This window comes from Erinaceus europaeus, chromosome 9 (assembly GCF_950295315.1).
Source record: "Erinaceus europaeus chromosome 9, mEriEur2.1, whole genome shotgun sequence".
NCBI lineage: Eukaryota > Metazoa > Chordata > Mammalia > Eulipotyphla > Erinaceidae > Erinaceus > Erinaceus europaeus.
Genome location: NC_080170.1, coordinates 59,485,600 through 59,629,778, shown reverse-complemented (window position 1 = coordinate 59,629,778; position 144,179 = coordinate 59,485,600). Strand labels below are relative to the sequence as shown.

General features: G+C 40.2%; 2 protein-coding genes across 7 annotated transcripts; one reads left to right on the top strand and one right to left on the bottom strand.

The window, feature by feature from the left end:
* Positions 1-33,873: 33,873 nt before the first annotated feature.
* On the bottom strand, positions 33,874-51,083 carry MFAP3 (microfibril associated protein 3). 2 transcript variants are annotated; one of them, XM_007534378.3, is made up of 3 exons: positions 50,823-51,083; positions 41,221-41,747; positions 33,874-36,439 (listed from the first exon to the last, which is right to left on the bottom strand). In XM_007534378.3, the coding sequence occupies exons 2-3, from the start codon at positions 41,498-41,500 to the stop codon at positions 35,646-35,648; spliced, it is 1,074 nt and encodes a 357-aa protein (XP_007534440.1). In that variant the 5' UTR covers positions 41,501-41,747; positions 50,823-51,083; the 3' UTR covers positions 33,874-35,645. The 2 variants fall into 2 exon arrangements, with proteins under 2 accessions (XP_007534440.1, XP_060054026.1); XM_060198043.1 differs by lacking the exon at positions 50,823-51,083 and adding an exon at positions 49,591-49,953.
* FAM114A2 (family with sequence similarity 114 member A2) lies at positions 50,834-101,107 on the top strand. Of its 5 annotated transcripts, none has more exons than XM_016193095.2 (14): positions 50,834-50,963; positions 55,248-55,495; positions 56,013-56,112; positions 56,736-56,828; positions 61,375-61,463; positions 64,471-64,605; positions 65,069-65,230; positions 71,954-72,077; positions 75,210-75,289; positions 87,999-88,121; positions 89,358-89,497; positions 94,496-94,568; positions 96,664-96,717; positions 98,664-101,107. In XM_016193095.2, exons 2-14 carry the CDS (start codon positions 55,262-55,264, stop codon positions 98,763-98,765), a joined length of 1,509 nt encoding a protein of 502 aa, XP_016048581.1. In that variant the 5' UTR covers positions 50,834-50,963; positions 55,248-55,261; the 3' UTR covers positions 98,766-101,107. The 5 variants fall into 5 exon arrangements, with proteins under 5 accessions (XP_016048581.1, XP_060054022.1, XP_060054025.1 ...); XM_060198039.1 differs by having other exon boundaries at positions 50,930-51,046; XM_060198040.1 differs by lacking the exon at positions 50,834-50,963 and adding an exon at positions 51,343-51,441.
* Positions 101,108-144,179: the final 43,072 nt, after the last annotated feature.

The following is a 144,179-nucleotide window of genomic DNA, read 5'->3' as shown; positions in this document are numbered from 1 at the left end:
ATGTTCTGGAATTCTGAACTCAGAGATAATTCATGCTGCACTTTTACCATGTACTTGGCATTGTATAAAGTCAGCCCTTTCAAATGCCCATATGAACTGAGGGAGAATTGCATCTGCATTCTGAAGATTTGGAAACTGAGGCTTGCTGACCTTAAGTAACTCAACTATTAAGAAGCAAGAATCCAGGTCATATTCACTCCAAAGCCCATGCTCTTAAGAGGATGGCTATAGAGTTTATCAATTAAACCAGGACAGTTTGGAGCATGAGAGGCACAGATAATAATTATGCAAGGCAGCTGAAGGGATAAGAAGCTACCCAGCTTGTAACTACTGGGTTTTGCACGCTCCTCGGGATTGCATGAGTCAAGTGACATGGCGAGGAAATCTACAGCATCTCAAATGTCATTATTACAATGATCACTTCTGTTGATCTAAGGAAATATTTTTAGAAAGAGGTAAAGTCCTGTGGAAATGAGGCATTTTTTGAGATATTAGGAAGGGGTGGGTGGCTGGAACTGCTCTTGAAATTGCTACAAGAAGTCAGCAAAAAGCAGCTGGCACTCTTCCCTACCAGCCTTCCTCACTCCCCCTGCCGCATCTTTCTTGCACCTCTGATTACAAGCACTGGATCAAGAGGAGATGGAACAAGTGAGCATTACAAGGAAATAGAGACAAATTACTTAAGACTCAGTATGATAAGAAGACCAAATAATTCCTTAGTTCTAGAAAAGAGAACAGATCATAGTTAGGAAATGCTAGAAGTACTTTAACTACAGGCTAGCAGCCCACTGGGGCAATATGGGTGTGCAGCTAAACAAGGAATGTTGGCAAGAAGTTTTCTGTATCAGAATTTCCAGAATCTTTCCTCCAAGAGAACAGATTTAAAAACAACCAGAAGATGGTTTGAATTCATCATTGATCATAAGTATGGAGGAATTGACCACATGCCAAATCACCATTAGAACTGGACTGTAAACTGAGACATAGGAGAGGTAAGTTGTAATGAAGAAATGGATAGAGGGGACTTCCGGATGTGGTGCTATGGAGCAGCAGCAGCTGTGTTTCTCTCCTCTCCTCTCCCAGGTCAACTAGGAATACCAAAGTTGACCACCTGGGACCACAACAAGACAGGACTAGAATGACTTCAGGAAACCACAAAATCACGGTGAGTGCAAACACGTGTGGGTCATAGACAGAGAGGAGCCTAGGGAGAGATTAAGTGGCTGGTAACAGTCTGGCTGTTTACCAGTTGAGACACCACGTCCAGGCTGTTCCACCAACAAGGGGACAGCTGAAGGGAGGAGAGGACTCCCCTGAGACTCACCAAATGCAACTGTGAGTCTCCATTGCTACTGCCCTCAGAATCTGGAGCAACAGCAGGGAGGCCCTGTGCTGACATCAGGGGACAGAGAACTAACCAGGAAACTCAGGAGAAGATCTATACCTCGGTGGCCTAGCAGTGGGGCCATGAAAGTCTCTTTGCATAACCACTGGATTATCTCCGCACCACCCTGCTTTATCTCTTGGTCAGGAGTTAGTGATTAAGCTAAGAAGCCTACTTATACTTTAAAAGCCCTCAGGCTCCCATAGCATACAGGGAAGAAAAAGAACAAAAGAGGCTTTTAAGCCACTGAGCTCCAAATCAGGGATTAATACTATTGAGACAACTGTCAGTTTCCACAATTGTGAACCATTTATTTATCTTATTTAGACACAAGTCAATCCAGGCAAGAGTGATCAGTAATTTGAAAAGTACTGAGAGAGGAACCTCATAACATACTATATAAAATGTTTAAACAAAAAAGAAGAAATATTGGAGAAATGAAACAGGATAAGAGTCCAGCTAAAAGCCCCCAAAAGATTGAGGCACAAAATAATGAGGTCAGCATTCAAACACTAGTTAAGGAAATAATCATAGGACTGAGTAAAGAGTTTGAAAAATTGTCATCAGAAATGCAGAAACAACAAATGAGACCCTGGAAGAAAACACTAATCATCTCAAGGTTATTAGAGAGCTGAAAGCTGAAATAGCTGAGTTAAGAATACAACTAGCTGAACAAGCTAAATCAGTATGAGAACAAGGTAAAAAATTAGATGAACTCCAGAAAACAGTAGAGGGGAGAGAGAATAGAATAAATGAGGCTGAAGACAGAATTAGCAAGTTCGAGGACAAATTAGAGACAAGTGAAAAAGAAGTAAGAGATCTCAAAAAGATCTAAAATAGATAAAAAATAGATACTAAAAACAACAACATAGACCTATGGGATGACTTCAAAAGAAATAATATACACATTATTGGCTTACCAGAGGAAGAAAGAGAGGGGAAGAAAGCATTCTCCAGGACATAATAGCTGAAAACTTCTCTGTCTAGACAACATAAAAAACATAAAGGTTCAAGAAACCCAGAGGGTCCCAAACAGAATTAACCCAGACTTAAAGATGCCAAGACACATCTTATTTAGAATGGAAAGGAATAAGGATAAAGAAAGGATCCTGAAGGCTACAAGAGAAAAACAAAGAGTCACTTACAGAGGAAAACCCATAAAATTAGCAACAGACTTCTCCACACAAATACTACAGGCCAGAAGAGAATGGCAAGATATCTATTGAGTGCTCAATGAGAAAGGCTTTCAACCAAGACTATTGTATCCTAATAGACTGTCATTCAGACTAGATGGAGGCATCAAAGCCATCTCAGACAAGCAACAGTTGAAAGAAATCAACTATCACCAAACCTGCCCTTAAAGAAGTTCTGAAAGGTCTCCTATAAACAGTCAGACCACCATAAATAGGCCATATATCAGAACACTCTAAAACTCTATAAGAATGGCATTAAAATATCTTCAATCTCTGTGTCCAGAGACTTCACGAGTGGAATGACAACCCTTCAGCTTCATTACTCGGGTGAGACCTTTCCTTTTATAGTACACTCTAACTTCATCTCAGGTGGTTCACTTTCTAACAAAGTCCCATAACCTAGATATACACCAGTTTCTGTGAGAGAAAGCTTATGTTCACACGTATCCATAAACTACTGCAAAATATATACCTAAAAGCAGAAGTACACTAGAGTTTGCAGTGAGTACCCCCCTAACACTTCCTCTCCACTATTCCAAGCTTTGGGTCCATGATTGCTCAACAATTTGTTTGGCTTCGTATGTTAACTCTCTTTTCAATCACCAGGTTCCAGATGCCACCAGGATGCTGGCCAGGCTTCCCTGGATTGAAGACCCCACCAATGTGTCCTGGAGCTCAGCTTCCCCAGAGACACACCCTACTAGGGAAAGAGAGAGGCAGACTGGGAGTATGGACCGACCAGTCAACGCCCATGTTCAGCGGGGAAGCAATTACAGAAGCCAGATCTTCTACCTTCTGCAACCCTCAATGACCCTGGGTCCATGCTCCCAGAGGGATAGAGAATGGGAAAGCTATTAGGGGAGGGGGTGGGTTATGGAGATTGGGTGGTGGGAATTGTATGGAGTTGTACCCCTCCTACCTTATGGTTTTGTTAATTACTCCTTTCTTAAATAAAAAAATATATCTTCAATCTTTGATATCAATGAATATCAATGGCCTAAATTCACCTATTAAAAGGCACAGAGTAGGAAGATGGATCAGAAAACACAACCAATAATATGCTATCTACAGGAAACCCACCTAATTCAACAAGACAAATGCAGACTCAAAGTGAAAGGATGGAAAACTATCATACAAGCAATGGCCCACAAAAAGGGCAGGAACAGCTATTCTCATATCTGGCATTATAGACTTTAAAATAAATAAAATTTAAAAAGATAGGGATGGACATTACTTAATGCTCAGAGGATGATTCAATCAAGAGGACTTAACAATTATTAACATCTGTGCATCCAATGAGAAGCCATCTAAATACACCAAACACCTACTGAAAGAGCTACAGCAATATATGAACTGCAACACAGTCATAGTAGGGGACTTCAACACCCCACTCTCTCAACTTGACAGATCATCTAGGCAGAAAATCAATAAAGACATGAGGGAGCTAAATGAGGAGATAGATAAACTAGAAGTATTGGACATTTTCAGAGTCATTCATCCCAAGAAACTGGAATACACATTTTACTCAAGTCCACATGGGTCATTCTCAAGGATAGACCATATGTTAGGCCACAAAGACAGCATGAGAAAATTCAAGAGCAGTGACATCCCAAGCATCTTCTCAGACCACAGTGGAATTAAATTAACACTTAACAATTAACAAAGGATTAGTAGGAGTCCCAAAATGTGGAAGCTCAACAGTACAGTACTTAACAACTACTGGGTCAAAGAGGAAATAAAGGAAGAAATCAAAATGTTTTGAGAGTTCAATGAAAATGAAGACACAACCTATCAAAATATTTGGGACACAGCTAGTATTGAGAGGTTAGTTCATAGTCATACAAGCACACATTAGGAAACAAGAAAAAGCACAAAAAAACAGCCTGATTGCACATCTTAAAGACCTAGAAGAAGAACAACAAAGGAACCCTAAAGCAACCAGAAGGACAGAAATCACTAAAGTTAGGGCAGAAATAAATAACATTGAGAATAAGAAAACCATACAAAAGATCAACGAAAGTAAATGTTGGTTCTTCAAAAGAGTGAACAAAATCGACAAACGTTTAGCCAGACTCAGAAAACAAAAAAGGGAGAAGACCCAAATAAATCAGATAGTAAATGAAAGAGGAGATATCACAATAGACATCGTAGAAATTCAACATATCATGTGAGGATTCTAAGAACAACTATATTCCACCAAGCTAGAGAACCTGGAAGAAATTTCCTAGATACTTATGAACTTCCAAAATTAAGTAAGGAGGAACTACATAACATGAACAGGCCCATCACAGCTAATGAAACTGAAACACTTATCAAAAACCTTCCCAAAAATAAATGTCCTGAACCAGATGGTTTTACAATGAATTCTACAAAACCTTCAAAGAAGAACTAATACCTCTACTTTTAAAAGTCTTCCAGAAGATTGAAGACACTGGAATACTCCCTTCCAGCTTCTATGAAGCCAACATCACTTTGATACCAAAAGCAGACAGGGACACAACCAAAAAACAAAACTACAGACCAATATCTCTGATGAACATAGATGCGAAAATATTGAACAAAATTCTAGCCAACTGGATACAGCAGTATACTAAAACGATTGTTCATCATGACCAAGTGGGGTTTATCCCAGGCATGCAAGGTTGGTTTAATATATGTAAATCAATCGACGTGATCAACTACATCAACAAAAGCAAGACCAAAAACCATATGGTCATATCAATAGATGCAGAGAAAGCCTTTGACAAAATACCACATCCCTTTATGATCAAAACACTACAAAAATGGGAATAGATGGAAAATTCCTGAAGATTGTGGAGTCTATACATAGCAGACCTACAGTCAACATCAGACTCAATGGTGAAAAACTGGAAGCATTTCCCCTCAGATCAGGTACTAGACAGGGCTGCCCACTATCACCATTACTATTCAGCATAGTGTTGGAAGTTCATGCCATAGCAATCAGGCAGGAGCAAGGAATTAAAGGGATACAGATTGGAAGAGAAGAAGTCAAAGTCTTCCTATTTACAGATGATATGATAGTATACATAGAACAACCCAAGGAGTCCAGCAAGAAGCTTTTGGATATTATCAGGCAATACAGTAAGGTGTTTGGCTATAAAATTAACATTCAAAAGTCAATGGTATTCCTCTATGCAAACACTAAGAAGAAATTGAAATCCAGAAATCAATTCCTTTTACTATAGCAACAAAAAAAAATAAAATATCTAGGAGTAAACCTAACCAAAGAAGTTGCCAGGAGCCATTTCTCTGCTTAATAGATGCTAAGCTTTGAGACAACGGAACCCCTCAAGACAAGTGTTAATTCCCCCCTGGGCAGGCCATTTCCCCTTAGGTAAACTATTTATCAGTAATCAAGTGAGTCAACACAAGTGAGTCAACACACAGTTTCGTTCCTGCCATTTGTTGCAAGGAACATTCCGCTTTGAAGTTTGCTCCCCCTCCCCCCTCCTCCAGCATTCCCTCTCCTTCCCCAAAGCCTTATAATGCCTGTGTTCACAATAAAAATTTACAGCTTGATCAGAAACTTGTCTTGCTGTCATTCTTCGTGTCTCATGTTCCTTCATTTCAGGTCTCATTGGGTTCCTAGCCCCTGTTCACCACCCTGCTGGTCGGGGCAAGAAGTGAAAGACTTGTATACTGAAAATTATGAGTCACTACTCAAGGAAATTGAAAAAGACACAAAGAAGTGGAAAGATATTCCATGTTCATGGGTTGGAAGAATTAACATCATCAAAATGAATATACTACCCAGAGCCATCTACAAATTTAATGCTATCCCCATAAAGATCCCAAAAACATTTTGAGGAGAATAGAACAAATGCTACAAATGTTTATATGGAACCAGAAAAGACCTAGAATTGCCAAAACAATCTTGAGAAAAAAAAAAAAAAAAACAGAACCGAAGGCATCACAGTCCCAGATCGCAAATTGTATTATAGAGACATTGTCATCAAAACTGCTTGGTACAGGAACATGAATAGACACACTGATCAGTGGAATAGAATTGAGAGCCCAGAAGTGAGGCCCCACACCTATGGACATCTAATCTTTGACAAAGGTGCCCAGACTATTAAATGGGGAAAGCAGAGACTCTTAAGCAAATGGTGTTGGAAAAAAGTGGGTTGAAACATGCAGAAGAATGAAACCGAACCACTATACTTCACCAAATACAAAAGTAAATTCCAAGTGGATCAAGGACATGGATGTTAGACCAGAAACTATCAGATACTTAGAGGAAAATATTGGCAGAACTCTTTTCTGCATAAATTTTAAAGACCTCTTCAATGAAACAAATCCAATTACAAGGAAGACTAAGGCAAGCATAAACCTATGGGACTACATCAAATTAAAAAGCTTCTGCACAGCTAAAGAAACCACTACCCAAACCAAGAGACCTCTCACAGAATGGGAGATCTTTACATGCCATACATCACACAAGAGGCTAATAACCAGAATATATAGCTTGCCAAACTCAACAACAAGACAACAAATAACCCCATCCAAAAATGGGGGGAGGACATGGACAGAATATTCACCACAGAAGAGATCCAAAAGGCCAAGAAACACATGAAAAAATGCTCCAAGTCTTTGATTGTCAGAGAAATGCAAATAAAGACAACAATGAGATACCACTTCACTTCTGTGAGAATGTCATACATCAGAAAAGGTAACAGCAGCAAATGCTGGAGAGGGTGTGGGGTCAAAGGAACCCTCCTGCACCGCTGATGGGAATATAAATTGGTCCATCCTCTGTGGAGAACAGTCTGGAGAACTCTCAGAAGGCTAGAAATGGACCTACCCTAAGATCCTGCAATTCCTCTCCTGGGGATATATCTTAAGGAATACAACACACCATCCAAAAAGATCTGTGTACACATATGTTCTTGGCAGAACAATTTGTAATAGCCAAAACCTGGAAGCAACCCAGGTGTCCAACAATAGATGAATGGCAAAGCAATTTGTGGCATATATACATAATGGAATACTACTTAGCTATAAAAAATGGTGACTTCAACATTTTCAGCTGATCTTGGATAGACTTTGAAAAATTCGTGTTAAGTGAAATAAGTCAGAAACAGAAAGATGAATATGGGATGATCTCACTCTCAGGCAGAAGTTGAAAAACAAGATCAGAAGAGAAAACACAAGTAGAACCTGAACTGGAGTTGGTGTATTGCACCAAAGTAAAAGACTCTGGGGGGGGGGTGGGTGGGTGGGGGGGGAGAATACAGATCCAAGAAGGTTGACAGAGGTCCTAGTGGGGGTTGTATTGTTATATGAAAAACTGAGAATGTTATGCATGGATAAACTACTGTATTTACTGTTGAATGTAAAACATTAATTCCCCAATAAAAAATTTAAAAAAAAAAAGAAAGGATTTGAATGCAGACCGTTAGAAGTGAACAAAAGTTGGCATCAGCTTCCACATATGGTCAGCCTGTGCATGTCTTTTCATTTTCCTGGTTAAAAGTTTAAAATGTTGAGGGCGGGGAAGCCCTATGAGGAATATTTTAATAGAGTTGGGGGGGGAAAGGCTTTGGCAACGGAATAAAAATTACTAATTTGAGTCTCGTTGTATCTACAAAAAAAAAGTCATGGGACATATACTCAATGGAGTTAAAAAAAACTATAATATGTAAATAAATAAAATAAAATATTAAAAAAAACCTTATAAACAACAAGGGCAACAAAAGGGAATAAATAAATAAAATAAAATATTTAAAAAAACATTAAAAAACTATAATATGTTCTTTGGGACTAAATGGATGGGACTGGTAGTGATTATGCTTAGTGAAGTACTTAAGGAAGTAAAGGAGAACTATGGGTAGATTTCATTCATATGTGGACTATAGAGAATTGAAATACATGAACTTGAAAAAAGAATATATATATATAATACTATATATATATATATATATATATATATATATATATATAGTTAGTTAACTCATATCTATGACCTTTGTAGACCTATGCTGGTTACTATTGGAGAGGGTTAGGGGCACAGAACCTCGGTTATGGGATGGTGTGGAACTATACTCCTAGTATCCTATTCTTCTTCTAGCGTTTGCCCTAGTATCCTATAATCTTGTATCACTATTAAATCACTAATAAAATGCATATATGTAGGTGGCGCACCTGAAAAAAAAGAAAAGAAATGGATAGAGGGGGAGCTTCAAGACATAGTTTTTTTTTTTTTTTGCCCAAGCAGGTTACCTTGGAATAGGTTCCAGGCCAGTGAGAATGCATCTCGAAAACAATCTTTGGGGTCTTTGTGAGATCCAGCATAGCATGAGTGCTGGGATTAAATGAATGAAGTTGGGAAGAAACTCATCACTGTAATCTGGACCTGGATAAGGCAGAAAGGCCAAGGAGCCAGAACGCTGGGGTGCTGGAAGAGACTTGGGGATTCAACGCCCCTGTGCCACTTCATCTTTCAAGCATGAAGCTTAGCTAAAAATGAAATAATAATCTCAGAGTCTTTTTCAGCTCTTATACCAAATGTGATTCTAGACTGCATCACTAACTGAATCTGGCTGTGCCTAAGTGGTGGCTGAGAGCTAGAGGCTCTTGACTGGAGAATGATGGTGACCCAAAGCTGCTGATCTCTGTATTATCTCTTTTCCTTACCTTTTTTCTCTAGGTGGCCAAGGGAGCTTTTAACCTCTCTTTTATCCCATTTCTTCTTTCTCATTTATGGCAAAGAAGGCAGGTGGAGGAGTAGGGGCTGTCACCGGAGAGTCTCCCACCCAAAGTTCCACCAAATGGGAGGGGCAGAAACAGGCTAAGAGAGCTGAGGGAAGAAAAAGAGGATCCTTAACTACATACCAACTGCAGCAAAGATCCCATCTGATCTGCAGATGGCTGGGACAGATCACGATGTCTAAGGAAGCACACCAGAAATGTCAGCTGAGATTTTCATCTCCTCGGTGGGCTTTTTCATCTTCATTAAGGAGTCAGAGTGGACTGGTTTTTACTGGCTATCAACTCTGCCAGAAACTGGTGGGGTGCTTTATGTGTCACCTCATTTAATCTTCTAAATAGTGCTTGGAAGAAAATATCTTTATTTTATAGAGGAAGAAACTGTTGCTTACAGAAGATAAACCACTTACTTGCCAAGCTGATGGAGCTCAGGAGAGTTGGATACACACCCTGAGGCACAAGGCTGGTCCACTTCATGGCACTGTCATCCATGAAGGAGCCAGTTTCACTACCTCTCTCATTACTCAAGGAGCTCTACTGCAGGAGAAACGGGGAGGGAGTGGCTTCCTGGGCCCAAATCCCAGGTTTCCCCTGCTCTGGGAGTGTAACAGCTATTTGCTATAGGCTATATTTCAGGTCTGGGGATGATTACCAACTGTGTCTCCAACATGTGGAGACCTCTCTTGGTCTCCACATCTATATAATTGGAGGATTAAAACAGTTCAAATCTCACAGATGTTCATGAAGATTAAATGAAATATGCACAGGGTTCCATACCTGTTAAGCTGTCGATAATTATTTTTAAATAGTACGCAGACCACAGGCTAATAAACTATTTATATACTTTTCCCATAGTTGGTAGCTGCTCTCTTCCTTGTTCCAGCTTTCTAATCCTATTTCCAACTCTGACACCATCTCCCCAGATAATACCTTTAGCCCACCTGCATGTTAGCTGTCAGGCTCAGGCAAAAATTAGTAAAGTCCTGGGCCCTTGGAATATACCTAAAATAGACCTACCAGCTTTTTCCAAGTTGGAGACCCCAAATTTCATCTGTTATATTCTTGCCTTTAGGTTCCTGATTATCAATTTATTCTTCTTTATATCTTAATGCTTTCCCAGTCACCAAGTTGCAGATGCTACTACCATGATGCCATCCTGACTTTCCCAGGCAGACAACCAATATATCCTGGAACCCCACCTCTTCAGAGTCCTGCCCCACTAGGGAAAGACAGAAACAGGCTGGGAGTATGGATCAACCTGCCAATGCCCAGGTTCAGTGGAGAAGCAATTACAGAAGCCAGACTTACCTTCTGCACCCCATAATAATCCTCAGTCCATGCTCCCAGAGAGATAGAAAAGGAATAGGAAAGCTTTCAAGGGAGGGGATGGGATATGAAACTCTGGTAGTGGGAATTGTGTGGACTTGTACCCCTCTTATTCTATGGTCTTGTCAATATTTTTTATTTTATAAATACACACACACACACACACACACACACACTGTTGGAGTCTCCAATCCCTGTGTCTGTGGATAGGCTCCTATAACAAAGTTTGCTCCTATAACAAGTTCCTATTGATGCTGATGCCATTGGCTGGGACTGTGCTTTGAGACCCTATGACCTCTCAGTAAGCCCTGCTGCCCATCCCTTCTTTAGCATGTCCCAGCCAAACTGGGCTGATCATTCCTAAAATAAGCCAGGTACCTCTCTCACTGCACAGCCTTGAGTCCTTGAGGTTTTTTCCTCCTGGATGTCACCCCTCATCTTTCTCAAGTTCCTCTGTAATATCTAATATTCCCCCAGTAACACTCTTCCTTCCTAGCCCCTTCACTGATTTTTTTATAGTCCTTCTGGCTATCCTACACATATCTAGACGTATGTGTCTATGTATGTAACATATAAATCCCTGCTGACTTCCAGTGTCAGTTATATGTCACTATCATTAGAAAGCCATTCAGACATCTGGGTGCTTGGCAAGGGATTTTCACAGTACCTCACTTTTCAATCTGCATGATAAAACTGTGATGTAAGGAACATATATTTCTGGTCACCTCCTTTGGTAAGGTGAGTCACACAGCCAGAAGTGAGATAAAGGACTATAAAACAAAACAAAACAAAACAATAGTTCCAGAACATTTATTTTCTGTGTCCTAGGTAATAAAAATGGTTCTCTTGGTGCCTCTAGTGCATGCATGAAGTTAGGTGGCTATAATCATGTAGTAAGAGTGGGACTAGAACAACTAGATTATATATTCAAACTAGGCTCCTCATCTATCATGTCTGGAAATTTCAGGAATTTGACCCCTGAATTTGAAGTAAGAGTGACTGCCCCACCCCCCTCAACCTAGTTCTGATCTTGGGCTGTAAGCATCTGGACTACCCAAGTTCATTTCTGCCCCTCATTCTATCTCCAGGAATTGGACGTTCAGCAAATTTGGTGGGTTGAATGACATCCACCTGGATATATATCCTTCTGTTGGGTTGTTGGAGTCATGGAGTGTTTTTTCTATAATTTTCTATACAAAAATGTGCCATGGATTTTCTGACAGCCCAACAGAAGCTTAAGGGGTGCAGGCTGTAACTGATCCCCAGGAATAGCTTAGGTGGGTAGTAGGCATGAGGCTTTGACTCTCAGCTGATACTTTTTGACCATTCAGAACTTTAGGTTAGGGAGTCCAGTCTAGTAGGGAGAGGATCCCCTAACCTTTCTGTCTGTTCTGTGATGCAACAGTGGCCCCTTGTGGCCACTCATACAACTGCAGGCACATTTCTCAGTTCAGGGATTTCATTTTTTTTCATTGATATTTGTTGAGATCTACTATGTACTAGCCATGACTCTAGACACTGTGACTCTAGACACATATTTGTGAGTAAATAAAAGCCATTTCCTGATAAATTTTCCACTTTAATGTGTGTAGAAAATATACATTAATACAGTATGTGTAAATGTAAATAGGATGCCTGGAAGGACAGAAAGTATTTCAGGGAGGAGGGAGGAGAAATGGGGGTCAGAAAAGCCTCACTTATAAGGTGACTTGAGACCTGGTAGTAAGAATTGCACTGCCTGATTATAAATGAGGAGGCCCATTTTGTTGGGATAAGCCAGAGGAGAGAAGAGTAGCAGATGTTTAACTGAACTGAGAATGACTGAGCCCCCCTCAATATAATTCTGACCTTGGGCTGTGAGCACCTGGATAAGCCAAGTGGGGCCTCAAATCTAGATTCCAGCCAGTGGCCTTGACAATACGTGGAACTTTTTAGATGACTAAACTGCAGACCTGTTTCCAGATAAAAGGGTGAGACTAGTCTGTGTTTTAACCAGTCTTCCAGGGTGATGTGACCTGCTGGAATCTGACAACTCTGATGCTAGGCCTCAGAGGCCTTTGCAGGCACTGTGACTTTTTAATACATCTTTAAATTTAATTTATTATTTATTAAGTGGAGACAGAAATTGAGGGGAAAGGGGTAGAGAGGGAGAGAAAGAAAGAGACCTACATCCCCACTTTCCTGCTTGTGGAGCTTTACCCTCCTGCAGGTGAGGACTGGAGGCAAGGGGGTGGGGGGCTGGGCCCAGATCCTTGCACTTTATAACACATGCATTCAACCAGATGTGCCACTGCTTGGCCCTTGGGTCTGTGACTTTTATTCATTAATGAAAAGTCATTGGAAGTTTTGGGTTAGAGGGCTGACATAAGCCAAGTTAAAGAAACATACTTGTGCTATAACCAGAACCCTGACCTTCGAGTTTAATTATTCTGACATAAGGTCTAGGCATTGGATTTGCTCAAACTTTCCAGACAATTCTAATGTGCAGTACACCCACAGTGACTTGGCTTCTGGCAAAGAATAGACTGAGAGATCAAGGGGGAAAAGCTAGTGCTTTTTAGGAGACTGTTCAGTACTTAAGGAAAGGAATGGGAGGGACCTGGATATAGCAAGGGAGGAATTGGTCAGATTCTGATTTATTAGGAAAATGAGACATTAAGATTTTCTGATGTGTTTCACACAGAATGTAAGAAAGTGAAGAACTGGAATGAACCTAGACATTCAATCCAAAAAGTTGTAAGGATGCAGTTCCCATGTTAAGGGGGTAAGATCAAGGAGGGAGGAGGTCCCAGGGAGAGAATTAGGATTCGACTCTGAACATAATACTTAACTTAGTGGGATGTCTGAGAGTCCAGTGCAGATGCTGGATAGATTCCAGAGTGGTCTGCTTTCTGGGCATGGAGGTTTGGGACCCATCAGTGGAAAATTTTAAGGCCATTGGGACAGAGTGAGGATGAAAAGAAGAAGGTCCAGGGTCTATGTGGAAAGGAAGTTAGAGAAGAACCAAGAGCCAGAGATATCCGAAGAACTCAAGTAAATAAAGTATTTCTAGAAGGAGGAAGTGGGTCAGTGTCATAAGTGGCTATTGGTGAAGATAGGGATTGAGAACCATGGTACCTGGGCTCCAATGATGAGAACAATGTCAGTACTGGAAGACAGGAAGGTGGCTGTAGAAGGGAAGGAAAAACAAAATGAAACAAACAAAAAACATTTGAGTCACAGAACAATGAATGATTCTTTTGCAAAATCATGCTGTAAATAGAGGTTGCTGGGGAACAAGGTTGAGAAGTGTTTTTTTTTTTCATGAGAGAATATATTTCATGTTTCTATCTTTTTTGGGAAAGATATTGCAGCACAGGGGAAAACTGGTAGATGTTTTAATAACCGTAAACATTTATTTTTAATTAGTGGCTTAATATTGATTTACAAGATTGGAAGGGGTATAATTGTAGTAGGGGTGTAATTCCATATAGTTCCTACCACCACAGTTCTGTGTCCCATCCCCTCCACTAGAAACTTCCCTATTAGTTATCCCTCTGAGAGTATGGACCAAAATTCTTTTTGGGGTATAGAAGGTGGGAGTTCTGACTTCATAATAGCTTCTCAACTGGATATGGGTACAACAAATATTTCTTAAACACATCTCCATGCTCCTAGCACTGTATTTTCTGCTGTACATGAATTATTTTCCTTATAGAATTTCCTCCTCCTTCCTATCCTGTGAGGAGGTTCTAGTCCTATCCCTAACTTATAAGCAAAAGAACTCTGAGAAGTGAGCTAATGTTCCCAAAGACACACAGCCAGTAAGAAGGGGAAATGTTCCTCCCAGTTCACCTCCAGAGCTGGAGCCCTCAGCCCTGATCTCTGAAGCCAGCACCCAGTCTACTGGAATGCAGGTGAGGTGCCATTTTATATGCTGAGATATCTGGTGTTTAGTCAGAAGAGGTGAAATGACCCCAAAATAACCCCCAAAGAATTCAAAAAGCAATAGAAAAAATAATAACAGCACAAGAACTGTCTAAAGTGTTTCAGAGTCTGGAAAAGCTTTCATAGTTATTCTATTCTACTGTGACCAGCATACTATTCTGTTGCATAGAACTATTGACTACAAGGATGTGCCCTCAGGCCTGACTGTTGAGTATGCCTCATGAGTTCTATCAAACACACTCTCTTCCCAGCCAACTTGATCCTCAGATGAATCCACCAATGCCCATCTCAGTCCTAGTTGCATGACCCCCCAAGACCAATGTCTGCATATAGACACATGTTCCTATAACCAGCCTTAGAGAAAGTAAGGGAAACCATATTTGTCCCCCAAACTTTATGTTCACCCAGAACCTCAGAAAGTGGCCTTATTTGAGAATGGGGACTTTGTATATATAATTAGTTATGGTGGGGTTGTACTAGACTAAGGTGGGGTCAGTACACACCTGTGGACTATGTGGTGCCCCATGTGCCCTGTACTCAGTGTGACACTGCATTAAGATTCTTTAAGAATGCATTAGGGAGGGGGTCAGGCGGAAGCACAGTGGGTTAAGCACACGTGGCTGCAAAGTGCAAGGACTGGCATAAGGATCCTGGGTCCAGCCCCCGAGCCCCCAGCTCCCCATCTGCAGGGGAGTCACAGGCCGTGAAGCAGGTCTGCAGGTGTACATCTTTCTCTCTCCCTCTCTGTCCTCCATCTCTCTCTGTCCTATCCAATAACGAATGACATAAACAACAATAATAACCACAACAATGGCAACAAAAGGGGAAAAAATGGCCTCCAGGAGCAGTGGATTCATGGTGCAGGCACTGAGCCTCAGCAATAACCCTGGAGGCAAAGAAAAAAAAAAAAAGAATGCATTAGGGAGAGGGTTGGTATGATTCATGTGGGAATATCCTTATAGATAATACAGTTCAGTTTATTTTATAAGCACAAAGAGTAAATCTAGGAAGAGCCTGAAGCTTATCCAAGATCACATGACTATTTAACTGTAGGTCCTGTATCTATTTGGTTCACATTGCAGCTTCTGTAACCTGGAATCCTACCTGTTTCTAGCAGATGCTAAAGAAACATTTGTTGAATGGATGTATGAATTAATGAACATAACCCAGCTAAGGTTTCCTTTAAATTATATTTTCATGGATGGCTAAGGGTTAAAGCCAAAACTACTTCATTTAAATTGGCAATTCCGGCCAGGTGGTGTTGCACCCGGTTGAGCACACATGTTATAGTGCACAAGGACCCAGGTTCAAGCCCCTGGTCCCCAACTGCAGGGGGAAAGTTTCACAAGTGGTGAAGCAGTGCTGCAGGTGTCTCTGTCTCTCTCCCTCTCTATCACCCCCTTCCCTCTCAATTTCTGACTGTCTCTATCCAACAAATAAAGATTTAAAAAAATTCTAAAAAACTGGCAATTCTATTTTTCTCCAAATAGGTTAACTCCTATCAGTTACAGATTGATTTTTGTTTTTGAAAATGTCAAATCCTTTTGGAGACTGAGACAGAGAAAAACTCCAATGGTGCTCTATAGGCTTTCCTATTCACCTACAAAGAACTGTCTCATGAACAGTCCTCTAAGATAGGTGGCAGAGTATCCTAAATATAGTGCCACTTAAAATATACTAATATTATACTGACCCTTTAACTGTAGTTACAGTGAACCTTAGGTTGTGGAGATATATTCTTGTGCATTGTAACATGTGTGCTCAACTGGGTGTGCCACCGCTCAGCCCCAGAGATGTATCCTTAACTGTTGGTTCACAAGGATAAAGGCAATATGATGAATTGCCACCATTTACCAGGGCAACTATGGTGTGTTAGATAGTCCTGAAACACTGTTACATTATTACCTATCTTCACAATTAAGACTAATGATACCCTTCATGTTACTGATTCTTTCTGTGTTGGCCAATAAGATAGTCAGTAGCCTTAGAAAGAGCTCTTTTCAGTGGCTCAACATTAAGAGTGACATATAGAGGGAGCTGGGCGGTAGCGCAGCGGGTTAAGTGCAGGTGGCACGAAGCACAAGGACCGGCATGAGGATCCCGGTTCGAGCCCCTGGCTCCCCACCTGCAGGGGAGTCACTTCACAGGCGGTGAAGCAGGTCTGCAGGTGTCTGTCTTTCTCTCCTCCTCTCTGTCTTCCCCTCCTCTCTCCATTTCTCTCTGTCCTATCCAACAATGATGACATCAACTACAACAACAATAAAAAGACAAGGGCAACAAAAGGGAAGATAAGTAAATAAAAATTACCAAAAAAAAAAAAGAGTGACATATAGATAGATGGTCCGGTGAACACATGGGAGTAGCCTGTTCTGGGATTTAAACTTTTAAGAATTTATCTTATAGGAGAAGTTCTTCAAGTGTGCAAAGATAAATGTCCAAGAATATGTGTTACAAAATGTTTATACAAGATTGGAAACATCTACAATGCTCATCAAAAGAATTTGATTAGGGGGCACCTTCCATTAAGAGAAAGCCAGAAAGCTAATTAAAATAAGGCAGATGTATAGCTAGTTTTGAGGCAAAGGTCCAGGAGACAGGATCTCAATAGCATAGTTCCATTTGTTTTAAATAAATACAACTACATAAAAAATATACAGGAAAGTATGTGGGAAAGAGGGATGGCATAATATTATTTGTGTAAAAATAGTGGTGGTTAAATAGGATATTTAAAAGAGAAAGAAGAGGGAGAATATTCTGAAAGAATCTTTAAAGACTACTACTGGGAAGAATTAGGTAGAGGCAAAGAAAAAAATTAACCTAGAAACCTTCTATATTGTTGGATAGTATGCCAGCTCCCCCTGGCTTCTGCTTAACCATATGCCTATATAGGGATAGATTTAATCCCATTCAAAGCTTTGGTCTATTTACATAAATCACTTTTACATTTACATAAAGCACCACACTCCCTCCAGGGCATTGGTGGTTTAGTGGTAGAATTCTCACCTGCTCCACCCCCTCTCCTTGTCACACCCTGATCCTCTCCTTGTCACACTCTGATTTTCACCAGTCACTTTTTGCTCCACCCTCTCTATATCACATACTGTTTTCACCCTACTTGGAGAGTATAAAAACAGCTGCTCTTCTCATTAAAGACACTTGGAAATTGCTTTCCGGCTCCAAGAGTTCCAGAGTGTATCTCCTGCGAAGTTAGTGTGGCACGAGTTCCTGATCCCTCTCCCACAAAGCAGCCTAGATCGGCTCCAGTTGAGTTCTCTCCAACCCAGAGAGCACTAGCTCAGGAAGAAGTACCCTCAGGCTATCCCGGCATCTGGTGCCCGGAACAGGGACATGTAAGCAGCAGATTTACAAGAAGACATCCTAGATAAGCACACACCTTTTGGGTATCTGCAATATTGTGTTAAGGCACTGTGATTTTTTTTCTTTCTTATTGTTTTCCTGAGATCTCTCCACCATGGAAAATCTTTTCCAAACTCTGCATTCTTTTTCCAGTATACAATTTTTATATATCTGGGACATTTTTATCGGGGCTGCACCTTATATCCTGTTGATCATCATAGCAGCTTTTAAGGGATATATAGGGCAACCTCTCAAAAGGCTTAAGGACCTAGAGGCTGAGGTCCAAGAGATAAAGGAAGTGATCATAGAACTTAACCAGCACCTTAAAAACGAGAAGAAGCAAAGGCCTGTCATGATCCTGACCCACCCTAATTCCTCTGCATCTTGCCCTGAGGCCCATATTTTGGCAGACACGTGTCCGAATTCCCCTTTGGACTCCACAGCCACTTCTTCAGCCACCCCCATTTTGGCAGACACATGTCCGGAACCTCCTGCTGCCTCCATGGCTGCTTCTTCGCCCACCCCCGTTTTGACAGACACATGTCCGAATTCTTCTGTAGCCTCCAAAACCACATCTTCAGCTGCTTGTCCAGAAGCTTCCACTTCAGTGACTCCTCCTACTGCTACACACTTATCAGAGCAAGTCCACACATTTCCGGTCAATGTTGTCCCCAATAGACAAAAACCTCAGGCCTGGTATCCATATTCCACCACAGACCTGAAGGAACTACGCCAGGCTATCAAGGATGACGGTATTCATGCCCCATGGACCAGGTCCATTTTACAAGGCCTGCTTCAGAACCTTAATACCCCCCAAGATTGGAGGGATGTAACTCGCGCTACGCTCCCAGGCCCCCTCTTCCTGCAATGGGAGGCATTCTTTCGTGACGAATGTTTACAACAATCGCAGAAAAATATTAAAAATCAGCCAGAGGGGAATTTTGATGCATTCTTTGGAACAGGCCAATTAGAAACAGGGATTCAACAGGCAGAAGCCAAGTTTCCACCGGGGTATTTTGATCAGGTATGCCTGTGTGCATTAAAGCATGGGAGCAATTAACACCACCCATGGGAGCAGCCTCAGCCCCCATTCTCTCCCTTCAACAAGAACCTGATGAATCCCTCGCTAAATTCATTGCCAGGGTCCAGTCGAGTTTGGAAAGGAAGATTTATAATCCTGATGCTCGTTTTCTCCTCCTGCGATCCATAGTCTGGGATGGAATGCTTCCGCATTTTCGACAGGCCTGTATCACTCTTAAAAATGAACACTCAGATACTTGGATTATAACTACACAGGATCTCAGATCAAGCTCTTTTCAAGGACCTATGTTACAGGCCTATGCAGCTACCTTACATAAGCAAAAAGGGGCTTGCTTTCAGTTGCCAAGGGCATTGGCGTAACCAATGTCCAGAAAATAGACTGCGACCCTGCCTCCAGTCAGGGCAACCCTGTCTCCAGACAGGGAATCAGAGACCACGAATGCCTTGTCCCAGATTCCAGAAAGGATTTCACTGGAGGAGAGCTTGTTGGTCAAGGTTCCATAAGAATGGCACCCCTCTGCCAAATGTACACAGGGATTTAAACTAGGTGTGGGGCTTCCCTTAGCCCCGCCCCCAAGAGGGAAGGAAGCAGGTCGCTCGCTTGGTGCTGTGCCCTTCTTCCACAAACAGAAGCCCAGCTTGGGACCCAATCCGTCGCTACACCCACCATGCCAGTAACAATAACAGAGGGTGAGCAGAAGGAGGAACCCGCGGTATATGGGAACTTCCAGCATAGAAATAACCGGCTGGAGCAAGAGAACAGCTCGAATTCAGAGCCTGAGATTTTATGGACCACCCCTGTTTTAGAAAGGGGTCACCCAACTATGACAGTAAAGATTGGTAATATTCCTTTTAAGTGTTTGATTGACATGGGAGCAGATAAGACAATATTAAGACAAGCAGAGGTTCCCCAGAATTGGGAACTCCTCCCAGGACCACGCTTACATGGTGTTGGAGGATTGACTCAGGCATTCCGCACATGAGATTCCCTTGTGTGGGAAGATCCAGAAGGGACTACCAGACGCTTTCAGCCTTTAATAGCTGATATAAGAACCAATTTATTGGGTAGAGACTTGCTGGAATCTTTAGATGTAGTGATATCCTCAGACACCTCTGCAGAACACCACACTCACTCCTGTGAGACTGCTAGACCCAACCAGCACCCCCAATACTAACTGCCACTGTTCGTAACAGAACTCCCCGTTTAGATTGGCTTTCTAATGAGCCTGTCTGGGTGGAACAGTGGCCTTTGCCTAGGGAGAAGCTAGAAATTTTAAAATAACTCGTCCAAGAGCTTTGGGACACATTCGTCATTCTCGGAGCCCATGGAATACTCCAGTCTTTGTGATTAAAAAGCACTCAGGAAAATGGTGCCTCCTCCAAGATCTTCGTGCAGTTAATAAAACCATGCAGGTTTGGGGCTCCCCCCTAAGGGGTTTGCCTCTTTCTTCTGCAATTCCCACAGGAATTCCAATCATTGCTATTGAACAGGATTGTTTTTTCTCTATTCCCTTACACCCACAAGATTGTAAACATTTTGCTTTCTCTGTTCCTTCTATTAATAATGCCAGCCCTGTCGATAGATTTGAATGGGTGGTACTGCCCCGGGGCATGGCTAATAGTCCTACTATTTGTCAAGAGGCTATTAAATCTGCCCTTTTTCCATATATTCATAAGGGCCTGAAGGTTTTTCATTATATGGATGACGTGTTAATATGGGAAGAATTAGATACAGATCTCTCCGCCCTACGTGATTTTCTAATCCCTGCCTTAAAGAGAAGTGGACTTAATGTAGCTCCTGAAAAAATACAGCTAATTCCTCCAATATCTTTCTTAGGTTCAGAGATTTCCCTAACGCAGATTCGTCCTTTAAAACCTTGTGTTACTTTTCCTTCTAATCTCACTCTTGCTTCTTTACAAAGTTTTCTTGGAAATTTGAATTGGCTTAGGCAGTATCTTTATCTGCCTATGAGCTGCCTGCAACCACTGTTCTATCTGTTAAAAGGAAACAAACAGCCCTCCTCAAAGTGTATGTTAACCCCCGAAGCATCCTTGGCTCTGGAAAAAGTTAACCAGGCTCTCCAGGACATGCACCTCGTTCGGTTCTCCCCTCCTCTCCAGTACATCTTCTAATCTTTAACTCCACCCCCACGGTAGTGGGGGCATTGTGGCAGAAACATGGCGTTCTCAAATGGCTTCATATGTCAGTAGGCGGAGCTCCAAGACTCCTTACCGAGATTGATGCCTTAGCATTTATGGTTCGCCACGGAAGAAACAGATCGGTTCAGGTCTTAGGAAGGGAACCAGATCCAATCATTCTTCCCTTTTCTCTCACAGATACAGAATGGCTCATACGCCACCATTCTCATTTTGCCATAAGTTTAATGGGTTTTCAAAGATAATTAGATAATCATTTTCCCTCTAATAATTTGATAGCTTCTTTGCCTCTGTTGCCTCTACTAGTACCTAAACTTTTCTCTCGAGATCCCATCCCCTCTGCTCCTACAGTGTTCACTGATGGTGGAAAAAAGGGAGCTGCTGCCCTTATATATTATCCAGACCAGCAATACCCCAAACCTCTCTTTACTGAACTTCCTGATAATTCCCCTCAGTACAAAAAACTTTATGCTGTTTTCCTTGAACTAAAAGCTGTACCAGAATCCTTCAACCTTTTTTCTGACAGTGTGTATACTGTTAACTTACTTCCATGGCTTGCTCGATCTTATGTAAGAATTGATGACAACCCACTTTCTCCTCTTTTAATTCAAATTGCCTCTATGCTCTGTTCTTGAACCCAACCACTATATGTTCAGCACCTACGTTCCCACAGCCCTCTTCCTGGTCCCGTCCGAAGGGAATGCTGCAGCCTACCACCTTGCCTCCACAGGAATTCTCCTAGCCTCTGTCTCTAATCCTGCTGACTTTCATTCCCTAACCCATGATAATCTTAAAGGTCTTCGAGCTTGATTTCCTGATATTCCTCTGCCACAGTTAAAATGTATTCTTGCTACATGTTCCTCTTGTGCAGGTCTAATCAAAACACCTGCTATTCAAACTCTGGGGGTTAATCCTCGAGGTTTAAAAGCCAATGCTCTTTGGCAAATTGATGTTACCCACATACCTAACTTTGGCAAACAAAAATATGTGTTCGTCTCAATTGATACCTTCTCTAAGTTTATGTGGGCTACAGCTCAGACTGGAGAAAACTCAAAAAAGCTTATAAGCAATATGCTCTCCTGTTTTGTTGTAATGGGCTTACCTCTTCAACTTAAAACGGATAATGGACCTACTTTTACCAGCAAACAATTTAAAGATTTTTGTTCCCCCTGGAACATTACTCATACTACAGGCATTCCGTATAATCCACAGGGACAAGGCATTGTTGAGAGGGCCCATCAAACTCTTAAGGCTCAATTAAATAAATAAAAAGGGGAAATGTACCCTCCCAATATCCAGCTGGCAAAAGCCTTAACTACATTAAATCTCTTTAATATTTACAAAAACTCAGACCAACCTCCTATTATTCATTGGCAAACACCACCCACCCTCCCAGCTATTAAAATCAAATGGAAAGACCCACTTGATAAAATCTGGAACGGACCTGACCCCCTGTTGACTATGGGGAGGGGTTTCGCATGCATTTTTCCACAAAATTACTCCAAGCCTGTTTGGGTTCCTGCCCGCCATGTCCGGCAATACCCACATGATGGCGCTGATATCCCTGAAGAACAAGAAACACTGCAAGAAGACTGGCTGCAAGAGGACTGGCTGCAGGATGCACCCCAGGATCCATAATACAGCATGGCAGAATCAAAAAAATATATATGATTCACAGAACTCTTCCCCCCCCGAATGTCTTATGCTATGACTGGCCAGTTGTGTTTTGTGAGTGAGTGAGTGAGTGAGTGAGTGAGTGAGTAAAAAAAAAAAATTGAGTGAGTTGAGTGACCAAAATTTTTGTACGACCCATTGTGCTCAGAGTACTCTGAAAGTTAACTGACTTTATATAAAATGGCTGGACGCAGCCATGGTTTCTGGAGACATCCAGAAACAGTCCAAAAATTGTTCATTCCCCTTTTTGATTTCTTTTTTAAGTCTTGATATAAATATGAAATGTTTAGTCTTAAACTGTGTGAGTAAAGATGGTTCAACTATGACAGTAGATCTAAATTCACATTTGAAATGATATGTCTTATTTACAAGTTTTTCTCCTCCTGTGTGTTATAAACTATATGTTTAATATGCGTGTTTCAAGTTTGGTAAACATTAACTTAACAGTTAAATTGTAACTTCGAAGCTACATTCTTACAAGAAGAGGTAAAATCAATTCATTAAAGTAACTGAGTGTTTAAGGTAAAACTCTAAATATTCAATGTGACAATTCATCATCTCCTAAGTTAAAATACAAATCCTCTATACAGGACATTTTTGGAGGGCCCCCAAAAATGTCCTGTAAGCTATCTTGTGGAAAATAATCCACAACAAATTTGGCATCAATCTGATATTGTAAATGTACCAAAAAAAAATTGTCACTAAAATGTGTTAACTCTAGTAACCTGAGTTTGCTTAAAAACCCAATGTAAAAATAGTTAAGAATCAATATATGTGACTTAAATTCGGTATGAAATTTTTGCTATATAGAGACTGCTACATGAGGTCACATAAGATGGCCTTTACACTAAATTATAAAGATAACTAAACCAATTATAATCATTGAGTTATCAATTGTAGTAAACTTCTAATTTGTTACAAAGTTTTTTCATAAGTAATTGACTACAGCTATGACAAGCCTTCGCATAAAGAAGCATCTGCTCATATAGAATCCCCAGAAATACATCTTGGACCCCTGACCTCTGACATCACCCACAATTACAGCCATCCACCAAAACCCATGATGTGACCTGACACGATCTGGAGAACCTGATTCATAGCCTCCAAAGGACAAGACTTTCCTACTGACTTTCTCTCAACCATCGGTGTCTGCTCTTCCTGCTTCTGTTTTGCCCATCATGTTTTGGCAGTTCCAGGTCACTCTCTACAGAGAAGAAAAGTTCCAGTGGCTGTCCTCCTCCATCAAGATAGACATGTGGCATTTATTTCCTGGCCGTTGACATTGGACTGATGCTTCTATAGAACTTGCTGGACACTCCCTTTATACTGCTGGACTTCTTGAAGAATGACTGTAGCAGTTCATAGAACTTTCCGCCAGCTGACTTGGGATTTTGCAATGCCAGATCACCCCTCTAGCCCCTCAGCTTATCAGGCCCCCACTCCTCCACCCATCAGGCTCACTCTGTCTCTTGCTATTCTTACTTATCCTTCCCTGTCTTGTGCTAGTTCTTTTTGAAGACACTTACATGCTATCATTCTGCTTTCTTCCCAACAGGTTTCTGTTCACCCCTACACTGCTATTACCCTGACAGAGATGAAGCCTTTTACAGACATTGACCCAGTTATATATGGCCATTAAGTAAGAGGGAAATGTTGGGGAATTGTGAGGATATGGTTGAGCTTGGAAGGGCTTGAGCCTGAGGGGTGTGTCAATCCTGTTAGTCTCTCTCTCCACGGAGAGGTTAAGCAAGGAGGGACAGTAGAACCCCAAAAAGGTGTGCCTCTTATCAGTCTCCCTGCCTCACAAAGTGCCCCACATTCCTGACACTATGGCAAATAGTTAAAAAAGAAAGGGGGAGATGTTGGATAGTATGCCAGCTCCCCCTGGCTTCTGCTTAACCATATGCCTATATAGGGATAGATTTAATCCCATTTAAGCTTTGGTCTATTTACATAAATCACTTTTACATTTATGTAAAGCACCACACTCCCTCCAGGGCATTGGTGGTTTAGTGGTAGAATTCTCACCTGCTCCACCCCCTCTCCTTGTCACACCCTGATCCTCTCTTTGTCACACTCTGATTTTCACCAGTCACTTTTCGCTCCACCTCCTCTATATCACATCCTGTTTCCACCCTACTTGGAGAGTATAAAAACAGCTGCTCTTCTCATTAAAGACACTTGGAAATTGTTTTCTGGCTCCGAGAGTTCCAGAGTGTATCTCCTGTGAAGTTAGTGTGGCACAAGTTCCTGATCCCTCTCCCACAAAGCAGCCTAGATCGGCTCCAGTTGAGTTCTCTCCAACCCAGAGAGCACTAGCTCGGGAAGAAGTACCCTCAGGCTATCCCGGCACTATATTATTTATATTTTTAAACAATGTGCAGGTATTAAACTTTTGAAATCCCAGTTATTTTATATGTTATGTATCCTATATAAGAAAAATATAGGGTACATAACTGTTACTAGAACCTCTGGGATCTGAAAAGAAGCCATAAAGAAGCCAAGCAGACTCATTTTCACATGGATGCTCAGAATTCAGAAACTGTTAGTTCTCAGCAGAGTGTATACTAATACATTCAAGTCCAAGTAAATAACATGCCCAGAATAGACAAACCAGGGAGAAAAACGCCAAGTGTTCAAAACAAGTATTTAGCCAAGCTGTTACATGAAGATACTCATGAGCTCCAAAGTTGGACAGATATATGGAGCAAAATGCTTCTCTAAAATATTACTAAGTCTCAAAAGATAAAGGAAAACATAGCATGTAATACCAGTTTTTAAATCATTAGGGGCTTCTTATTTTCCCCCAAGTGAAATATTCATTGCCAAATTCTTTTACTTATATTAGTGAGCTAATATGTGAACCATCAGATGACAAATTACAGTTTGACAGAGAAATCCTTATACTTGCTGATACTTTTTTATGTCAGACTTTTTTTTGCATTCATAATTGCCTGAAGAATTTGTGTTTTCATAACCAGAAAAACTTGTGTTTGAAGAGATTAAGTAATCCACCTGTGGTGACTTGGTGAATAGGTGGCAAGCCTCCTGTTGAGTCTCTGCCTGCTAGGCTGTGTGACTTTCTGCATTCTAGAGATGAGCACCCCTTAAAACATCTCATTCTTCTTCAAGAGAGGAAGCTGAGATTCAAAGCCAGATATAAGTGAGCTTGAAGCACAGACATTCATTCACAGGACTCCTACATGTACAATATTGTATGTACTTGTGCTAATTAGATTCATTTGTGAAATCCAACTTTCTAAACCACAACATTCACTTCTCCATTTTTGTGCTCTCCCTATGCCATCTGTATACCTGTTAGTTCCAGAAGACGAGGAGCTATTGTGACCTCTGTTTCTGGCAAAGCCACAAATACATCTAAACTCATACATTTAGAGATTATTTTTCTCTAATATATATTTTTGAAATATTAATCAGGTTATTACCTTCTTTAAAAATCATTTAATTTGTTTTTAGAATGAAGACTAAAATTTCAGGTCTAAGGTTGTGGGGGGAAGGCTTAAGCCAGGCCCAGTTGACTTCATAGCATCACTGGGACCATTTTTAGTCTTCTGTTGTTTGTATGCACATTGGCTCTCACTGTGTACAGCCTTTGTACGAACTTTTACATAGCAGAAACATTCATTCCTTGAGCAATACCTTCTTAGGAGTTAGGAGAAAGGCTGCTTCTTTGGGAGGCGTGTCGTGAGCCTCAGGGCAGGCCTCAGATTCTTGTCACATCTGTACTTACTTGATCACAGTGGTTCTTCCCCAAAGATTGTGGGCTCCAAGAGGCATGGACCATGTCTTTCATGTTTATCATTCTGGTGTAGTCCTCAGTATCCAGTCTGTGTGGGCTAGGTGCCCTACAAACACCTGAAGATTAAATACATGAGAAAGGAAATAAAAACCTATACACTACACTTAAGAGGTCTCAGAAAGTTCCACACTCCTGTGACTTTAGTTTACTACTATCTTATACCCACATATAGTAATGTAAGCAGATAACAATGTCCTAAAATCATTGACAAAAGACTCTGTTCAGGTGCTGTCAGAGAAAGTGATACTGAAATTTACTTGAAAACTATTTCAATTAAAATAGTCAAGTTGGAAAATTAAAAAGTCAAGTTGAAAGTATTTTTAACAAAATACCTGTAGATGCCAGATAAACAAAGTCTTACTCTGCTTTGGGTTAATGTAAGTTGTATTTATGGATTCTTATATTACAAATAGATACATTTAATTTTATCCCATCTTACTCAGTTCATAGGTAATGAAACAAATGAATTCCTTTTTTCCATTAGCCTGTCATTGCCACTTTCTGATGGTTCTTTGGCCATACATGCCAATATTTTTCTCATAGTAAGTGGTAAGGCCTTCAACTTTACCATTTATCTTAACTATCTCTTTTGTGTTTCCAAAGAGTCAAATAATATTCTGTTTCATCTACATGAGGGAAGGAGACACATCGAGTCAAAGATGCTAAAGGATTTCTGTAAGTTCACATTCAAATCAGCATTTACCCATATAGCTGCATCAAGATTGCAATAAACATTTACTGGTTGCCAATTTAGTGCCAAGCCTTGTTTGAGTTGCTGGCAATATAATAGGAAATAAGAGAGTTACAGTCCCTGTTTTCATGGCTGCATTCCATAGGAGAGAAAATAGATAGCAAACATGTCAACAAATTAAAATGTAATATTAAATAGTTCTATAGACTTAGCATGTAGTGAAACCCAATGTTTAACATGATGGTGTGAAAGTGTTTTTCAGAAAACGGAGAAATTTTTATACATGTACCAACAACTTTATTTAGTATAAAACATTAATTACCCCAATAAAATTTATTTTTTAATATATTAAAAATATATTAACTGGGGTTGGCATGTTTGAGGGTTAGGGTGGTCGGGACTCAGAGAGAAGTGGAAAGAAGTGAATGATGAGCTCAAGACACAGAAAGAAGACAGATTGTCAAGGCATGGAGTATGAATTTTTCTTTAAAAATGTTTTCTATATGGAAAACATTGTGAAATATAAGCAGAGGATGACATAATACAATTAATGCTTTTGAAAGTTCATTCTGGTTGCAGTACAGAGAATAGATGACCCAGAAAGAGTGGGAGCAGAAATTAGAGAGCCCATCATATACTATAGGCAAAAGATAATGGTATCTTGGACAAGGATGGTGCCAGTGGAAATTCAGAGTGTGGATCAACTAGAAGTGTGTGTTTTGAAACAAACAAACAAAAAACCCCAGAACTTGTTGACCTTCTAGATATGAAATTAATTGAAGATGAAAAAAGTTTTGTGGTTGAGCAAGAGTCATGATGGTGGAGTCTTCATTAAAGAAGAAAAGATGAAGGAGCAAGAAACTCATTTATCCATTTGCTATCAGGGCAAACAATTTTTAAAACGTCCTGTTTTGGACATATTTAGAGATGCCTTTTAGAGATGTCTAGCCAAGTACAGATGCCAAGTTGGAGTTATCAGATCCATAAATCTGGAAGAGAGCATTAGCACTAGAAATATCCATTTTGAACTCATTGTTGTGAAGATAGTCTTTAAACTGTGAAAGTGGGTGGTATTAGGAGAGTGGTATTTAGAAGAGGCAGATACAATTCCTAATCTGTCATCCCCAAGATCCATACAGATAAATGACTGTGGTCATACACCATGGTATAATTTCACCCTTCCCATTCTATTAAAAACATTTACTGTCTCTTATTTGAAAGGTCCTGACCAAAGGAACTAGGGGATACAAAGAAAGATGACTCTTCAGAAACCTGTAAAGAAAGAATCTACAATAAAAACAGCAGAATATGTGAAATATATCCAAGAAGGTGGAAGTGATACCTAAACGATAAAGTTGAACTTCTGAGTTCCAATTCAGTTTTTCTTCTCCAACTAAAGTTTTTCATCCTCCCTCATTTCGCTTAAATCTTATTTTGACCAGTATGTACTGTTGACCCTCTATGATCACTCACTTTTCATCTTTAAGTTCTACATTTTTTTCTTTTGCCTCCAGAGTTATTGCTGGGGCTCAGTGGAATCCACTGCTCCTAGAGGCCATTTTTCCCATTTTTTGTTCCCTTTGTTGTAGTTGTTATTATTGTTGTAGCTGTTGTTGTTGGATAAGACAGAGAAATCGAGAGAGGAAGGGAAGACAGAGAGGGGAGAAAGATAGACACCTGCAGACCTGCTTCACCACCTGTGAAGCGATCCCTCTTGCAGGTAGGGAGCTGGGGGCTCCAACTGGGATCCTTACGCTGGTCCTTGCACTTTGGGCCATGTGTGCTTAACCTGCTGTGCTACCACCCAGCCCCCAAGTTCTACATTTATTATCTAACATTAATCCATTTATCACTTGATGCTAACTTGTCTTTCAGATGGTTGACTGTAACAAGGACATCTTTCTAAACTGGTCTATATAGTTTCCCAGTAGGACCCAGGCCTTAAATCCAAGTCTCTCATTTATAACAGGCACACAATCACTAGGCAATGTAATACCAGTTTTCATTTCATCGGGACTTTTTTTTTTTTTTTTTTTGCCACCAGGGTTATAGCTGGGGCTCAGTGCTACACTAAGAATCTACCACTCCCAGTGGCCGTTTTTCCTTTCTATTATTATTATTATTATTATTTCTATTGAATAGTACAGAAACTGAGGTGGGAGGGGGAGATAAGCATGAGAAAGAGACACCTGCAGCACTGTTTTGCCACTGGTGAAGCATCTCCCTTGTATGTGAGGGATGGGGGCTTAAACCTGGGTCCTTGCATATAGTAATATATCCAAATATACCACTGCCTGGCTCACTCTTCAGGCAATTTTTGACCTTCATTAGATCAGGTCCCTTTGTTTTAGAGTCTTACAGAATCACTTTTAGCACACTATTTTTTTTCCTTTTTTTCTTATTGGGGGAGGATTAATTGGGGGAGGTTTACAGTAAATATAGTCGTTGGTACATGTATAAAATTTGTTTCCTAAAAAACACTCTCACCCCCAACATAGGTCCTCCTCCACCATGGTGCACTAGGACTTGAAAGTCCTTCCTCCCCTCAAGAGTCCTTTACTTTAGTGCAATACACCAAATCCAGTCCAAGTTCTTTGTTTCCCTTTTTTATTTCTCAACTTTTGTGAGATCAACCCATACTCACCCTTTTCTTTCTGGCTAATCCCACAAGTTCTCTCCCAGAGAGCAGACACCACCTTTAATTTTGCTCCTGGCAGATTCTCTAGTTTGAGTGCAACAGGGATCTGTTGAAAAACAGATCGATTGGCATGGTCTTATCTGCCTGCCATTTCTGATAGCAATGGAGCTCACACAGCAACACAAACTCAGAGGCTTTCTCCTGGTGAAATTCTCTTCTGCTTAGAAAGTTTCCCATGTGGCAGCTCTGCCACAGGTTGGTGGCCCCTCAAAAACTGATTTATCATTATTTATAACCCTCAAGCGTCTGGCCTCAGGAAAGCTATTGCCTTAGTCAAAAGGTAGGCTCAGTGGATGTGAGGGCAATCTGACTGTGACATCTGTCACCCCATTGATCACCAGGGTTGATTCGACTGATCTGACTGGCTAGGCAGGTGTTCCTTTCCTCCCTCACCGCTCCAGGTGCGTCCCTCCGGAAGCTGCGTGCTCGGTCGAAGAGTGTGGGCTTTCCCAAATAGAGATGGACTGGTCTTTGACTGGTAAATAGAGATGGACTGGTCTTGGACTGGTATATGAGTAACTGTGCTCCCCTCCTAGAAGCTGCAAACAAGCTCTCAAAAAGTAGGCTCAGCTGTTAGGTCTTTTGTCCTTTGATCTTCTATCCTTCTTGCTGTCTGAAGTATTCATGATGCTGGAGGTGAGGGGGCTGCCCTGCACAGTATATGCTGTCAGCACTCTGCACATAACCCTCAGCATTCACTGTTCCTATATGATTTTCCAACCCTAAGCTCTTGTGAGTCTACCTGAGGTCTTTCACTACAGGGACCAAGCTTAAACTGCACAGCAGGCTGCAAGTCCCAGCCTTAGTGACTAGGAGTCGTCTCCCATTAGAGAAGGAAATTGTTGCCTAAATGTCCCAACTGCTTAGTCTTCAGGTAAAACAACTTTGAGACTGTGAATTACATGTGATGTGCTGAGGCAGAAGGTTCTGAGGTTCCAGCAAGTACAGCAGTAGCTCAACTGTCAACATATCCTGCAGTGGCTTTGTTCTTTTCCCTGTCTCACTTCCCACACTCCCCCAAATCTTCTTAGGATGACCTTCTTCCAAATGAAATACTTGCATGGGAGAGTTCATGCCTCAAGGCTGCCTGTGGGGACCAATCTAAGACATGCTGTTGACATGAAGATGAAAGCTAAATGCTAAGGGTAGAGAGGAGTCAAGAATGAGCCAAAGTCCTTGAGTGAGACTTGAGTCCTTCCAGTCCTGGACTTACTGTATTTGCAAAAAAAACATACCTCTTACCTGGTTAAGTTACGATTGGATTTATGTGGTGAATACAACCAAATGCAATCATAATGGAGAAATCCTGAGATGTTTAAGTTCAAATACAACCTGTCCAAGCTGACTCCCTGGATAACCCTTATACTGCAGAGCATGTTTCAGCTAGCAAAGCTTTTCCCTGTACACTACAATATTTATCCTTCATGCTAACTTTGTGAGGTGGGCATTATCAACTGCTTTGCTCAAGGCCAGAGAGATCAGGACCCTTGTACACCTGTCTGGTGGAAGAATAGGACTCTAAGTCCTGAGACCATCTGCTGTATGAGACATGGGCTAGGATGGAGTCTGGCATTCAGTACTGTCTTTTCCCTGTGCCTGTCCCTTGAAATCCTGTTGTCCTATCTTGCTTCCCTGCTTACTGCCCTAGGTCTGTATGTACTTGTGCTTCCACCAGAACTACTTACCACCTGTCAAATCTCTTAATTTTTTTTTTTTTTTTTAAACCAGAGTGCTGCTCAGCTCTGGTTAGTGCTGGGGGCTGAACTTGCAAACCTCCCTCCCAAACTTTACATACTAATTGCCTTCTCTTCAATATGTTCTATATTCTGCTTTTACTCAGTCTCCTGATTTTGCCAGAAGAACATTACTCTAGAAGTGGTAAACTGTAGCATTTAGGGTCAGTGGGGATAATCTGTAGGCAGGACACCCATCTCAGTGTGATTCATGGCATGAAAACACATGGATGCTTAGTAAATATTTATACAACTAATATGGGTAGTCATAGTGAAATCCAATTGAATTCAAATTGACTCCTGCTTATTCCCAGCAATTCCATCACATGAGAATGAATATGCACTATTTTTATTCAGATTTGAACCCAGATAAGTGAGAAAAGTCAACTCAAGGACACAAGTACAGTTAGGATTCATTTTAATGGTGATGTTTATTTAAATATCACCTGAACCACACTACTAATTTATATTGAAAACCTAGGATCTTTGTATACAAAGTTGAGGAGAGGAAAGCTTGTGTGCTTTTACTGGTGACTCATGAAAGATGATAATTACTTGTGCTGTAACTGCTGGTGTGTGGACACAAGGCTAGAACTGGTCGGGTTCTGGGAAATAAAGATATTGTGGTTCTCTGCCATACTGGGGATGTAGTGGACAAAGTCTGACCTGGATAAAAAGACCACAGGCTCTACTGACACTGAACTGAAATGGAAGTAATATGCTTTGCTTTAATTATATGCTAAGTGAAGTGAAGACATCAGGAGCCTCTCTTGGTAATTTCAGGCCAAGATGGTTCAACAATTAACCTATCATAACAGATGCAATTTTGAGGATAGGCTTGAAATCACCTGCAGACTTTTGCTTCTACTAGAACTACTCTTTCCACCTGTTAACTAGCATAATTTTTTTTTTAAACAGATATTAGTTTAAAAATATCTGTTTTCAGCTAGTAAGAATCTGTAAGTGTTTAGCTACTTTTGGTAAACTTATTTCACAAACCCATCATTCTGTAAGAAGAATGAGGTTCATTAAACTACAATACAGAATTTACAAATAAGGTGGTAGAACTGATTCAAATACATTTGACTGGATAAAGTCATTTTCACTAACTATAAAGCCCAGAGAAACAAAAACAAATCAGTTACTCCCAAAAGACTTTTAGACTATAGTTTAAGTGCAAAAGGTTAAGAATTGGGGGGCAGGTGGCAGCATACCTGGTTAAGCGGACATAGTACAAAGCACAAGGACCTGCACAAAAATCCTGGTTTGAGCCCACAGCTCTCCACCTGCAGGGGGAGGTTGCTTCACAAGTGGTGAAGCAAATCTGCAGCTGTCTATCTTTCTCTCCCCCACCCAGCTTCCTCTCCTCTCTCAATTTCTCTCTGTCCTATCCAATAAAAACAAATAAACAAACAAACAAAGACCTCCAGGATCACTGGATTCATAGTGCAGGCACTGAGCCCCAGCCTGGAGGCAAAGAAAAAAAAGTTAAGAATTATATTTGCAAAGTATTAGATACAGACAATATTAAAAATGCAAGTTTCTTCCTTTTAAAAACTAGCCTTATGGGGCCAGGTGGTGGCACACCTGGTTAAGTGCACACAGTACACAAGGACCTGGGTTTAAGCTCCTGGTCCCCACCTGCATGGGAAAAGCTTCACAAGTGATGAAGCAGGGCTGCAGGTGTCTGTTTCTTTCCCTCTCTATCTCTCCATTCCCTCTCAATTTCCCTCTGTCTCTATCCAATAATAAATAAACAGATTAAAAAAAAAAACCCAAAAAACTAGTCTTAGAAAGTTCTGATTAAAACTTGATCTACTTTAATTCTTAATAATGGCATCATGATGCAGAATATTCAAAGTAAACCTATTTGACTATCAAACTAAGTCATTATTGCTTTGAAAACAATTATCCCAGATAGTTTACATTCAATTATTACATAGTATTTCATAAACACACAAAGTCTCCTAGACTTGGACCAATATTATCTTAGGGTTCCAGACACTAATGTACATTATGAGTACATGTAAATTCTCTTTAATGTGGAAGCTATATTCTAATAATGACTTGAAACCTGTCACAATAGAACTGGGATGGAGGCACTATATGAAGATCTGAGGGGGATTTAGGGAGCAGATTTCAGACAGCAGATTCAATTATTTTTAATTTTTCAAGAAAAACTTTTTGGGAAAGAAAAATAAACTGTTTCACAATCTAGGGTTTATTCAAGAGCCCTTGCTCTCATAGCCAAGTATACAAAAACAGTTTTTCCTTAAAGAAATATAGGTCTTTGAACCATGGAAAGCTTTACCTAAGTGATTGGTAGCTTTTGTTTGGCTCTGAAGGTTTCCATGGAAACTGCCTGAGAGAGAAAAGGCAGCATTATCATCTTTATCTGCAATGCCATCTGATAAAACTGTATGTTGATTCATAACAGATAAGCTGGACAAAGGGAGGCATAACTGATCATATTTTATATTTTTTGCCTTTCTCTATTTGAAACCTTGAATTAAAATCCTGATAAAACCTTCTCTGAACATTTCCCTCAGGATCCTATAGTTCAAGTAATGCTTGAATAAACAGAAGCCAAATGAAGAAAGCACCAAATGGAGTTCTAATGCCAAGTTCTTAAAATTATGACACCAAGCTTCCTGTAGCTAAGGAAATTATTCTGAAGAGTATTTACAGTTCCATTGTATCAGATCTCAGTCAGGCAAGAAGTGCTATATTAAGTGTTTATTATACACAGCTGAATCAGGTGGCACCATCCACAATTCTTTTTCTTCTTTACAGTAAGATAATCTGAATGTGTGTGTGTATCTATATATATTACAGTAACACATCACACACCATTACCTTGTTTCAGGTTAGTGTGTCTTAGGCCACAAAAGCAGCCCATATTCAGCCTATATTGAAGTACATAAAAATAAAACAAAATAAATGAAATAAGGAGATATGAAACCTTTAGCACCATATTTAAGACCATGGAAAGCAAGAATGTGACAGAGGTCTACAGAGGAATCTTGCTCTGGCTTCACCTGGTATGGGATCCCAAACATGAATCCTTTTGTAGTTCCAAGCTTGTAAAGCTCAGAGAAATGAAAGTCTGAGAAATCCTATTAGCAGAAATATCAAAACCCATGATTTACCAGCAACAGATGATTTGACATTGTTTCTTATTCCAAAAATACTGAAGACATAATTCCTTAAGAACAAATTGCTCATTTTTGGAGATCAGTTGGGAAATTATTGTCAGTGAATTCAATGATGTCTCAGTAAGTTAAAAAGACATGATAAATATACCCCCAAAGGATCAATTTACTCATGGAAAGCTGTTTACTAATGAACAGTTAGCTTTCTCATATCTGTAATAACAATGTAGATCTGGTTACACTGTAAATGTGCAACCTAGCAAATAATCTATGAGCCAATATATATGCATGTCTCTAATTCACAGGGAGTCTCAGGTTGGTCTTTCCATAAGTAATGGACTGAGAGTTAGAGGAAGGTTTATTTAGAGATGTACTGAAGGTTTGGGTAGTTTAAAGTTAATGAGGAAGACTAGAAACAACTGAAGATATCACATAAAACAAATTCCTCATCGTACTGGTGGGAAAACTGACACTTCAAGATCAGTATGAGTACTAACCATATACTCATGGGGTATTTTTCCCACTGTGTTACTCTCTCAGATTCCTTTAAATCTCAATGTATGTCACTTAATATTAAGTCTGGGGAAAATGACTGAGAATTATCAGATAGGAAAAATGCTGCATTTCCACAAAGACTTTGGCAATGATTTACGCGTTGATGTGCTTAATGGTAACAAGAAAACCCAGTCATCTTTCAGTGAAAATATTATCTCCTGCACAAAACAGGTTTCTTTTCTGAGAGCTGTCTTATAGGTCCTGGGAGAGCTCATAAGGGGCAGTTTTCATATGCCCCATCTCTGTAGATAGAGTTTGATTCAGCAGATCCTGCATCTTCAGGAGGACAGAAATGACTGCTGTCCTGAGAGTCTGTCTCAATGCTTTTGGTCTCTGATTGGAGGTGGACAGAAACTTGAACAGCAATTTCCTGGCCTTGCTCATTCAAAGAACCATCATCTGAATCACCTCCAGGGGACTCACTCCGCCCCATCTCAGAATTGATGACATAGATGCTACTTTGAGCATTCAAGGCAGGTATCTCTTTAACTCTTTCTCCCCTTTCATCAGGGTCATCCATGCGCACAGCCTCAAACATTTCCTCCACAAAGGCACGGCAATTCAGAATAAGTGGTGGAAGAGGGACACTTCTCGCCAGTTCTTCAATATAGCGAGCAAACTCCATGGTCTTAAATTGTGTGACTTTGGCGAGCTCCAGAGTCTTTGCTGAGGTGATGATGGGGATGCGCTTAGCAATCTCAAAGGCCTTCTGAAGCTTCTCAGCCCCTTCGGTTCTGAAGAATTCATTGATTGCCTTCTCAGTTTTGCGAAGATGGCTGCTCATCATGCACAATCGTGTGACATTTAAGATGAGGGTGATTGTAAAGGCAATCAGGCAAACAATCATGTAGTAGATACTCATATCTCCTGAGGTGAAGATAACACGCAGGGTGACAGAGTAGGAGGCATGAATTGGAGAGATGACGATACATGTATAGAGCCCACGGTCATCAAAGGCAACATTGGTGATATTCAGGAAGTTACCAGAAACCAACCATTTTCCACCTGATAATCCAACAGAAACAAAATTACAGCATAAAGAACCTTATTACTAAACGTTATGTGCTCTATAAATAGCCTGTCATGTCCACTTACCTATTAGGCTCTGTTGTTTAATATAACTATGTAAGATGGGTTATTGCTGTTATGTCTAGTTATTTACTAAATAATAACCTAGAACTAAAATAGGGGATTAAGGACTTAATGATTATCACAGCTCCATTTTCACTGCTATATCCATCCATTTCAATGAGACAAGTATGCCTATATAATGCAAAATGACTAGCCTTAAAAGAAAAATACTGGGGGAAGCCCACTGTGCTAATGTTAATTTGTTTTGTTAGAAAGGGTTTGGTGATGATAGTATCTTAACTTTCTGGCAAGAATAACGGAATCAATAAAGTTGCCCTTATGATGCCACATGTTCTATTGTTTCATGCAAGAGATTTCCTTCAAGGAGCACATATACAAAAACAGAAGACTATGAAAAGGAAGGAACACTGCTGTCCAGCCATCTTGATTCAACATGCTTTTCTTTCTTTTTTAATATTTTATTTATTTCAATGAAAGAAATACAGAGAATAGGGGAAAGAGAGAGGGAGAGAGAGAGACACCTACCACAGCACTGTTTAGCTCTGGTTTATGGTAGTGCTTGGGATTGAATCTGGGGCTCAAAGCCTCAGGCATGAAAGCTTTTTGCATAACGATTATGCTATTTCCCTAGCCCTTGAATCCAACATTCTTCAGCAACTTTGCTTTGAGCACAATTGTCACACTTGTAGTAAATCCTCAGTGTACCTTGTGCTTTTAATATGAAGGCCATTCATGTATTGATATACTGAATGGACTATCCTGGGGGTGCAGGTGTGAATCTCAATAACCATAAATGGTAGGAGAGGGAGAGGAGTGGGTAATTGCGAACTGGAACCACCAAGTGTTCATCTTCAATTTTAACATTTGCAATTCTATGGCTCTCAATTATTTTAAGGACACAATAATTACTAAGCACTCTAGATGATTACATCCATTCCCTACCTCCATATTTCCATAGCTTCACCACTTCAACCTTACCTTGTTTTTTTGATAGACAGGCAGATAAAGAGAAGGGGGTAGGCAAAGAGAGACTGTAGCAGTGAAGCTTCCCTCAGTGAAATGGTACTCCCATGTGGTGTCTGGGGCTTGAACATGGGTAATATTCTTGGCAAGGTTGGTGTCCTACATAGTGAGTTATGTTGCTGGCTCTACACCAATTTTCATCATCACTCAAATATACCTAAAATCTACAGTTAACTCAAAAGACATCACTAAATGTAAATACAGGTAAATACCTACAGCTTTGAATATAATCATTATTCTATAAGCTTCTTCTGTTTTGTGAACATGGAGCTATGAAAAGGATGCCCAATGCAACCTGGATATGATAAACTACGCAGACTCCATCCATCAACTACTGAACTATGACCACAATCTAAACTCTCTGGCTCACTTGCTGATAATAGCTCAAGATTTATGAACCTTATACTAAACTGGCATGTTCTTTAACCTCCTCTCACTTGAGATTCATAAAATTTAATATGATTTTCCAGAGCTGCTGCTGAAAGCATCAATGACAAATGTTAGTGGCTTTCAAAGTAAAGGCAAAATAGAAGAATGAAACTGCCTTTCTCTAAGCTGGTTTTGTCCTGACGCAAGCTTTGCTTATGAAAGATCACATGCATTGATGAATGTAAATCTCAGTTGTATTTGCTCATTATTATAGAGACCAAAGGAGGTAAGGGTCTGGTTAGTGGGTCCAAATGTAGCATCCAGGGAGTCGGGTGTTATCGCAGTGGGTTAAGCGCACATGGTGTGAAGTGCAAGGACCAGTGTAAGGATCCTGGTTAGAGCCCCTGGCTCCCTACCTGCAGGGGAGTCGCTTCAAAGACGGTGAAGCAGGTCTGCAGGTGTTTATCTTTCTCTCCATCTCTTTATTCCCCTCCTCGTTCCATTTCTCTCTGTCCTATCTAACAACGACAACATAAATAACAACAATAACTACAACAACAATAAAAAAAGGCAACAAAAGGAAAAAAATAAATATAAAAAAATCAAATGTAGCATCCAAATCATGTTCAAAATAAACAGAAGCTTTTGGGGTACTATTCTACAGATTTTGATTCAGCAGATCTGTATTTTAAAAAAATTTATTCCCTTTTGTTGCCCTTATTGTTTTATTGTTGTAGTTATTATTGTTGTTATTGATGTTGTGTTGGCTAGGACAGAGAGAAATGGAGAAAAGAGGGGAAGACAGAGAGGGGGAGAGAAAGACAGACACCTATAGACCTGTTTCACCACTTGTGAAGTGACTCCCTTGCAGGTGGGGAGCCAGGGGCTTGAGCTGGGATCCTTATACCAGTCCTTGTGCTTTGCGCCACGTGTGCTTAACCCACTGTGCTACCACCCGACTCCCAGTAGATCTGTATTTTATGAACCACATCACAAATACTCTTCCTGTTAACAATTCAAATTCTTCAATCTCTTGGGGACAGTTACTCAGTTTGCGGAATGTTAGAAAGAGGTCCCATTTATTTCCTTTTCTATTTCCCACTCTGATATGAATAACTAAATATTCTTGATATTCTAGGAGGTTAGACCATTTCCCTAGCAAAAAGATAAAAGAGACCTTTTGAATGTGTAGCTTGTGGGGGTCAGGCAGTGGCACACTAGTTGAGCACACACATTATATGCTCAAGGATCCAGGTTCAAGTACCTGGCTCCACCTATAGGAGGGAAGCTTCACAAGTGGTAAAGCAGTGCTACAGGTATCTCTTTCTCTATCCTCCTCTATCTCTCACTTTTCAATGCCTCTCTGTTGCACCAAGTAATAGATATATTGTATAGCTTGTGAGGATCCCACATTTTAATCTTTTTAAAAAAATTTTATATTTATTTATCCCCTTTTGTTGCCCTTGTTGTTTAATTGTTGTTATTGATGTTGTTGTTGTTGGATAAGATAGAGAGAAATGGAGAGAGGAGGGGAAGACAGACGGGGAGAGAAAGAGAGAGACACCTGCAGACCTGCTTCACAACTTGTGAATCGGCTCTTGTGAAGCCCTGCAGGTGGGAGCGGGGGGCTCAAACCAGGATCCTTAGCCAGCTGGTCCTTGTGCTTTGCACCACATGCATTTAACCCGCTGCACTATTGCACGATTTCCCCACATTGTAATCTTTATCTTACTGGTTTTTCTTTTTTTACCTCTAGGGTTATTGCTGGGGCTCAGTATCAGCACTTTGTTTCCACTGCTTCTGGTGGCCACTTTTTCCATTTTATTGGACAGGACAGAGAGAAAGTGACAGAGGAGGAGGAGATAGAGAGGGAGAGAAAGACAGACACCTGCAGACCTGCTTCACCACTTGTGAAGTGTCTCCCCTGCAAGTGGTGAGCCTAAGGCTTGAACCTAGATCCTTCTGCAGGTCCTTGCACTTAGTATTATGTGTGCTTAACTAAGTGCACCACCACCCGGCCCTCTCTTTTTAATTTTTATTTTAAAGAACAAATTTTTTCTTTTTTATTTGATAAGACAGAGAGAAATTGAGAGGAAAGGGGTTATAGAGGGAGAGACAGACACCTGAAACACTGCTTCACAACTTGGGAAGCTTCCTCCCTGCAGGTAGGGGCTGGAGGGTTGAACCCAGGTCCTTGTGTAAAATGTGTGTGCTGAAGCAGGCACACCATCGCATTGCACCCAACTTAATGATTTTTAAGGTGATTTCTTTTTGAGATGTTAGCAGTTTTTAAAAAAGATCTAGCAAAACACTCCTTAAGGAGACAGTACCCTAATATGCAACATCAAATTAATGTCTGTTAAACTGTATACTCTCATCACATTATTATGTTTGTGTAATTCTTAAGACTGAAAGTTAAAATACACAAACTCATGTGTTTCCATATAAATTAAATAGAACAAAAAATATCAAGTTGCTTAGTGAGTTCCTTTCTGTGCCCTCCTCAGAGCTAATGGGTTAAAGAATAGAAAAGCTATCAGGGGAGGGGATGGGATACAGAGCTCTGGTGGTGGGAATTGTAAATCTCTTATCCTATGGTCTTGTCAATGTTTCCATTTTATAAATAAATAAATTATTAAAAATTTATGTACAGATCTGTAATCAACATTTTCTCTAACATTTTTGAACAAAACTCAAAAGTACATGACAAACTTAACTTAAAGTCCAACCAAAATCTCTTGAGTAATACTACAGTATAGAAGAATACTAGGAAGTTGGGCAGTAGCGCAGGTGGCGCAAAGTGCAAGGACCCAAAGTGTAAGGATCCTGGTTCAAGCCCCAGGCTCCCACCTGCAGGGGGGTAGCTTCTCAGGCGGTGAAGCAGGTCTGCAGGTGTCTTTCTCTCCCCGTCTTCCCCTCCTCTCTTCATTTCTCCCTATCCTATCCAACAATGACGACATCAATAACAACAACAACTACAACAACAATAAAAAACAAGGGCAACAAAAGGAAAAATAAATAAATAAATCTTTAAAAATATTTTTTTTTAAAAAAAAAAAGAATACTGACCCTGGAGTTCTGAAGTACACAGCTTAGACACCGTATGTGGCTCCTTAGATTATTTTAGCTTTTAAGGAAGAAATTAACTTACCAATAGAAATTATTTTGCCTTTTCCTAATAAGTATAAATAAGCTAGCAACTTATCTTTGAAGAGATTTCTAATAGGTCAAGCCATACAATCAAGATGGTAGAGATGAAAAGAAATTAATCATCTCAATTAATTATACCCTAGTATAGTTACCTCTGCCTCCGTCATCCAGTTGCTGGCCTTTTGAGTTGTACCAATGGACATCTTCAAAGTGGTTAACTTCTAGAAGACACTTAATTGAAACACTTGTTCCCTCTTTGGCTATAATGAGGTCACCTGCTGGTAGTTCAAATCTTGGGGAAAATGAACTATTGAATGAACTCTGATTTGCTCTTATTGGATCCACTTCATTGATGCCTACATCTTCCAGAAGAAAAGCAGCTGGCACAATGGCACTCACCACTAAAGTAAGTAAGTAACAATGTGGCTTCATGGAAAAATCAGGAAAATATCTTGTTTGGATATGCAGATGTCAAAAGCTTCTGTACTATATAACAAAAGCACAGTGGATAATTTATTGCTTTTCCAAAAAAAAAAAAAAAAAGGTGTTGAACTTTCAAAAAAAAGTAAATTCAGGTGTATTTGGCAGGCAAGAGTTCTACCACTGAACCACCAATGCAACCATGAGATTCAGGTGTATTTGAAGCCTTCAAGATGAAAAGATGTAAGTGGAGATCAATCTGAAAAAAGTACAGAAATAAGGTATGATCAATGAAGATTCATATATGGTGGAATTTTATGATCTAGAGATGAATAGGTATGAAATTGGTGAGACTACTACCAACATAAGACAGTGAAAATAGAGAAAGGCGACCTAAAAACATCACAGAGACAGTCGAAGGAGCAGTGAATTGGGAAATGGCAAACCTAGATTCTTTTCCCAGCTCTGCTACTAACTAGTTGTACAATCTTGGCAAGTAGCATTCTCTGAGCCTGTTCTCATCTGTCATAGGAAGAACGAGACGAGACAATCTCTAAGGACTCTTTCAATTATAAAATGCTATGACTATTTCACTCTGACAAATTGTATGCAACAGGGAGCCAATGAACGCTAAAATATTTAGCTTAATGATCTTTTATTTCAACCTGCACCATTACCATCTGTTGTTCTATCAATAATGTAAACAACTGGTACAGAATAATCATAATCAAATTTGAGTAATTCAAGTACACAGATATAAGAAATAAATAATGCAGGGGCACATCAGGTAGTTTTTCTGTTTTAACATTAGAAAGAAAAAGGCGGGGGGGCAGGTGGTAGCACACCTGGTTAACAGCACACATTACTGGATTCAAAGCTCCCCATCTGCAAGAGGAAAGCTTCATGAATGGTGAAGTAAGTACTATATATCTCCCATTCTCCATTTCAATTTCTCTCTGTCCTATCAAATAAAGAAAAAAAAAAAGCATTATTATGTATATGTAAAGTTGCTGGCCATGGGAGCGACAGAACCTCCTTTATGAGCACTGTGAGACAAAAGAATTTTTCTTTGACAGTTTCTTCAATATCGAGGCAAAACTTTGTAAAAAATACCAAAATTATAGTATAAAGTCTAAAACTTTAGCTAAGAGAAGAACTGACATCTTAAGTGTCTAGTTGGAGGAAAGCAAATATAAACTAAAGGGAAATAATGCAGTCAAATTTAAAAACAAAAGTAAAATACTTTGCATCATATATGCCAGAACTGAGCAGTACTCTGGCCTTTCTTTCATAAAAACAATCTTTCTTCTTTTCCTTCTCCTTCAAGATTTTATTCATTTATTTATCAATGAGAGAGAGAGAGAGACAGAATGAGAATGAACACACAAGCCAGACATCATTCTGGTATATGTTCTGCCAGGGATTGAATTTGGGACCTCATGCTTTAAAGTCCAACAATTTATCCACTACGCCATCTCCCAGACCACTTTTTATTTTTTGCCTCTAGGGTTATTGCTGGGGTTGCAATTCATGGGCCTGCACCACAAATCCACTGCTCCTGGGGGCTATTTTTCCCCCATTTAGTTGCCCTTGTTGTTTCATGGTTGTTGTGGTTATAATAATAATTATTATTATTGTTACTGATGTCTTTGTTGTTGGATAGGACAGAGAGAAACCGAGAGAGGAGAGGAAGACAGGGGGAGAGAAAGACAGACACCTGCAGACCTGCTTTACCGCTTGCAAAGGGACCCCCCTGCAGGTAGGGAGCTGGGGGCTCCAACTGGGATCCTTATGCCAGTCCTTGTGCTTCGCACCATGTGTGCTTAACATGCTGCACTACACCCTGACTCTCCCTTTTTTTCTTTTTAAAGCAGTAAACACCTCAGTGTCAGAGTCTATGTTATTATAACAACCTTTGGATAATTTGATTCCATTTTTAAATCACTGACTTTCTTTTTTTTATTATTGTTGTTGTTATTGATGTCATTGTTGGATAGGATAGAAAGAAATGAGAGGAGGGGAAGATGGGGAGAGAAAGATAAGACACCTGACTTTCAAAGAAAAATTAAACTTCTCTTTCTATAAAATGTAAGATGAAGTACCTTTCTTTACTTCTAATAAAGACTCAAGATAATTAGTTTTGGAAGTGACATTTACTCTCCTTTTTGAAGGCTACTTGATTATAACATAAATAACAATCATTGTATTTTGTCATTAAATACCTCTAAATCTGAATTATAACAAATGTTGCTTAATTTTCATTAGCCCTTGAAAAGATGGTAAAACGATGACAATAATGTTCTGTATCTTTAAAATTCAAGGATGGCTTTTTTAGCTCAAAATGAACTTTGGATTTTGTTATACACAGCAGACTGAACATATATTTATTTCCACTTTTTCCCCTGACTCCCACCAAAACAACATGAAAGAAAACAAAGAAATTGGGTGCTGGGAGGGATTTTAGAAATGATCTGATCTAACTTATTCCTATCACGGTAACTTGCACTTAAGACTGTTAGGGACTGGTATGGAATCAGTGAAAGGAATAGTTGTTCAATTAACAGAGGAGAGAAAGACACCCGCAGACCTGTTTCACTGTTGTGAAGTGATCCCCCTGCAAGTGGGGAGCTGGGGGCTCTAACCAGGATCCTTACACCATGCTTCATGCCATGTGCACTTAACCCACTTCACTACCTACTGCCCAGCCCCCCAATATCTCATTTCTTATCTGTTATCTTCTTTCCTCCCCCACCACTGATTTTAGAACCACCATTTCAGATCAGAAGTATATAATTCAACAGTATTTATTGCATACCTACTCTATTCTAAATTATTATATTACACAAACTGTCTAACTTCACTGAGTTGATTCTGCCAAGGACAAACTGAATATATGTGTAAAATATGCTAACGCCACACAAGTCTTGAAGCTCCTGAAGAACAACCAACATGTGGAGTGAACCTCATATCAGAAGACCCCTGAGAAAGTGAGCTGAACATTGGGGTTAGAGGCTAAACACAAGTGGAGAATGGAAGAGAAGTGTTCTAGGTGAAGAGACAGGAAATAGGGGAAAGCAGAGGAGGCCAGGAGGGTCAAAGAAAAAACACACATCCGGGAGTCGGGCAGTAGTGCAGTGGGTTAAGCGCAGGTGGCGTAAAGTGCAAGGACCGGCATAAGGATCCTGGTTCGAGCCTCTGGCTCCCCACCTGCAGGGGAGTCGCTTCACAGGCGGTGAAGGAGGTCTGCAGGTGTCTATCTTTCTCTCCCCTTCTCTGTCTTCCCCTCCCGTCTCCATTTCTCTCTGTCCTATCCAACAACAACAACATCAATCATAACTACAACAATAAAACAACAAGGGCAACAAAAAGGGAATAAATAATAAATAAATATTAAAAAAAAAAGAAAAAACACACATCCACACTACAGTACACAAGGACCCAGGTTTAAACCCTTGCTCCCTGTTTGCAAGGGGAAAAAGTTTCACAAGCAGTGAAAAAGTGCTGCAGGTTTCTTTCTCTCTCTATCCCAATTTCTGTCTATATAAATAAAAGACACAAGTTATGGTGATGAATAGTCATGGTCAAAGTGCTGGGTCTGAGTCTTGATTCTTCAGGGGACTGGTCAGAGCCAATGGCAAAGCTGAGTGACACTGGGAATCTGACTGGTGAGAGTAATGGTTCATCTGTAATGTGTGTGGAGGTGGAGGTGGTGGTGGTGGTGGTGGTGGTGGTGGTATTCCTCTAGATCAAGACAACTAGCCTAGTAAACATGAAAAATAGACAAAAAGTACTTAGCCTCCTGCTTTGAGATTACAGGGGCTGTGGAGGGTGAAAAGACTCAACAGAAAAAGGCTGCAGGGCAAGCAGTATCTTGGTAGTGTTACTGTTGCGTGGTAACTCTTTCCCATACTTCTCTCAAGGTCTGGTTCTTTCTCCCACATGACACTGAGCATAAGAGGATGTAGGTTGGTTTTCCTGATGCTTGGGCACCACCTCCATTACTGGAGTCACTGAGTTCTGGTGCATGCTTTCTCATCTAGAGCCTTGTAGTTCACTCATTCGGTCTGGCCCTAAAGCAACCTCAGGTGAGACTTGAAATTTAATAAATATAGGAGACTTTTTCACAGCAACATCAAGTTAATTTTTAAGTTGATTATTTTAGATGATCCACAAATGATGCTATAAATACCCAAACAACCCTTGGAAGAAGATTCCCTACCCAATTCTAGACAACCAACTCCATTCCATCTATAGGCCACTTATACTTAGGGACTATATTTTATACCCTTGAGTCTGTGGTAGAGAGTCTCAGCCTTCTTCCCCTTTGTGAGCCCTGCCTGTATCTTCACGACCCAGGAGGAAGTCAATACAGTAGTAGAGTAACACAGGGGCCTATGGCAGTCAGATCTACATCACATATAAAGAGAAGCAGGACAAGAGGGATGAAGAAGGGGAAAAAAGGTGTGAGAAAGAAAGGAGGTAATAGGGTTAGTTAGAGGTGAGGTGGGAAGAGGAACATAGGAGAAATCTTTATAGGTTGCTCTGGATCCTTTAGAATTCTATTTCCTTACTTCACTATGACTTTTTTTTCTTCAAAAACCCACAAAAATGAAAATTGGGTGTGAAAATAAAAGAAATGGGAAAATGGTCTAGGGAGGTTGGGCGGTGGTTCATCTGGCTGAGCACACTTTACAATGTGCAAGGGTCCAGGTTTAAGTCCCCCAGTCCCCACCTGCAGGGGCAAACTTTAAGAGTCTTGAAGCAGTGCTGCAGGCATCTCTCTCTCTCCTCTTTCAATCTCTGTTTATTACTATCAAAATAAATAAATACATTTGAAAAAAAAATTTTAGACAAGAGAAAGAAAACTAAGCTCAAAGTGAATAAACTGTGGCTATTGCTATGGTTACCAGGCAGTTGCCATCATGGTCTTCCTGCACTATCCTCTTAATACACTGGAGTGTGGTCCACAAACTGCCCATGTGACCAAGACTGACAGTACCTATTCTATATAGACACAGCCATGGTCTCTACCAAAAGCTTAGAGAAAACAAGACAGGGTATAGAAAATATTATAAATACCACTCAAAGGTGGCAGAAATAACTCGGGACACTGGTTTTATGCTGAGAGCAATACACTAAGCAGTAACCTTAGATGTTCATTCAGTAAAGGCTGACTAAGTATGGCACCTCACACTCCTAATATTCTCAACACACAGGATGTCTGAACTAGCTGACCCATTTGAGATAAGATCCATTTGAGAATAAGAAGCTGTGCAGCAACTAGGAGAGAAAGCCCTGCAAAAATATGTGTTCCAGAAGGTAACAGAAGCAGAAAACAGAGTATATAGGAAGAAATTATCCTTGGGATCAGGATACCCTTATCTTCTCACAGTACATACATTTTCACTTAAGTTTGTGTGATTGGGTTTCTGCTATTTTCCACAAAACAACATTGACTATGACCTTATACTATAATCTGGACTTTTAAACTACTCAGCTTAAATAGGTACCTATCATTTGCAAGATGAAGTACTTACTGTTCCTGCAAAGGCTATATAAGTTAATCAGGAAACTGTCCTAGTTGCTCAGGAATTTGCAAACTACCCTGAAAATCAGGGGCAGAAATGGCCATCTACGTATAAGTCAGTGTAAGGAGAATAGACAAGAAGTATAATTGTGCTACGCACACAGAGAAAGGAGGGCTTCATGAATTTTGGATTGTAGTGCAGTCCTATTTCTTCAGTATTACTAAGAATAACAGAAAAATAGAATACCAAGTTTCATTTGACTTCTTTTTTATCTTGTAGGTACAGTAACATGTAAGCTTTTCTAAGATCATAACTTATCAGATATGTAGATATTTTTTATAATAGAACCATTCTGAATATTGGTTACATTATTAAAAGTGCCTAGGCTGCCATCCCTAACAGATTGTCCTATTGCTTGTTGTTGTTGCCAATTTACTGAGAGAAGAAATATTTCCTTTCTGTTCCAATTCTCAACAGAAGTAAATAAGGAAGTAACGGGCTGATTTCGGTTCTTGTGGTTCAAAATGTTAAGTTGGCTGAGGAAACTGCTGTTTGGAGAAATAGTTCTGGACTAACCCAAAAGGGGGAGAAACAGTGATGGCCAGATCATACTGGTTTTTACTCCAAGTATACTGGACTATAAATGCTACATTTCCCCAAGTTAAATGTGTTATAGGCTATATTTATAGCTCATCCACTCTTTTTTGCTGGCACACAAATGGTCAAAGTGGAATTTTCAGAACTGGCAAGGGAGAAAAAAGCAAATGAGAATCAGATTGTTCACATTTCTTCATCCTTTATAAAGAACAAACCATAAAGTTGTTCTGCTTATATTCAAGCATTACTATATGGATTGTAACATAAGAAGGCTAGTAATATTCAAACATATCACCATTCTGAGGGCTGTTAATTTAAAAGTTTCTTATTAGAATAGTGCACAGGATCTCCAAATTATCTTGGAAGCATCACACACTTCATAATTGGTGATTGCATTCTCAGTTCAACTTTTAATATATTCCCAGGGACATTGAGAATGCATCTTCTATATTTATTGGAGTTTTGCTATAAATTCTGACTTATTTTATTATATCTGTGACTTTTATCCTTTTGGTCATAAACATCTGCTGAAGCTATTGGGCATAAGTGACAAAGACACTGATATAACAGGTTTAGATTTATAATCTCTTTACCAGTTTCTTTCCTTTATAGTCTGAAAATTCCCTAGTTTTTCTGTCAGTAAAACTGAAACAGAATTCTATGCTCTTATCTTAGATCTACTTAGCCAGCATATACTATAGTTTGGGTAATAGCCACAAACAGTGCAGTTCTTTTTTTTTTTTTTTTTTAAAGAATTTATTTATTTATTTATTTATTCATGAGAAAGATAGGCAGAGAGAGAAAGAACCAGATATCACTCTGGTACATGTGCTGCCGGGGCTTGAACTCAGGACCTCATGGTTGAGAATCCAGTGCTTTATCCACTGCACCACCTCCTGGACCACAACAGTGCAATTCTTAACAGTTCTGCAAGATCCATTATGGGCTCACTAGGGCCCAATGAAGCATGGATTACAGATCTAGTGTGCCTGGTCCTATCCCTGGTGAAGCTGTGGTCTGGAGGGATCTTAGTTTTCACATCTATTGAACAAGGCTATGAACAGCAACCACTTCACAGGGTAGTTGTATTAGGTGAACTAACTTAAGTACTTCATAAAAACATGCTATTGCTATTATTGTTCCATCTTAACTGACTGTTTATCAGTTAAGTCCTACTGTCACTACCTTGTGTCAAAGTCATCTGACCTGACAACTTTATTCTCCTTTTAATTTCTAAACAGGTCTCCTTAACTTTAAGGACATTCTTTTGATGTTCCAAATACAACCACTTTCATAACTGGCCCTAAATGCAATCTAAGCAAGTCTAAGTGAAGGTAATTTTTTAAATCTAGTGCCCAGGAGATAGGTTTCACATTCCAGTCTGGTGTTCATAGTTCCCCAGGACAGATTCAGCTGCAGAAACAATCAGACGAAGCCCAGCAAGGCCTCCACACACATTAATTGCTTGCTGGAGGTGTGAATGGATTTAGTCAATCAAGTCTGGTTCAGCTGCATCTCTGGCATCTATCAGCTGTGATCTCTAGAGGGACTTATATTCCTCAACTAGAGGTTGATTATCATTTTTCTCTTGCTTAAATCCTTTAACAGTCTAAGCTTCCCAGTCATGGCTCAAAGTCTTAATTACACTTGTTTTATTTTCTCTGAATAATTTTTCATTTTCAACTTTTGGCTCTTATTCTTTTTACTTGGAGTTTACTGTCTACCAGTATCATATTGTGAGAATTCTTGCTACAATATACAACTCAAAAATTTCATCTTATTCAAGAAGCCTACTACTCATGAAGCCCCAGGCGTGACTCTACCTATTTCAGATTAGGTTTTTTTTTAAATCTGTCAGTTCTCTTACACTCTGGGAGGACTCAATGGTAAGTTACTAGTTTGGGGATCAGGTAGTGGTGTAACTCAGAGCATGCACCACCATGTACAAAAACTGGAGTACAAATCCCCAGTCCCCACCTGCAGTGAGGAAGCTTCACAAGTGGTGAAGAAGGGCTGCAGGTATCTCTTCCTCTTTCTCCTCCTACTTCTAACTTTATCATAATAAAAAATAAAAATAAAAGTTTAAAAGGAAAATGGCTTCTAGGAGTGATGGACTCATTGTGAAGGCATAGAACCCCAGTGATGATCTGGTGGCAAAATTAATATAAGACTTGCATGTCTGAAGCTCTAAAGTCACAGATTCAATCCCAGGAAGCACCATAAGCCAGAGTTGAGCAATGCTGTGGCAAAAACAAACAAAAACAAAACAAACAAAAACCTAACATTGATGGCGCCTCTTTTCTACCAGCCCCCAAACTGTGAGCTTACAGATGATAGAGTCTAAAACCCTTTGCAATCCTTGGCAAAGTATTAGATTTGACACTTGGAATTCAGATACTCTTCAATTTTGTCAAAAAGGCACTTGCTAGACCACTTCTTAGTGCCTTTTCCAAGTTCCGGCCTTTGGAAACACGTCAAAATAAATTTTTTTAATCTGATGGTGGGAATTGTATCCCTTTTACCCTACAGTCTTGTTAGTCATTAGTAAATCACTAATAAATTTTTTAAAAAGAATTTTAAGTGGGCAGGCAAAACACTAAGAGTCTCTACTGCTTTTCTGACTGTCAGTCTGGGTTTTATGTATTTTCACCGATCAAAGGCAATTGAAGGGGCGCATCTTTCTGAGGAGGCAACAGGAGTTATCTTAAAAGCCATAAATCAGAGCATGTCACTCTTCAGCATAGACACCTCCCATTTGCATTGCATTTTCAAATACAAGTCAAACTCTTTGTCCTAGGTTCATAGACTCCGTATGATTTGGCTCGTCTTAAGTCTCTGGCCTTATCTCCCTCTCGCTGCTTCAGTCAGAGACCTGGTTTCCTTCAGTCCTCTGACCATGAGAGGCGGGTTCCTGTCCCTTCGGACTTGCTACTCCTCCTCCTTGATGCTCACTGCGGGTCCGCTGTCCGTCCCCATAGTCTTTTTAATTGAGCCCTCACAGCCCAGAGAGTGCTCGCTCTGGCCGCGCCCTGGGGGAGACCCGAGCAGCCCGCAACGGGTCGCGCGCAGCCAGCGCTTAGTGAGCACGGGAGGCCCAACTTCTGCAACCGGGCCACCTCTGCGGGATCTCGAGCTCTTGGTTGCGACCGACCCGCCAGATCGAACCCCAACCCATCGCCTCAGCACCTCCCTGACGATCCCTCACTTACCCGAGCAGCGCCAAAACCCTTCCGTCCAGAGAGGCTCTCAACCCGGAAGTTCTTGAGGCAGCCGCGACGGCTCCGCACTGAGGGATTACTTCCGGGGCGGCGGGAAGCTTGCTCCTGAAAGGCTGTGGCGGCGTACGTGAGGTGGGAAACTGGAACTCCTCGGGTCTCTCGGGATGGAACAGACGACTGTGTGTGAATGTGGGCGACCGCCTTCAGGCTGCGAGGTTTGGGGGGCGGAGGGAACGGGGGGAGGTATATCTGGCGCGGGATGCGGAGAAGCAAGGCGCCCAGTCGCTGCACCCCCCCGCCCCGCCCCGAGCGAGCGGGAGGGGTTCCATGGGGTCGCTTCAGGGGGCTGAGGGGAGGCTCGGATATGGGCACAGGTCACATCGCTGCGTGCGGCAGAAGTGACGGTCAGCTAGTCACAGACAGTGGTGACAAGAGCCCAGCTCCAGCGCCCAGCTGTTACAGGGGCGGGCGTTTCTGCCCACGCCCACCCGCCTGCTCTGAGTCTCTGGGAACCTGCGAAATGGGTGGTACAGCCCGATCCACAAATGAGGGGTGTGGGGGGTCTGCAGATGAGGGATATGCAGAGTGGTCTGCTGTGAAGTGTGCACAGGTAAGGAGTCTGCAGCTGAGGGGGTCTACAGGTGAGGGGTGTCCAGTGGGAGATCAGGGATCTGTAGTGAGGGCGCACTTTTTGACTTTCTCCCAGTGACTGCCCCGCAGAGTGTTGACAAGAAAATCTGCAAATAAACAGGCCTGCGCTGTCCAAACCTTGTTGCTTAAAGGCCAAGGCACATAATAATAATTTTTTAAAAAAAATCTGGCTCAACCAACTGTAATGCTGTAGTGTTCCAGTTCTTGACCTAATTATTAAAGTACCATTTCTCAATTTTTTTTTGTATTTTTATTTATTTATTGGATAAATAAATTGGATAAAATAAATTTTATCCAATAAAATTATTTATTGGATAGAGACAGCCAGAAATTGAGAGGGGATGGGGTGATAGGGAGAGAGATAGAGAGACACCAGAAACATTGCTTCACCACTCACAGAACTTTAACTTTCCCCCCTGCAGATGGGGACAGGAGACTCCGAACCTGGGTCCTTGTGCATTGTAACATGTTTTCTCAACCAAGTGCACCACCACTTGGCCCCCCATTTCTTTTCCTTAACTTAAATGGCTAACACATTCTAGATGCCCATTAAATTTTTGCAGAGTGAACATAGCCAGTGTCTAATGTTTTGAGATAAACTCTTTATAGATAATTATCTGAATTCTTTATTTAATAAGCATTTTATATTACTGTTATGTATTACAGCTTAGACAGAAACATTAAGAACAGTGAAGAGGTAGTACTCACCTATACAAAATATTGATGAGATTTTGTGCTATAAATGTAGGATTTTTACTGTTAAACAGGTCCTTGGAGTATTTGTCTTAAACTAGTTCTTAACCTGTAGGATTTGGTACATAGTAGCTACTCAAGGTATGTTTGTAATTGAATGAATAAATATTACAGAGTTGGATTGTATAGATGCAATAGGTAGTTGTACTTGGTTTTTTTCTTTTTCTGTGTGCTTTGGAAATATATACCATGTATACTTATGATTTAGTTTCCAAGATATTGTATGAACCTGCCTTTCTAGTAGCCATATTCCTCCTCACCATTCTCTCTCCCATGTTAACTATTCCTGTTATCTGCTCATATTCCACACTGCCCAGACCTTTGAGCTTTCCTGTACATTATTTACATACTCTTCGAGTCTCTTATTAGTATCTTCATCTATCAAAATGTAAAGGTAAAGTTTGTATATACCTTAATTTTAAAAATTTTTTTTAAAAAGGAGACATTAACAAAACCATAGGATAAGAGGGGTACAACTCCACACATTTCCCACTACCAGATCTCCGTATCCCATCTCCTCCCCTGATAGCTTTCCTATTCTTTATCCCTCTGGGAGTATGGACCCAAGGTCATTGTGGGATACAGAAGGTAGAAGGTCTTGCTTCTTTAATTGCTTCCCGCTGAACATGGGCATTGACTGACTGGTTGATCCATACTCCCAGCCTGCCTCTCTCTTTCCCTAGTAGGGTGGGGCTCTGGGGAAGCAGAGCTCCAGGGTCATGCCTTAATTTTCTTTCTTTTTTTTTTAATATTTATTTAATTTATTTATTCCCTTTTGTTGCCCTTGTTTTATTGTTGTAGTTATTATTGTTGTTGTCATTGTTGGATAGGACAGAGAGAAATGGAGAGAGGAGGGGAAGACAGAGAGAGGGGGAGAGAAAGATAGACACCTGCAGACCTGCTTCACCGCCTGTGAAGGGATTCCCCTGCAGGTGGGGAGCGGGGGGGGGGGGGGGGGGGGGGGGGGGGGGGGCTCGAACCGAGATCCTTACGCCGGTCCTTGTGCTTTGCGCCGCATGCGCTTAACCCTCTGCGCTACAGCCCGACTCCCATGCCTTAATTTTCATGCTACTTTTTAATAGCTTTACTTAACATCTGTTTTGTAGTATGTTAAAAACATTAAGAAAAAAACATTTCAATGGCATTCTGTACTTAGTACCTATTGGTTCAAAAATGTGCTTATACACATAAGGTCTAGGTGTCTGTGTAAGATACATTATCTCTCTACTAGTGACTTTTGGTATCTTGGAAACTAGAATCTACTTTTTTTCCCTATCTTTTTTAATTAGTGATTTGATAATGGTTTATAAGATTATAGGGGAATAGTTCCGTAGCACACCCACCACCAGAGTTTTGTGAGAATTACTCTTTTGTAAGTACCAATAATGTCTTGGCTCCCCATCCCCCCACGCCCTTCCTTTTGTTTTGATAGAAGTTGAGAGACCTAAAGAAGTAAAGAGGGTGAGTGCTGGGCACTGGTGTACCCAATTAAGCACACATGTTACCATGTGCAAGGACCTTGGTTCAAGCCTCTGCTCTCTACCTGTAAGGGGGGGGCACATAATGAGCAATGAAGTAGGTCTGCAAATGTCTTATCTATATCTCTCCCTCTTTGTCTACCCCCCCTTTCAATTTCTGTCCTGTCAAAATAGAAAGAAGAAAATAAAAAGGGGAGGGGGAAGACTACTGGTAATGGTGGATTTGTAGTACTGGCACTGAGTCCCAGCTATTACCTGGTGGCAATAATATAAATAAGTAAGTAAATAAGTACAGAGGAAGAGGGAGAAAGAGACAACTGTAGCACTACTTCAACATTTGTGAAACTCCCCCCTTCCCCCCACACACAAGTGGCTACCAGGGGCTTGAACCCAGGTCCTCATGCATTGTGTACTCTACCAGGTGAGCCAAAACCCAGCCCATCTTGACTGACACACACACACACACACACACACAGAGACATATCTTTATTATTGGATAGAGAGAGTGAGAAATTGAGAGGGGAGAGGGAAATAGAGAGGGATAAAGATAGACACCTACAGCACTGCTTCACCACTTGTGAAGCTTTCCTCCTATAGTTGAAGACCCGGGGCTTGAACATGCATCCTTGCGCACTGTAATGTGTGTACTTAACCGGGTATGCCACCACCTGGCCCCCTATATTGATTTTAATATAAAATTGTATGATTGTTCTAGAAAAGAATATGACAGTTTCTTACAAATCTAAGCAAATATGTAAGATATATACAACAATTGTATTCTTGGCCATTTATTCAAAAGAAAAAAAGAAGCTTATATTCCCATAAAAACGTGTATCTGAATATTCATAGTTATTTGTAATAGCTCCAAACTAAAACAATCCAAATATTCACGAACAAGTGGTGAAGCTGAAATACAGCCACATGAAGGTATACTATTCAGCAATGAAAGGAAGAAACTATTGATGCACACAATTTGAATGGATCCTGAGGGATTTTAAGAGCAGTTGATCTGAAAAGGTTATATATACCATAGGATTATACTTATTAACTAAATGACAAAATTACAGGGAAGAAGGAGGATTACATTAATATAACTAAATGACAAAATTATAGAGTTGGAGAACAGAACAGTGGTTACTGTGATGGGAAGGAGATTTCTATAAAGATAAACATAATGTTCCTTGTGATTGAATTGTTCTGTATCCTGACTGTGGTGATGGTCAATCAGATCTATATAGGGGATAACATTTTATGAGCCAGGTACACACATACATGAATACATGTAAAAGTGGTGAAATCTCATATCAGTGGATTATATCTATCTATGCAGCCTGTGATCTTGTAGTTATATAAATTGTTACCATTGGAGGGAACTGGATGAAGGCTACATCACATCTATTTATTATTTCGCACACCTGCATGTAAATCTATGATAATTAAAAAATGTTCAAGCAGATAATGTATACCAAAGCACCTATATAGTTATTTTTAATAATTAAATTGAAATTATTAATATTTTTGGATTTTTTGCCAGGTAATGATCTAGTCATGTCCGATAAAGATGATATTGAGACACCAGTGAAAACTGAAGTTGCTCCAGTCCTTGAAGGAGGAGACTATGAGCCAGCTGAGAAATCAGAGTCTGTCAATCCGAGTGCCAAGCTACAGAGCAAATCAGAACCTGTAGTTTCCACCCGGAAAAGACCAGAGTCCAAACCTCCCAGTGGCATTGAGACTTCAGAAGTTCTTCCTCCTGTTCAGTTATCACAAACTCCAGGCAATGTAAAGTACCTACTAAAACATTGATATGTTAAGATGTTATAATTCAAAAGAATTTAGAATTAATACTGATTTAGGATTGCATCTTTTTTGTTTGTTTAAAAAACTCTACTTGTTTACTTATAATTTATGATCTAGAACAGGGAATGACTCTAGTGTATGTGGTGTTTAGGTTTAAATGTAGGACCCTGCACATGTAAATCCTGAATTTTACCACAGAGCCACCTCTCCTGCTCAAGATTGTGCTTATTTATCAACTTTATTACCACACACACACACACACACACACACACACACACACGATATTCTCAATTGTAGAAGAGCCTTGTTGAATAACTGTTGCCTTTGTTATGTTGTCTTAATGCAGATGGTAGACATCTGTCAGTCAAGAAATATATTTAGCCAATTAATGTGTGTTTGTTCACCCACACTTTTGGTTAATAATTAGATTCCTTGTCAGTCACTCTTATTTTCTTATAATTTTTCCATTTATTTTTTGTCTTTCTCCTGGGAAAAATAGGAATCTGCTTCCAAAGATGTGCCCCAGTCTGGATGGGGCTATTGGGGCAGCTGGGGCAAGTCCTTACTTTCCTCAGCATCTGCCACGGTAGCAACAGTAGGTAAGGGCATTTGTTATTTTATTCATTTTTATGGGTTATTGATTTTTTTATAACACAGGTATATTAAAAATAACTACTAATTCCTCTTCCATGCTCACCTAAAGCTCAAAGATTTTTGCATTAGTGGGCTACCTTATACTGGAGTTTGTAGCATTTCTTCATTAGAAATCTGATATCTATGAACTTGTGTTTTTTAAAGATTTTATCTACTTACTTATTATTGGATAGAGATAGAAATTGAGCGGGGAGAGGAAGAAAGAGAGAGGGAGAGAGACAGATATACCTGCAGCCCTGTTTGACCACTCTTGAAGCTCCCCTACTGCAGGTGGGGTTTAGGGGCTTGAACTGGGGTCCTTGCCCACTGTAATGTGTACACTCAACCAGGTGCACCACATCCTGGCCCCTTAGGAACTGTTAATATAAAACTGTTCTTTGGTGATAATGATTTTCTTTTGCAGTAGGCGTGTAGCCCCCTAAATTAGTTATATATGATTAAAATAACATGCCTTCTAGCCAGAATGGTTTATAAAGTCTGCATGTTTGATTTCTACTTTATTCTTCAGCTTTGTTGAGTAATAACAGGTAGTATTCAAATATAAAAATGTTATCATTTTTCTCATTAGGGCAAGGTATTTCAAATGTCATTGAGAAGGCAGAGACTTCTCTGGGAATCCCTAGCCCCAGTGAAATTTCAACTGAAGTGCAGTATGCAGCAGGTCAGTATACAAAAATGTTAAGATCTAGAACCCGGGCTTGAAATGTATCAGTTGAGTTTCCTTTTTAGTAGATATTTATTGTGTCTGACATTCAGGATATACCATAGGGCTGGTGAGAAAGGGGATTTGGGATAGTCTGTTGACAGAGGTCTGTCTGTGTGTGTCCTTTAACCATTCAAACATTTCTTCACTTTCCTACTTTATGAAATGGGATGAAATTTTATATCTCAGAGGACTTTTATAAACATTAACAGTGTTTATTTTGTTTATTAATCTGATAGTATGAGCAATTATATGAGATGATATGTATAGCATATAAATACTTCATTAATTGTGCTCAGTGCAATTTTTAAAATTTATTCCCTTTTGTTGCCCTTGTTTTTATTGTTGTAGTTGTTGTCATTGATGTCATTATGTTGGATAGGACAGAGAGAAATGGAGAAAGGAGGGGAAGACAGAGGGGGAGAGAAAGACAGACACATGCAGATCTGCTTCACCGCTTGTGAAGCGACTCCCCTGCAGGTGGGGAGCTGGGGGCTTGAACCGGGATCCTTACACTGTTCCTTGCGCTTTGTGCCACCTGCTACTCAGTGCAATTAAGACCCAAGTAAGCTTTTGCAAAATCTCAGTCCATTGTGATGTGAAAAAATATTTTAATGGCTTACTTTTAGCATTTTTGTGTGTGTACATGTATTTGCATATACCCTTTTAAAAGATTTACTTATTTATTAATGAGAGAGATGGGGGGGAGGGAGACCAAACAAACCCATGTTAGCATCACTAACACATGTGATGCCAGGGATTGAACTCATGCTTACAAGTCCAATACTCTGCCACTGTGCACCTTCCCAGACCACATGGATTTTTTGCCTTGATCAAGCAGAACATGGATTCTCACCTAGACTATAAAAAATAGAATTGTAAACAGATTAAGGGAAGATGGGACCAGGAAATAGAAAGCTCTTCAGCAGCTGCTTTTTTGCTCTCCATCTCTCAGGGGCTTTATTGTTTCCACTCTTCTTTCTGCTTATCTGTGTCACTTTTCTCTTGTTCTGCATTGGCTTTCTCTGCTTGTCTTCCCAGGCACAAGCTTTATATTTAATTTTGGTATAAATACCCATTAGATACTAATTGGCATGAGTAATTTCTAACTTCTCTGGAAAAAATGAAATCAGCCTAAGCTTAGGTCACATCTTCATAGATCATTTGAGGCCAGGAGACAAGATCATATTCTACAAAATATGAGAATATGTGTATTAATTAGGGGTACTGTCCTTAGTAATGTTTGTGTCACCACTTTGGTTGAAAGTGGTATAATACATCACTAAAAACAAGTTTACTTTTTTTTCGTTTACAAGAACTCCTAGAGTTGCCCTCCTTTTATTTTTTAATTTATTTTTATTATTTTTTTTCCACAACATCCCATCATATTTCTTAGATTCTCTGAGCTAGAACAGGTTCATATTCTTGCTTTAGCATCAGGAGATCAGGCAGAATGGATTTGGACATTGTCATAAATTTTCAGATCAGAAGATGGTAGCAGGCAGGGAAAAGAATAAGAAGTATCCTTGGATAAATAAACAGCAATATCTTCCACAAAACCACATAAGTCATGCTTGTTTGTTTTTTCTTATTGATTTAATAATGATCGACAAGACTGTAGGATAAGAGGGGTACAATTCCCACCACTAGAGTTCCCTCCATTAAAAGCTTTCCTATTCTTTATTCCTCTGGGAGCATGGACCCAGGATCATTATAGGGTGCAGAAGGTGGAAGGTCTGGCTTCTGTAATTGCTTCTCTGCTGGACATGGGCTTTGGCAGGTCTATCTATAACCCCAGCCTGTCTCTATCTTTCCCTAGTGGGGTAGTGTTGTGGGGAGGTGAGGTTCCAGGACATATTGGTGAGGCCATCTTCCCAGGGAAATAAGGTTGGCATCATGGTGGTAGCTTCTGCAACTTGGTGGCTGAAAAGCAGTAAGATATAAAGCAGAACAAATTGTTTAATAATCAGGAACCTAAAGGTGAAAATAGATGAGATTTGGGGTCTCCATTTTGGAAAAAGCTAGAAAATCTATTTTAGGTATATTCCAAGGGGCCTATAACTTTACTAATTTTTGCCCGAGTCTGATAGCTAACATGCTGGTGAGCTAAAGGTATTGTCTGGGGAGATGGTATCAGAGTTGGAAGTAGACTAGAAAGCTGGATCAGGGCAGAGAGTAGCTCCCAAATATGGGAAGAGTATATAAATATTGTTAACTATAAACCCTATCGATCTGATCTGGGGCCCATATTCAGTACAAGAGCCTGTGTAACCTCTGCATCCCTGTAGGTCTGAGCTATGATTCTGTGATCATAGCTTAGGAACATTCTAGACTACACTCATTTCAGGACCCATCTTCCTCGAGTGGCAGAGTCTGTTGACCCAACCTCCCTTTGGAGAATGAAACAGTCCCTACCACTGTTGATCCACATTGAGGGCAAGGTCTACAAGCCATGTTTTATGACAAGTTTTAAAAAACTATATACACCAAATCATGAAAGGAGTGAGCTAGGGAGTAAAATGTTTCTAGGTGTTTTCAAATGCATGAACAGTGTACTGTTCAACTATTGGATTGTTGGAAAAGTCATGATATATATTTTTGTTTTTCTATGCAAAATTGCATCATGACTTTTCCCAATATAATCTCAGAGTACTTCTGGGTAGATTCCTGGAATACTTTACCTAAATACTTTTTCCCCCCTACTACTCTGACCCACACACTTCAGGTGCTTCAGCTTTCCAGACTACTGGCTTTCTTTGCCACTCAATGAAACCACTATGCTAACTTTAGGTTCTCCTCTCTGGAGTCTAAAAAACAATGTCAGTCATACCATTTCCTTCATTTGTTCTTTTCTCTCCTTTCCTTTAGTGCTGTACTCTCTGCTGATTGGTATTTGAAGACAGTTGTTTCTTGTATTTTGCTTTCTAGTTGCTGTGGTCAGAGGGTATTTTTTTTTTTCAGGACAAATCTAGATACCACATAATTCATTATAGCTGGAAAGTTAAATTGTCCTTATAGTAGATTATTTGTTAATTGTTGATATTATAGAACAGATTTTTAAAAATGAAAAATGCCTGTCTTTATAATGCATATCTGAGTCATATATAGGTCTAATTTTCTCAGATACAATTTAAATTAGACTGGTTTTTTTTTTTTTTTCCTCCTCCAGGGTTATTGCTGGGCTCGGTGCCTGCACCATGAATCCACCGCTCCTGGAGGCCATTTTATTTCCCCCTTTTGTTGCCCTTGTTGTAGCTTCGTTGTGGTTATTATTATTGCCCTTGTTGACGCAATTCGTTGTTGGATAAGACAGAGAGAGAAATGGAGAGAGGAGGGGAAGACAGAGAGGGGGAGAGAAAGATAGACACCTGCAGACCTGCTTCACCTCCTGTGTGAAGTGACTCTCCTACAGGTGGGGAGCCGGGGGCTCGAACCTGCCGGTCCCTGCGCTTTGCGCCACATGCGCTTAACCCACTGCGCCACCGCCCGACCCCCAATTAGACTGGGTTTTTATAAAATCAAGTTTACTGAATTTTAATTTACATACATGAATGTTTATTTTTTAAATAACTACCTCCACTTACTCTTAGTTCTTGGTAACCACTGGTTTGTTTGTTTATTGGACAAAGACAAAGAAATCTGAGGGGAGAGAGGCAGAGAGGCAGAAAGAGATACCTGTAGCACTGCTTTACCACTTGTGAAGCTTTCCCCCTACACATGGGGTTCATGGGCTTAAACTTGGGTTATAACATATGCACTCAACCAGGTGTGCCACTGCCTTGCCCCGATCTACTTTTTGATCTTGTAATTTTACTTTGTTCAGCCAATCATATAAATGGGGTTGTAAGTATATAACCTGTTACTTTACAGTTTTTGTTTTTTTTTTCCTCCTCCAGGGTTATTACTGGGCTCGGTGCCTGCACCATGAATCCACCGCTCCTGGAGGCCATTTTTTTCCCCCCTTTTGTTGCCCTTGTTGTAGCTTCGTTGTGGTTATTATTATTGCCCTTGTTGACGCAATTCGTTGTTGGATAGGACAGAGAGAAATGGAGAGAGGAGGGGAAGACAGAGAGGGGGAGAGAAAGATAGACACCTGCAGACCTGCTTCACCGTCTGTGAAGCGACTCCCCTGCAGGTGGGGAGCCGGGGGCTCGAACCGGGATCCTTATGCTGGTCCCTGCGCTTTGCGCCACATGCGCTTAACCCACTGTGCCACTGCCCGACCCCTACTTTACAGTTTTATAGTATATACTATTAATATATAAACAATAAACTACTATTTACCAGTGGTTTGTTCAAAAGACTGGATTTTATTTTTGAAATGACAATATAAAAACGTGATCTGATATAACTTAGTAGCAAATTAGTTTAAAATAATAAAACAGGGCTAAGTTCTTGTGTGTGAGGAACAGAGCCTAGTTCCTTCAAATTCACAAAGATGTTAATAAAGCAAGACTGTTTATAAACTGTCACTTTATGTTAATACATTTCTTCCATCCTATAGGAGAGATAAATGCTAAAGAGAATGAAAACTCCCCAATGGCTGGGCCTTTTGGTGTGTTCTCAACCATCTCTACTGCTATTCAGAGCACTGTGAGTACAGGTGCAGGTGACCTGCTCCTTACCATGAGTATGATGATTTCAATTCTGCCTCTTGCTTTGAGAACTCATGGTGATGAACTTTCTTTCTTTCTTTCTTTTTCTTTTTTTTTTTTTCTTACTTGGAATGATACTCAGAATACTTTATTAAAGGTTAAAGAAAAACTGGAGGAAAACTGACCTCAGAAGCATACAGATTTACATTGTGTTCCAGATATGTTCTTTGGGGGGGGGGTGAAGAAGAATTTCGCACAGATGCTGCTATGATGAATTTTCTTTATGGGAGTTCCACATTACTCAGGATCAATCACTTTTACCTTAGGGGTGGAGTAAAAGCTACTTGAAAGCATTCTTTAAAGAAATAAAGGAGGGGGAGTCATGCGGTAGTGCAGAGGATTAAGTGCACATGTTGCAAAGCGCAAGGACCGGCTGAAGGACCCTGGTTCGAGCCCTTGTCTCCCCACTTGCAGGGGGGTCGCTTCACAGGCAGTCAAGCAGGTCTGTAGGTGTCTCTCTTTCTCTCCCTCTCTCTGTCTTCTCCTCCTCTCTCCATTTCTCTCTGTCCTATCCAACGACGACATCAGTAACAACAATAACAACAATAAAAAAAGAAAACAAGAGCAACAAAAGGGAAAATAAATAAATATTAAAAAATTATTAGTGATTTAATAATGATTAACAAGATTGTAAAATAACAGGGGTTATACATACAGTTCCCATCACCAGAGTTCTGTCCCATCCCCTCCATTGAAAGGTTTTATATTCTTTTTTTTTCTCCAGGGTTATCACTGGGGCTCGGTGCTGGGACTATGAATCCACTGCTTCTGGCTGCCATTTTTCCATTTTATTGTATAGGACAGAGAGAAATTGAGAGAGGAAGGGGAGGTAGAGGGAGGGAGAAAAAGAGAGACACCTTCAGATCTGCTTCACTGCTTGTGAAATATCTTTCCTGCAGGTGGGGAGCCAAGAGCTCAAACCCAGATACTTGAGCAGGTCCTTGTGCTTTGTACTGTGTGTACTTAACTGGGTGCACCACTTCCCAGCCCCACTTCCCTATTCTATATTCCTCTGGGAATATGGACCAATTTTTTAAAATTATCTTTATTTATTGGATAGAGACAGCCAATGAGAAGAGGAGGATGGGAGAGAGAGAGAGAGACAGAAAGAGACACCTATAGCACTGTTTTACCACTTAAAAAACTTTCCCCCTGGAGGTGGGGAGTCAGGGCTTGAACCCTAGTCCTTGTGCATTATAACATGTACTCAGCCCGGTATGCCACCACCTGGCCCCTGGACCAAAATTCTTTATGGAATGCAGAAGGTGAAAGGTCTGGTTTCTGTAATTGCTTCTTCACTGAGTAGGGAAACAGATCTTGGTAGTAGGAATGGTGTTAAACTACACTGTTATTTATAATTTTATCATCACTATTTATTCAATATGTCAGGAAAATATGTCTGAATGTCTCTAGTTCTTTAAATGCATAGATTTCAGTTCTTAGTTTATGTTCCTTTAGACTAAGCATTTAATGTGACAGAACTTTTTTGGATGAATTCTTTGGTTAGTACCCTAGGAAGTTTTTTTTTTTTTTAAATTTCTTTATTGGGGGATTAATGGTTTACAGTCAACAGTAAAATACAAGCTTGTATATGTATAACATTTCCACATAACACTACAACCTCCACTAGGTCCTGGTTTCCTTGTGTTGCAGTTTGCTTTTTCATAATTTATCTTCTACGTAGTGGGAAAACATTTATGATGGATGCTTGTGAAACTACAGATCATTAGAAATATTTTCAAAATAGTTATATAGAAACTATATAAATATATATTTAAATGTTTTATTTATTTTAGTGAAAGAGAGAAACACATACTTAATGCTCAGCTGGAATTGATTCTGGGACCTCAGAGCCTCAGACATGAAGGTCTTTTGTATAAATTATGCTGTCAACCCAGCAATATATATTTTTAAATTTTATTATTATTTTTTGTCAAGCCATTTTTTAAAACTTAATTTGTGGTTAATAATGCTTTACAAGATTGTATGGGGCCGGGCAGTGGCACACCTGGTGGAGTGTACACCTTACAATAGGCGAGTCAGGTTCAAATGCATAGTCCCAACTTGCTGGGGGAAGCTTAATGAGTGGTGGAGCATTACTGCAGGTGCCTCTCTTTTTCTCCACTCTATCTCCTCTCCCCCTCTCAACTTCTTTCTGTCCTATCAAATAAATAAAATAGATGAACAAAAAACAAGATTGAGGTATGGCTCCATACCATACTCACCACCAAAATTCTGTGTGTTCCCACCCTCCCAATTATAATCACAGTAATTCTCACAAAACTTTAGAGACAGTTTGTTTACTTCTGAGTTGTGGTTTTTTGTCTTTTGATGAACCTCTGTACAAATTTCTGTTGAATTTACAACTTTGTGTGGAATTGCTATGTCACAGGACATTCTCTGTATGCTTAACTGTAGTAGATACTTCTTAGCAGTTTTCTTAGTTTTCCTTCCCTCCTTCCCTCCCTCCCATCCTTCCTCTCTACCTTTTTTCAATACCAGGATTATCCATGGGACTTGGTGCCTGCACTACAAATCCACTACTCCTGGTGGCCTTTTTTTGTTTGTTTGTTTCTGTTTTTATTTGCCAGGACAGAGAGAAATTAAGAGGGGAGGGGAGATGAAGAGAGGGAGAGAAAGACATCTGCAGACCTGTTCACTGCTTGTGAAGTGTCCTGCCTTCAATTGGAGAGTGAGGGCTCAAACTCGGGTCATTGCACATTGTGATATGTATGCTTGCTTAACCATGTATGTCACTGCCTACCTCTTATTCCCAGCAGTTTTCCAAAGCAGTTATACTTATTTGTATTCCCACAAGGCGGTTATTATTGTTTCAATTGCACCCTTTATTTCTATTCTTACTATCAATATTTCTGCTACAAAACCAAAACATACTGATGCATTTTTTTTTCCAGTATTGTAGTGAAGTTGTATGTGTTTTGTAGGGAAAGAGTGTTATTAGTGGGAGCTTGGATGCATTAGAATTCATTGGTAAGAAGACAATGGATGTAATAGCAGAAGGAGATCCTGGATTTAAAAGAACCAAGGGTCTGATGTACCGGAATTCTACATTGTCTCAGGTACTATTTGCCTTTGCTGGTTTCTGTTTTTATTTGTGGGTTTTGTTTGTTTGTTTTGCCTTGGTAACTTGGGACCTTCTCAGTGCTTCCTTTTGAAGAACTTATAGTATTTTTTTTTTCTTTTGCAGAGAGAGCACTAGTGCTTAGAAAAATGCACAGCACTTTTTTCCCCCTCTTTCTGCAGAAACCTCCTTTTCACATAGTACAAGATGCCAAGCCCTTTCAGAGTAGTTTGTTAGAGATTAATATTTCAGAAAAACACCTAGTTCCTTGGTTGTTATTTACTCTGTCTAGGATCAGATTATGTGTGATCATGTTTTTTCTGGCAACTTCTCGGTCTTTCATATTAAATTGCAGTGCAAAGCATGAAGATAGTGTTCTGTTCTATTAACCATCTCAACTTTGCTTCCTTCAACTCTGAAAACTCAGCCTTGAGCTCTTACTTGCTGCATCTCTTTGTCAGGTATTACGAGAAGCAAAGGAGAAAGAAGAGCTGCAGTCTGCCAGTGAGGTTGCCATGGAAACAGACAAGAAAACTCATTATTATGGACTACTCTTTGATGAATTTCAAGGTCTTTCACATCTAGAAGCTCTGGAGATGCTTTCTCGAGAAAGTGAAATAAAGGTAATTCCAAACTGAAAATTAGAGCTGGAAAAAAAATCTTAAAGCAAGTGAAAACACTCTACCAAAACAAACAGGTTGTTTACATGTTACAATGACTCGTGTTATTTCTCAAACTATAATAAAAAAGGACATATTAAGAAAGAATTCTTGAAGCATACATGTTATGTTTCCTTCACTTTAATCTTTTGTCTTTTTAAAAAATTTTTTTTTTAAATTAGTTTATAACTGGATAGAGACAGAGAGAAATCCAGAGGGAAGAGGATAGAGAGAGGAAGAGAGAGACACCTGCTTCCCTGCTTCACCACTCATGAAACTTTTCCCCTGCAAGTGGAAGCCAGGAGTTTGAACCTGAATCCTTGTGCATTATAACATATAGTCAGGCAAGTGGCTACCGCTAGTCCCCGCCCACTGCCATTTTTTTTTCTTTTTTTAAAATTTATTTATTCATTTATTTTTAAAATTTCTTTATTGAGGGATTAATGGTTTACAGTTGATAGTAAAATACAGTAGTTTGTACATGTGTAACCTCTCCCAGTATTCCTTTTTTCTTTTCTTTTTGTTTTAATTTCTTTTTTTTTTAAATTTCTTTATTGGGGAATTAATGTTTTACATTCAACAGTAATTACAATATTTGTACATGCATAACATTCCCCAGTTTCCCATATAACAATACAACCTCCACTATGTCCTCTATCATCCTTCATGGACCTGTATTCTCCCCACCCACCCACCCCAGAGTCTTTTACTTTGGTGCGATATGCCAATTCCATTTCAGGTTCAACTTGTGTTTTCGTTTCTGATCTTGTTTTTCAACTTCTGCCTGAGACTGAGATCATCCCATATTCATCCTTCTGTTTCTGACTTATTTCACTTAACATGAATTTTTCAAGGTCCATCCAAGATCAGCTGAAAATGGTAAAGTCACCATTTTTTACAGCTGAGTACTATTCCATTTTGTATATATACCACAACTTGCTTAGCCACTCATCTGTTGTTGGACACCTGGGTTGCTTCCAGGTTTTGGCTATTACAAATTGTGCTGCTAACAACATATGTGTACACAGATCTTTTTGGGTGGGTGTGTTGGGTTCCTTAGGATATATCCCCAGGAGAGGAATTGAAGGATCATAGGGTAGGTCCATTTCTAGCCTTCTGAGAATTCTCCAGACTGTTCTCCACAGAGGTTGGACCAATTGACATTCCCACCAGCAGTGTAGGAGGGTTCCTTTGACCCCACACCCTCTCCAGCATTTGCTGTTGTTACCTTTTCTGATGTATGACATTCTCACAGGAGTGAAGTGATATCTCATTGTTGTCTTTATTTGCATTTCTCTGACAATCAGAGAATTGGAGCATTTTTTCATGTGTTTCTCGGCCTTTTGGATCTCTTCTGTGGTGAATATTCTGTCCATGTCCTCCCCCCATTTTTGGATGGGGTTATTTGTTGTCTTGTTGTTGAGTTTGGCAAGCTCTTTATATATGTTGGTTATTAAACTCTTATCTGATGTATGGCATGTAAAGATCTTCTCCCTTTCTGTGAGGGGTCTCTTGGTTTGGGTAGTAATTTCTTTAGCTGTGCAGAAGCTTTTTAATTTGATGTAATCCCATAGGTTTATACTTGCCCTAGTCTTCTTTGTAATTGGATTCGTTTCATTGAAGATGTCTTTAAAATTTATGCAGAAAAGAGTTCTGCCAATATTTTCCTCTAAGTATCTGATAGTTTGTGGTCTATCCTCCAAGTCCTTGATCCATTTGGAATTTACATTTGTATTTGGTGAAATATAGTGATTCAGTTTCATTCTTCTGCATGTTTCAACCCATTGTTTCCAACACCATTTGTTGAAGAGACTCTGCTTTCCCCATGTCTGGGCCACTTTGTCAAAGATTAGATGTCCGTAGGTGTGGGGGCTCACTTCTGGGCTCTCAATTCTCTTCCACTGGTCAGTGTGTCTATTCATGTTCCTGTACCAAGCAGTTTTGATGACAATGGCCCTATAATACAGTTTGAAATCTGGGAGTGTGATGCCTCTGGTTCTGTTTTTTTTTCTCAAGATTCTTTTGGCAATTCTAGTTCTTTTCTGGTTCCAGATAAACCTTTGTAGCATTTTTTTCTATTCTCCTAAAAAATGTGCTTGGGATCTTTATGGGGATAGCATTAGATTTGTAGATGGCTCTGGGTAGTATATTCATTTTGATGATGTTAATTCTTCCAACCCATGAACATGGAATATCTTTCCACTTCTTTGTGTCTTTTTCAATTTCTGTGAGTAGTGACTCGTAATTTTCAGTATACATGTCTTTCACTTCTTTGGTTAGATTTACTCCTAGATATTTTATTGTTTTTGTTGCTATAGTAAAAGGAATTGATTTCTGGATGTCAACTTCTTCTAACTTAGTGTTTGCATAGAGGAATGCCACTGACTTTTGAATGTTAATTTTGTAGCCTGACACCTTACTGTATTGCCTGATGATTTCCAAAAGCTTCTTGCTGGATTCCTTAGGTTTTTCCATGTATACTATCACATCATCTGCAAGTAGGGAGAGTTTGACTTCTCCTCTTCCAATCTGTATGCCTTTAATTCCTTGCTCCTGCCTGATTGCTATGGCAAGAGCTTCCAACACTATGTTGAATAGTAATGGTGAAATGGTGATAGTGGGCATCCCTGTCTAGTAACTGATCTGAGTGGAAATGCTTCCAGTTTTTCACCATTGAGTATGATGTTGGCTGTAGGTTTGCTATGTATAGACTCCATGATCTTCAGGAATTTTCCATCTATTCTCATTTTTTGTAGTGTTTTGATCATAAAGGGATGCTGTATTTTGTCAAAGGCTTTCTCTGCATCTATTGATATGACCATGTGGTTTTTGGTCTTGCTTTTGTTGATGTGGTGGATCACACTGATTGATTTACATATATTAAACCAACCTTGCATGCCTGGGATAAACCCCACTTGGTCATGATGAACAGTCTTTTTGAAATACTGTTGTATCCAGTTGGCTAGAATTTTGTTCAATATTTTCGCATCTATGTTCATCAGAGATATTGGTCTGTAGTTTTCTTTTTTGTTTGTGTCCCTGTCTGATTTTGGTATCAGAGTGACATTGGCTTCATAAAAGCTGGCAGGGAGTATTCCAGTGTCTTCAATCTTCTGGAAGACTTAAAAGTAGAGGTATTAGTTCTTCTTTGAAGGTTTTGTCGAATTCATTTGTAAAACCATCTGGTCCGGGACTTTTATTTTTGGGGAGATTTTTGATAAGTGTTTCAATTTCATTAGCTGTGATGGGCCTGTTCATGTTATCCACTTCCTCTTTACTTAGTTTTACAAGTTGGTAGGTATCTAGGAAATCGTCCATTTCTTCAAGGTTCTTTAGCTTGGTGGCATATAGTTGTTCATAGAACCCTCGCATGATATGTTGAATTTCTGCAGTGTCTGTTGTGATAACTCCTTTTTCATTTAGTATTCGATTTATTTGGGTCTTCTCCCTTTTTTGTTTTGTGAGTCTGGCTAGACGTTTGTCTAGTTTGTTCACTCTTCTGAAGAACCAACATTTACTTTCGTTGATCTTTTGTATGGTTTTCTTATTCTCAGGGTTATTTATTTCTGCCCTAACTTTAGTGATTTCTGTCCTTCTGGTTACTTTTGGGTTCCTTTGTTCTTCTTCTTCTAGGTCTTTAAGATGTACAATCAGGCTGTTTATTTGTGCTTTTTCTTGTTTCCTAATGTGTGCTTGTATAGCTATGAACTTCCCTCTTAGTACTGCCTTAGCTGTGTCCCAAATATTTTGATAGCTTGTGTTTTCGTTTTCATTGAACTCTTGAAACATTAACATTTCTTCCTTGATTTCCTCTTTGACTCAGAAGTTGTTAAGAAGTGTACTGTTGAGCTTCCACATTTTGAGACTGTTACTAATCTTTTGTTGATTGTTAAGTGTTAGTTTAATTCCACTGTGGCCTGAGAAGATGCTTGGGATGATTTCAATGCTCTTGAATTTGCTGATGCTGTCTTTGTGGCCTAAAATATGGTCTGTCCTTGAGAATGACCCATGTGGATTTGAGTAAAATGTGTATTCTAATTTCTTGGGATGAATGAATCTGAAAATGTCCAATAGTTCTAGTTTATCTATATCTTCATTTGGCTCCCTTATTTCTTTATTAATTTTCTGCCTGGATGATCTGTCAAGTGGATATAGTGGGGTGTTGAAGTCCCCTACTATGATTGTGTTGCTGTTAATATATTGCTGTAGCTCTTTCAGTAGATGTTTGATGTATTTAGATGGATTCTCATTGGGTGCATAGATGTTAATAATTGTTAAGTCCTCTTGATGGACTGATCCTCTGAGCATTAAGTAGTGTCCATTACTATCTTTTTTAATCTTGTCTATTTTAAAGTCTATCATGTTAGATATGAGAATAGCTGTTACTGCCCTTTTTTGTGGGCCATTGGCTTGTATGATAGTTTTCCATCCTTTCACTTTAAGTCTGTGTTTGTCTTGTTGAGGGAGGTGTGTTTCCTGTAGACAGCATATTGTTGGGTTTTATTTTCTGATCCATCTTCCTACTCTGTGTCTTTTAATAGGTGAATTCAGGCCATTGACATTTATTGATATTATTGATTGAAGATATTTTAATGCCATTCTTGTAGAGCTTTAGAGTGTTCTGATATATGTTCTATTTATGGTGGTCTGATTGTTTATAGGAGACCTTTCAGAACTTCTTTCAGGGCAGGCTTGGTGATGGTTGATTCCTTCAGCTGTTGCTTGTCTGAGAAGGTTTTGATGCCTCCATCTAGTCTGAATGACAGTCTAGCAGGATATAGTATTCTTGGTTGAAAGCCTTTCTCATTGAGCACTCGAGATATCTTGCCATTCTCTTCTGGCCTGTAGTGTTTGTATGGAGAAGTCTGTTGCTAATCTTATGGGTTTTCCTTTGTAGGTGACTCTTTGTTTTTCTCTTGCAGCCTTGAGGATCCTTTCTTTATCCTTATTCCTTTCCATTCTAAGTATGACATGTCTTGGTGTCTTTAGGTCTGGGTTAATTCTGTTTGGGACCCTCTGGGCTTCTTGAATCTTTATGTCTTTGATGTCTAGACTAGAGAAGTTTTCAGCTATAATGGCCTGGAGAATGCTTTCTTCCTCTCCTCTTTCTTCCTCTGGTGTGCCAATAATGCATATATTGTTTCTTTTGAAGTCATCCCATAGGACTCTTGTTGTTTTCACCATCTATTAATCTCTTTTTGAGATCTCTTACTTCTTTTTTTAGTTGTCTCTAATTCGTCCTCGATCTTGCTAATTTTGTCTTCAGCCTCATTGAATCTATTCTCTCTGTCCTCTACTGTTTTCTGGAGTTCATCTATTTTGTTGCCCTGTTCTGATACTGTTTTAGCTTGTTCAGCTAGTTGTGTTCTTAGCTCAGCAATTTCAGCTTTCAGCTCTCTAATAACCATGAGATAATTGGTATTTTCTTCCATAGTCTCATTCGTTGTTCCTGTTTTTCTGTTTACAATTTTTTCAAATTCTTTACTCACTCCTGTGATTATTTCCTTAGCTAGTGTTTGGATGTTGAACTCGTTATTTTGTGCTTCACCCTCTGGGGGACTTTCAGCTGGACTCTTGTCCTGGTTCGTTTCTCCAATATTTTTTCTTGTTGTTTTAACCACTTTATATATTATGTTATGAGTTCCCTCTCTCAGTACTTTTCAAATTACTGATCACTATTGCCTGGATTGACTTGTGTCTAAGTAAGTTAATTAAAGGTTTCACAGTGGTGGAAGTTAACAGTTGTTTCCATAGTATTTTAATCCCTGAGTTGGAGCTCAGTGGTTTAAAGGCCTCTTTTTTTTTCTTCCCTGTAGGCTATGGGAGCCTGAGGGCTTTTAAATTATAAATAGGCTTCTTAGCTTAATCACTGACTTCTGACCAAGAGATAAAGCAGGGTGTGGCAGAGATAATCCAGTGGTTATGCAAAGAGCCTTTCACAGCCCCTCAGCTATGCCGCAGAGGTATAGGTCTTCTCCTGAGTTTCCTGGTTAGATGTCTGTCCCCTGGTGTCCCGCCCTGTTGCTGCTCCAGATTCTGAGGGCAGTAGCAATGGAGACTCAGAGTTGCACTTGGTGAGTCTCTGGGGAGTCCTCTCACTTCAGCTGTTCCCTTGTTGAAGGAGCAGACTGGAGGTGGTGTCTCAACTGATAAACTGCTGGACTGTTAACAGTCACTTAATCTCTCTCTACCCTCCACTGTGTCACCAGCCACATGTGTTTGTACTTAGTGGTGATTTAGTGGGTTCCTGTGGTCCTTCTAGTCCTGTCTTGTTTCAGTCCCAGGTTGTCTCCTTTGGTATTCCTAGTTGATCCAGGAGAGGAGTGGAGAGAAAGATCTGCTGCTTGTAGCTCCGCCTCCCACTGCCATTTTTTGTTTGTTTTGTTTTGTTTTCTTGGCTTATGCTACCAAGCTGGATATAGTTACCTGTTAGCTTTAGTTGGTTATATGACTATTTCCTTTCTCCCTACTTTCTAAGGTATTTGAAACACTATTAGTAATTTCCAAACATTTCTGGCTTGTATTCTGTAATGGCCAGTCTCTTATGTTAAAGTTCTTAAAGAATAAATTGTGCTAACAAGTAAGTTCATAATTTATGCTTCAATTTGATCTATAGCCTCTTCTTGAGAAGTTTTTTCTTTTGTAAAAATTCCCATAACTTTCCATTATTGTTTGATTTCCATTTAGGTAAAATCTATTCTGAATTCCTTAAGTGGAGAAGAATTAGAGACTCTTAAACTTGAGTTGGAACAGCTTAAAGAAGCATTTTCCTTAGCAGAGTTCTGTGAGGAAGAGGAAGAAGAAAATAAAGGTAATTTGAAACTTTCATGAACCAGGAGATAGCTTACCAGGTTGAGTACATGTCCTGCTATGTGTGTGGCCTAAGTTTAAACCTAGGATTACAAGGGTTGGGGACTGGGCTGTACACATATGGTTAATTAAATACGTTGTCATGCATTAATATCAGAGTTTGACCTCCTATACCACAGGGGGAAAGCTTCTCTCCTCAGTAACTTATTAATTTTTTATAAGACATACAAGATCACAAACTCAACTCTGGAATATGTGGTGCTGTGGATTGAACCTGGCACCTCTTGTGTGCAAAGTCTGTGCCCTACCACTGCCTCTATGCCTATAATGTTTTTGAGAGAGGGACACAGGAAAGGAAAGGGGAAACACCAAAGCACAGACCCACTACCCATGCATTGAAATAGTTACTTAGATGCTGTCTATGGTGCTTTCATGTAGCATTGGAGATCAAACCCAAGACCTCACACATTGTAAAATATGTGCTTTATCCATTGAGCCATTTCTTGCCCTATTATTGTTATTATTATTTTATTTAATGAATACCTCAGACATTACAGTTTTTGTTTTAATATGGTAAGTTAATATTAGTAGATATATAGCTTATAACTTAGAAACTCTTTGGGATTATGACTGTCAAAGTCCAGAGACTTAAATATTTATGAGATATACTAGATTTAATTGCCCTGCTATTCTCTAAGAAATGTCTTTGGTTGCTTCTTGGATTCTACATCTGTATTTCTTCCTGTGCATTTATTCATTGGTCTTTTATATTACCTCCAGTGATCTTGCTTCTGATACCTCCTGGGTCACATTTGATTTTCCATTTCTAATCTGCTATGAGGGAAACCAGATAACTAGTTAATTCATTTGTGTGTTCAGAACAAAATCCTCTGAAGCTCTTTGAGTCTTTCTTGGTAAAGTTGATTGTTGTGTATTTTGCAGTCACAGAGACTTTTTTTTTTTTGTTCCTTTTTTTCCTTTTCTACTACTACTACTACTATTATTATTATTATTATATTTTTATTGCCACCAGGTTTATTGCTGGGGTTCGGTGCTGGCTGTATGAATCCACCACTCTCAGTGGCTATTTTTTCCCTTTTTTCTCCTTTCTATTTTTTTTTTCTTTTATTAGATAGGATGGAGAGAAATTGAAAAAAGATAGAGATAGAGGGAGAGAAAGATTGACACCTGTAGACCTGCTTCACTGTTCATGAAGCTGACCACCTTGCAAGTAGGGAGTGGGAGCTCAAACCCTGGTCCTTGTGCTTGGTAATATGTGGGCTTACCCAGGTGCCCCACCTCCCAGCCCCCTTTGTTTTTGTTTCCACTTCTGTTCTGTATTGTATCCTAAGAAGTCAAACTGACTGGTTATATATAACATTTTGAGAAATGGCATCTTATTTTCTATAAAGATACTGATCTCAGTTAGAAATTAGTGGTTTGTGATCGTAAGTTTTTCCAGGTTTTTGAGATGCAGAGAAAGATGGGCTAAACTTGAGTTCAGATTCAAGTTCTGCCCACTTACTAAACCATGTAACCATGGGAAATTACTTAAAACTGAGCTTCAGTTTTGTTTTGTTTTTCAGCTAGGAGATGATGTCCTGAATTTTGTTATTTGATGAAGATCTGCATGTTTATTTGTTTTTTTCCTCTAGGGTTATTGCTGGGGCCCAGTGCCTGCACTATGAATCCACTGCTCCTGGAGACTGTTCCCCCTTTTGTTGCCCTTGTTGTTTATCATTGTTGTTACTGCTGTCATTGTTGTTGGATAGGACAGAGAGAAATCAAGAGAGGGGGAGAGAAAGACACCTGCAGAACTACTTCACTGCTTGTGAAGTGACCCTCCTGCAAGTGGGGAGCCAGGGGCTCAAACCAGGATCTTTATGTCAGTCCTTGTGCTTCGCACCATATGCCTTACCCACTGCCCTACTGTCTGACCCCCAAGTTCTGTGTTTTAAAGGTGTCACATAGCATGAGTTTTTACATTAATTTTGATTTGCTTAAGTTGCTTTGCTGTCCCGAATCAAACCCTAGTGTGCATTTCCCAGTTATTGTTAAACTTCAAGATATTTACACATAGTACCTTTTTTTTTTGAGTTTTCAGAAAAGTCATTTTTTTCTTTGCAAAAATGTGTTATGACTTTTCCAACAATTCAGTAGTTTCCTGCATCTATTTTTCAGTGTGAGGACCAAAGGACTTTTTCCTTCACACCACCAACAAACAGTTTCCCAGCAAAGTTTCAGAGGATTCAACTTGATTTTGTCACTATCTGGAAACTGTCAGATTCCACATTTTAATGGATCAGTCTTATCAGACTCATGCTCCTCTTCATCCTCCCCTCCCTTCAGTTGTTTGCTAACAAGGCCAGGTTGTCATCTGTGCTTTTGACTAACTGTCTATAAATTAAAGATCTTCCCTGTTACATTAAGATACTTGCAGCTCCTTGTTTTGTTTTCTTTTGCCTTTGGATCCTCATATTGTTGTTTTTTTTTTAATATTTATTTTCTTTATTTATTCCCTTTTGTTGCCCTTGTAGTTATTATTGCTGTTGTCGTTGTTGGATAGGAAAGAGAGAGAAATGGAGAGAGGAGGGGAAGACAGAGAGGAGGAGAGAAAGATAGCGACTCCCCTGCAGGTGGGGAGCTGGGGTTTGAACCGGGATCCTTATGCCAGTCCTTGTGCTTTGCGCCACCTGCGCTTAACCTGCTGCGCTACAGCCCGACTCCCCCTCATATTGTTTTTATTGGCTGAAACTTCCCATTCTCCTGATGAATTTGTACTCATGTTTTATGTTCCATTTTTGGAAGCACAATCATAAATGAATTCTGTGATTCATAAAAATAGCACAGCATTCAACTTGGGTATATAGTTTAGGATTGACTTGTAATCTTTGCTCTAAGATGTTAGGGAACTAAATTCATGTCAAAAAAGGATTATTGGCACTTCCCTTACAAACTCAGTGAAATAATTCAGTGTGTGTGTGTGTGTGTGTGTGTGTGTGTGTGTGTGTACACCACATGCACATAAATTTCTACTCAGCTGCTATAACTCTTCTGCCTTCTTGCCTCCCTTCTACTTAGGATCTTGAGTGGAGTCTTTCTCCATTGTTTAATATGAGACTTATTTTTCTAGGAGATGAAGACTTTACCAAAGAGTTAACAGAACTGGTTTCCCAACTACATGTCTCCTCCAAATCAGAGAAACTCGCCAGTGTAAGTTATCACACACTCATTTCCTTTATTTCTTCCTTTATATGGTTGCTATTAATATAATCTTGTAGATTTATGTTTTCTTTACATATTGGTTTGTATTTATTATTGTCATTAGTTGTTTCAGTGTTCAAATTGTCCTTCAGTCTGATTCCTGTGTGATGTTCCTTTATGATTTATTTTTATTTTTATTTTTTTATTTTTATTTTTATTTAAGAAAGGATTAATTAACAAAACCATAGGGTAGGAGAGGTACAACTCCACACGATTCCCACCACCCAATCTCCATATCCCACCCCCTCCCCTGATAGCTTTCCCACTCTCTATCCTTCTGGGAGCATGGACCCAAGGTCATTGTGGGTTGTAGAAGGTGGAAGGTCTGGCTTCTGTAATTGCTTCCCTGCTGAACACGGGCGTTGTTGACTGGTCAGTCCATACTCCCAGTCTGCCTCTCTCTTTCCCTAGTAGGGTGGGTCTCTGGGGAAGCGGAGCTCCAGGACACATTGGTGGAATCTTCAGTCCAGGGAAGCCTGGCCAGCATCCTGATGACATCTGGAACCTGGTGACTGAAAAGAGAGTTAACATACAAAGCCAAACAAATTGTTGAGCAATCATGGACCCAAAGGTTGGAATAGTGGAGAGGAAGTGTTAGGGGGATACTCACTGCAAACTCTAGTGTACTTCTGCTTTCAGGTATATATTTTGCAGTAGTTTATGGATACGTGTGAACATATGCTCTCTCTCACAGAAACTGGTGTATATCTAGGTTTTGGGACTTTGTTAGAAAGTGAACCAGCTGAGATGAAATTAGAGTGTACTATGAAAGGAAAGGTCTTACCCAAGTAATGAAGCTGAAGGGTTATCATTCCACACGTGAAGTCTCTGGACACAGTCTGAAGTGAAGCTTGTTGAGGTGGTAATCGTTGTGTTGATTAGGTTGTGATTGGCAGATGCAATATTATTTGATATGGATTGGGAGAGGCATACGGGAAAGTGGGCCCTACCCAAGGATTCCAGGACTGGGGGAAGTAGAGGCTCTATAGTGGAGATGTGAGGTTCCTGCTGTCTTAGGGTTCAAAAAGACAATCGATAGTTAATGTTATCATCACATTATTTGGTAATTGGGTTAACTTTGTTATGGTTTGCTGTACAGTACCCAGTATCTTGTATATAGCTGTGCTATTGTTTGCTTCTGATCTACTTGATCTAGGCTTTTGAGAGAGTCTGCATATCAAAGACTCAGCCTATATATTAAAAAGATTCAGTCTGTGTTTTCAAAAACTTCGAGACATACAATTAATTTCCCCCTCTCCTATTAATTAACGAGTGATTTATATGACTACATTTTACTAGGAGTGTACATAAACACCATCCCCACCACCAAAAGACTGTGACCCATATCTCCCACACACTCTCACCCCCCACTGGCCCAGGAAGCTGCATGTCTACCCCTCACCACAGGGTTTTTACTTTGATGCCCTACTTACAATTTGGTCAGGTCCTGCTTTTAGTTTCCCTTTCAGATCTTCTTCCTCAACTTCTGTTGATGAGTGGGATCATCCCATACTCATCTTTATCTTTCTGACTAAGCTCACTTAACTTAATTCCTTTTAGCTGTCCAAGATAGGTTAGAGAAGGTAGGTTCATTGTTCTTAATAGCTGCATAGTATTCCATTGTGTATATATACCACAGCTTTCTCAGCCACTCATCTGTTGTTGGGCACCTGGGTTGCTTCCAGGTTTTGGCTATTATGAATTGTGCTGCTATGAACATAGGAGTACACACCTCTTTTTGGTTGGGTGTTATGGAGTCCTTGGGGTATAACCCCAGGAGAGGAATTACTGGATCATATGGAAGGTCCATATGAGAGTTCTCCAGACTGCTCTTCACAGAGGCTGTACCAGTTTGCATTCCCACCAGCAATGCAAAAGGGTTCCTCTGTCCCCACAACCTCTCCAGTATTTGTTGCTGCTGTCCTTTTTGATGTATGCCATTCTTACAGGAGTGAGGTGGTATCTTAGTGTTGTCTTAATTTGCATTTCTCTGACAATCAGTGACCTAGAGCAGTTTTTCATGTTTATTAGCCTTTTGGATCTCCTCTGAGGTGAATGTTTTGTTCATATCCTCTGCCCATTTTTGGATGGCGTCATTTGCTTTTTTGGTGCTAAGTTTGCTGAGCTCTTTATATATTTTGGTGATTATGGCATGTGAAGATCTTCTCCCATTCTGTGAGGGGTCTCTTTGTTTGTTTAATAGTTTCTTTGGCTGTGCAGAAGCTTTTCAATTTGATATAGTCCCATTGGTGTTTCTGCTTTAGTCTTCCTTGCAATTGGGTTTGATTCATCAAAAATGTCCTTGAGGTGTAGGTGGGAAAGTGTTTTACCAATGTTTTCCTCTAAGTATTTGATTGTTTCTGGTCTGACATCCAGGTCTTTGATCCATTTGGAGTTGATTTTTGTTTCTGGTGAGATAAAGTGGTTCAATGTCATTCTTTTGCATGTTACAACTCAGTTTTCCAAGCACCAATTATTGAAGAGAGCCATCTTCTTCCATTTAATCCTTTGGGCCCCCTTATCAAAGATTAGATGTCCATAGGTGTGGGGATTTATTTCTGGGCTTTCAATTCTGTTCCACTGGTCTGTGTGCCTATTTTTGTTTCAGTACCATGCTGTTTTGATGATGATGGCTTTATAATAATATTTTGAGATCTGGGAGTGTGATGCCTCCATTTCTGTTTCTTTTCCTTAAGATGGTTTTGGCAATTCTAGGTGTTTTCATGTTCCAGATAAATGATTGTAGTGTTTGTTCTATTCTCTTAAAGAAGCTTGGTGGAACTTTGATGGGTATTGCGTTAAATTTGTATATGGCTCTGGGGAGAATATTCATTTTGATGATATTTATTCTTCCAATCCATGAGCATGTGATATCTTTCCATTTCTTGGTATCAGTTTCTATTTCCTTGAGTAGCGACTCATAGTTTTCAGTATACAAGTCTTTCACTTTTGGTCAACTTTATTCCTAGGTATTTGATTGATTTTGCTGAAACAGTAAATGGGAGTAATTTCTAGATGTCTTCTTCTTCAGATTTAGTGTTTGCATAAAGAAATGCCACTGATTTTTGTACATTGATTTTGTAGCCTGATACCTTGCTATATTGCCTAATAACTTTCAGTAGTTTTCTGCTGGATTCTTTAGGTTTTTCTATGTATACTATCATATCATCTGCAAATAGTGAGAGCTTGACTTCTTCCCTTCCAATCTGTATTCCTTTGATTTCTTTCTCTTGCCTGATGCTATGGCAAGAACTTCCAATACTATGTTGAAGAGTAATGATGACTGTGGACAGCCCTTTCTAGTCCCTGATCTGAGGGGGAATGCTTTCAGCTTCTGTCCATTGAGTATGATGTAGGCTGTAGGTTTTCTATATATAGATTCCACTATCTTGAGGAATTTCCCATCTATTCACATTTTGTGTAGAGTTTTGAGCATGAATGGGTGTTGGATTTTGTCAAAGGCTTTCTCTGCATCTATTGAGATAATCATGTGGTTTTTGGCTTTGCTTTTATTGATGTGGTGAATGACATTGATTGACTTACTGATGTTGAGCCAGCCTTGCATTCCTGGAATGAATCCCACTTGGTCATGATGAACAATCTTTTTGATATGTTGTTGTATCCGGTTGGCCAAGATCTTGTTTAATATTTTGGCATCAATGTACATCAGAGATATCGGTCTGTAGTTTTCCTTTTTTGTTCTCTCCCTATCAGCTTTTGGTATCAGGGTGATGTTGGCTTCATAGAAGCTGGAAGGGAGTATTCCTGTTTCTTCAGTCTTATGGAAAAACTTCAGAAGTATGGGTACTAACTGTTTCCTGAAAGTTTTGTTGAATTCATTTGTGAAGCCATCTGATCCAGGACTTTTGTTGTTGGGGAGATTCTTAATAACGGTTTCAATTTCTTTGTCTGTGATTAATGCATTTAGATTTTGTGGTTCTTCTTGGTTCAGTTTTGGAAGGGCATATGCTTCAGGGAATTGTTCCATTTCTTCCAGTTTCTCTAGCTTGGTGGCGTATAGTTCTTTATAGAAGTTTTGCAAGATTCTCTGGATTTCTGTGGTGTCAGTTGTGATATCTCCTCCATCGTTTACTATTCTATGAATTTGAGTCTTCTCTCTTTTTTTTTTTTTTTTGAGTCTGGCTAGGGGTTTGTCAATTTTGTTTAATCTTTCAAAGAACCAACATTTGGCTTCATTGATCTTTTGTATGGTTCTTTTATTTTCGATGTTGTTTATTTCTGCTCTAACTTTAGTGATTTCTGTCCTTATGGTTGCTTTAGGGTTCCTTTGTTCCTCTTCCTCTAAGTCCTTGAGGTGTGCAGTAAGGTCATTCATTTGAGTTTTTTCTTGGTGTTTAATATGTGATTGTATGGCTATAAGTTTCCCTCTCAGTACTGCTTTAGCTGTGTCCCAAATATTTTGATAGGTTGTGTCTTCATTTTCATTAGTTTCCAGGAACATTTGAATTTCCTGTTTGAGTGAGTCTCTGACCCAGTGGTTCTTAAGGAGCATGTTGTTTAGTTTCCAAATTCTATGTCTTTTAATAATTTTCCGTTTGTTGTTAAATGTTACTTTTACTCCACTGTGGTCTGAGAAGATACTTGGGATGATTTCAATGCTCTTGAATTTATTGATGCTTTCTTTGTGGCCTAACATGTGGTCTATCCTTGAGTATGTGTTATGTGGATTTGACAAGAAGGTGTATTCCAGTTTTTTTGGGGTGAAGGACTCTGAAAATGTCCAAGAGGTCTAGTCTGTCAATCTCTTCATTCAATTCTCTTGTATCTTTGTTGGTTCTCTGCTTTGTTGATCTGTCTAAGTGTGAGAGTGGTGTATTGAAGTCTCCCACTATTATTGTATTATTATTGATGTATTTTTCAAATTCTTTCAGTAAGTGCTTGACGTATTAGGTGGTCCCTCATTGGGTGCATAGATGTTAATAATTGTTAAGTCTTCTTGGCTGATTGATCCTCTAATCATTATGTAATGTCCTTGCCTATCTTTTATTACTTTATTTAATTTAAAATCTATCATGTCTGAGATGAGAATGGCTGTTCCTGCCCTTTTTTGTGGACCGTTAGCCTGTATGATAGTTTTCCATCCTTTCACTTTAAGTCTGTGTTTATCTTGTTGTGACAGATGGGATTCTTGCAAGCAGCATATGGTTGGGTTATGTTTTCTGTTTCATCCCTCCACTCTGCCTTTTGATGGGTGAGTTTAAGCCATTGACATTTATTGATATTATGGATTTAATGTATTGTATTGCCATTGTTCAGAAAAAAAATTTTTTTTGTTTGCTCTGATATAATGCAAGTATAATAGTTATGTTCTTGTTTATAAGAGGTCTTTTAGAACCTCTTACTGGGCTGGTTTGGTGATGGTTGCCTCCTTTAACTGTTGTCTGTCTGAGAAGGTTTTGATCCCTCCATCTATTTTGAATGAAAGTCTAGCAGGATATATTATCCTTGGTTGAAACACTTTTTTATTTAGGGCTTGATAGATATCTTACCATTTTCTTCTGGCGTTTAGAGTTTGAGTGGAGAAGTCTGTAGATAATCTTATGGGTTTTCCCCTGTATGTCACTTTTTGTTTCTCTCTTGCAGCCTATAGGATCCTTTCTTTATCCTTACTTCTTCTCATTGTGACTATGATGTGTCTTGGTGTCTTCAGGTCTGGGTTGATTCTGTTTGGAACTCTCTGGGCCTCTTGAATCTTGATGTCCTTCCTTTTATTCAGGTCTGGGAAGTTTTCTTCTATTATTTCCTCTAGAATGTTTGCTTCCCCTTCCTCTCTTTCTTCCTCTGGCAGGCCAATTATACGAATGTTACTTCTTTTGAGATCATCCCATATGTGTCTGTTGTTGTTTTCAGTATCTCCCAATCTCTTTTTGAGCTCTTTCACCTCTTTCTTCGTTTTCTCTAAGTCATCCTCTATCTGACTAATTCTGTTTTCTGCTTCTGTTAGTCTGCTTTCCCTTGCCTCAGCTTCTTTCTTCGTTACGGCTATTTCAGCTTTCAGTTCTCTAATTGCCTCAAGATAATCAGTATTTTCCTTGGTGGACTCAACTGTTGTTTCCCTAATACTGCCATTTCTTTCTTCCAATGTTGTTTTCATTTCTGTGATTAGTAAGTTTATTATTGCTTGCATACTTTTCTTATCTATGGTTACTTCTGGCTGATTTGTAGTTTCTTCTGGGCTCTTGTCTTCATTCATTGGAGTAGCAGTTTTATTTGTTTTTGATCTACACATTTTTTTTGATTTATGTGTTTCTTTTTTTTATGCTCTGTTGTTCCTCAGTTGTTGTGTCTTGAGTACAAGTAACACTGTACTAAATACCTTTATGACAATTGCACTCACCAACCTCAGGAATTACAATAGCAAGTGAAGCAAGTATTGAAGCAGTTTAATCACTACCAGTTAGCCAAACAATGTCTGCAGTCCGTGAAAAAATAGTAACCAAATCCCAGTGAAGAAGAAAGAGAAAAGAAACAAGGGATAACAAGAATAGACAGTTATGCAAATCTACTATCTAGGGGTAACGAGGGGAATGGGAAGTAGAGCAGAGATACACACATAGAGAGTCCACTCTGAGTCAGATTTCTTACCCAAAATAAATCACAAATTCAGAAAGGCAAAGAAGAAGGAAGGAAGAAGCGTATGACAAGATAAAAAAGAAAAAAGAGAGAGAAAAGAGAAAAGATAAGAAAAAGAGTTGTAATTAAAGAGCAGTGAAAGGAATTTTTTTTTTGATTATCCTATTTTTAATTTAATTTTTTTAATTAGCTAGGAGGAGGAATGGGAGAGTCTGTAGAGGAGGTAGGAGTAATGAGATAAGTTCCTCCCACAATAGATAAGATGCCCACTACCCTAGCAATGAAAGATACCCTAAGAGTTAATTCTGATCAACCTAAAGTGGGGGAAGATAAATGCCTTTATATAATATTAATAATAAAATAGGGCAGGGTAAAAAAAAAACCCTTTCCCAAATTACCTCAAACCTCGTGATCAGAGGCAGCTGATTGTTAAGAAAGAAAAAAAATTAAAAATAAAAACCTCAGGACTAGACAAGGATAGCTGAAATAGACAATTATGCAAATCTACTATCCACTGTATATTCTAGTTGGTAGCTAAAGGAGGAAGGGAAGTTGAGCAGAGATACTCGCAGTGAGAGTCCACTCTGAGTCAGAATTCTTCCCCAAAATAATTCCCAAACTTGTATCAGTGAATTCAGTGAAAGCACACTGTTTGGTGTTGTGGGGGATGGGGCCTGTGGCTTTGGAAGCTGTAGGATTAAGGAAGAATGGATGACAAGAATGAGAAAAAGAAAAAAAAGAGAAAAAAAGAAAAAGAACAGTAATAAAAGAGTGGTGAAAGGAAAGAGTTGTTTATTTATTTATTTTTAATTATTTAATTAGCTATGCGGAGTGGGTTGGGGGGGGTTGGCTACTTAGAAAGAAAAAAGGCCAGAGGTTTCTGAAGGGAATAGACTTAGAATGAATGATACTCCCTGGTGGGACAGGAATCTTGGTAAAGAAAGAAGCTCAGCAGGGGAGCCTGCTAGGAGCTGGTCCCCAGGGATTGGTTATGGGGGGGGGGGGAAGGGGGAGGAGGTGCACTTGGGGATTAATAATTTAAAAGAAAAAAAAATTTTTTTCCCTTTTTTTTCTACTCTTATTTTTTAACCCAAATTAAGTTATAGTCACCTCCTTGGTGTTACAGCTAGGACCCCTTATTGACTGGCCGACTAAAGGCAGAAAGTCCTACTGTTTCCAGAAGATGTGGTCAGAGCTCAAGCAACTAGCAGCTTCTCAGTCCGCCATCTTCTGGGAACCTCCTCCTTTATCATTTTTAAAAAACATTTATTTATTCTCTTTCATTACCTTGTTGTATTATTGTTGTCATTGTTGTTGGATAGAACAGAGAGAAGAGAGAGGAGGGGAAGTCAGAGGGGGAGAGAAAGACAGATACTTGCAGACCTTCTTCACCACTTGTGAAGTGACTCCCCTGCAGGTGGGGAGCCGGGGGCTTAAACCAGGATCCTTATGAAGGTCATTGCACTTTGCGCCACCTGCACTTAACCCTCTGTGCTACCCCCTGAGTCCCTATGAATTTTTTAAATAGTCAGCTCTTTTTCTGGAACTACAAGATGATCTAGACACTACATGGTTGGTACACACATAACCCTCATGTGGGCACACATATATATATGCACGTATAGATAAGCATAATCTAGAAATTATTACTTATGTCTCCTGTCTCCCAATAATATTACTAGTATTTCCTTATCCTATAATGCATTTAAAATAAATCAGTTGCTTTGGCCATGTTACAATAAAGCCAGTCTATAAAAAAGTATTGATATTTTTTCTTTTTATATATTAATTCATTTTTGAGTATATAAAGTAATAATATGTTCTTAAAAGTCAAAGGTATATAAAGAATATATTTATCATGTAGCAGACAATGTCTAGTCCAGTATTTACTCTGTGTTTTGCTTCTTCCTCCTTTTTTCTTATATCCCACCAGTATGTGAGATCATCTTGTTCTTTTGACTATTTCACCTGACATGAACTATTTAGGTTCTATTCAATATGAGGTAAAGGAGATGTTTTCAGCATCATTTATTTTTCCATGACTTTTTCTTTATGGGGGGGTTAATGGTGTATAGTCAACAGTAAAATACAGTAGTTTGTACATGTGTAACATTTCTTAGTTTTCCACCTAACAGTTCAACCCCCTCTAGGTCCTCCTCTGCCATCATGTTCCAGGACCTGATGTTCCCCTCTCTCCCTGCAGAGTCTTTTACTTTGATACAATACACCAAACCCAGTCCAAATTCTGCTTTGTGTTTTCTTATTTTTCTGTTTAAAATTATTAGTGATTTAACATTGATCAATAAGATTGTGGGATAAGAGGGATACGATTCATATAGTTCCCACCACCAGAGTGCCATATTTAGGGAAAGTACTTTAGCTTAAAGAATAGAATGGGCAAAGAAAAGGCACATTACCAGGTCATAAAGGTAAGAAATGAGCTGGAGAATTAGGCTGGGTACAGAGAATGGGGGCTTTTCAGATAGGTGAAGGAACATAATCTAACTGAAGAGCTGCTATAGGGAAGACTGATCTGCTCTGGACTTAAATGGATCACTGGTAGCATTTTGTAAGATGGTTTTAAGAGCCAAATCAGAAGCAGGAAGACTACTTAGAGCACAACTACTTTGAAGTGCATCTGAACTGAAGTGGTGGTAATGAATGGGAAAAGAGGGACAGATTGGAGAAATAGAGTAAAAATAGAAATACCTTGGTAATTGATTGGAAAAGGGGGTGATCTAGACTGCTTCTCATATTTTGACTCTGTGACTGGTAGTGCTTCTGACATTCTGGGAACAAAAGAGGCTGAAAATTTGGTATAAAAGAAAGATAATGAACTTCAAATTTGTACATTGGTGTGTGAGATGCCTATAGATTATCATAACGTGTCTAGCAGTCAATTGAGTCTGTTTTTTTTTATTATTTTTTATTTATAAAAAGCAAACATTGACTAAACCGTAGGATAAAAGAGGTACAAATCCACAGAATTCCCACCATTGAACTCCATATCCCATCCCTTCCCCTGATAGCTTTCCTATTGTTTATCCCTCTGGGAGTGTGGACCCAGGATCACTATGGGGTGCAGAAGGTAGAAGGTCTGGTTTCTGTAATTGCTTCCCCTCTGAACATGGGCATTGACAGGTCAATCCATACTCCCAGCCTGGCTCTCTTTCCCTGATGGGGCAAGGCTCTGGGGAAGCAGAGCTCCAGGACACATTGGGGGGGGTCATCTGCCTAGGAAAGTCCGGTTGGCATCACGGTAGCATCTGGAACCTGGTGGCTAAAAAGATAATTAACATATAAAGCCAAACAAGTTGTTGACTAATCATGAACCTAAAGGCTAGAATAGTGCAGATGAAGAGTTAGGGGGTCTCCGTTTTGTAGATAGCTAATAGGCCTATTTTAGTTATATTTCAAGGGGTCTGTGGCTATACTAGTTTTTTCTCCCGAGCCTGAAATCTGATATGCAGGTGGATCCAAGTTATTGTCTGGGGAGATGATGTCATAGCTGGGAAAAGGACCAGAAAGCTGGATCAGAGAAGAGAGTTGCTCCCAAATATGGGAAAGGTGCATAAATATTGTTGACTATAAACCCCATTGATTTAATCTGATCTGGGGCCCATATTCAGCTTAGGAGCCTATGTAACCTCTGCGTCCCCATATATCTGAGCTCACATTCTGTGATCATAAGTAAAAACGTTCCAAGCTGACCCATTTTCAGTACCCGTCTTCCTCAGATGGAGCATAGAGTATGTTGTCTAGCCTCCCTTTTGAGCATGGAACATTCTCTACTGTTGTTGATCCAAGTTGAGGACAAGGTCCTATGGGGCCCCACGAAGGGGTCTATTTTGTTGTTCGTGATAGAGATGACTGACTGGTAACATTGGGGAGAGGGAGGGTTTGTTGTTTTTAGGAGAGGCCAGTGCTAGAAATAAGGGTCTAAAGTCAGCAGCAGGTAGGATTAAAATCACTGAAATAGGATGGATAGAGAGAAGAAAGGAGGATAGACAAATGAATTCATTGTTAGAAGTGTAGGTGACACTGCAGTTTAAGGGATTGTTATTTAAGGTGTTAAAAACTAATAACCAAAATACACATAGAGCTCACCAAAATCAGCAACTAAAAGTCAAATGACCCCATCCAAAAATGGAGAGAGAATATGAACAGAATATTCACCAAAGAAGAGATACAAAAGTTCAGCAGATAGATGAAAAAAAAAACTTCCCAGTTATTGTCAAAGAAATACATATAAAGGCAACAACAAGATAACACTTCACTCCTGTGATAATGTCATACATCAGAAATAGTAGCAACAGCAAATTTTGCAAAGATTGTGGGGCAAAGGAACCCTCTTGCACTCTTGGGGGTAATGTAATTTGCTTCAACCCCTGTGAAGAACAGTCTGGAGAACTCTCAGAAGGCTAGAAATGGACCTACCCTATGGCCATGCAATTCTTCTCTTGAGTATATATCCTAAGGAACTAAACACATCATCCAAAAAGATCTTTGCATACTTTTGTTCATAGCCACACAATTGTAATAGCCAAAACCTGGAAGTAACCTAGGTATCCAACAACAGATGAGTGGTTGAGAAAGTTGTATATATACACAGTGGAATACAGCTATTAATGATGATGAATTCACCTTCTTCACCTCATCTTGTATAGAACTTGAAAAAATCATATTAAGTAAGATAAGTGAAAAAGAGAAGGATGAATATAGGATGATCTTACTCACAGACAGAATTTGAAAATAAGAACAGAAAGGGGAAACACAAAGCAGAACTTGGACTCAAGTCCTGGAGCATGATGGTGAAGGAGGACCTAGGCAGGGCATTAGAGTGCTATGCAGAAAACTGAGAAATTTTACACATGTACCAACTATATTTACTGTAGACTAAACCATTAATCCACCCAATAAAAAAAAGAAGAATTGGCAAAGAAATCAGTACATACAGATTAAGATTGACTGCTTATAAGGTTGGGAAAGGAAATAGAAGGTAGTGTTTTAGGAAATATATCAAAACTAGGAACAATTGATAAGTCTACAGTGGGAGCATGGATAAGGTGTGTCACATATATAAAATGAAGAACTGCACAGCAATAATTAAGTATGCACTATGAATACACAATTGAATGATTATATCTATAAACATTTTGTGTACAAGACTCCAAATACAAACTGGAGTATCCTTATTATTCCATTTATAGGTTGTTTTTTTTTTTTGCCTCCAGGGTTATTGCTTGGGGCTAGGTGCCTGCACCTTGAATCCACTGCTCCTGAAGGCTATTTTTTTTTCTTTTGTTGCTCTTGTGGTTATTGTTGTTGATGTCACTGTTATTGGACAAGACAGAAAGAAATGGAGAGAGGAGAGGAAGACAAAGAGGAGAGAAAAATAGACATTTGCAGACTTGCTTCACCACCTGTGAAGCAACCCCCTGCAGGTGGGGAGCTGGGGCTTGAACCGAGATCCTTACACTGGGCTTTGCGCTTTGCACCATGTGCGCTTAACCTGCTATGCTACCGCCTGACCCCCTTCCCCCCATTTATAGGTGTTTTTTTTTAGGAACAAATATTATTAGTAAGGTTGAAAAGTGCCCCTTGGGCAGAGGAATGAGGCAAAGTTTGAGCAGATATGACATGGAAGGGACTCAGGAGCTTCTAGGATGATGAGAATGTTCTGTATCTTGATCTATATCTTGGTCACCTAGATGTATACACTCTAGGGTTTCTGAGATATGTTCTGAAGATGCGTGCATATTGTGTTTGCAACTTTTATCTCAGTTTAAAAAGAGCCCAAAGGTTAGAGAATTCAAGGAGAATGAGTGTGCAGCAGTGTTATGTTGTAGAGTGATATAGTTCATTAAGTGCTGAGCAGTAGATGGTAATTTGGTTGGGGAGAATAGCATCAACTGACATCTTGCAAAAGTGTACCTGGAAGGTATATGATAATACTGTTGAATGTAAATGAATAATGATTATATATATATAATGATAATGTAGTGATTACATATAATACAATAATAATAAGTGCTGGACAATACTCTTTTTTTTTCTTACTTAGGCAAGAAATACAGCCTATGAGTGGATCAAGACATTTCAGGTTACTCCATTAGAAGAGAAGGAAGAATGTGAAAAACAGTTGGAAGAAGAAAGAAATGAACCAGTCAATAAAGTTTCAATAGAGGTAATGGAAAGTGTGAAGAATAAGGACTAAGTTACATTTGTGTGTCATAATGAAGTTTCCCTGAAACTTTTTCTTTTAAAGATTTTTTAAAAAAATATTTTCATTTACTTTTATTTTAATGAGAAAGAGCAGATATAGAGGGAAAGACACTGAGAGAAAGAGACCAGAACACTGCTCAGTTCTGGTTTATGGTGGTGTTGGGGATTGAACCTGAGATCTCAGAGCCTCAGGCTTTTAAGGCATTTGCATAACCATTATACTATCTTCCCAATAGTATATCTTTGAAACTGACTTTTTAATCTAAATCTTTTTGCAAAAACTTGGTCACATGGTCATACCTGACTTCAGGGGAGCCTCTGTTTTTTTGCAGATGTAAGGATACCTGTAAATAATATTGCTACCATAGAAAAATGTGAGGCTTATTGAAGGGCAGCTCTGTGGTCTCTACTGCTTTTTTAATTTTAGACAGTGCAACCCAATGTGGGTTTTATTTTTACCTTAAATATTTTACTTATTGCCGGGATAGCCTGAGGGTACTTCTTCCCGAGCTAGTGCTCTCTGGCTTGGAGAGAACTCAACTGGAGCCGATCTAGGCTGCTGCGTGGGAGAGGGATCAGGAACTTGTGCCGCACTAACTTCCACAGGAGATACACTCTGGAACTCTCGGAGCCGGAAAGCAATTTCCAGGTGTCTTTAATCAGAAGAGCAGCTGTTTTTATACTCTCCAAGTAGGGTGGAAACAGGATGTGATATAGAGAGGGTGGAGAGAAAAGTGACTGGTGAAAATCAGAGTGTGACAAGGAGGGGGCGGAACAGGCGAGAATCCTATCACTGAACCACCAATGCCCTGGAGTGCTTTATGTAAAAGTGCTTTATGTAAATAGACCAAAGCTTTGGATCAGTAAATCCCTATATAGGCATATGGTTAAGCAGAAGCCAGGGGGAGGTGGCATACTACCCAACAACTTATGTTAACGATAGATCTATAGAGGAAAACATACATAGAGACCAGAATACTGCTCAACTCTGGCCTATATAGTGCTGGGGATTGAACCTGGGACTTAGACCCTCAGGCATGAAATTCTTTGTATCACCATTATGCTGTTTCCTTAGCTTTCCTTCTTTTAAAATATTAAATCTTCAGTATGAGAGAAGCAAGGTGCTGTCATTTCCTATGGAATTAAAAAAGACATTTTGATGGTGTTTCCTTATACTTTGTTTGGCTTTTCCATCTAGGATATCCATGCATTTGCAATCCGAAGCCTAGCACAGATGACTGCCTGCTCCATTGAACTGTTTCATAAAGCAGCAGCTCTAATTCTACATGGTGGGAAGCAGCAAGTGACAGCCATAGAAAGGAGCACAACACTTTCCCAGTAAGTGTGATAGTATCTCTCTGAATGATGTCAATAACTTAGAGTTTTCTGCACGTATTTCCAAAGTTTAAGAAGCTTTTCTTTCAACTAGATGCTATTCACTCTACACCGTTTTTATATTAGAGTTTTGTACATTTAGATTTTTAGTTAATGAATTGCAAAGGTTGTTAAACCTTTTGACCCTACACCATTTTTGTATTAAAGTTTTGATCATTTGGTTTTTAGTTAATGAATTGCCAAGGTTGTTATACCTTTTCCCTGCAACTGTTCTTTTTTTTTTTTTTTAACCAATTTATATTCTGAAAGCTAGCTCTTCTCAGATTATTAATCTTTTTTTAGATTATGAATCTTAAAAGGAATAAAATTTTGTATAAAACAAAATGCTGCTAAGAACCTCAGTTATTTTTTAATAAATAAATATTTTTACTAGTGATTTAATAATGATGATCAAGATTGTGAGATAAGAGGATACAATTGTATACAATTCACACCACCAGAGTTCTGTATCCCATTCCCTCCATGGAAGGCTTTTTATTCTTTCTTCTTCTTCTTCTTTAAATTTTTTATTTATTTACTGATGAGAAGATAGGATGAGAGAGAAAGAACCATATATTATTCTGGTACATGTGCTGTCAGAGATCGAACTGAAGACCTCATGCTTGAGAGTCCAGTGCTTTGTCCACTGCACATTCTCCTGGACCACGGCTTCTTATTCTTTATCCCTCTGGGAGTATGGACCAAATATCTTTATGGTACAGAAGGTGGGAGGTCTGGCTTCTGTAATTGCTTCTCCACTGGACATGGTGTTGGCAGTTCAATCCATACCTCTAGGCTGTTTTTGTTTTTCCCTGGTGGGGTAGAGCTCTAGGTAGGTGTGGTTCCAGGACACACTGGTGAGGTCACTTGCACAGGGAAGTCAAGATGGCGTCATGGTAGCATCTGCAACTTGGTGGCTGAAAAGCAGTAAGATATAAAGCAGAACAAATTGTTTAATAATCAGGAGCCTAAAGGTAAGAGATTTGGGGTCTTCATGTTAGAAGAAGCTAGGAAGTCTATTTTGGGTATATCCCAAGGAGCCAATAACTTTACTAATTTTTGCCTGAACCCAATAGCTACCATGCTGGTGGGCTAAAAGTATTGTCTGGGGAGATGGTGTCAGAGTTGAGAATAAGACCAGAAAGCTGGATCAGGGCAGAGAGTAGCTCCCAAATATGGGAAAAGTATATATTTATCATTAACTATAAACCCTGTTGATCTGACCTAGGGTCATGTCTATTCATATTTAGCACAGTAGTCTGTATAACCTTTGCATCCCTGTCTGTCTGAGCTCACATTCCATGGTCATAGCTAGGCACCTCAATTCTTAATTATAGTTATGAAGTGCTAATTTTGTGATAGATACCATGCTAAGGGATTTACGTGTACCATTTCTAATTTTAATATATTTTATTATTGATTTAATATTGATTTATAAAATTATAACAGATATACTTCCACACTGTTCCTACACCAGAGTTCTGTGTCCCCATTCCCTCTATTTGAAACTGCTGTTAATTCTTCCAAGGTCACAGTTACAGGTTGATTATTATTTCTATAACTATATATATATATATTTGCCCTTTTTTTTTTTCCTATCGTCCTGCTGTCTGTTTCTTTCTAAGTCACACCTACACATATTACTATGTCTGAGTGTCCTTCCTTTTCTCCTCTTCTCTCTCTGGGTCCTGATGGAATTGGAGTTCAGAACTTTCTGGTCATTCCCCTAAACATTTCTCCCCCTCTGGGGATATGTATAAAAATTCTTTATGGGGAACAGAAGGTGGAAGGTCTGGCTTCTGTACTTGCTTCTCTGTTGTACATGGACTTGAGCAGGTTGATCCATATCCCTCAGCCTGTTATTATCTTTCCCTAATTGGGTAGGGCTCTAGAGAGGTGATGTTCTGGGTCACATTGGTGAGGTGGTCTGCCCAGGGAGTTCAGGATGGATTAATAGTCTGTTTTTTGTTTCATCAAGTCTGTTTGGGAATCTCAGGACTCCCCGATTAGGGCGCCAGCTGATGGAATGGCCTGATAGTGACTCTTTAAAGAGTCATCGTTAAAGTATGCCAGTCTCTTGCCCTTATTCAGTTTTTTCAGTCCTTGCTTTGATAAGGTTAGCTTTGGAGTGAGTGAGAGAACTATAATAGGAAGTAGGTGAGGAGGGTATCTAAGTCTAAGTGGACACTATTTCATTATGAACTTGATACTGCCTCACTACAGAGTATTGTGTATTTTTGCTTTCAGGTATATATTTTTCCCTAATTTATGGATACATATGAACATATGCTCTATCTTATGGGACCTACTCTATATCTAGGTTTTGGGATTTTGTTAGGAAGTGAACCTTCTGGAATGGAATTACAGAATACTATGAAAGGAAAGGTCTCACCTGAGTAATGAGAGTGAAGGGTTGGCATTCCATGCCTGACATCTCTGGACACAGTCTGAAGTGAAGCATGCTGAGGTGGTACTCATTGCATTGATTAGGTTGGGATCAGTGGATGCAATATCATTTGGTGTGACTTGAGAGAAGCATGCAGGAAAGAGAGCCCCACCGCAGATGTTCCAGGACTGGGGGAGATATAGGCTCTATAGTGGAAGCGGGAGGTTCCTGCTGTCTTAGGGTTTAAGAAGACAATAGCTAGTTTTATTGCTATAATCACATTGTTTGGCAGTTGGGTTAACTTTTACTAATTTTTCTTGAGGTTGATAACAAACATGGAGGTTGACTAAGAATATTGTCTGTCAGAGTTGAGAGTAGGACTAGAAAGCTGGATTAGGACAGAGAGTAGCTCCCAAATTCAAAGAAAAAATGAGTACAGTTAACTGTTTACTGCTGATCTGACCCAAGGCCCACATATATTTATATTTAGCACAGGAGCCTGCATAAGCTGAGTCCCTTTCAGTCTGAGCTCACATGGTCACAGCTGGAAACATTCTAAGCTGCACTCATTTCTGGACCAGTTTTCTTCAAGTAGTAGAGTAGGCCAACCCAGCCTCCCTTTATAGCGTGGGACAGTCCTTACCATTGCTAGTTCATAGTGAGGGTACAGTCCTGGAGAAGCCAACAAGAGGGCTTATGATGATGTTCTTGATGGACATGACCAGTGATGGTGGAGAGAGGGATTTATTAGAGGTCTAGACTCACTCTGCTTTAACAGCTGGGTGAAAGTATAAGCTTGTTAGGTAAGGAATGGACTACAAAAGCTGGAAATGGGCAAGAGACTGGCTCACTTAATAATGGCCTTTTTGGTCATTACCAGGCCACCCCATCACCTAAGGCAATTTCTAATTTTTATACCAACCCTAAAGCTAAACAATTAGCTTACCTTTAAACATGAGAAAATGTATACTTCAGAGGAGTAACTTCTCAGGCTGTATAGACTAGGATTTACTCTAGGACTGGCTAAATTCTAGACTTTTTTTTCCCCCACCATGCTGCTGATATTGAAAAGAAAAGAAAAAAAAATTGAATTTGGGTAGTGTTATGGGAGAAGACCTTGCATTTTCTTTTGAATTTCCTGATTAATGAGATAATTAATCATAAACTCTAATTAGAAAAAAAAATGTATAAGTGGCCAGTCTTAGCATTAGGAAAGACCCTTGATATGTCCATACTTTTTCTTCATTGAACCTCCAAAATATCTCTCAAGGGGGGAGCCTAGTTTTGTTTTAAATCATTAAAGTTGAAGGACTAAACCCCCAAGCAGTGTTCTGTAGAAAGTGGGCATCTCCATTGATTAGAATGCTCTTCCAGTTGGTTCACTTCCTCACTAAATTAAAGTTGCACTCAAATGATAACTTCTTCTTTTTTTATATTTATTTATTTACTTATTCCCTTTTGTTTCTCTTAGTGTTTTATTGTTGTAGTGGTTATTGATGTCGTCATTGTTGGATAGGACAGAGAAATGGAGAGGAGGGGAAGACAGAGAAAGATAAGACACCTGCAGACCTGCCTGCAGGTGGGGAGCGGGGGGCTCGAACTGGGATCCTTATACCAGTCCTTGTGCTTTGCGCCACGTGTGCTTAACTCGCTGCACTACCACCGGACTCTCAAATGATACCTTCTTCTTTTCTTTTTTTTTAAATATATATTTTAAAATATTTATTTGTTTATTTACTCCCTTTTGTTGCCCTTATTATTTTATTGTTGTAGTTGTTATTGGATAGGACAGAGAGAAATGGAGAGAGGAAGGGAAGACAGAGGGGGAGATAAAGATAGATACCTGCAGATCTGCTTCACCGCTTGTGAAGCAACTCCCCAGGGGCTCGAACCAGGATCCTTACTCCAGTCCTTGAGTTTTGCTCCACATGTGCTTAACCCGCTGTTCTACTGCCGGACTCCCCCAAATGATACCTTCTTAGAGGAGCTTTACCTTTACCACTCAGCCTAAATTAGCGTTTCCACCATTCTCTGCTACTTCGCTCTACTTATTTTTATTTATTTTCTTAGTTCATATCACTGCCTATTGCATATGCATATATATGAATATGGGTATGTTAATATATTAAGTATGTGTTTATACACATGATACATGTACTATGTATGCATATACTATATATCTTTCTCATATATATGTATATGATAGCATGTGTATATTATATCCTTAAAAACTGGACTTTCATTTGAAATGGAATATAAACTCTTTTAAGTACTATGTTCTCTATTTAAAATATAGTTCAGTATTATGCATCTTATTAGGTATATTTTAGTATATTATATTTCTTTGATTTACCTTGAAAGTGTAGTACTTTTTTTTTTCTCCTGAAGACTTTCTTCAGATGGGTCTCTATAAATATTAGGTAACTGGTTTAGGCATATTTACTCCCCTTGAAAGCTTTCTGCTTTCACACTTAGTGTCAAGAGTGATTAATTTACCACTGACAGTTGTTAAATATAGCTTATTAAGAAAGAGAGAAAGAAAGAGAACCCTCCTGACATTTTCCTTTCTTTCCTAGGATGACAATTGTATTGTGTAAAGAATTATCTGCTCTGTCTAAAGAGTTTACGACCTGCCTAACAACTGCTGGGGTAAGGATTTAGGCCTCTTATGGCCTAATGTCTGCTACAACTTTTTAAAAACAGCTTTATTAAGGTATCAGTTACCTACCATAAAATCTGCCCATTTCAAGTGTGCCACCACATTTGTACAACCCTCATACAACCTAAATTTTGGTCATTTAGTATTTCCCCCTAAAACTTCACGTAGTCACTCTTCATTTCCTTCCCCTCCACACTCCATCACTTGAGCTATTGGTACTGTATATGAAGAATCATTGCCTAAGCTAAGATTATGAAGATTTATTCCTGAGTGTGGAAATCTGGTTACTCAGCACCATTTATTGAAAAGCGTTGCTTGTGGAATTGTCAAAAAATCAATTGACAATAGACATAATGATGTAAGGTGTTTATTTTTGGACTCATTTCTAGTTCATTTATCTCTGTATATTGCTATGCCAGTACATTATTATCTTGCTTACTCTAGCTTTGTAATAAGTTTAAAAATCAAGAGTGTTAAGTATTCCAACTCTGTTCTTTTTCAAGATATTTTGTTGATATTATTGTTTTCTATTTGGGGACCTGTGCATTTGGTTTTAGCATCAGTTTATCATGTCTAACTGATTTTTTTTTTTTATTCTTTCTATGATAGTCTACTTTGCACCTCCTTTCAGACCTCTACTAGAAAAAAAAAAAAAAAGGAAGAAAAGAAAAAGACCTTGATAAAACAAAGTTCAAAATTAAACTCTAGTCTTTAGGAGTAGGACCTTCTCTATATTAGGACAACTTTTATATTTTGCTGTTGCCATCCAATAAAATAGTTATAGATTTTTTTTCTTTAAAGGAATTGTAAAATTTACTAAAGGTATAAACTATGCATTATAATTCAGAAGCCAGTAATCATGAATTGAGGTAAAAATCAAGGGTATTTAGAATGAACAAATCAAATTTATACCATAATCATAGTAATAGTAATCACATAATCATATGTGTCACTGTGGAAACAAAGCTATTCTGGGTCCTTAAATTTATTATAGGTAAGAGAGTGGCCCAAATTAAAATTTTCTAACTTTGATTATAGGTTATTTCTTTAAGGGATAATTTGTGAGTAGGCTTCTCCTTTCCTCTTAGCATTTCCTTTAAAAGAACTTCTTTTTAAAATGTTTATTTATTATTATTTATTCCCTTTTGTTGCCCTTGTTGTTTTGTTGTTGTAGTTATGATTGATGTTGTCGTTGTTGGATAGGACAGAGAGAAATGGAGAGAGTTGGGAAAGACAGAGAGGGGAAGAGAAAGATTGACACCTGCAGACCTGCTTCACTGCTTGTGAAGCAACTCCCCTGCAGGTGGAGAGCCAGGGGCTCAAACCCGGATCCTTAGGCCGGTCCTTGAACTTTCCACCAGTTTCGCTTAACCCGCTGCACCACTGCCCAGCTCCTTTAAAAGAATTTCTGAAGGATCCCAGTTCGAGTCCCCGGCTCCCCACCTGCAGGGGAGTCGCTTCACAAGTGATGAAGCAGGTCTGCAGGTGTCTGTCTTTCTCTCTTCCTCTCTGTCTTCCCCTCCTCTCTCCATTTCTCTCTGTCCTATCCAACAACGACAACAATAATAACTACAACAATAAAACAACAAGGGCAACAAAAGGGAATAAATAAATAAATTTTTTTTTTAATTTAATAAAAGGAACTTCTGATTTTCTTGAAGTTAACCTTTCCATGTGCTTCATAAGGATGCTTTAACCTGACAACTTACCTGTAAGGTGCTAAAATATGCAAATATTTAACTTATATGTTTTCAAAAAAGTATTTTGAAACTCACTGAGTATTTTGAGCACATGTTCCACATCTGGATATTTATTTTAAAGTTGTTCTGAAGCTTCTGGATAACATTAATCACTTTCTCTTCCAAACTGAAGACACTTTTCAAAATTAGTAAAAAGCTACAAAGAAGTATCACCCACTTTGAATAGCACAGAAAGGATAGTGATACCATTTTTTTCTCAGTCCAAATATTTTCTTTGATTAGATGTATGTGTGTGTGTGTCTATGTTTCAGAGTGGAATCAACTCTGGCTTTATACTTTTTTTTTAATCTGCTGTGCTCACTTCATAATGTATCCTTAATTCTAGGTTAACGAAAAAGCAGATGTCCTAAATCCATTAATCACTGCAGTATTTCTAGAGGTTAGTAGTCAATGGTTTTTACATCTCCAACTTCTGGGACATTTTTTATTGATTAATTGATGAACTCTTATAAGTCTTTGTCTTTTAGCCTTGTCCCCTCCTCCCCCAATTGCTAGTTATGCCTGGTTGATTGTAAATATGATAAAAATGGTGAGTATTTGAAGCATAGTCCCTGGTCATTAACTACAGAGCATAAAATTAAAGCCTTTAGGTGAAATCAAAAGTAAGAAGGCCATAATTGTCACTTAGCACTGCTTCTTGCAGTTCATAGATAATTTTCGGTAATGAAATACTTTCTGGAGATAAATTGATAAATGTAAGGACAAAAAATTACAGACAAGTGCTGCTGCTACTTAAAGGAATAAGACTTTTGTAGAGCTAATTTGTTACAGAACACAACAAAACATTTTGTCGTTTCTTTGCCCAGAAAATGTGGTGTTTTGATACAGAGATACCTGTGTTTACATAATCCTCATGAGTCCATTAGATTTGAGGAGGTGGGTGGTTTTAGTCCATGGAAAAAGTGTTAGGATGAACTATATTCCATTTATGGATGACACTTTGTGGGTTCTATGCTTGAAGAACTTTAATTGTGGAAGCAATTTAGACTTAATGATCAGTTTAAAGCATACTTAAATCTAGAAAAATATTTTTGATGATGGATTAGCTTTTAAATATGAATGGTGAAAAAATGTTTGATTACTAGACTGTTTACTTAAGTTTTAAATTATTTTAAAGTTATTTCCAAGGAAATGCTTTTCTGTTCTTTAGCTGTAGCTTTCCTTGAACAGTCATGGAAATTCTTCTGGTCGCTTCAATTAAAAAAATTAAAAAATTATGCAAGGACCAAGGTTCAAGCTTCTAGTCCCCACCTGCAGGGGGAAGCCAGTGGTAAAGCAGGTCTGCAGGTGTCTCTTTCCCTCTCTATCTCCCCCTACTTTCTTGGTGTATGGCTGTCTCTATCCAATAAATGAATATAATTTAAAAATTAGAAAAATAAAAACTTGAGAAAATAAATTTGTGATTAGTAGGGTGTGGAGTGGTATAGTTGAGAAAAGTTTGCAAACAAGGAGCCCCATCTGGGTCTTCCCTGTTTGTTGTACAATCCTGAATCAGACATATATTTACTTTCTTGGCATTCTCATTGTCTCTGACTACAAAAATGATGATCTCCAAGGCTTCTTATGACTAAAATCTGGTGTCAAATGCTATACTGAAGTATAAATAGAAATATTTGCCATTTGCAATTTCAGGAAAAGTAAACTCACTTGATAAATGCTCCCTTGAGTTTGTAATTCTTACACACTGGAAACACTCATGTCTTGAAATTATACATTTCTGTCTCAGTGAAATAAGTTCTATTGCTCTTCTTATTTAAGGCCAGAACTTGTCATTTATTAGAGAAATTTGGCAAATTGAGCATAATTACAATATGATTTTCTTAACTACTTCTTTTGTATTGTTCAGAGTATATAGAAATTATACTGTGAAATACAGAAATATATTTGTACTGTATCATCACTGAGAGAAATGATTTTGGCTTATGTTTACAAGTATTTACCCTGTATTTACTGATTTTGAAATCCGTGGAAGACAAGCTGTTACATTGGACTGGACAGGGTTCATAGTTTTTTTTGGAACTTCTCTATGAGACTGAAAGGCTGTGACAGAATTGACCCACTCATTCAAGAAATAAATAAGCTTTGAATGTCAAAGTTGAGTCAGCTGCCAGAAAACAACTGTTATATCTGATGGGAAAAATGGCAAAAAGGGTGATATTTTGTTTTGGTATTGTTGTAGGAATGACATCATTCTTTCCTTTATTAATAGATTGAGATTAGCAAGTCTGTACTGTTATGTTCCAAGTAACAAATTCAATTAGATTATAAACATGAATCTGGTATATTTATTTATTTATTTATTATTATTATTTTTAATCCTGACAGGCCTCAAATAGTGCTTCCTATATTCAGGATGCTTTTCAGCTACTTTTACCTGTCCTGGAGATCTCTCTCATTGAAAACAAGACAGAATCACCAGAGGCATGAATTGCAGGTCCAGAGGCCTTTGTCACAGCATTGAAGAACTGAGGTTTGACCTGAGAATTATGGTGGCTGGGAAGTGCCATCTCTTCTGGGTATCCTGCAGAAGTGAGGGAGAAAAGTTAATTTAGTCTATAAAATTCAAGTAGGAAAGCAAGTGTGAAGGGAAATTGATCGTCTCCACTGCTTACTGAAATACTCAGGTCCTTATACTGCTTTTCCAGGTTGTTTCAGTTAACAGATTATTTGGAAAGAAACATATAAAGTTTAAGGATAATAAATAGCTCCAGCTAAAGGGTAGTGGGACACTGAGACAAGAATATTGGCCTTTCTTTGACGTGACTCAAAACACTTAACTTTGTCACAGAAATGGCTTTGCAGTCCATGCATATATAAATGGTTGTTAAGCAAGGGGAAAATAACTATTTAGTAGTCTAAAATTCACTTGCTTAGTTTATTAATGTGATTTCTTTCTCCTTTGTATACAAAATCTCTGGTTTTAAGAAAACTCCCATGATTATCCTTTAGTGTATGAACTCTTGGAATTAATTAGAAAATTTCACCTGCTATTTCATTCTAAAAAGACATTTAAAACGGGGGAGAAATGTATAGTATGTCCTTGTAACCAGGTGAATGAATTAACTATAGCAAAGTGCCTTTAAGCTTCAAATTGTTTCTCCACCAAAAGCAAACACACTTCAAATTTCATTTGACTCCTACTTGCTCAGCTAGACTCAAAACCAATAAGTGCAATTTAGAGAACAGTTTCATTTTTGTAGATTCTCTGAGTCTCTTCGGTATACTTTTCATGTATACCCTAAATGCAGGATACATTCTGTAATGATCAACTCTAAAGGAGTGTTGACTCTCTTTTAGTAATGGAGTTTTATTGTCTGAATGTTGTTGAGTCCCACAGAAATGATACTTTCTAACATCATGATTTATCATATAAAGATAGCATGTTTTTCCTCATTCTTTTATGTTTGTATTCCTTAGCATATTACTAAGAACGACTTTTGCTCTCTTCAACAATTTAACAGACTGATATCATACTAAAAGTTATTTTGGTATCTACTCTTTTTTAAAAAGTTCTCCAGTTTTATGTTGTTTAGTGATTCAGGTAATGTGAGCTCCGCCACATTATCTTCCAAAAACCTTGAAATAAAACATAAGGATTGTGTCAATTAATCTTTCATTTACTTTTCCAAATGTGAACCCTAATACTTTTTTCAAACCAAAGCTATAACATAGATTGATATCAGTACTGTTTGTACTTGATCTTAGTTGGGACAGAAAGCAATAAAGAGGAAAATAAATAGGTTTGAACTGAAAAGACCCATCAACAGTATTAAATTGGTACTGTGCTTATATTCTAATATGATTAGAAAAGTTACATTTTATAATGTCTTTTATTGGTGATGATTTAACATTGACTTTCAAAATTAAAAGATTTTAAGGGTATAATTTTGTACCTATAGATATGTGTGTACAACTTACTACACCCACCACCAAAGTTCTTGTAGTTCCCTTCCCCTCATAACCACCAGTTTTCTTAAAGTCTAAGAGACAATTTGGATAATTTTAAAATTGCCACTGGAACTTCATATTGATGCAGTTTTACCACTCCTAGTGTACCATCCATACTCCCCTTCCCAACCTCCATCCTTTTTCTTCCCAGATCGGATGAGAGAGGGGAAGGGAGAGACAACATAGCACCATTGTACCATCTGTGAAGCATCCTCTTCACATGGCTTTTATTTGGTGGCTAGGGGTGGAGGAAGGGGCTTGAACCTGTATCCATATATATGGTGAACTGTACACTCTACCAGGTGAGCCATCTGCTAGCTCCTTTTTTTTCTTTCTTAATTTTTGCAGTTTTTTGCTCTAGTTATTTATATTCCACATATGAATGAAACCATCTAATAGTTGTCTTTTCACCTCTTTGTTTATTTTACTTAACATAATCACCTCCAGTTCCAGGATCAGAAAAGTTCTTAAATATGCCCTTTTTTGTAGACAGAATTTACCCTTTCCTAACTGGGAAATTCAGAAATTCCAGAAAGATGTTCCCCCCACCTAAATTTTGTATTAGTGATTAACAAGATCATAAAATAACAAGGGTTCCCATCACCAGAGTGTTGTGTCCATCCCCTCCATTGGAAATTCCCCTATTCTTTACCCCTCTGGAAGTATGTACAAAAGTTCTTTATGGGGTACAGAAGGTGGAAGATCTGGCTCTGTAGTTGCTTCTACACTGGACATGGACATTCACAGGTCGATTCATACCCCTAGCCTGTTTCAAGAAAGATGGTTGCCTTGTGGTTAATAAAGCTGTCCTCCCATCTTAATTTCTTGTCTCAAGCTCTGTTCTTATGTCTGACCTTGACTCCCTTGAGCAAGTATTAGAACCTGGCCACCTTGCCTCCCATCTGTCTGTATAGTGACAGTTAAGGTGTGTTTGATCTAGGAACATACTTTCAGTTCTTCTTTCACAAAGAGGGATGCAAATATGTAACAGTAGTGACATTCATGTGCCCATCCTAACTGGAGCTCGGAATCTGACCAATTCTAGATTAGACCTCATAGAAGGGTGGGGGTGGGTGGTGGGTGGAAGGGATGTGATTCTGCTGCCTCTTTCTTTCTCCCTCACCAGCTTCCCACACACACCCAGATGTGTTTGAATGGATTGGGAAATTATTCATGAAATTGATGAAAGGACCAATTAATTCTGAGTAATAGTTTACCTACTTTTCACCTATGCTGTCATGAAAAATAATAAAAGTTCCTTGTTTCAGTAGAGAAATAAGAACACAGCTATTTATTGATAATTGAATAGGTAAATTTAGGGGACACTTAATTTTTTATAGTTATTTATTTGGGTAGAGACAGAAATCAAGAGTAGAGTGGGGGAGATAGAAAGGGAAAGAGATACTTGCAGCCCTGCTTCACCACTTGTGAAGCCTTCTCCTTAAAGGTGGAGGCTGGGGGCTTGAACCTGGGTCCATGTGCTTTGAAGTATGCACCCAGAGGGAGGGAGAGGAAGATGGCGGACTGAGAAGTCGCTAACAGCGAGCGCTCTGATCGCATCGTCGGCAACGGTAGGATTTTCTGCCTTTAGCAGGCCAGTTAATAAGGGGTGACACCAAAAAGTGAGTACAATTTAATTTGGGTTAAGAATTAGAGTAAAGGTGACACGGACTAGCGGGGTTCCAGAATTCCCAGGGCGCCGGGCAAGGCGAGTGCGCCGGGCATTGTTCTCCACCCGCCCAGGAAGGCAGCTCCTCCGCCGGTTGCAGAGCGCGGCGGGCAGAGGACCCGGAGAGAGCACTTTAGATCGGGGGCTTCCTCTTGGGAGTTTCCAGGGTCCACCACGACCCTGAGGGCGGATCCAAAGACTTCTTGAGTATAGCTCTCATTGGATCAAAGTATTTGGAGCTAGTTTTCATTTTTGAGAAATCCTTTAAAAAAGTCTGGAGGGGGGTGTTTCCCGGAAGATGGCGGACTGAGAAGCGGCTAGCCTTTGAGATCCGGACACATCTCATGTAAACAATAGGATTTTCTGCCTTTAGCAGGCCAGCCAATAAGGGGCCATAGCGGTGACACCAAGGAGGTGTCTATAACTTAATTTGGGTTAAGAATTAGAATAGGGGGAAAAAATTCTTTTTTCTTTTAATTTTCAAGCATACATCCTTCCCGCCGCCCTCCCCCCCCCCATAAGCAGTGCCTGGGACCAGCTACTAGCAGGATACCCCATACCACCAAACAGGGTGTTTTTTTTTTCTTTTTTAAACTCACTGATACACATTTGGGAAGTTCCTCGCACTGCTCTGTAATTACAACCCTTCTTCTTATCTTCTCCCTTTTCTCTCTCTTTTCTCTCTCTATCTCTTTTTATTTATTTATTTATTTTTTTTTATCTTGTCATACACTTCTTCTTTGCCTTTCTGAATTTGTGAATTACTTTGGGGAAGAAATCTGACCCAGAGTGGACTCTCTATGTGTGTATCTCTGCTCTAGTTCCCTTTACACTCTTGTTACCCCTAGAATATACACTGGATAGTAGATTTGCATAACTGTCTATTCTTGCTATCCTCTCTTTCTTTTCTCTTTCTCCACTGGGATTTGGTTACTATTTTTTCACGGACTGGAGAAATTTTTTGGCTAACTGGTAACGATTAAACTCCTTCAATACTTACTTCAGTTGCTACTGTAATTCCGGAGGTTGGTGAGTGCAATTGTCATAAAGGTATTTAGTACAGTGTTACTTGTGCTCAAAACACAACAACTGAGGAACAACAGAGCATTAAAAAAAAAAAGAGAAACACATAAATAAAAAAAAATGGGTAGATTAAAAACAAATAAAACTGCTACCCCAATGAATTAAGACAAGAGCCCAGAAGAAACCACAAATCAATCAGAAGTAACCATAGATAAGAAAAGTATGCAAGCAATAATAAACTTATTAATCACAGAAATGAAAACAACATTGGAGGAAAGGAATGGCAGTATTAGGGAAACAACAGTTGAGACCCCCAAGGAAAATACTGATTATCTTGAGACAATTAGAGAACTGAAAGCTGAAATAGCTGTAATGAAGAAAGAAGCTGAGGCAAGGGAAAGCAGACTAACAGAAGCAGAAAACAGAATTAGTCAGACAGAGGATGAGTTAGAGAAAACGAAGAAAGAGGTGAAAGAGCTTAAAAAGAGATTGAGAGACACTGAAAACAACAACAGAGACATATGGGATGATCTCAAAAGAAGTAACATTCGTATAATTGGCCTGCCAGAGGAAGAAAGAGAGGAAGGGGAAGCAAACATTCTAGAGGAAATAATACAAGAAAATTTCTCAGACCTGAATAACAGAAAGGATATCAAGGTGCAAGAGGCCCAGAGAGTACCAAACAGAATCAACCCAGACTTGAAAACACCAAGACACATCATAGTCACAATGAGAAGAAGTAAGGATAAAGAAAGGATCCTAAAGGCTGCAAGAGAGAAACAAAAAGTCACATACAGGGGAAAACCCATAAGACTTTCTGCAGATTTCTCAACTCAAACTCTAAAAGCCAGAAGGGAGTGGCAAGATATCTATGGAGCCCTGAATGAAAAAGGGTTTCAACCAAGGATAATATATCCTGCTAGACTTTCATTTAAACTAGATGGAGGGATCAAAACCTTCTTAGACAAACAACAGTTAAAGGAGGCAACTATCACCAAGCCGGCCCTGAAAGAGGTACTAAAAGACCTCTTATAAACAAGAACATCACTATAATACTTGTAATATATCAGAGTAAACAAATTGTTTTTTAGAACAATGTCACTACAATACATTAAATCCATAATATCAATAAATGTCAATGGCTTAAACTCACCCATCAAAAGGCACAGGGTGGGGGGATGGATCAGAAAACATAACCCAACCATATGCTGCTTGCAAGAATCCCATCTGTCACAACAAGATAAACACAGACTTAAAGTGAAAGGATGGAAAACTATCATACAGGCTAACGGTCCACAAAAAAGGGCAGGAACAGCCATTCTCATCTCAGACACGATAGATTTTAAATTAAATAAAGTAATAAAAGATAGGCAAGGACATTACATAATGATTAGAGGATCAATCAGCCAAGAAGACTTAACAATTATTAACATCTATGCACCCAACGAGGGACCATCTAAATACATTAAACACCTATTGAAAGAATTTCAAAAATACATCAATAGTAATACAATAATAGTGGGAGACTTCAATACCCCACTCTCACACTTAGACAGATCAACAAAGCAGAGAACCAATAAAGATACAAGAGAATTGAATGAAGAGATTGACAGACTAGACCTCTTGGACATTTTCAGACTCCTCCACCCCAAAAAACTGGAATACACCTTCTTTTCAAATCCACACAACACATACTCAAGGATAGACCACATGTTAGGCCACAAAGACAGCATCAATAAATTCAAGAGCATTGAAATCATCCCAAGTATCTTCTCAGACCACAGTGAAGTAAAACTAACTTTTAACAACAAACGGAAAATTATTAAAAGACATAGAATTTGGAAACTAACAACATGCTCCTTAAGAACCACTGGGTCAGAGACTCACTCAAACAGGAAATTCAAACGTTCCTGGAAACTAATGAAAATGAAGACACAACCTATCAAAATATTTGGGACACAGCGAAAGCAGTACTGAGAGGGAAACTTATAGCCATACAATCACATATTAAACACCAAGAAGAAGCCCAAATGAACGACCTTACTACACACCTCAAGGACTTAGAGGAAGAGGAACAAAGGAACCCTAAAGCAACCAGAAGGACAGAAATCACTAAAGTTAGAGCAGAAATAAACAACATCGAAAATAAAAGAACCATACAAAAGATCAATGAAGCCAAATGTTGGTTCTTTGAAAGATTAAACAAAATTGACAAACCCCTAGCCAGACTCACCAAACAAAAAAGAGAGAAGACTCAAATTAATAGAATTGTAAACGATGCAGTAGATATCACAACTGACACCACAGAAATCCAGAGAATCCTGCGAAACTTCTATAAAGAACTATATACCACCAAGCTAGAGAATCTGGAAGAAATGGAACAATTCCTAGAAACCTATGCACTTCCAAAACTGAACCAGAAGAACTACAAAATCTAAATGCACCAATCACAGACAAAGAAATTGAAACCGTTATTAAGAATCTCCCCAACAACAAAAGTCCTGGACCAGATGGATTCACAAATGAATTCTACAAAACTTTCAGGAAACAGTTAATACCCATACTTCTTAAGCTATTCCATAAGATTGAAGAAACAGGAATACTCCCTTCCACCTTTTATGAAGCCAACATCACCCTGATACCAAAAGCTGATAGGGACAGAACAAAAAAGGAAAACTACAGACCAATATCTCTGATGAACATAGATGCCAAAATATTAAACAAAATCTTGGCCAACCGGATACAGCAACACATCAAAAAGATTGTTCATCATGACCAAGTGGGATTCATCCCAGGAATGCAAGGCTGGTTCAACATCCGTAAATCAATCAATGTCATTCATCACATCAATAAAAGCAAAGCCAAAAACCACATGATTATCTCAATAGATGCAGAGAAAGCCTTTGACAAAATCCAACACCCATTCATGCTCAAAACTCTACAGAAAATGGGAATAGATGGGAAATTCCTCAAGATAGTGGAGTCTATATATAGCAAACCTACAGCCAACATCATACTCAATGGAGAGAAGCTGAAAGCATTCCCCCTCAGATCGGGGACTAGACAGGGCTGTCCACTGTCACCATTACTCTTCAACATAGTATTGGAAGTTCTTGCCATAGCAATCAGGCAAGAGAAAGAAATCAAAGGGATACAGATTGGAAGGGAAGAAGTCAAGCTCTCACTATTTGCAGATGATATGATAGTATACACATAAAAACCTAAAGAATCCAGAAGAAAATTACTGGAAGTTGTTAGGCAATATAGCAAGGTATCAGGCTACAAAATCAATGTACAAAAATCAGTGGCATTTCTTTATGCAAACACTAAATCTGAAGAAGAAGACATCCAGAAATCACTCCCATTTACTGTTTCAGCAAAATCAATCAAATACCTAGGAATAAAGTTGACCAAAGAAGTGAAAGACTTGTATACTGAAAACTATGAGTCGCTACTCAAGGAGATAGAAACTGATACCAAGAAATGGAAAGATATCCCATGCTCATGGATTGGAAGAATAAATATCATCAAAATGAAGTATGCACCCAATCAGGTACACCACCACCAGGTCCCACTAGGGGACACTTTAGAACCTTTTGGATTACAGTGATGGTTTTTGAATGGTGTGTGCTTTTTAATTTCATCTGGGATAAGGACATGATGTGATTTCTTTCTCCCCCCCCCCCATTTTAATTATTTATTTTTTCGAAATCTGCATACTGTTTTCCTTAATGGCTGCACCAACTTACATTCTCAGTAACAATGTATAAGTGATTTTTTTCTCTCCATCATCTGTTATTTCTTGTCTTCTGGTTACTAACCAAGTTAACAAGTATAAGATGCTGTCTTACTTTTGATTTGCATGTCCCTAATGAAAAAGAGGTGATGAACATCTTTTTAAGATTCTGTATCCTTTAAAAAAAAAAAACAACTTATTTACATGCTGAGACAGAAAAAACTGAGAGGCGAAGGTGAGATATGGAAAGAGAAATAGAGACACCTGCAGTACTATAGAGGTCTACAGAGAACTAGGTCTACAGAGATATACAAAAAACTGATAGCATTGGTTTTCTCTGGGAGGAGACTCATGTTAGAGAGACAGCATGGGCTTTTTGTTTTATCTGCAAATTTTACAGCAAAAACATAAATTACTTAAGTATCTTCTATTTTTTAACTTTCACTTATGTATTTTCATGAGATGTACACACAGAGAAAGACCAGAATACTGATGCAATTTCTTAATGATACCTACTCTTGGTATATCACATTTGTTTTTAAATTTTTTTATATAAAATTCTTACTTACTTTTTTATTGTTGCTGGATCCTCACCACCCCAGGTTTACTTTTTCAGATAGAAAGAAAAACAACTGGGCGGGGGTGAGGGGGCATGGAGGATGGCAGAGACACCATAGCAGTAAAACAATGGGAGCTAGGACTCAAACCCTGATCATGTGCATGGCAAAATAGGTACCTTTTGAGGTAAGCTATATTGCTTGCACTCAATGCTATTACATTTAAATCTTTTGCTGTTTAATTTTTTTGCTGTTATAGTACTATATATAATTTCATTTATAATACTGGGAATCTTTCCAGTTCACTGAATGCAGGTAAGATATTCAGTTGTCATTGGGTTAAATGCTTCTCTTCCAGCTATTAGAATATTGAAAGGCGTGCTTAAAAAGAGGCTTTATTAATTTGGTGTAAGAAAAAGAAATAACCATAAACTAATTCTTGTTTTCAGTTTCTTTATACAGTATCTTGGAAATGTGTTAAGTCATGCTGTATTTTATTTACTTGCTTTAGATTTTTTTTTTTCTTCCTAGTTGTAGATACCCAGATTGACAGACCCCTAAAATGTGAAGTTGCAGTCATTATGGGTTTCTTCTCCAGAATGAAAACTCTTTCTTTTGTACTTAGCTTTTACCTAAAGACCTATTTGAGGGAGAGGTATTTTATAAGTCGTAGTTATTAAAGCCATCATTTGAGAAATAGACATTTTTCTATACTTTAAAGACATTCTGAATTTTATCACTGAAAATATCCTTCAGATTAAGGAAGAAAATTTTGCCTGTAGAGGGCATTCAATCAGTATATATAATATTTCACAAATGTCAAAAGACTTAAATCTCACATGCCTTTTTTTTTAATGCAGTGTTGAAGATTGAATTCAGGATATTTATCCTGAATTCAGGATATTCATCCTCACACATGAATATCACCATTGAGGTGTCCCCCAATCCCTCCTTTTTTCTTTTTTCTATTTTTTAGAATGATAAAGGTTATTTGGGGATGGGGGGAGAGAATAAAGCACATTGCTTCATCATTAAACATAGAGACTGGGAGATTGTTCAATTAAGAGTATATATGCCTTGTGTGTGAGGTCCTGGATTAGTAGTCTTGATATTACATGAGAACAACAGCAAGCAGCACAAAGTAGCTCCATGGATGGTTGAGTGGCATTTTGATACCCCCCACCCCCCGCCACCTCTTTTTCTATTTCTGTAAAATAAAGAAAAAACAATGGCCTTGGGAGGCTGCTTAGTGGCTGCAGCATGCCTGTGTAATGTCCTGGTTTCCCTATGTTTAATGTTTCCTTGCTGCTCTCATATACCATGTTGAGGATTGAACTCAGAGCCTGATGCATGTGAAGTTAAGTTCTCTAGTTCCAAGCCTTCTTTCTGGCTCTCTTATTATGTTTTAATATGCTTATTTTCATCAAATGATGAGACTAGAGAAAAAAGGGAAGCTCAGAAAATATTGATAGCAAACCTCTTAACTAATATATTACCAAGGTTTATGACTAATAAAGTAGGATAATTCTGGAAACCTGTCACCTTATTTCTGCACCCTGATGATCCTAAAGTCCCCAGCTACTTATTCTTCCCTGTTTTAATTGTGGCCCTTGTTACTACATCCTTGCCAAACCCCAAAGTTCTTTCACATCTACCTATCACTCTCCAATGAACTCTTCAGGAAATTGTTTAAAAATCAGAGTATTCTCTAAACTCATTTGTCTTTTGAACTAAAGGCAAAAGAAAGCCACAGTGATTGATCACATCAGTCTGTACACCAGTGCTGATGGTCTTGTCTTATACAGCAGATACAGACACTACAAATTGAATGAAATAATCTGTTTGTACTTATCAGTCACATAACTGCCCTTCTGTACCTATTGGCTGTTGGTATACTCTTCAGAAGAGTACATTACTTTCTAGCTTGAATGTGCACTAGTAAATGCACCAATATGCTTATATATTTTATTTATTATTATTATTATTAATTTTTATTTTCAAAATGGAAATATTGACAAGACTATAGGGTAAAAGGGGTATATTTCCACACAATGCCCACCCCCAGAGCTCCATATCCTATACCCCTCCCTTCATAGGTTCCCTATTCTTTATCCTTCTGGGAGCATGGACCCAGGATCATTATGGAATGTTATGATTTTTTAGCATGGCACCAAAGAATGAACCTGGGACATTATACAGGCATGCTACCACCACTAAGCAATTTCTAAGGGGCAATGTTTTTTCTTTATTTTACAGAAACAGAAAAAGGAGGGGATCAAAATGCCACTTAGCCATCCATGGAGCTACTTTGTGCTGCTTGTTGTTACTCCCATGTAGTGTCAAGACTAACCTAGGACCTCATACACAAGGCATACATACATATATATATTAATTTTTATTTACAAAATGGAAACACTGACAAGACCATAGGATAAGAGGGCTACAATTCCACACAATTCCCGCCACCAGAACTCCATATCCCATTCTCTCCTCTGATAGCTTTCCTATTTTTTTAACCCTCTGGGAGCACGGGCCCAGGGTCATTATGGGGTGCAGAAGGTGGAAGGTCTGGCTTCTGTAATTGCTTCCCCAGCATATATACTCTGAAGTGAACAATATCTCAGTCCCTATGTTTAATGTTTGAAAGCACAATTTGAAATTAGTTTGTCAGAGGTCTTCCATGCAGCCTCACTTGAGGGGACTGGTACAGTATCTTGGAAATTTCAACTAGCCCTATTTAAGGCTGAATTGACTACATTTTAAGGCTGAATTGTTTGTATTTTAAGTGAGAATTGAAGAATTTCTTTTACACATCAACATATCTTTTCTTTTCTTTTTTTTTTTTTCCTCCAGGGTTATTGCTGTGCTCGGTGCCTGCACCATGAATCCACCGCTCCTGGAGGCCATTTTTCCCCCTTTTTTTGTTGCCCTAGTTGTTGCAGCCTCCTTGCGGTTATTATTGCCATTGTTGACGTTGTTTTGTTGTTGGATAGGACAGAGAGAAATGGAGAGAGGAGGGGAAGACAGAGAGAGGGGGAGAGAAAGATAGACACCTGCAGACCTGCTTCACCGCCTGTGAAGCGACTCCCCTACAGGTGGGGAGCCGGGGGCTTGAACCAGGATCCTTACGCCGGTCCCTGCGCTTTGCGCCACGTGCGCTTAACCCACTGCGCCACCGCCCGACCCCCAACATATCTTTTCTTTACTCTCCATGTGCCTCAAAGAGCATGATAAGAACTTCACAGTCTTCTTCTGTGTGTAAGCAAAAGCCTCACTGTAAGCTGAATATTCCTACACATTTATATCAATATCACACAATAAATCAACAAGCTGGCAAGTTCCATATACTTTATTTGCCTTGCTCCCCACTGATTCTCAGCTTGTGAGTGAAGACCTAGCATATGACAGGGGACTACTTACTGAATGACAAAACAAAAAGGAAGAGAAGGAAGGAGAAGATTAATATAGAAATAATGGCATAGTGCTTTGCTATCAAGAGAGCTCTGAGTCAAAAGGGGCATATAGCGTGAAACTTCTTACTTGACAGCTGAGGACATGTAAGTCACAGCCAATAGGAAAGTCACCAGAAGTTACAGGAGGAAATTAACATGTGTGGACCAACTTGAATACCAGACACCAAAGAATATACTTTTTGTAACCTGCACAACTGCTCAATAGGCCAATAGTATCCCAGTCTCTGTACTATAGGATGGGCCCAAATTAGGAACAAAGAGAATCTGAATGGACTTTCAGATCCTTCATTTTCAGCTCTCTGATCATGAGCAAGTGACTTTACTCCATATATAGTTTTGTCATCTATGAAAATTGAGCTTTTAACTGCACTTGGAATGATGAAGCCATTGATAGGATTAAATAGAATAATCTATGTTAAGTGCTTAGAACAGTGCCTGCAAGAAGGCAGGATACTATTTAAAGAACACACACACAGGCACTGTTCTGAACATCTGCCATGCTTCAGTGTTATCCTCAGTAGCCCCAAGGGATTGGCACTGTTGCAGGCCCACTTACAGACAGGGAGGAGGAATAACACAGACAAATGGTAGAGTCAAGATTCAATCCCAAGAAACCTGGTACCTGAGACTTTGCTTTTAATTTTTATATTTTGTTGTCTCCACAAACTATCAGTAAAGAAGTCTGGCAGTCACTAGTGTCTTTATATGATTATGAAACGGTGATAACAAAACGTCATAGCTATTCACAGAGAGCCCAAAGGTGTGAACCTATGTCATCTGGCTCCCAAACTTATGTGTCCTACTGTGCTTCTTGGAGCGGAAGGCTTGGAGTTTGCTATTTGATGATAAATATCTGTAGGAAGCATCTGGGCAGATTATCTAAAGCCACTAGGAGTTGGCATGGAAAAGACAGAGCCATGACAAGTCGTGTTTGTCACAGCAGGAACCAAGATCACAGTGCAGTAAGAGCATCTGTATCAATTAGTGATCTGAAAGAATGAGGATCACACAGAGACTCATAACAGCTTTAACTGCCATCCTCCTAACTGGAGGCTACCATGCCCTTCACTGGGTTGATGATTTAAAAAAATGCTCTATCCACACTACGGATTACTACTTAGCAACGAACAGAAATAAACTATTGATACATGTAAGGACTTGGATGAATCTCAAAGGAAATAATGCTGAAGGTAAGAACCCAAACACCTGAAATTACATAATATATACATACATACATATACACCTATGTGATGTCATGGGTTAGGAATGGATATGGGAAGGAGATCTGTAGGTGTGGTTTTTGAAGATCATTAGGAGGGAGAGTTGAGGGGTGGACCATCTTGGTTGGACCTCACATGGTAAAAGGTACAGAACTGAATGTGTGTACATGCACACACACAAACATACAAAAATACAAAAAAGATGGTGGAATGCAGGTTAAAAATTAATGGGTAGGGGGTCGGGCAGTAGCACAGTGGGATAAGCGCACATGGCGCAACGCGCAAGGACCAGCTTAAGGATCCTGGTTCGGGCCCCCGGCTCCCCACCTGCAGGTGGGTTGCTTCACAAGTGGTGAAGCAGCACTGCAGGTGCAGGTGTCTCTCTTTCTCTCCCCCTCTCTGTCTTCCCCTCCTCTCCATTTCTCTCCTATCCAACAATGATAATAATAACCACAACAATGATAAAACAACAAGGGCAACAAAAGGGAAGAAAATAGCTTCTAGGAGCAGTGGATTCATGGTGCCAGCACTGAGCCCCAGCAATAACCCTGGAGGCAAAAAAAAAGTCGGGCAGTGGGTTAAGTGCACATGGCACAAAGCGCAAGGACCGGCTAAGGGTCCCGGTTCGAGCCCTGGGCTCCCCACCTGCAGGGGGTCACTTCACAAGCGGTGAAGCAGGTCTGCGGGTGTCTTTCTCTCCCCTTTGTTTTCCCCTCCTCTCTCCATTTCTCTTTGTCCTATCCAACAGCGACAACATCAATAACTGCAACAATAAAACAACAAGGACAACAAAAGGGAATAAATAAAAGGAAAAAATGATGGGTTATATATGTGTTAATTTTACTTTAGTTTTGCGTGATAGTGCTGGAGGAAGGGCAAAGAGCATGGATGATTGCTGATTTTACAATTGTACATGAAACTACAATGAGCTTGTTTCAATTACAAGGTAAAAAGGGCAAGGGGAGAGTTTTGAGTCATGTCTATGTCCAGGACTTAGCAATTATCTGGTGCTTATTTCCCATCTGGCCTCCATTTGGGTTCCTGGAAGCAGGTGGAGACAGTGTGGATGGCTGACTCCTCTTGGGAAACAGGTTTCAAAGTGAGAAGAGTGATGTGCAGGTGGTTTGAGATTTTTGAGGCATTCGTTTTTTGTAATTGAAATCCACCAGTTCAGTGGGAAGGAACTTTATAAATAATTGTTTTCAGCATCAATAAAGTCACATTCCACATCAAACAGGTGAAAGAAGTGTTACAGATGAAATGAAAGACATTTATAACAAAGCTTTTGACAGCAGTTACCCAGGTCAGTCCCCAACTCAGCATTTATATGAAGACTCTTTCAATCCATTAATCTTAATAATGGCAATAGCAGATATATTAATGGAGTGGTGACTCTGGGACAGGCATTCTAATGAAGGTTTTTAATGACTCCATTTATCTTCACAACAGCCCACCAAGGTGGAACAGATGGAGACTCCTGTGATTTTCAGAAATTAAGACATCTGTGTGAGGTCACACATAGGGTGAGTGAGATGGTGGAGTGGATTTACCTTTGTTCTGTTCTATTTGTTTTTCGGTCAGAAATAGAAGAGATTGAGGCTGGCAAGATAGCCCACTGGATAGGATGCCTGATTTGTTATGTGCATAGCCCAAGTTAGAGTCTGGCCCCACTGCACTGGGGGTCTTCAGTGAGGTGGCATCTTTTCCTGGCCCCTCTTCTGCCCCATCTGAAAAAGCTGGCCCAGAGTGGTGAAACCTCTGTAATGATGAAAAAAAAAAAGGAAAAGAGGAAATTGACTTGACACATTTGGATTTTGCATGGCTTAAAAGCCAATTATCCAATTCAGAGCTGAACTTAGCAGGGAGCATTAAAGGAGTAACAGAGCTGCTCAATTTTTCCCTCCAGGGAAGAAGATAAGTATATTGAGGGACAGAGAGGGTAACAGAATGATTTGTCACCCTTCCAAGGGAAGTGACTTTCTTAGAACTTTTGGTTATTTCCTGACAGAATGTGAAAATGAGCCCTTTTCCTCCAATCCAGTTTGGTTCTCCAATGCTTCTTGGTGACTGAATGCACATAAGAAGTCCTTTTTGATTACCTACAGTACAGTCACCAGAAAATCAGTATCTTGTGAGCTGTCTCATTCAAGTTCACATACAGCCCACCTGGAAAAGCAAGTGGTACATCAAGAAACCAAAGAAAAGAAGGTGGGATGGGATGCAGCAGAGGACAAGGCAGACAGAATGATCCCAGGAACCAACATGAAAGAATAGAACACAGTGATCACAGTGTGAACACAGTGATCATAAAGTGATCATAAAGAGTGCTGAGCAGCTCATGCTCTTCTGGGTTTAAGTAGAGGAACTTTGGGGCATTGTAAGTTCTGTTTTAAGGATTTGCACACATATAACTGGAGTGAGATGACATTGCTTTCTGGTAAAGCATCCTTCTACTATTCGGGGATATTTATGCTCTACCTCCCCCTGACCTCCCCCCAAACTAATTTTCCTTCATTCCTGTTATTGTTCAGAGGCAAAAAGACAGAATATAAGGAGGGTGATCTAAGGAGCTGGGCAGCTGGAGGCAGATTCTCTAAGCCCCAACTGCTATGTGCTTAGTGTGAGCCAGCCTCTTAGCACTTCAGTTTCATGGTCACCTGTGAGGATACCTGCCTCACAGAGCTCAGTGAGTAATGTGCACTTCCTCAGTACACAGCCTGACTAAAGAGAGCACTCTTGAAATGTCACCTTTGGTGATCAGGACAATGAAATGTGAGAACGTAGCAGCAGGAGCCCCCATGCTGCCTGCTCACCTGCAGGCTAGGTTTTGCTCTGCCTTCATGGTCAGGCACTGGGCCCCAGCCACATAGAGAAACTGAGCTATTTGTTTTAGTCCCTGGCTTTTCTCTCTAAGGATATTTCCTCTACAGAACACAGAATAATGCCATCACTACTGTTTGCCTCCTGACATCATGTAAGTCCCCCAGGGTTAGCCCCACTGCCTTTCCCCAGCCCTGTGCTGGCTTTACCCTGATGATGGCTGAGGGGCAGCAGGATATCTTGACTACTCTCAGTGAAGAAGGAAGGGTCAAACTCAGTAAGACATTGCATTCTGCCAAAGCCACTTCCATGTAACCTTGTGCAACATGCCCCAGTTACAACTTGGGTGACATGAATGAAATGAACACTTCTCTCACTGGGGCCTTATGCATATCTTAGGACTAGCTACTTCCTCTGTGGGCTCTGGTGCAATGTGAAAGCAAGAATAAGGCCATTTCTGGTACAGTTTTCCCCATGGAAAACTGTATGGATAGTTCTTAAACATATACAAAGGGAAATACCTTCTGATTAGGATATGGAAATACTAATGCAAAGGGACATATATACATAGATGTATTATTCATAATAGCCAAGGAATGGAAGCAACCTAATTGCCCACACACAGACATCAGGTTAAGGAAATTATAGAATACATACTCAGTGGAACACTGTTATATAATAATTAAACAAAAGATGATATTATGTCCTTTGGAATGAAATGGATGGAACTAGAGGTGACTATGCTTAGTGAAATAACTAAGGAAGTGACAGGCAACTATTGGATGTTTTTCTCACTTGCAGACTATAGTTAATCAAACCACATAAACTTGCCAAGGAAACAAAAAAGAATAGCCAAATTGTCTCCAAGACTTTGAGAACTATGCAGGTTATCTAGTTAGGGTGGGATGGGCATTCTCTGTGGAACTATACCCCTATAATTTTATGATCTTGTAAACCATCAATTCAACCACTAATAAAAATGTAGAGGATTGGGAGTTGGGCGGTAGCGCAGCGGGTTGAGCGCATGTGGCGCAAAGCGCAAGGACTGGCGTAAGGATCCCGGTTCGAGCCCTCGGCTCCCCACCTGCAGGGGAGTCGCTTCACAAGTCGTGAAGCAGGTCTGCAGGTGTCTCTTTCTCTCCCCCTCTCTGTTGTCTTCTCCTCCTCTCTCCGTTTCTCTCTGTCCTATCCAACAATGACATCAATAACAACAACAATAATAACTGCAACAACAATAAAAACAACAAGGGCAACAAAAAGGAACTAACTAAATATTTTTTAAAATGCAGAGGATTAGGGAGATGGCATTATGGCTGTGCGAAAAGATTTTCAGGCCTGAGGCACCAAAGGTCTCAGGTTCAATCCTTTGCATCATCATAAGCCAGAGTCAAGCAGAACTCTTTTAAAAAAGAAAGGAAGAAAGAGAGAGAGAAAGAAAGAAAAAAGGAAAGAAAGAAAGAAAGAAAGAAAGAAGAAAGAAAGGAGAGAAGGTGGGAAAAATAGTAAGGCCTTTTCATCTTACTCAGCCTGCCATGGTTTTCCATTTGCTAGTTAATGTGCTTCTCGAAGCACTTATGCACTTATGTAGTATAGATTCTTACAGGTACTCACTAATACCCCCCCATCTGTTCTGTCATATGTACATATCCAGTCACATGAGACAGCCTTTTATTCTCTATGCTTCTTATATTAGCAAGCACTGTGAGCACATTTGCTACTCATCAAGTAGCTTCATGATATTCCATTTTAGGGCAGCTGCAGTTTATTTGATGAATTCACTACTGATAGAGATTCAAACTGTTTTCAGTAGTTTTTCAGTTACTGAGATGTGAGGTACCAAGGTTTAGCCTGGGGTAAGCATAATACTTGGGTTGCTGTGAAAGTTGCATTAATATGGAGATAGCATGTAGGAAATGAAGCAGGTAAGTACTCTGTAAGCACTAGCTAGGTGATCCTGTCTGTTATTTAGTATGCAACAGCTGATACTAAGACAGGCATCTTTGAACATGTAGACGATTATTTTCTAGAAGTGCATTATTGGACTTGAGGAAGGAGGCTAAGACAGGATAGAAAACACCCCCACTGATGGTATGAGCCCTGCAGTTAACAGATCTAGGGGCTAGATAGATCTGTGTCACTACCTAACTGTCAGACTGCAGGACATTTGAACAAGTAGCCTGTTCTCTTCAAAGTAGAAAACAGGGCGGAGGGTAGATAGCATAATGGTTATGAAAAGAGACTCTTATGCCTGAGGCTCCAAAGTCCCAGGTTCAGTCCCCTGCACCACCATAAGCCAGAGCTGAACAGTGCTCAGGTTAAAAATAAATAAATAAAAGATAAAAAATAAATAAAGGAAAGTGGAAAATAGGGCAGAATAAACAGCTGACTCAGGAGCAATCTAGGGTCAGGGGCACCAACTCCCTGCCAACCAACCAGTGGAAAATCTTTTTATCATTCATAATCAGCATCCACATACTTCTACTGGCTCCGAGAAGTCAAACCCCTGTTATCTGGATTGCAGAATGCAGAACCACAGACAGTATTCTCTGTTTGTGGACTAGTACAGTGGAAGCCTATGCTCATCCAGGATCAGTGACTAAACCTGGAAATTCCCAGAGCCTCCACAACCAGCCTGGAGAGGTACCCTCTGGCCAATGGTAAGTGCATTTTCCCTCCATTCTTCTTCTTGACTCCTACTCCAACTCAGGACTGGGGTGTTGGAGACTGGAGGCTGGGAGGGAGTTCATGCATCTTTGAGTCTTAAGTAGGAGTCTGTTATCTGGACCATTCCCTGTAGTCTGTGCTGGGAAGGTGGAGTTATCAGTTGCCTTTGCTATGTTCTGAAATAACTCCTCTAATAATTTCTTTCCATCTCAAATTTGTGGTTTTGTATCTTCAAGCTCATCTGTCATTAGGCTGTCCCTGATATAACATAAATACCCTCCAAAGAGATATATTTCAGGGAATGATACGTTCACCAAGTTTCAGAGACAAAAGGGAACACTTTCCACTTAGCATTCTTCTAGAGCAGAAATGCTCTAATTTTGACTCTTGAATCAGAATTCTTTTTTTAAATTTATTTTATTTCATTTACTTATAAAATGGGAATACTAGCAAGACCATAGGATAAGAGGGGTACAATTCCCACCACCAGAGCTCTGTATCCCATCTTCTTCCCTGATAGCTTTCCTATTCTTTAACCCCCTGGGAGTATGGACCCAGGGTCATTATGGGGTGCAGAAGGTGGAAAGTCTGGCTTCTGTAATTGTTTCCCCACTCAACATGGGCATTGACAGGTCGATCTATACTCCCAGCCTATTTCTTTCTTTCCATACTGGGGCAGGGCTCTAAGGAAGTGGAGCTCCAGGACACATTGGTGAGGTCATCTGCCTGGGGAATTCCGGTTGTCATCACGGTAGCATCTGGAACCTGGTGGCTGAAAAAGAGTTAACATATAAAGCCAAACAAATAGTTGATTAATCATAAACCTAAAGGCTGGAATATTACAGATGAAGATTTGGGGTCTCTGTTTTGGAAATAGCTAGTAGGTCCATTTTAGGTATATATAAAGCGCCCATGACTTTATTAGTTTTTGCCTGAGCCTGACATCTGATATGCAGGTGGAACTAGGTTATTGTCTGGGGAGATGATATCATGGCTGGAAAAAAGGCTAGAAAGCTGGATCAGGGAAGAGAGTAGCTCCCAAATATGGGGAAATTGTATAAATATTATTGACTGTAAACCCTGATTTGATCTGGGACCCATATTCAGCATAGGAGGCTACGTAACCTCTACATCCCTGTAGGTCAAAACTTGCATTCTGTGGTCATCAGTAGGAACATTCTGAGTTGCACTAATTTCAGGACCCATCTTCTTCAGGTGATAGAGTATGTTATCCAAACCCCCTTTGGAGGATGGAACATTCTCTACCATTGTTGATCCACATTGAGGGCAAAGTTGTATGGGGGCTCCCAAAGTGGTCCATCATGTTGTCCTTGATGGAGATGACTTGTGATAATGGAGAGAAGGATCTATCTTTTATTATTATTATTTTATTTTTATTTTTATTTTTTAATTTTTTAAAAATTTATTTCTTTATTGGAGAATTAATGTTTTACATTCAACAGTAAATACAATAGTATGTACATGCATAACATTCCCCAGTTTCCCATTTAACAATACAACCCCCACTATGTCATTTATCATCCTTCATGGACCTGTATTCTCCCCACCCACCCACCTCAGAGTCTTTTACTTTGGTGTGATACGCCAATTCCATTTCAGGTTCTACTTGTGTTTTTGTTTCTGATCTTGTTTTTAAACTTCTGTCTGAGAGTGAGATCATCCCATATTCATCCTTCTGTTTATGACTTATTTCACTTAACATGAATTTTTCAAGGTCCATCCAAGATCGGCTGAAAACGGTGAAGTCACCATTTTGTACAGCTGAGTAGTATTCCATTGTGTATATATACCACAACTTGCTCAGCCACTCATCTGTTGTTGGACACTTGGGTTGCTTCCAGGTTTTGGCTATTACAAATTGTGCTGCCAAGAACATATGTATACACAGATCTTTTTGGATGGATGTGTTGGGTTCCTTAGGATATATCCCCAGGAGAGGAATTGCAGGGTCATAGGGTAGGTCCATTTCTAGCCTTCTGAGAGTTCTCCAGACTGTTCTCCACAGAGGTTGGACCAATTGACATTCCCACCAGCAGTGTAGGAGGGTTCCTTTGACCCCATACCCTCTCCAGCATTTGCTGCTGTTACCTTTTCTGATGTATGACATTCTCACAGGAGTGAAGTGATATCTCATTGTTGTCTTTATTTGCATTTCTCTGACAATCAGAGACTTGGAGCATTTTTTCATGTGTTTTTCGGCCTTTTGGATCTCTTCTGTGGTCAATATTCTGTCCATGTCCTCCCCCCACTTTTGGATGGGGTTATTTGTTGTCTTATTGTTGAGTCTGGCAAGTTCTTTATATATGTTGGTTATTAAACTCTTATCTGATGTATGGCATGTAAAGATCTTCTTCCATTCTGTGAGTGGTCTCTTGGTTTGGGTAGTGGTTTCTTTTGCTGTGAAGAAGCTTTTTAGTTTCATGTAGTCCCATAGGTTTATACTTACCTTAGTCTTCTTTGTAATTGGATTTGTTTCATTGAAGATGTCTTTAAAATGTATGTTGGAAAAGAGTTCTGCCAATATTTTCCTCTAAGTATCTGATAGTTTGTGGTCTAACATCCAAGTCCTTGATCCACTTGGAATTTACATTTGTATTTGGTGAAATACAGTGATTCAGTTTCATTCTTCTGCATGTTTCAATCCATTGTTTCCAACACCATTTGTTGAAGAGACTCTGCTTTCCCCATTTAATAGTCTGGGCACCTTTGTCAAAGATTAGATGTCCATAGGTGTGGGGCCTCATGAGAGGGATCTATCTTGAATCAGAATTCTACATTAGATTTCCCGGTAGATCATTAAGAGGTAGATTCGTCTGGTGCAGTGGTCTTGAGGCCCAAGAACCTGCCCCATTGATACTCCTCCTAGATTACTTGGACTGATGCAGATGGGTTGTGGTTTGAGGAGTATAAGGCTATAATTTCCCAAGCAGGTTGGTTGTCTCTAATGATGGGGTGGTCACCTCTAAAAGAGATAGCCTAGTCCATTGTAGAATAGCCCTGATGACTGACAGTGATCAGAAAGTCATTGTGGTACCTCTGTATGGATCTACCCCTGTATAAACTCCACTCACAGGTCCGGATTCTATCACTATGGTCATTCAGAAACAGTTCTTAATGTCCAAAGTACAGAAAAAAAGACAACATGGGAGAAGAGGAATGCCTCACAAGGAAAGCATCCACTCATGTGAGTTAAGCCTTCTATGCTCTTTGCTCTATCACTTCATTTTGGTCATATTTGATTTAAGCCCTACCAACAACAAAGCCGTAATTTTTAATGAGTGCCTACTATGCCTCAGGCATATAATGCTCAGGACTGCTCTCAGTTATTCAGTCAACCTCCCTGCTCTTCCACCCTTCCTCATCCCCCTGGTAACCTGATATATCTGAATCAAAGATGAGAAAACAGGTCTAGAGAGAGAGCTGATGACTTGTCCAGAGTCCACACAGTTGGGGATTGGAAAAAATCTTCTAACATCAGCATTTGATCTTGTTGCCTCATGCACAGATAAGGCACACAGAAACATGACCCTTCCTGCTTGAAAGTTCCCTGGATCTGCCTCAGGACCCTCAGCTCCATAAACCTAACAGATGATCCAGATGTTAACTAGATATTCATCAGAGCATAAGGCACAAACTTGACAGAATCTGTGGCAGGAGCCAGGGGGGAGGGCAGAGGAGAGATGATGAGGGTGCCTCTGCCCACTCTTGATCTCAGTCTCTGAACCTGGAACTTCAGCCGGGGCACCTGCCCAAGTTCACCAGCCTTTGGCTCCATCTTCTGGGCAGTCCTCATTACTCCAGCTTTTTGCCTTGTGGCCATCTTTGTAACATTAGAGAAATCTGGGCTTATTGGAAAGTACTGTGGGGCTGGTTAGACACTGAACGGGACAGGACCAAGACAGACTCCATGGAATTGTTTGGTCTCTTGAGTCTCATTGTCTCTGTTAATAGTGACTGGGTAGAAGCATGGAAAACGTGTGTGTGTGTGTGTGTGTGTGTGTGTGTGTGTGTGTGTGTATGTGTGTGTATGTGTGTGTGTGTGTATGTGTGTGTGTGTGGTGTTCTCAAACACCAGAGTGAGATAAAACATGGAACTCTATGGAGTCAAAGCCCAGCAGAGTACAGAAGAAGAAGCTGAGGCCCAGGGTAAATTGTGGATTTTCTCTAGACCCCACATAGGTACCAGGTACCCTGACTCCCATATCAAGGTTTCCAAGGTTTCTGTCAGCTGAAAGCAATGGTCTCAATGAAGTTAGATGGAGTTCATTAGATAAAGTGAGGTTTCAAACCTAGGGACTGTCTTAGATTTTACTTTGAGAGAGCAGCTTCATTAATTACAATATTGAGTAAGATGATTTACATCAGGAAAGAAAGGGAATAATCAGTCACTTGTATTAAACAGCATAGTGATTTAAAAAAGTACAATAAGTCCTAACAGGGTTTCTGCTTTCTGTTGTTTTTATCAATGTTCTGAAGAAGTTTAAAATCAGAGTAGTAGCATTGTATTCTCAGTCTTTCTGTGAGCTTCTTGGCTGGGTTTTCTGGGTACTTCTTGCGTGATCATCCTGCAACTGCCTTCTGACCAGCAACAGAGGTAAAGAAGTAGCTGATTCCATTTTATCACAGGCATACAGATTTTTCTGAAAGTGCTTCATAAATCCAGCACATCTGGTTCTAACTTTAGTCTATGCAGGGGTCTTTCTTTCAGCTTATTAGACCAGGGAAAGAGGTTCCAAACTAAAACTTCAGCCCTCAAATTCCAACTAGTTACTTTTTTCCCCCTTCAGAGACAGGGTTATTTTGTCTACACAGCCCACTAATGGCTGTTCCATCCCTGGTTACTATGGTAGCCACCCTCCCAATCATACAGTGGTTCTTCCACCTCCCACGTCAGGGTTCTCCCGGAGGAATAGGGATGTGAAAGCAAGCAGGGGACCTACCTTTTTTGGTCTTTTCCAGATCAACTGCTCTGAGCCTCAGATTCCCCACCTGATAGATAAGAACCAAATCCCCCAGGAGGGTTGGGTGGGGGCAGCAAGTGATACACAGTAAAGTATACATATTACCATGTACAAGGACCTGGATTCAAGTCTAGAGCAATCATATGGGATCTCCTGCTGGGGTGGGGAAAAGCTTCATCCTCACCTAGAAGAAAGAAAGTAATGCATGCTATGAGTGGTGGTATTGCAAGCACTGAGCCCAAGTGATAACACTGGTGTAAGAAAAAAAAAAAAAAGCAGTCAAACAACCCAACTCAAGGATGAATGAATGAATGATCCAGATCCAGGAAATGACTAAGAAGACTCTACTAAGAGTTGTTACAATATTTTGTGAACTCTCATGCCATCTGTGAAAGTATTACATTTCCAGACTAACTGGCTCTCCCCAAGGGCAAGGGAGACAGAGATAGAGAAAGACTTTGGAATACAGATTATAGAGACAGATAAAAAAAACTGTAAACAGAGATAGAAAGAGATATGAGAGGAGAGATTGTAGTTGATGTTAAAAGAGGCAGGGATGTTTTGAAAGAAACAATGAAGAGAAAAAGTTAGGAGACAGAGTCATTCTCTCCCTGCACATATTTTCCATCTTTCTCCAAGGTCCATTTCCCTCCCTATCTGTCTGTCTGTCTGTCTGTCTATCTATCTATCTATCTATCTATCTATCCTGAGACTCCCCTCTTGTGTTTTGAGAAGATTGCAAGTGGGGACAGCAAAAGTGCCATTTCATAGAAAGATCATCTGCACCTGCTAGGAGCTTCAGCCTCATAGCTGGTAAATAGGAAAGCTGGAAAAACTCTGGCCAGACATTCTCAGAGCCCAAATCCCTCCCACCCAAATCTTTCCAGAGAAAGCCTCTCTGTGTCTTCCTGCACATCTTTAAGGCTGAACTCATTTCTACCAAATTAGATCCAAAGTGGTATTGGCAATTCCCCCAGCGGGTGATAAAAGTCTTTGCCTGGGAGTAGGGCGGTAGCTCAGTGGGTTAAACGCACGTGGCGCAAATTGCAAGGACCAGCCTAAGGATCCAGGTTCTAGCTCCAGGCTGCCCACCTGAGGGGAGTCGCTTCACAGGTCATGAAGCAGGTCTGCAGGTGTCTGTCTTTCTCCCCCTCTCTGTCTTTCCCTCCTCTCTCCATTTCTCTCTGTCCTATCTAACAATGACATCAATAACAACAATAATAACTACACACACGCACGCACGCACGCTCGCGCGACAAAAAGGGGGGAAGTCAGTCTGCCTGTAGAGCTTCTATGCTGCCAGAAGGTGGCAGTGCAGGACTAGGAATGTGTACAGTAAGCTCGCTCATTGGAGAACTTTGATCCTTTGTTGTTTTCTTCCTTCTCCCTCCATTCCTCTCGCCTCTTTTTTGCTTCCTGTGAGTTACAGCCTCTTTGTCTCTCATTCTAGCCATTCTCAATCTTACATTTGCACCCGATAAGCTGCTTCATTTTGCTCTTTCTTGATCATCCACTTTGGAAATGCATACTTAAATGTGTATTCCTAGTCTAGCCCTCCCTCCATAAAAGGCAGCTTCCTAGAAGGGAAAGTCAGAGTTCAGGGAGATTTAAGTGATTTGGCAGAGGTCAGGGAGCTGGTTAAGTGACAGAGTCAGACTGGGGGCCAGAAAATTCTGTTAGGCTCTCCTTTATGTACTTTGCTCTCGGGTTTAGAAGCAGTGCTGGGGGAGAGACCAGGCCTTCTAGATCCAGCTCAGCAGCCTGGGTCCTGACCCTAGGCCCTGCCCAGCACAGGCTAACTGTGGGTGCTACACCCAGAACTGGGCTGTGGTGGCAGAGGGATGGGATGTGGGGCAGAGAGCTAATCTGCCTTTCAGTATGGTCCCTGGTCCCTGGCATGAGCTGGCAAAACTTCTGTGCTCAGATGTGACATTCCTGCACATTAACTATCCTCCAAGCATGTCTTATATCTTGGGGTCCTCTACTCTGTTGGAGACACACAAGTGTTTTTAGTCTATTAGAACAGCCTCCCTACTCTTCAGTTTTCCAGACTATTCCTTTGTCTCCAGAGAGAATCTTAAGGGGCAGTCTCCATGCCCAGTGTATGCTGCTCCAGGTTATAAAATAATCATATACAAAAATTACAGTCTACAGGAGTTGTCTCTGCAATGTGGATTCATTATAGCAAAAGAAGCCAAAGACAGGAAATTAAAATTCTCCCTGTGTTAATAGGATCCTTTCCTTGAATGATGGTTTAATGGAACTGTGTTTTCCTCTTTCTCTTTTTATTATACAGGAAGCATATATTTGTACAAATGTAAAAAGTATAGATAAGCTGAAAAGTCTTAATTCACTGAGCATATTACTCCAAAAGCCTGATAGCAGTTCCATTAGCAGCAACAGTGGGGATACCCACCTTTCTATGTGGAGGGTGCTGTGTGTTAACAGAAAATTATTTATTTTCTGCTAGATACTTTTTCAAAATTGATTTAATATTGGTCGACAAGACCGTAGGATAATAGTGGTGCAATTTCACACATTTCCCACCACCAGAGTTACACATCCCATCTCCTCTATTGGAAGCTTTTCTATTCTTTATCTTTCTGGGAGGATGGACCTAGGATCATCATGGGGTACAGAAGGTGGAAGGTTTGGCTTCTATAATTGCTTCTCTGCTGGACATGGATGTTGACAGGTTGATCCATAACCCCAGCCTGTCTATCTTTCTGTAGTGGGACAGGACTTTTGAGAGGTAAGTTTCCAGGACACATTGGTGAGTTTGTCTGCCCAGGGAAGTCAGGTTGGCATCATAGTAGCATCTGCAACTTGGTGGCTGAAAGCGGTAAGATATAAAGCAGAACAAATTGTTTAATAAGTAAGAACCTAAAGGTAAGAATATAGCAGATGAAATTTGGGGTCTCCATTTTGGAAGAAGCTAGTAGGTCTATTTTAGCTATATTCCAAGGGGCCCATGACTTTACTAATTTTTGCCTGAGCCTGACAGCTAACATGCAGGTGAGCTAAAGGTATTGTCTGGAGATACGGTGTCAGAGTTGGAAATAGGACTAGAAAGCTGGATCAGGGTAGAGACTAGTTTTCAAATATGGGAAAAGTATATAATATTGTTAACTGTAAACTCCATTCATCTGATTTGGGGTCCATGTTCAGCACAGGAGCCTGTGTAACCTCTGCATCCCTGTAGGTCTGAGCTCACGTTCCATGGTCACAGCTAGGTACACTCTAAGCTGCGCTCATTTCAGGACCTGTCTTTCTCCAGTGGCAGAGTATGTTGACCCAACCTCCCTTCAGAGAATCAGGAAGTCCCTATCATTTTAATCCATATTGAGGGCAAGGTCCTATAGAAGCCCACAAGAAGGTCCACAATGCTCCTGATGGAAATGACCAGTAACAGCAGAGAGAAGGATATGTTAGAGGTCTAGGCCCATTATATATATGTGGAAATCCCAGGATTCCCTGATGATGGGGTGGCCTGGTCGTGACCAAAAGAGCCATCATTAGAGTATGCTGGTCTCTTGCCCTTACCCAGCTTTTGTAGTCCTTACTTTGACAAAGTTAGTCTTGGAATGATTGAGGGAAGTGAAATAGGAAGTAGGTGAGGAGTGTATCTATGTCTAAGTAGAAACTATTTGATTAAGTACCATAGTATCTTTTTTAGATCTTTTTCTTTCTCTCTTTCTTCTTCTTTTTTTTTTTTTATACTTTCTTTACTGGGAGATTAATGGTTTACAGTTGACAGTAAAATACAATAGTTTGTACATGCATAACCTTTCCCAGTTTTCCACATAACAATACAATCCCCACTAGGCCCTCCTCTGCAATCCTTCTTTAGATCTTTATACTGGTTTGCTTCACTTATTAAGTCACTGCAAACTATTGTGCACTTTTACTTAAAGGCATATATTTTCCCCTAACTTGTGGATACATGTGCACATCTACTCTATCTCGTGGGCACTGGTCTGTATCTAGGTCCTTTGGCTTTGTTAGGAAGTGCAACACCTGAAATGGAGTTAAGGAGTCCTATGAGCTAGGAAAGGTCTCACCAGAGTAATGAAAGTGAAGGGTTGACATTCCACACCTGGCTGTTGTTTTAACTGGCCTGGCTTCACAGGCGGGTAACAGAGACGACCAGAGACACACGGCTGAGCAGAGAACGCAGTTTAATCTTTATTCACGAGCGGGCAAGCATGTGCTCTCCTGTTTTTCTGCTCCACTGCTCTGGTGGCAGAGAGGGACTCCCCAAACTAATCACCACACAGATCTGTTCTGCATCCTTCTCCGGCGGCTGCAGCCAGAACTCTCTAAGTCTGTAGGGGTTCTGGGGGCGGGGAGAAGAGGGCCCGCGAAACTAGCAGGAGCCATACCACAATCTCCCAGAGATGGGGGAGGGGGTGAGACCAAAACCAATGTGAAGCATACAACATTTCCCCCTTTTCTTTTTAACTAAATGACCATAATATCAGGGATGTGGGGTGAACAGAAACCTATATCGTACAGGCATTTTTTTTTTTTAAAAGAAACTGGCACAAACATGGAGGAACATGTAAGCGAGCAACAAGAACCAGTGTGCTGCCAAGGGAAGGCCTGAGGGGGACCTTTTTTTTTTGCCTCTGGTGGGGTGTTACATGCCTCGACGGGCATTTTCTAGCATGGGGCCGGGGAATGGCCTAGAGTCCCAAGGCAGCTGGCTGCAGTCAGTCTTTGAGAAACCCAGCAGCATAAAGGGAAGCTGCTAGTTTCATGCAAAGTGTCCAAGAGGTGTACCAGTGAGTCCAATAGAAGTGCCAGTCCAAAGCAGATGTCCACCGAAGAATTGCCAGGGGGTGGAATGTTGTATGAGGAAGGTCAGCTGCTGGAATTCCGCTTTTCTGTAGAGAACTTGACAGCTGCAATTCACTTACTATGAAACAAAACTTGTAGCAGGTTAGAAGTTTATCACAACTGATAACTCTATTACAATTGGAAGTCTTTTTTAGTATGATTTTAAGGTTGTTTAAAGTTTAAACAATAGAATGTGGAAAGATAAACATAAGAAGCATGGAAAGAAAAAAGCCTCATGCATGAGAATCATCAGCATAACCATAGCGCAATCTAACATTTCTAATTGAGAAGGAATTTGAGAGTTTTACATATCAATAAGTCTATATAACCTTTTGTTACACCCATTCAAGATGGAGATACACCCTAGGTGTGCGCAGGTTTTTTTTTTTAGACTAACTTAGTTAAAAATATATTCATTTTTAACTAATTTTTAACTCAGACTTTAAATGTAAGTTAATTTTACCTTTATGAGAACTATGTTGAAAACCTTTTTCATTTAACTCTGTCTGGTAAGAATATAGCCTTAAAGTTACATTTTTAACCTTAAAGTTAATGTTTACCAAACTTTAAACACACACGTAAACATGGTCTTTAATACACAAGGAGAGAAACCTTTGTTACGAAGACATGTCATTTTAAACACGAATTTAGATCTGTACTGTCTTAGCTGTTCGGGGAGTGCGTTGTCTAGCGGTGGCCTCTTGCACTATTTCAGCTCTAGGAATTGTAGGTTGCAATCTCTGGACGAATCTCTGCGTATTCTAGCTCGTCTGCCTTCAGACCCAAGCTTGGGATCTCTGCCAGGGTGCCAGTTTCGGCAGGGAGCCTGCGGTCTCCAGGTGGTCCGGGATCTGTCCAGACTTCATAGCAGGAGGACAGGCGGGCCAGCCGTGCAGAAGGCGCAGGCCGAGGTGCCCTGGGGTGGCGGCCATGATGGGCTGCAGCCTTGCCCGCCAGGCCTGCTGCCCTGCTCTCAGCAGCTGAGCAGCGTGGAGGGAGCCTGCACCCAATGCCCTGCGCCACATGGCGGAAAGCCGGCTCATGTGGGCTGGCGTTGGGCTCCTGCAGGCTGCCGTTGGGCGGAAACCACAGAATGGTCCAGAGATAAATGTTCCAGAAACAGCGAAACAGTCTCGTGAAGAAAGGGCAGAGGCCTTTGGAGATCTCTTCACAAACAGAAGAGAAGGCCATAGAGCATAGGTAGCCAAATTGTCACTTATCTGGGGGATGGGCAGGTCACGTCCCACGTTGTAGGCGCCATATGTTGTTTTTACTAGGCTGGCTTCACGGGCGGATAACAGAGACGACCAGAGACACACGGCTGAGCTGAGAATGCAGTTTAATCTTTATTCACGAGCAGGCAACCATGTGCTCTCCTGTCTTTCTCCTCCGGCGGCAGAGAGGGACTCCTAAACTAATCACCACACAGATCTGTCTTGGAAAAGGGACAGATAGCTGGATCACAGAAGAGAGTAGCTCCCTAATATGGGGAAGGGGTATAAATATTATTGACTGTAAACCCCATCGATTTGATTTGGTCTGGAGATTTGATTTGATTCATCTTAGGAGCCTGTGTGACCTCTGCATCCCTGTAGATCTGAGCTCACATTCTGTGGTCATGAGTAGGAACATTCTAAGCTGCCCTAAAATTGACCCATCTTCCTCTGGTGTAGCATAGAATATGCTGTCCAACCTGCCTTTGGAGGATGGAACATACTCTACCATTGTTGATCCAAGTTGAGGGCTAGGTCTTATGTGGTGCCCACAAAGGGGTCTATTTTGTTGTTCCTGATAGAGATGACCTGTAACAATGGAGAGAGGGATTTATTTGAGGTCTAGGCCCATCATGTCTGTTTGGGAATCTCAGGACTCCCCGAATAGGGCCCTAGCTGATGGGGTGGCCTGATAGTGACTAAAGTGTTGTTAAAGTTTGGGGGCTCCAACAGGCCGGGCTAGCGTCACGGCAGTGACAGAGACAGAGACTCGGTGACACACGGCTGGGCTGAGAAGCTGCAGTTTAATCTTTATTCACAAACGGGCAAATCACCACACCATGTGCTTCCCCATCATTCTCCCTCTGCGGCTCCTGCTGGGACCCTGGACGTCCTTAGCATAGGGGGCGGGGAGAAAGCGGGGCACGAAACTAGCAAGGGTCAAGCCAATTCTCTCAGAGGTCAGGGGGAAGGGGAGCAAACCAATATGAAACATACCAACACTAAAGAGTCACCATTAAAGTATGCCAGTCTCTTGCCCTTATTCAGCTTTGTGTGTGTGTGTGTGTGTGTGTGTGTGTGTGTGTGTTTTCCTCCAGGGTTATTGCTGGGCTTGGTGCCTGCACCATGAATCCACCACTCCATTTTTCCCCCTTTCTGTTGCCCCCTCGTTCGTTGTTGGATAGGACAGAGAGAAATGGAGAGAGGAGGGGAAGACAGAGAAGGGGAGAGAAAGACAGACACCTGTAGACCTGCTTCACCGCCTGTGAAGCGACTCCCCTGCAGGTGGGGAGCCAGGGGCTCGAACCGGGATCCTGATGCCGGTCCTTGTGCTTTGCGCCACATGAACTTAACCCACTGCGCCACTGCCCGACCCCCCTTATTCAGCTTTTGTAGTCCTTGCTTTGCTAAGGTTAGCTTTGAAGTGAATGAGAGAACTGTAATAGGAAGTAGGTGAGGAGGGTATCTAAGTCTAATTAGATACTATTTCATTAGGAACGTTATACTGACTTACTACTGACTATTGTGTACTTTTGCTTTCAGGTATATATTTTGCCCTAGTTTATGGATACATGTGAACATATGCTGTATCTCACAGGACCTGGTCTATATCTAGGTTTTAGGGCTTTGTTAGGAAGTGAACAACCTGGAATGGGATTAGGGAATACTATGAAAGGAAAGGTCACACCCAAGTAATGAAGCTGAAGGGCTGTCATTCCACACCTGAAGTCTCTGGACACAGTCTGAAGTGAAGCGTGCTGACATGGTACTCCTTGCGTTTAGATTGGGATTGGCAGATGCAATTATTATTTGGTATGAATTGAGAGAAGCATGCAGGAAAGTGCGCCCCACCCTAAGGTTCCAGGACTAGGGGAAATATAGGCTCTTTAGTGGAAATGTGAGGTTCCTGCTGTCTTAGGGTTCAAGAACACAATAGATAGTTATTGTTATAATCACATTATTTGGTAATTGAGTTAACTTTGAAAAATCCCTTTGTTATGATTTACTGTGTAATACCCATCATCGCCACCATTTATGTCCTTTGACATTATTTGTATATAGCTGTGCCACTGGTTGCTTCTGTTCTCCCTGGTCTAGGCTTTTGAAAGCGTCAACATATCAAAGACTCAGCCTATGTATTGAAAAGACTCAGTCTGTGCTTTAAAAAGTTTGAGACATACAATCAATTTTCCCCTCTCATATTAATTAGAGATTTATATGACTACAAATTAATAGCAGTGTACATAAACACAATTCCCACTACCAAAACACTGTCCCATCCCAACTCCCACCCCCCCACCCCACCTCCCCAAGAAGCCAAATATCCACCCTCACCTTCACCCCAGGGTTTTTACTTTGGTGCCCTACTTCACCTTAGTAACATTTTGACTACTTTTTTTTTTAAAAAAAAAACAAACAAGTTTATGTGTTTCAGTTCTTTATATTGCATATATGAGTGAAACCACCTGGTCGTTGTCCAGACATTTTAAAAACTAACTTTATTAAGGCATAATTTATGTATGAAACTATCCACCCATATTAATCAGTGGATGCAAGAATCTTTTTAATTTTTTACTAGTGATTTAGTATTGATCTACAAAATTATAAGACAATAGGGATGTAATTAAACACATTTCCCACTATCAGAGTTCTGTGTCCCCTTCCCCTCCATTGAAAACTACATCAGTTCTCCCAATATCGCAGATAAGGATCTGTTGTTTCTATATATATATATTTGCTCATTTTTTTCCCTACAGTCCTACTTTCATCATGTGAACCACCACTGCCTCAATTTTATAAAGGAAAAACAAAAGAAATTATAGAATAATATGTTATTAATATTAATTATATATCATTATATATTTATATATTATATTGATATATAATATTTATTATATTAATATATAACATATTAATGATATGTTATTAATATTAATTATAGAATAATATGTTATGGCCCAATGACAAGGTGGTGGAGGTGGGGTCAAACAAACCCCAGCTACCCCAACAAGCAACTGGCATGGTGCCTTAGTTTCCTCCTCTGTAAACATGACAATACATATAGTATCATTCATTTATAGGGGACACACACACACACACACACACACACTTTGTGTCTTATTCCACTTATATGAAAATGTAGAAAACACAACACTACAGAGACAGCACAAAGATTCAAGTGGGCCTGGGACTGAGGCTTGGGAATAGGGATTGTTGGTAAATGGCCATTGATACTATTTTTTTTTCCTGTTGCCACTAGGGTAATCTGGTGGCCACATTTTTCTTTTTCTTTCCTTCTTCTTCATTTATTTGATAGGACAGAGAGAAATTGAGAGGGAAGAAAGAAATAGAGAAAGAGAGACATGTGCAGACCTACTTCACTGCTTGAGAAGCAACCCCTTTGCAGGTGGGGAGCCAGAGACTTGAACTGGGATCCTTGTGCCAGTTCTTGCACTTCTCACTTTACACCATGTGTGCTTAACCCAGTGCGCTACCACCCAGTCCCCTCAACTTTTTTTTTTTATTATTGTTACTGATTTAATACTGATTGACAAGGTTATGGGATAAGAGGGGTACAATTCATACAATTCACATGACAAGAGTGCCATATCCCAGCTTCTCCAGTGGAAGCTTCCCTATTCTTTATCCCTCTGGGAGTATGGACCAAAGATCTCTGTGGGGTGCAGAAGGTCATAGGTCTGGGTTGGGCAATTGCTTCTCTGCTGGAAAAGTCGATCCACACCCCCTGGGTTAGAATCTTAATGTTTGTTTCTGTTTCATTTTGTTCCCTGGCCTTGTGCCTTTCTATCCCACATATGGATGACAACATCCAGTATTTGTTTTTCTCCTTCTGGATTATTTTGATTAGTATGCTCCCCTCTCATTCCATCCATGCTGTCTCAGAAGGCAAGATTTCATCTTTTATACAGACTAGTAGAACTCTATGTTTCTACTCTGTTTTCTTTCGCCACTTTCCCCCTTAAAGGGTTTTGAGTATGTTTTCATGAAAGCTTGTACCTACAACATGCAGGGTACATTTGAACTTCTACTAGGCTCCAGTTCCAATTCTGCTACTTACTGACTGAGCAAATTTGGAAAAGACTCTTCACTGTTTTCTTGTCTGTGAAAGGAGGCAGTAGCTCAACCTCATCATCTGTAAGAATTCAGGGAGAAAATGTATCCTTTGCTTGTTACAGGTTGGGTGAGGGTCAGCTGGTGAGGTTTACTGTACTGGTAAAGGGCCCTTGCTATTGCGCATAGACTTCTTCCTGGAGCTTGGCATGAGGACTGAAGGGCAGCCTTCTCTTCATTCACTAGTCCAAGCAGCCACCCAGTCAAGGTGGTATCATGGAGGGCAGGGTTAGGCTGTAGAAGAAACCTTGTTCTGGCTGGAAGTCGCTCCCCAGAGAGTTCAGGAACTCAACTGGAAAACTCCAAATGACAAGGGCAAAGTTCCCCTTTGTAGCTCCCTCCCTGACTCACTGGGCCTGGGCTTGCCCTCCTGAGTTCCCAGGCTGGCTTTTCATGTGGTTCTCCAAGCCAGTCATGTTTCTGTGCTGCTGGGAGTTGCAATTAGGAACCCAGGGCACAGGCTGAGCTACAGATTGCTGTAGGAGGACGGATGTGGTGGGAACAGCTCAGGGTGCCAGGGCGGGGGTGGCTCGGTCTGTTCCCTGGAGACTTGGCCTCCAAGGCGGTGGCCCTCATATGGGGTTGGAAGCCTTTTAAACCTTCTGCTGGGCCCAGATTCTTTCTGTCTATGGGGATAGACCCAGTGGGGTTAGAGAATCACCACTGTGTTGTCTGAGTAGCAGGGTTAGCAAGGCCAGAACCAGGATACTAGCCCATTCTGGGGCCTGGTGGTTGGGCTCTCAGTTAAGGACTGAGAGGAGACTTTCCCAAGAGCAGGAGTGGGGGAATGTTAGGCTCAAATGGCCACACTGCTCTCCAACCCCCATCCAGCCTACAAGGCCCATGCTATAGTCATTCATGCACACAGAGGCTGTTTTCATTCTTGAGTTTGTGACTTGAACCGAAGGATCTAGCACCTTGTTCGGGGTGGTCATGAAGTATTAGGAAGGTGATTCCAAACTGAGATGGGAAGGCCCAGCCTGCCCAGGCAGAGGGCACAGCATATGCAAAGGCCTGTGACAGCAAAGGATAAACTGCCCTCTAGAAAGATGAGGGCCCTTTTGGAACAAGTTATAAAGATATTCCAGGGGAAACAGAAAAGATGCCAAAGAAGCCCTACTGTGCTACACATCACAGCTCTGGGTGATGGGTATATGGTTGGTGGGTTCCCAGGCACCCCTGCACCCAAGCTGCCTAGGTCCTGGGTGGGCACTACAGATAGACACTACCCACTACTATATTTGATCATGTGCATTCTGTCATCCTCTTTCAGAGCACCATTAACAAACCCTCCTCATTCAGTGGCTGACCTTCCCATATTTCTGGTCCATGTGGAGGGAAGAAGTTCTTAACTAGATCCTGACCTTGGGCAGAGCTGGGTGGCTTCACAGTCTCAGGTCTGGGTGGACTACTCTTAAAAAAACCATCCTTAGCATAGAGACAGCTCCCAGGAGCTATCTCTCTGCCCCAAAGGGTGGATTCAGAACCTAGGAGTTTGGGGGATAGACATAATTCACCAAAGAGCCAGCCTTTGGTATCCCTTTTGGACTCTGAATGGGGGAGTAGGGCCACTTTGCTGACTGTGTCCATGGGTCAGGCCCAAAGAGGTGGTGGGCTCAGCCGTGCTGGCAGAGGAGCAGGGGTGGCAGCTGGGGGCTGCACTGCAGGGGACCTGATCTCCCATGGGGCCTTTCAAACTATAGAAGCATCTTCGGTCCTTGGGGGGACACACAGAGGCCTTTTCATTCTGCTTTAAATATACTTTGATTTTCTTGAATTGTGAAAGAAATGCATGTTCATCACAGAAAAGTTGGATAAAGCACAAATGAAAATTATTACTGACAGGGTTGTACTGGGAAGTGTAAGCAATGGGCAATGTGTCCTTTGTCCTCTTTCAGGGACAGGGGGACTCACCAGTATGCAGGGGCCTGAGATGTAAGGAAATGGAATATTTTAGGGGTTGAGTGGTTATGCACCTAGTTGTGTACACATGTTACTATACACAAGAACCCAGGTTCAAGTCCCTGATCCCATCTTTAGTGGGGAAGGTTCACAAGTGATGTAGCAGTGCTGCAGCTATATCTCTTTCCCTCACTATTTCTTCTCAATTTTGCTCTGTTCTATTAAATAAAAGAAAGAAAGAAAAGAGGAAAAAATGACTGCTGGGAGCAGTGGGTTAGTAGCGCAGGCACCAAGCCCCAATGGTAATGCTGGTGGCAATGTGAAGTGGGGGTGTGTGTTCTAGAGTCACAAAACATGGGTTCACAACATGTGGGTTCACACCCTTGCCCTAATGCTGCTTAGCTGCATGATCCTCCATGAGCCAGCTGGCTTCCTGGTATTTCTGTTTTGTACTCTGTGAATAGACCTGGGGGATTGGCTTCCTTCTGGGGTGGCAGAGAGCCCCCTGGCTTTAGTTGTCATTTGTTTCACTTTGTTATTGTACTCAGTAGTATTCCTATCCCACAAACCCAGGCATGTAAGAAGACGCAGATCATCCTTTAAATTGCTTGTTTTCTCAGTGCATCTACATGTTGGGGACCCTTCCTCTCCCACCCCTTGGGTGTCTCTACATCTGGCATGGAAATATTGAGTCTTTCTCATTCATATCCCTGAATAATAAATAGGGTTATTTCCTTCAATAAGGATCAGGATTGATTTCATTTTTTGTTTGTTTGTTTGTTTGTTTTCCTCATCAATAATTTAACAAAACAGTGTTGAACAAAATTACATTATTCAAAGACCTGCTGTACCCTTTTTCTCTTTCTTCATTTCTTTCTTCCTTTTTTTCCTTCTCCTCTCCCTAACCTCTCAGCCCCCCTACTCCCAGCCCCACCCCTGAAGCTCACTGTGATGGCCACCCCCTGGACCACCTCTGTCTGCTAAGAGAGAAGTCAGGGGAGAGAGTGGGCAGTGTGGGTAGAGTGAGCAGGAGACACCCCACTTCCTTCCTCTCAGTTCTTTCCTCCATAAGCAACTTCTCCCGATGAATTTAGAACTGAGAACAAAAACCCAGCAGGGAGAATGTCTTGCCACACAAGTGTCCCCTGAGCTCAATGAGTGTGGTCTTGGCTCATGTTGGAGAACAAGATCAGGAACTCCCATTCTTCCCATTTTTCTGTGGGGTGTCAACACATGCCAAGAATATTGCAACTTGTCATTATACAGTGACTATTCTTTTAATGTCACTAAGAATTCTCTCACAGAATTCTTTATGAGCTGCCAGAGGTCCCAATATGTGGCTATTTCCAGTCTCCCAGTGTTTTGCCTTTGTACAGAATTATAATGAACTTACTCACTCCTACATGTGGATGGGCCTCTGGTGTTGTCTTAGAAATCCTAGCAGTAGGATGACTGGGTCCCAGGGTCAGGCTCTTTTCCACTCATGCATTTTATTTTTTATTTTCATAAGAACAGATCATTTAGGTGGGAAAGGAGGAGTGGGAGAAAGAACAGATAACATGATACCCACCCTCTAAACAGATATGCACACGTACAGACAGCACTGTTAACAACAGGATCCAGGTCCTATGTACAGCACCTTTCTAGAATTTACTCTCCTGGGGCCAGGTGGTGGCACACCTGGTTAAGTACACACATTACAGTGTGCAAGGACCCAGGTTCAAGCTCCCAATCCCCACCTTCAGGGGGAAAGCTTCGTGAGTGGTGAAGCAGGGCTGCAGGTGTCTCTCTGTCTCTCTCCCTATCTCCCCCTCTTATCTCAATTTCCCTCTGTCTCTATCCAATAATAATAATAATAATAATAATAATAATAAATCTTTTTAAAAAACAAAGGACTTACTCTTCTGGTGTAATTGAGACCTCATAACTGCTGGCCTACATCTGTGTCCCCTCATGATGTAGCTTTTATTTTTTCTTAAGGTATGTTTTAATATATCATTTATTTATATATTTTTAAATATATTTATTATGTATTATTGGATATAGACAGAGAAATGGAGAGGGGAGGAGACAGAGAGGGAAAGAGACAGAGGTACCTGCAGACCTGCTTCACCACTCATGAAGTTTTTCCGCTATAAATTGGGAGTGGGAGCTTGAACCTGGGTCCTTGCAACACTATAAGGTGTGGGCTTAGCCAAGTGAGCCGCCGCCTGGCCCTCTATATTTTTTAATAGAGACAGAAAGAAATCAAGAGGAAACGAGTATATATAGAGGTAGAGAGATGGAGATACCTGCAAACCTGCTTCACCTCTTGTGAAGCTTTCCCCCTGTAGGTTAGGATTAGGGACTAAAACCGAGGTCCTTGTGTATGGGAATTTGTGCTCTCAACCAAGTACATCACTGCTCAGCCCCTTATCCTTAAAATTTATTTAATCATTTATTAGAGAGAGAGGTGAGGAGGGAGTAAAGTGATAAAGAGAAAGAGCCAGAACATTGCTGACACATACCATACTGGGGATTGAACTCAGGGCCTCATGCTCACAACCTCTGTGTTTTACCTACTGTGCTACACCCAAGACCATAGTCTAGCTTGGTTTTTAAGATTTCTGTTTTCTTTTTTTCGAGAGTGTTGTGAGATTTTTTATCAGTTAGAAAGAACCATCAGGGGAGTCGGGTGATAATGCAGTGGGTTAAGCGCACTTCATACAGAGTGCAAGGACTGGTATAAGGATCCCAGTTTGAGCCTCTGGCTCCTCACGTGCAAGGGAGTCGCTTCACAAGTGGTGAAGCAGGTCTGCAGGTGTCTATCTTTCTCTCCCCATCTCTGTCTTACCCTCCTCTCTCCATTTCTCTCTGTCCTATCCAACAACGACAACAATAATAACTACAACAAAACAAGGGCAACAAAAGGGAATAAATAAATATTAAAAAAAAAAAAAAGAAAGAAAGGAACATAAGTCACAGAATGTCAATCCTTCAGCTTCACTATTCTGGTGAGACCTTTCCTAACTCATAGGACTCCTTAATTCCATTTTGGGTGGTGTGTTTAACAAACCTCAAACCTAGATATAGACCAGGGCCTATGAGATAGGGCATATGTACATGTATCCATAAGTTAGGAGAAAAATATACCTTAAAGCAAAAGTACACAGTAGTTTGTAGTGAGTCAATAAATGCAACAAGCAAGTAGAAAGACCTAAAAAGATACCATAAAGTTCCTAATGAAATAGTTTCTTCTTAGACATAGATACCCTCCTCACCAACCTCCCACATCCCTCAATCACTCCAAATATAACCTTTTCAGACAAACTAAGGACTACAAAAGTTGAATAAGGGCAAGACACTGGCATATTTTAGTGATGATTCTTTAGTCACTTATCAGGCCACCTCATCTCCTGGGGCTCTAGTCAGGGAGTCCTGGGATTTCCACACAGACATGATGGGCCTAGACCTCTAACAGATCCCTCTTGCTATTGTTACTGGTCATCTCCATTAGGAACAGCATAATGAACCCCTCTGTGGGTCTCTATAGGACCTTGCCCTCAATGTGGATCAACAGTAATAGGGACTGTTCTATTCTCCGAAGGGGGTTAGATAGCATACTCTACCTACCACCCAATGAAGATGGGACCTGAAATTAGTGCAGCCTGGAATGTTCCTAGCCATGACCACAGAATGTGAGCTCAGCCCTACAGGGATGCAGAGATTACATAGGCTCCTGTGTAGAATATAGGCCCCAGATCAGATCGATGAGGTTTACAGTTAACAATATTTACAGACTTCTCCCATATTTGGGAGCTACTCTCTTCCCTGATCCAGCTTTTTAGCCCTTTCTCCAACTATGACACCATCTTCCCAGACAATAACTTGGGTTCACCTGCATATTAGATGTCAGGCTCAGGCAAAAACTAGTAGGGTCATGGGCCCCTTGGAATATACCTAAAATAGACTTACTAGCTTTTTCCAAAACAGAGACCCCAAATATTCATCTGCACTATTCCAGCCGTTAGGTTTATGATTAGTCAACAGTTTTTTCTGCTTTATATCTTAACTCTTTTTCAGCAACCAGATTCCAGATGCTACCATGATGACAACCTGACTTCCCTGGGCAGAGGAACCTACCAATATGTCCTGGAGCCCCACCTCCCCAGATTCCTGCCCCACTGGGAAAGACAGAAGCTGGGAGTATGGATCAACCTGTCAATGTCCATGTTCAGCAGGGAAGCAGTTACAGAAGTCAGACCTTCCACCTTCTGCACTCCATAATGATCCTGGGTCCATACTCCCAGAGAGATAAAGAATAGGAAAGCTATCAAGGGAAGGGATTGGATATGGAGTTCTAGGGGTGGGAATTGTGTGGAATTATACCCCTCTTATACTATGGCCTTGTCAATATTTCCATTTTATAAATAAAAATTTAAAAAAGAGTTCCAAGTTCTTTTTATTTATTTTTTTTATTTATAAAAAGGAAACACTGATTAAACCGTAGGATAAGGGGGGTACAACCATACAATTCCTACCACCAGAACTCCGTATCCTATCCCCTCCCCTGATAGCTTTCCTATTCTTTTATTTTAAATTTATTTATTTATTTATTTTAAAAAGGAGACATTAACAAAACCATAGGATAGGAGGGGTACAGCTTCACACAATTCCCACCACAGATCTCTATATCCCACCCCCTCCCCCTGATAGCTTTCCCATTCTCTATCCCTCTTGGAGTATGGGCCCAAGGTCACTGTGGGTTGCAGAAGGTGGAAGGTCTGGCTTCTGTAATTGCTTCCCCACTGAACATGGGCATTGACTGGTCGATCCATACTCCCAGCCTGCCTCTCTCTTTCCCTAGTAGGGTGGGACTCTGGGGAAGCAGAGCTCCAGAACACATTGGTGGGGTTGTCTGTCCAGGGAAGTCTGGTCGGCATTCTGCTAGCATCTGGAACCTGGTGGCTGAAAAGAGAGTTAACATATAAAGCCAAACAAATTGTTGAACCATTATGGACCTGAAGGCTAGAATAGTGCAGATGAAGTGTTGGGGGGTACTCACTGCAGACTATTGTGTACTTCTGCTTTCAGGTATATATTTTGCCCTAGTTTGTGGATACGTGTGAACATATGCTCTATCTCAGGAGACCTGGTCTATATCTAGGTTTTGGGACTTTGTTAGGAAGTGAACATTCCAAGTTCTTTTTATGATCAGTGGAAAGTTTTTGTCCCACCCAGGGGGTTTCCCTAGGCTGTTTGGGAAAATGGTTCTTTTGCCTGTGAGTTGTCCTGAAAACATAGCTGAGTTCAGCAGTGAAATTTTCCTAGTATGTGACACTGATGGAACATGCCTCCTTTCCTGTGTGTCTCCCTGCAATGGCACCTGCACCTCCCTTTTCCTAGGGTTCCCTTCCCCTGTATTTCCATTTTTCTTGGGCTGCTCGCACCTGGGCCTGGTGGTAGAGCAGACACATGTGAGACTTAGAGAGCAAGTGCTGTGGGTGCCATCCTGGCCCAGCACTTTGGTGATGGGAGAACCACTGAAGGATGCACATGTATGTATAGGAGCCTGCATGTGTACCCTGGAGCCAACACCTAGTTGGAAAGGTTGGAGTAGTGAAAGGCACCATGTGACACCCTGTGCCTTGACCCCCCGTGGAGCTTGACAAGGTCAGCTGCCACGGCCATGAGGATGACAGACTTCAAGGAAGCTGCATCCCTGGGAATGGGCTAGGACGCCGCAAAGGGAATCTATGTTAGAATGTTTTGACTAGAAGATGGAACCCCCCACACAAACATAATAAACCTATAAACCCAAAAAGTATAGCTTCCATGGTCATGACTGACCACGGCCCTGATTACAAAATAGGTGACATTTCTCATGATTAATATCAACTGTTTATAGAATTTAGATGAGGAATCATCCACAATATGTTCATGATCCATCAGCTGTTACTAGGCGTGCACTCATAAGACTCATGCTCCAAAAATCCTAGCCAAAAGAATTTGCAGGACAAACAATAAAGTCACTGATAGCCAGCTGATTATACAAATGTCAAGGGAAAAACAAATTAACTAAAAACAAATAGTGCTGCATGAACAGTACAGAGCAGGAACTATGATTCTAGGCAAAACTACAAACCCTGATACTTATCTTTTGCTTTCGTTTCATACCAGTGTTTATGTAACTGTGAAACTGTATAAAAGCAGAAGTTCTAATCAAGTAAAATTGAGTTAAGTTTTAAGAGAGATACTCATACTTGAGAGTGTGTAGATAAAACTAAAAGAATGTTACAGTAAGGTGAAAGTAAAAAGAAAACTGCCACGCCCCACTCCACTCCAGAACGACGGGTTTGACAGGGTCAGCACCCAGGAAAACTCTCTTCAAGGAGGAAGAATTCTGGGAGTGGGTCTTGGCATTCTGAGCAGATCTAAATTGGAAACTCTGATTACTGTTTTCATTATGTACATGGTAATGATGCTGTGTAATCGGGGATGAACAGCCCCTGTTCCCAGATTAGATACAGATGAACAAGAAATGAGGTAGACAAAGTTATGGGTCATCAAATACATAAAGTTTTAGGAAAAATTCTTAATAATACTTACTCACCTCCTCTTATGAAATATGTTAAAACTCTACGTAAAATACTATCTGTTAAGCCTATTACTCAGAAATGCATCACCCCATGAAGTACGACATTTCTGCAAGGCCATCTAATCAAGAAATGAGCTTTGCTTTCTATTTCAGATATTGTTTATGTAAGGCTGAAAGATATATAAGTTCTCACTGGCTAAATAAAAATGGAGTTCAGATTCACCCTCCAACAGAGTGTGGTGTATTCTGTTCTCCTCCTGACCCACCAGGTGGTCACCTTCAGAGTTCCCTGATCCTTCCTGATGCTCCTCCGCCTGAGCAGTCCATCACAGCACCAACCTAGTATGGCCATGGCAGTGCTGTGGGCCTTGTGAAGAGACAGAAGTAGGCAAAGGTAGAGTTGGCCATGAGAGGAAGATGTCTGAAAGGCAGAAACTGGAGGGAGTGCTGAGGTAGTTAGATAGCATTGAAGTCTGAAGCCATGGGTATAGAGCACCCTAAGGGGTTCCCAGCATCCTCAGTGGGCTGGGCTAAGGTGGCAGCATCTTCACCACAGAAAAAGTCTCCCTCAAGGAGACACCCAGGAGTTCTTCTGGGTAGTTTGGGGTACCTGGAGATGGGAGCCACAGACTCATTCCCACATCCCTAGAATTTAGTGGCTCCCCCCACAACATTTTTCTTTGTAGCTGCTTTAAAATGCTTATTTGAAAAATGCTGTGTGTGTGTAATGGAACTGTCTATGGTAAACTGAGGGGAGGGGGACCATGGAGCAGACTTAAAAAAAATTTTTTATTTATAAAAAGGAAACATTGACTAAATGATAGGATAAGAGGGGTACAACTTTGCACAATTCCTACCACCAGAACTCTGTATCCCATCCCTTCCCCTGATAGCTTTTCTATTCTTTAACCTTCTGGGAGTATGGACCCAAGGTCATTGTGGGATACAGAAGGTTGAAGATCTGGCTTTTGTAACTGCTTCCCCGCTGAACATGGGCATTGACAGGTTGATCCATACTCCCAGCCTGTCTCTCTCTTTCCCTAGTGGGGCAGGTCTCTGAGGAAGTGGGACTCCAGGACACATTGGTGGGGTTGTCTGTCCAGGGAAGTCTTGTCGGCATCATGCTAGCATCTGGAACCTGGTGGTTGACAAGAGTTAACATACAAAGCCAAACAAATTATTGACCAATCATGGACCTAAGGGCTGGAATAGTGCAGATGAAGAGTTGGGGGGGGTCCTCCGTTTTTTAGATAGCTAGTAGGCATATTTTAGTTAAATTCTAAAGGGCCTGTGGCTATACTAGTTTGTTTGTTTGTTTCTCCTTCCCCCCCCCCCCCCCAGCCTGAAATCTAATATGCAGGTGGATCCAAGTTATTGTCTGGGTAGATGATGCCATGGCTGGAAAAAGGACCAGAAAGCTGAATCAGGGGAGAGAGTAGCTCCCTAGTAAGGGAAAGTGGTATAAATATTACTGAGTGTAAACCCCATCGATTTGATGTGATCTGGGGCCCATATTCAGCTTAGGAGCCTATGTGACCTCTGCATCCTTGTAGATCTGAACTCACATTCTACATTCTGTGGTCATGAGTAGGACATTCCAAACTGCCCCAATATTGACCCATCTTCCTCAAGTGTAGCATAGAGTATATTTTCCATCCTGCCTTCAGAGGATGGAACCTTCTCTACCATTGTTGATCCAAGTTGAGGGCAGGGTCCTATGGGGGGGTCCACAAATGGGTCTATTGTGTTGTTTCTGATAGAAATGACCAGTAAGGGGAGTCAGGCGGTAGCACAGTGGGTTAAGCGCAGGTGGCGCAAAGCACAAGGACCAGCATAAGGATCACAGTTCAAGCCCCTCTCTCCCCACCTGTAGGGGACTCACTTAACAAGCGGTGAAGCAGGTCTGCAGGTGTCTATCTTTCTCTCCCCCTCTCTGTCTTCCCCTCCTCTCTCTATTTCTCTCTGTCCTATCCAACAACAACGACATCAATAACAACTACAACAATAAAAAAACAAGGGCAACAAAAGGGAATAAATAAATTAAATTAAAAAAAACAGAAAAAAAAAAGAAATGACCAGTAAGCAGACTTTTAATGAAACGAGGGTTATATAATTTTAAGGACTGTCCTTATTCTAAGACCTTCACTTTGAAGTTAAAGCATTCTTTCTTTTATGAAATGATGATCTGTTTTATTCCTACTTTATGGTTCCTGTTTATTAAACATTTTGTCCTGTTTTCCATCTTACTGCATTTCAGCCACCAAGTTGAAGATGCTACCACGATTCCATCCTGACTTCCCTGGGAAGATGACCTCAGCAATACTTCTTGGAATCTCACTTCTCCAGAGCCCTACCCCAATAGGCAAAGATAGAAACAGACTGGGGGTATGGATTGACCTACCAACTCTCATGTCCTGTGAAGAAGCAATTACAGAAGCCAGAACTTCCAACTTCTACATGCCAAAAATAATTTTCATCCATGCTCCCAGAGTGATAAATAGAGAAGTTTCCAGTGGAAGGGATGGGACACAGAACTCTGGTGGTAGGAATTATATGAAACCATACCCCTATTACAGTTATACCCCTTAAATCTTATAAATCAACATTAAATAACTATTAAATAAAAATAAGAAAAAGAAACATTAAACAACATTAAATAACTATTAAACATTAAATAACTATTAAATAAAAATAAGAAAAAGAAAATCAAGGAGAAAAAAATGATGAGGAAAAGAAATGGCAATTTTTTTCACTTTTCTTACTTGGCAATTTGAAAAACAGAGATTCTGGGTAGATACCTTTCTTTGTGTATCCTATTCCTATTTCTGTTTGTATGGAAGTTTGTCTACATACAATAAAAATTCAAAGTGGGATTTAGAAGACTGTTCACCCAGTAGGGTACACATTTTACCATGTACAGGGCTCTCAGTTTCAGCCCAGGTACCACATGGTAGCACCATGGATAGCACTGGGGGGAGGTCCATATATGGTGGAGTGGTGTTGTGGTATCTCTCCTCTTTATTTGCCTTCCTTCTATCTCTGAAAAAAAAAAAACAGATTGAGCTATAGTATTGTGCATGCACAGG

What these genes read in the sequence shown, in the direction of transcription:
- MFAP3 (XM_007534378.3), bottom strand. Translation starts at nt 41,500, where the DNA reads ATGAAGCCACATTGTTACTTACTTACTTTAGTGGTGAGTGCCATTGTG. An exon ending in ACTGGATGACGGAGGCAGAG is followed by an intron (nt 36,440 to 41,220) that starts GTAACTATACTA and finishes TTGGATTATCAG; the next exon opens with GTGGAAAATGGTTGGTTTCT.
- FAM114A2 (XM_060198039.1), top strand. Translation starts at nt 51,019, where the DNA reads ATGTGGGCGACCGCCTTCAGGCTGCGAG. An exon ending in TGAAGTGCAGTATGCAGCAG is followed by an intron (nt 56,829 to 61,374) that starts GTCAGTATACAA and finishes TCCATCCTATAG; the next exon opens with GAGAGATAAATGCTAAAGAG. An exon ending in AGAGGAAGAAGAAAATAAAG is followed by an intron (nt 72,078 to 75,209) that starts GTAATTTGAAAC and finishes TTATTTTTCTAG; the next exon opens with GAGATGAAGACTTTACCAAA.